Here is a 143,268-nt window from a genome sequence, read left to right as displayed (position 1 = left end):
TATTACAACTCATGGCTTATGTTTTTCATCTAAAAAAATGGAAGCTGTTGTTGAGACAGCTACTAATGGGTATAATGATAGAAAACTCCTTGCTTCTCAGAAGAAAGCTTGGACTACATGAAGTCTGAGGTACAGGAAGAGATTTATATCTGCTGATTGGGGGGAACACTAAGAACTTATACCTGCCCTCCAACTAAATTGCTTTTCACTATATCTTGCTTTAATTATTTTCATGTAATAGGCCTTTGCTCATTCCAAAGAAGTATGACCGTGTTCTGCTGATGGTAATTTGCATACCTCAGTGAGTAGTAAAATGGTATTTGAAATCACAGGGACATGTTTACTTCAAGACATCAGTCCAAATTTGGAGTAATGTTGCTAGCAGTGGTGTTATAATCAGATTTGCACTGATATATCTGAGAGGAGAATTTAACCCTTGCCAGTCATATTCTGTAGCAGATCTGTTGGGTTTTTTTAATCTTCACCAAGATAAATTATATGTTATAAAGAAGCAGTATTTTACTTGCTCAAGGTTGTATTTTGTATAGAAAATCTTCTGATGTATGTTAGAGACATCACTGCATTTTAGCAACAAACACTTTAACTTCCTGGAAATGCTCAATATTTATTTAAAATGTTCCACTAACATTTTCTTTACTGTAACATCCAGGCATAACTGAGAAATTTAGGTCTGAAATTTAGGTTTATAGGTCAAGGTCTGAACCAGGCTTTGAACCAGGAAGCGGGCTCTGTTTGAACCCTCTCTTTTGATTTCTCAAATTAATGTTTTACTAGAAGAGTTTTCACTGGAGGAAGAGAACAATCCTGCTGCTGATCTAAAGCTTCTTACCCTCCCAAATATGTTATTGAAAAAAAATGTAATGCCTATGATGGCTTTTTTTCCTTTCACTGGTCATGAGCATAAATCACATAGAGCCAGTGCTGGAGTCTGGAGCATGCCTCCCAGATATGACACTTTATTAATGGTCTTTGTGGATATCCAGAGGGGGAAAATCCCCATAGCAAGCCAGTGTACAGAGGCAGGCTAATGAGAGATTAGTGAGTGTTCAAGGAAAGTAAGTGAAGGGTGGAGCAGAAATCCCCTCCAAGATCTGCACATGGCCCAGGGGGAATTAGCAATAGCATTGCCCCAGCTCTCGCTGCCAGCTCCCTCTCAGACATCACCTCTGTCACACTGGGACAAACAAAAACCAGTGTTTTTTCTCACACCATCACCTTGTGAAGGTGGGGTGGCACTGCCATCCCAACAGGTGGCACAGGATTGTCTCTGCTGGGATTGTTGGGGTCAGCAAGGCAGAAAGCACAATGGGAAAATTGAAGGTCTGGATGCAAGGTTCAATCATGTTCTGATTCTCTCCACAGGGCAGAAGCTGTGAGCAGAAGCCAGCTTTTTCTCCAGAAGCCTGTGTCAAGTGGCCACCAGTGGAAGATGATAATGATGTTAAGTCAAAAATATATTTCCAATACAAGAAAAGGTTAAGAGGCAGCAGCTCTTCCTTGGCTGTCCCTTAACCTGCCTCAGAATTGGGAAGCTCATCTCCCTGCTGAGAGGGCAGCAAGAGCCTTTCCAGGTCCCTTTTTCCCCATCCCTGCTGTGGGGAACAGCAACCATGAGCTCCCCTCTCCCTGCAGCTTTGGGCAGGAGAGGAAAATATCAGCCTTTGTGATAACAATATTTTACATGCCAGATACTAAAGATACGTAACCCACCTACCCAGTGGGTGCTAACAACCTTTTTTGACAGTGGGCAATGTAATTTACTAGCAAGTTCAATAGCAACAAACTACCCTTGAAAACACTTCCCTCAGGTAGACATTTGGATTTTTAACTCAATTATTCTCGGGTTGTTTTTTTAAACCCAGAATTTGATTAGATTGCGTTTGCCCTGAAAACAGTGGGAAGTGTATTTAGTGAAGTGGGTCTGAAAATACTTAGTCTTTCAATCCTTTGAGGCTTGGGAAAAAATGGCATACTTTAATTGATAGCTGTTTCCTCTTCTAAATTTCCAAGGTAACCTTTGGTTTTGGGGTTAGTTTTTTCTTCTTTGATTTTCTCCTGTTTGCAAGCAAACAGAATGAAAAAAAAGAATGTCTTCATTATTTCTTTTTTTAATGAAAAGTTTCATTTCTCCCAGCTAAATGCTTTTTTTTTTGGCAAATACCTTCTATATGGCCCAGCCAGACCTTGCTTACAGACTGCAAATCCTCAAGGGATTAATTCTACCAGAAGACACAATTCCTTTCATTCCTTTTACATTACCCATTCCTTGGACAATGCTAAACAGAGCTGGGAATGCTGCTCCACACCCTTGGTCCTCCCAGTCTGACATTTTCCCAAGGGGGAAGCAGCCTGTTGGAGGTGGCACTGCCACCTTCAACCTGAGCAAGCACAACTGGCTGGGCTGCTGAAATGGTTTTGGATTTGGGTTGCCTTGCAGCAGCTTCATTATGCCACACCTAGGTCATGTGCAATATGAACTGTCTTGATGAAGGACAAATGGTTTATTTTTGTTTTAACCCTGTAATTGGTTTATGTATTTGCACAATTTCAAGCAGTGGGTGGGAAGGAGGGAATGTATGAAGGGAAAGCTGTGTCTGAACTTTGCTGTTGCTGACTGAGTTGTTTGTTGAATCTATTTACCAGTGTGATAGATGAGTAATGCAATGATTGACTCTCACAATTAATAGACAAATATCATGTATCTAGGTTAAGAAAAGTTTATAAATTTATAGTTATGTTTTACTCCCTCTCATGGTTATCAAGGGACAGCCGGAGTTGGGACATCTGGGAGGGCTGGCTTGTCACTATGGCAACATCTGACCGGTCTCAAATCAGGATTTGAGGAAGAGATTTCCACCACTGGACAGTGAAGAAGAGGTTGATGAACAACTTTGGGAAGGGTTAAAGGGCTAAAAAGGGAAAAAATTGTGAGGGGAGCACATGGCAGGGAAATTTTTTTGCTCCTAGCACTGTAACCTTTTTTCTTTATTCAGTCTTCTGTTGTATTTTGGATAAGGTTTAATAAACCTTCCTAAACTATGAAATGTGAGTAGCTATTTCTCACACCAGAAATTACAGGAGTCAGATGAAATCAAAAGCCAAAATATCTGACATTTGGTGCCATCTGATGCATAAGGTGAAGCTGGGAAGGTGCTTCCCTAGTTTTCTGTCACAGGGGTGTAGGTATTCAAGTTGTTGGGATAATGTTTGATATTTGGATAATATGATACATATATCTCACCTGGGAAGCACAGACCAGCTCTCACAGACACCAACCAGTTCAGAGCCCTCTGCAGTGCAGGGAGCACCTGCAGGTGCAGGGCATGGCCTGGGGGCAGCATCAGTGCCTGGGAACAGCCTCCAGAAGGGAGAAGGTCGAGGGCTGTGTGCTCAGCGTCTGCCCTGCTCTCACCCCTGCAGCACCACAGCAGAGCCCTGAGTGGAGCCCCGCTGGCCCTGCCTGTAGAGCCTGTCCAGATCTGCCCCAGACAGAGCAGATCAGTCAGGCTCGTGATCCTGGGGGCACTGGAGGGTTCCTTTCCTGCCACAGGACCTGTGCATGTGTTCCTTACACTGCAGTGCCAAGGGATGCCCTGAGCTAACATATTTTGCAATAGGCACGTCCTTCACTGGGACAGTGTCTTTGTTTATGGCTCTGAGCTGCTCTGTCTGCCTGTATCCCACTTCTCCCTGCAGTTGCATCAGTGTGGTTTTGTTAACCCTCACCTATGATTAACAGTCTGAGCTGCTGCACAGGGTAGATAGCACAGTGAACTGTGGGGTGAAGTTTGCAATATGTCCTCATTTCAACTTCAAAATACTAACCTCTTAAATAAAACCAGCTGCACAGAGCAATTAGCAGGCATAAAAATTTTAAAAAGCTTAACAATTTGATTTGGGAAGCTTCTGAAGACTCTGTGTTCCTGTCCCTGGGAAATGCAGCTTTACAAGTTCAGTAAATAAATTCTTCTTTTTCCCCCCTTATCCAGGCACAAAATATTTTTTAATATAAGAAGATTTAAAAATAAATATTAGAGGGTCATGTATGCATGCACAGAAGCACACACATGCTTACATGTCCCAATTAAACTGCAACTGCTTTAGCTGTAGGCAGATGCATTTGGAAATTGGAGAGTCTGTTTTGCTTAAGAGATACAGGAAACACTTTGGGAAAGTGTTAAAGAGCATCTAAGTTGCATGCAGAAGCAATACAGTGCAGAACTAGTGCCACTGTATTTATAATGGCAGTGCTTGCAGTTTGCATTAAAGACGCTCTGGGCTTTTTAGGTGACTTGCAGAAGTAATGGGAAGAGAGTTCTCCTTGGAGATTTCACTACATTTCTCTTTCCCATCCAGAGGCAAATCCAATTCCCTCTCCAGCTGGCAATGAAGGAGCATGCTGAGACATCCTTATCACCTTTCATTGATCACAGGGGTTTTCTGTGTCCATCTAGCACTTGACACCACTGGAGCACTGCTGCTTTTGCACCTCCTTTGCTGCCATTATGGAGGTGTCACCCCGTCCCTACCACCACAGCCTGTCCAAGGACATTGGGGCAAGGCTGTCTGCTGGTTTTCCATCACACAACACTGTGTGTTTCACAGTGGAGACCTTTGGGGGTGGATATGGGGGAGACTGGTGCTGCCCCCCTCCTTCCTCCCTTTTCTGTTATCTTAAATGAAAAATTCAAATAGTTGTATTAAGCAGACACCTAGGGATGAGCAAAAACTCATTGGACACAGTGTGTCTCCAAGTACTTTCCCAGCCTCCAGCTACTCCAAAATCAGGGATTGTCTGAGTCTGTTCAGCAAAGCTCTGTTTCAATCCTCCCCATAAAGTCACATGGCACATCAGCACATCGAATTGACTCAGAGTGATGAAATCCTCCTGGAAGAGCTGTTCCTCCATCCAGCCAGGCCAGACTCAGAGTCTGGAGGAGGAGGTGAATACACAACAATTCAGACACCTGGGAGACCAAATGACATCTTCATCTTGGTGGCAACTGGCACCTACCATCATCCATGATCCTGCAAGTTGAAAACAAGCTGCAATTTGCTGGGGAATGTTCAGCCCACTGCCTGGCCCCATGGGAACTCAGCACATCACTCTGGATGTCCAGACTTGCTGAGAACCCTCTTGGGGGGCTCGGAAGTCCTGGAAGGTTGCCAGAAGAGCCTGTTGGCTTGACTTCGATCCATTTAGGGATGTGCCACTTGTGTATGAGGACATGAGAGGCGCTGAGGTTTGAATGGTACAGGAATTATGTATTTACAGGGTGAAAATATAGATTTTAGGGGTTTTGGTACAAAGGGTAATGGAGACAAGATGAGGAATCAGGGTGTGTCTCGTCCTTCTTCTTTCTTCTTGTCATCCATTTTCATCCATTTTCTGTGATGATGTTGGCACTTGGCGATTGGTTTAGAGTACAAGTGCACTGTTTAACATGGGTGATAGGTATTGGGACATGAAAGTAAATATGATATACGTAGTTTGTAGTATATAAAGACGACACCACCTCGGGGGCGGTCAGAGTGCCTTTGGCTGCCTTGCAGTTCAGATCTCGGCTGGGCAGAAAGAAAAGCTTTGTAGATAAGAAATAATAAACAACCTGAAGATGGCAAACTGAAGAGTCCAGTCTCATCCTTCAAAGCTCGGGCTGCTCAAAACCATCCCACACACCTCGGGGCAGACACAGACAACTGGTCCTGAGATGGCCCCAGCAGGGTACCAGGGCCAAAGCTCTGCCGCAGAAGAAACAACCACAGAAAGGTCCCAGCTGCTCCTCCCACAGCTCTGAGTTCTCTGAGCTCTCCAAAGCTGCCATTTACTCTCCTAACCTACCTCCACCACCTCAGTTTACGCTTGGTGAGCCTGCATCACCTTAACCCCTCCATCCTCTGTGCACAGCCACAGGTCAGGCTGCAGTGGCTCTGCCCTGCAGAGGGATGAGCCATGGCTCAGCAGAGGCCTGGCTGCAGCAGAGCCTCCCAGCAGAGCCCTCCCATCCCTGCCTCTTGCCGTGTTTTATTTCTCCCCCACGCTGCCTTGGCCCGTGGCTACAGGCTACAATTCCTGACAGTAACTAATGAAGCAGCAGAGAGCTCCAGATGAGCTGGGAGAGGTCAGCCTGAAAGCAGGGCTTTAGGAGCAGCCCTACCACTCCCCTCCACACAAATAACTCCTCCTGACTTCTCCAGGCCTTTGATTTGCTCTGTTGGAGGAGCTCTGCTGCTGCTATCGCCCTGGCAGGTCTCACCTCTCTCTGTGCAGCTGTTTGGGCTGGGACTGCAGCTCTGCCCACACCAGTTCACCTGGAGCAAAAGGTGCCCCAAAGTCTGGCTAAACAGTGACCCCCAGTCTGGCCAAACAGTGACCCAAGCAGTGCCTGCCCTTTCATGGGCTCCTGGCAGTTCCATGTGATGGCATCAAGTGGGCTCCTCATGCCCCTTCAGTACTCCTTGGGTTATTTTTACTTTTTCCATTGGGCTTGTAAACGTGCAAATCACGTCTTGATGCTTTAAAAGGTCACGTTTGGTATCTACAAAGAGGAGCTTTGCCATTTTTTTCCAAGAATGCTGTAGAAGTGGAAGGGACCACTCAGCAGGTATTTGAACAAGGTGCCTTTAAGCCAAAAAGGCCCCACCATTTCCATGTGACCCTATGAATGTTAAGACTTCACATGATTTCAAACAAGCAGCTGAACAAATTCATACCAGACAAAAGCCCATGTGGGTTTGAAATGCAAAGTCCCTCCCTCTGGTGCAGAAGGCCCTGTGCTTTGGCTGAGAGAGGCTGGGACACCACTGTGGGTAGGCTGGACATGTTTGCCCCATTCCCAAGGCCTGCCTGCACCAGATGGGACAGGGACAGGGACAGGGACAGGACCCTGGGCTGGGTAAATGTCTGATCCCACCTGGTTGTGTGCAGCCATCCCTGTGCTCTCTTGTAGTGAGCAGTAAGCTGCAGGGGCAAAAATTTCAGCTGATTTTACATGATAATAAATATATTTGTAAGGGAAATTTCATAACGTGGTGGCGACAGTGGAGTCTCCTCATCTTTTAGACTCCTTCCAGCTTTTCCTTCTCACTTCAGTCACAGCCATTTCCAAGTGTCTGATTTGAAAGTCTGATCCATGTTATATCAAATAAAAGATCAAATCCCTTTTTTTTCCAGGAGCAGGTCCAAAAGTGAAACTCCAGTGTTTTGTCTGGATTCAAACCCAGTTTCTTGCTGGGTATGATATTAGATATACCTGGATCTGATATTAGAGATACCTGGAATTTGGCCCACATGGTTTAAAAATCTCAGGAGCTCTGAGGAAAGTGAAAAAGCGGCATCAGATTTTAGACAAAAGTCTATGCTGAGGAAAAGCCTTCATGTTTTAGCTGAAGTTCACACAGTTACTCCTGTTCTGGATGAATCATAATAAATCCTTTAGCCTAATTGTACTCAGGATTTCACCACAGAGCTCTCTGCAGAGCTTATGACTTAAGAAGAGGAAAAGAAAATGGTTGCAAAATATGGGAAACGCAAAAGAGGCTTTTGCATACTCTTATGCTCTGTAACAATGAACCACCATTGTCCTGGTCCCCAGTAAACATTCAGAGCATTTTATAAACATAAGAAGGCTTGTGAGTTAATGAGAACACAATACCTGGGTGCTGCAAGCATTTGTACTGATGAGATGAACATCCTTTACCCAACCACAAGGATGAAATGTCACATAAGAGCAGTAGCAATGAAAATTTTGCAGATGAATGCCTGAATCCAGGTTTTTCTTCTATAGAAAGGGAAAGTCTGTTCTTTGCTCTTGAGAAAAGGTGTCAATAAGCAGTGTTGTTTCCCAGCATGTTTGAAATTCAGAACACTGTTTTAATAACTCACTGTGGGATTAGGAGTCTATTTAAGGTCTTGCTATTGATGTTTCACCTGGTAAATATTTAAGGAATTTGCAATAAATATTTTTTCCCCATTTTTTCTCAGTTGCTTATGAATCAAGAAGTCCTGTAAACTTTTAAAGGTAGATTTGTGTTGCTCCCTGCTGCACAGTATACAGGAACTCCAGGTATTTTATAGAAAAATACAGAAACTATCAAGACTTGCACATGAGTTGTTGCTATTTTATGCTAAAACATGTTAGTTAGGTGTTAATGTTCTGATCTCACAAATATTTATGCCAATAAATAACTTGAGTTAAAGGGGAAATATTGCTTACATGTGTGACATTAGTTACAGTCACAAAAATGTGCAGGACTGGCGTTTCATCTTGTAAACCTTCATTTGCTGAAATTAAAATCATGTTATTTTAGGCAGCATAGATTTTGACAATATTTTTCTTAATATTTTATATCGTAGGACGTCATCCATCATTTATTGGTTTATTATTGGAGTGGCTCCTACAACTTCTGCATGCAGGAATTTGGGATCACCCTTCTGACTCAGTGTCCCTCTTGTTCCACTGCAGCTGCCCAGAACTCATCTGGGATCTCAGCAGCAAAAGTCTTTTCACCAGGAAGTGTCAAAATGCAAAATCGAGGTTTTTTTTCAGAAATCTGTTGCATTTGATCAAACCCACTTTGAGAGTTGCTTTTAAGAGTAAAAAAAAAGGAAAATAAAAAATTCTGATTAAATTTAGAAAGGTTCATTGCAGACTAACAGAGCAGAGAAGCATCAAGGAGCTTTCAGGAGCCTTATATCTATTAACTGGTTTGTCTTGGGCATAGCAGAGACTTAAACCTTGCTCCCACACACAGGCAGCCTGGTGTTTAGTTTACCTTACTCTTCACTTTCTGCATTTCCTGGCCAGTCCCAAGGGTAATGTGCACTCCTGACACATTAGTACATGCTGGGAATTACAGCCAATGCTGGGAATTACAGCCAAAGCATCAACTTCTGCAAGCTCTTTAGAAGGCAGCATCACCACTCAGTCCCTGTGCCCTGGGAGTGAATAAACTGAACAGTAAAATAGCTGAAGAACAAAATTATACAAAATGCAAGCCATCAATAAACACATTTTCATGCTGGGAACTCTGTGAAATGGTGACCTTTTGTTTTCTAAAGGGAATCTATGCAACTGCTTACCAGGTTATTACAGCATCAGCATTGCATCACTCCCAAGTACACTGCAGACAGCACCAGGATAAAGGCATCAGAACAATGAAAGATGACTGTGACAATTATTATGTGGGATGTAGCTCTTGCCTTATTAAGCAATCTGTTTCCCACTCCTTTAGGGCAACCTGAATATGCTTTCAGCAATCTTGCTTCATTCCCTGGCAGGACAAAGATTACAAGGCTGTTAGAAAAGAGCCTGAGATGGAAGAACCCTTTAAAAACTATTTAGGGGTTAGCTCAGTCCCTGGAGAAGATTTGTTTTAGGTAAAGACAACGTTAAACCAGATCAACAGGAAATTCTTGTCAAGGACTTAGAAACAAACAACTGCTGCACGAAGCATCCTAACTTCAAACACCTTAATGCAGTAATTTGTTTTTAATCATCCATGAGATGGAAAATATGAGGAAAATGTAATATAAATGTCCAAGAATAACAGTGGTTAGTTGTTTGGATTTAAATCAAAGGCGGTTTCTGTGCTGTTGAAGGTTTCCACACCGATGGGAGCTCAGGGTGCAGCAGGCTTCCATCTGCTGAGGACAGACACTTGTCCTCTCCATATGCTGGGATAACACTGCAAGGAGCTGTGCTGATGGGGCAGTGTGGCTTGGCCACTCCCTGGGGGCGAGTGAGCCTGGCTGGAATTGTTCCTCCTGTGGAGATCCTCACCTGGTGCCAAAGTTCTGCTCCAGTGATGCCTGGCAGCCGCCTCACCTGGACCCTTGGAGTGTCTGGGGGCCCTGCCAGCACTGAGACCTGCCAAGCACTCAGAGAGCTCTAGAAACAAAGCAGTTAGAGGTCCACTTTGGAAAGACCCCTCCTATTTCCATGGTGATAAAAATAAAATGTTTCTACCCTCTTTTCGGGGGCTCTCAAGCCTGGTTTGGAATAGAAAGGAAATAAATTTTTATCGTGGGGAAATGGAACACAGAAAATCTTCTACACACCTGTCTGCTTCTTTTGGTGCCTAAATACCTTTGAAAGTCCTGCCTTGAGTGCCAAAGTGATGATGGATCACACAGTATTTCCTTTTTATTATTGCACTGCATCCTTTGGGCCTCACATTAACATAATTAGGGCCATATGGCACCAGAATCTTTGTTGGTTCAAACCGACGCAGCTCCTTTGAAGTCAGAAAGCCTGTGCCAGTTTATACCTGCTGAAGATTTGGTTTATGGTCTGGGAAATAAGAGAGAGAGGGGGGAAAAGGGACCCAGGCACTTTTTGTAGTTAATTAAGAACTGCCTAGATGTATTTGTGCCCCGCTGCTGCTGTCCACCAGGAGCAGTGCCTGAAGTGCCTCCATGGCTGTAATATCCTTTGTGTTATTGCCTCTCACTGTCAGCTGCCCTGCCTCTCCTGGTGACTCAGAGTGTTTCAGTGGCTGCAGGTAAAGCTGCATGCAGTGAGTCAGAGCCAGCCAGCCACCTCTGGATGGCAACCAAAAGCATCCCATTCTCATTCCCCTGGTCCTAAGGAGGGAAAGAATTGCTTGAGTGACTGTAGTCTCTGTGCAAAGGAATTACTCTCACTTTTCCTCCTTGAATTTATTGTGAAAACAGTTACAAGTAAATAAATTCTAATGAAAATATCTGCTGGGTAAGACCAAAAAGATAATAAAATGTAGAGAAGGTAAGTAATGTAAATCCAAAGCACAGGGCCATGGAATTAGAGCCAGGGGGCAGAGAATTATTGTGACTGGATGGAGCTTCAAAGCCCAGTACCAAAATTCACATTCCTGAACCCCTTTACAAGGCACCCAGAAAAAAGTAAGTTATACTGTCAGAAACGTTGCAACTGGAGTCACTGAAAGCTCTGAGTTGTCAGTACCTGGAAAACTCTGATAATTGGCCACTTGGGAAGTAGAGTCATGTCTTTTGAGAAACTGAAATGTGAGTTTGTGCATCCACATTCTGCCCTGCTCCTGTAAGAATCCTAAAATGATGTTTCAATTCCAAACACTTCCCTGTTTTGAGGCAGCTCATATTGACATCTAACCAAGGCTGGTGTGCAGTGGATCAGACACCCATGTCCTGCAGCCAGCCATGGTCTGGCCCAGAGGGATGGCTGTCCCCTACCCCAGCTCACCCCCAGGGCTCAGAGCCATCCTGGGATGCAGCAGCCCAGGTCACCACTGCACACATGAAATACATTCCTGCAAGTCTCCCAACAGCTCCAGTTAGCACCAAACTGGGCCCAATAAAAACTCCTTTGCTTCACAGTGCTGTAGGTCTCAGGGAGAGAAGGGTAACCCAAGTGCTCAGCTGTGGGCAGCAAATACCCAAGCTAGGTCTGGAGCCCAAACATGCCCTGGCCACTTTGCAAATGCCACACTGTACCTGTCAGCTGAGCCACTCTGCGCTCACTGCCTTTCATATAACCCCCTTTCATCATAGAACCACATAATATGCTGAGTTGGAAGGGTGATAGAGTCCAACTCCTGATGAAGGAAAGCAAATTTTGGTCTCAGAAGGTCCTTGAGATGTGTAGCAACGGGGGTCTGGGACTGCACTGTCTGTCTGCTTTTTCCAACCCTCTCAGTGCCTAAGAACATGCATTACCACTTCCTGCAACGCGAGCTCTCCCTGTGTCCCTGGGTGAGAAGAGCAGCACTGTAACCTCTGGGAACTCAGGCACCAGGATTTGCCTGGGAATGTTTTTATCCCAGGCAGATCCACGACAGTGGAAGCTGTCCCTGCCCATGCAGGATCTCTCAGGTCCCTTCCAACACAAACCATTCTATGGGTATGTGATTCAATCAGACAGAAAGGCAGCTGAGCCCTGCCTGAGCCAGCGGTCTCCCTCTTCCTGAGAAAAGGGGAAAAATCATCTCTTCCCAAGTGCCAGCAGGGAGAGGGCAGCAGCAGGACAAGGTGCAGAGGTGCCAGGCAGAGCCCTTGCCAGCCAGGCACAGTGTGCCAGGGATGCTGGGCAGGGGTTTGTGTTTGCTGTAGGTGTAGCTGATTTTCTAGATCACATCTGTTCTTAATCTTCTGCTACTATGCGCAGTTAAACATTTCACAGGGCTTTTATCAGCCAGCCCTCAGCTGGGACTAGGAGCTGGTTATTCTGAGGAATTTCCTGCTCTTAAATTAGTCTGTCACAGGGCAGAGAGGGCTCATCTCTAACCACAGCTTCAGCACATGAGGACTCCTTCCAGATCTCACTGGATGGCAAAGTGATTTCATGTGGCCATTACCTCTTGGTAGTAATAATGAAGATCAGCAGCCTTTGTGAGAAGATTTCACATAACTAAGTGTTAAGCTTTGAACAGACTAAAAAATGTGGATTTAGACAATGAGACCAAAATTTGGTCTATGTGAAAAAGTTACTTCCCCAAAAGAAATTTTAAACCCCTCATCATCTCATATCTCATCAATGCAAATCAATCTAATCCAAATATGGGAAAATTTTACCATTGAGATGAACAGATTGCAAAAAGACTTGTCTAGATGTGAGGATTTCTAAAAAAGGGAGGAGTGCAGGTCACCAGGGATGGCTGTTTAGAGTCAATACAATATGGGGTCATTCAGTCTCCCATTCATGGGAAGAGGGAGAATTCTGGCTCAGGCAGCTTGGTGGAACAAGCAACAGTATTTTATTCCATCCTCTTCCTCTCTCTGATACAGAAAAAGTGGAGAATTGTGTTCTAAATAACAACACACAGAGTAATTATCAAACTGTAGTGACTGTTTTACCCTAAAAATCAGCAATTGATTTGTTGTCTGCATATGCAGTAATGTAAGTCAAATTTTTAGCACTTTTTGACTCTCGCAGCTTGAAAAATCATAGCTTATCTTCATGTTTTGGTGTTGATGCCACTGTTTTAATGTGGTTACACAACTTACAGCAATTAAAAGCATTTCATTAAACTTGTTTTGCAGGTTACATATCACTTTATACTTCACAAGTGCCCTCCATCAAATCCTCTTTGTGCTTTTGGTAAGCATTCATTATACCCTGTGCCAGTCCACCAAGGTATGGCAGCGGTGTCACAGTCAAATTGATTTGGCAGTGAGAGTCAAACACCTGCAGGTGCTGGAAGAGATCAAGATTGTCTTGGGGGGCTCAAAACTGCATAATTCAGACTTCTTTAGCCCTATCCCAAACCAACATAGAGTAGGGATAGTGGAAGATATTGAGCTTTGGCCTTCAAAACCTTTGTGCATTCAGGTTTCAGAGCAGGGCACTTCCCTGGGCAGGGATGAGGAGCAGAACAGGGATAACGCTGATTAGAATGTAGGTGCTGGTGAAACAGGAGTGAGAGGAGTTTTGCTTGGCTGCAAGAAGCCAAAAGACTGGGGCTCAAACCTCCTCTGTCCTGGTTCAACTTCAAGTTTTGCCTAATGCTGCAATGACACAAAATGCTCCTGGCAAGGGAAGGACATGAGTTTCCACCTGCCATGGTGAGGACAAGGTCAGACCTGGACTGGTTGCCCTTTGCTGGGGATGCTCCCAATGCTGTGGTGTTTCTGCATGCACTCAGGTGTTGAGGAAGCCCCTGTGGCTTCTCTGGACCTCCCTGGCCTTTTTGGAGGGGCAGGACAATGACCACCCCCTTAAGGAGAGTGTGGCTTGATAGGAGGGCAAGAGGAGGGAAACCAGGAGAAGTGTGAGAAGTGGTTGATGATGAGAAAGGACCTGTGCAGGGAACCATATTCATAGTCCAGGTAAAGCTTTTCCTGGCTGCCAGGGGAACAGGCATGTCCTGGAGCACATCACCAAGCTGGTGCCCATGCCAAGCTGGTAGCATTGGACACCACCTGCAGTTCATCACACCCTGGGTCTGAGTCCATCACAGCAGTCCTGACCTTGCTCTGTGCTGCTTGCTCTTCCTCCCATTCCCCTTTTGTGTCTTACATCAGCTAAAAGTACCCAAGTGTTTCTAAAATGTATTGAGTCCCACCTCCAGGTGAGCAGAATCCCAAACATAAACTGTTCCAAACTATTTCTCACTTGAGTTCAAGCACTCCCACTTTGTCACCATTGGCTCTTTTAGCATCATTTGGTCACTTTCCTTCAGGGTCCAGGTCCCTGTCACCTAACTTCAGCACCAGGCAGAGGAGAATAAGGTTGGAGCCAACCTTTGCCTCCTCTGGGAAGCATGAGAGGAGAGGAAAGAGTCAAACCCCTTTGGACCTCACATCCCTGGCATAATACTATTAACTGACTTGGCAGGAGTAGCATAAGGCTTAATTAGTAGCTATTTGTAAAGAGCATAAAGATAATTTGAAGTGCAAGATGATGTATTAACCTGAAGAATTAGTCTAATTAAATGCTTGAAATTGCTATTAGATACCTAACATTATTAGAGCAGAGGTTTTATATCAATAATGTAATGCAAGCACAGTTTTGATTTTCTGTTTTGAAAAATACTGCCATAAATTTAATTACAGGCTGCTTAATTATTTTATCCCCATTAACAATAGTCATATGTTAAAATAATTTTAGCTTCTCTATATCTTTTGTGCAGACGTGACTAACAGTGATTTTTGTTTCTCAGAAATTAATGTCTGAGCTGAAAACACAGGAAAATAGCCATCTTTTTGGGTTTTTTTTCAAAATCATCTTTCAAAGGACTATAATATGCAAATTTGGTTTCACAGAGAAGTGATATGGACAGAGGTGTAAACTCTCCATCCAGGCAGACGCAGAGTTTTCTGGGAGAAAGTGTTCATTAAGCAGAGTCAAACCAACAGTGGCTCATGAGAAGTGTACTCCTGTTTCTCTTTCCCATCCCCTCCCACTGTTCCCAGAGCAGAACTCTGACCTCATTGTGAACCACCTTGTGGTGCTGACCCTGGGGAACCACAACCCCACAACACACAGAACAATGTCTGGGGCACTGAATCCCTGAATCAACTTACTGTAGGGTGAGACGAGTGGCAGAGCAGAGGAGACTGTGCAGCCCAGGATGGAGGAGAAAGCAAAGCAGCAGCACTGCTTTAAACACCAGCTCCTTCCAAAATGGCTTTATTTGTAACATAAAGCCATGCTGTTGGAATGAGGGGCAGCCACCTCAGCACACTACTGCCAAGCAAGGAGAAAACAATTAATAGCAACACAGCAATTACTAGCACACCAGTTGTGATCAGAGATGCAGCTGATCTCAGGCCTGCTGCAATACAGATTTGCCAAGGACAGGAGGCAGGAACAAGACCAGTTCCACCCAAACCTCTCTCCTGCTTCCCCATGCATGCAGTACCACAAGGAATTAGGTCAATAGGCTGTTTCTGATGGTGCAGTGCTCACACAACTGAGCAATGTGCACCTACTCTGAACAAAGACAGGAACCATTTGTGCCAGCTCCAGCCAAAGGCTCAGCAGCCCATCATCGTGCTGCCAGCAGGGATCAAAAATGGGCACCTGGGGAAATACATCAGGAAAATGCAAATGTAGCATGACACTTGCCCCATGTACTCTGTCAGCCTGCACATGCCCATGGCTCGTGGGCTCAGGCACTGTGGAAAGAAGCATTTCATTCTGTGAGTTTTGGATCTGCATCTCTTATCTTTGTATTCCTCTTGCAGTGACAGTGAAAGCAGACAGCTCCTCTCAGCTCTTCATGATATTACACACATGTATCTCTAAGTTGTCAGTTGCCTCTCATGGCAGATGAACTGAGGCACACATGGGTCTTCCTCACGTAGTGACCATCCTCTGCATCATTCTCCCTGCTGGCGTTCTTGGGTATTCTCTTTCCATGTGTGGGAAGCTGGATCCTTGATGGATGGACAAAGGACAATATCCTGAAGGTGTAAGGTGACAAGCTGGATATAAAAAGAGGAGAGCCAATATAATAAAAATACTGATCACTCAACTCCCAGAGGAGATAAAAGTGAGAAGGCCAGGGATCCTACACATGTTCCTTTTCTGTATCAAGGTCTCTCAGTGAGCTACCCTTCAATCTTCTAGGAAAAACAAGTATTAGGATTTTCCTGGTATAAGACTATTTAAGGAAAATTCTACAGTTCCTCTTATCAACCAAATACTTTGAAGACTTTCCATACAGTCATGATTAGTCACTACTGACACTTCCCATCTATGCTGCTCTCAGAGCTGCACACCATGCCCACTGTAGGACCTCTAAGGGAATTTTAAAATGTATTTAAGTGAATACTTTTTGAATGTATTTAAATGAATCCTTTTACAGAGGTACTCCTTGTGCCTAAGGCTGATGTTTTAAAGACCTAAATGTGCAGGTAGGGGTTTACCAGAATTTGAATATAAGGGCCACATGTACATCACACACCTTAGCATTACAGAAAACTGCACTAGAACTGAAACATCCATGAAAGTCACATTACAACCCTAAGATACTGTGGAGAATTTGGAAATCACAGTCTGTGATTTATTTTATTGGTATTTTCACTTTTCTTTCCATTTCCTCAGTGTTTCCATCCCACAAGAAGAATCAAAAATACATTAAATAAGGCATTCAAGAGGGAGGGACACATCAAGTGAAGTATTGCCTGCAAAAAAAGGGAAATATCAGTATTGTTGAGCAAAGCCTCAATAAGACATCATTTAGCCATCCTAAGGTAAGGAAAGAAGGATTCAAACTGGAGCAAGCTCAGAGAAGAGTAGCTTGAATGTCTGGAAGAACTGGCAGTCTATTAGACATGGAGAAACAAAAACACCTTGGCTCCTTAACTGATGCCAAGTTAAAATGTGTTGTATAATATGGCTGTTATACAATATGAGGGCACCTGTGAGACACGGAAAGGCTGCTTAAGGAAAATGTTGGTGCAGCAAATTATTTACAAGCTAGCCATGAATAAGGTTAGGTTGGAAATTGGAAAGAAGTTTCTTCCAGGGGAATGTCACTCTCTGAGCCTTTCCCAGAGAAACAAACAATCCAGTCACTTCTAAGCTTAAACAGTTTGTGAAAGGGATTATATCAAAAGGCCTCAAGATTATGTCACAGCAAGTCTCTGCCAGTCCTATTTGCCAACATCCTCATACCCAGATAGAGCTGAGCCAGACAAAAACAGCCTGCATGAATGGGGGAACTTGGCCCAGGCACCAGGCTGCAAAACTTCCTTGTAAAACTGTAATGAGAAACCTCCTTTTGGGAGATCCACTGAGGAAAGCAGAACCATTCAGTAAGTATTTCTGTAGGGGCAAGGAAGAGAGCAGTGGGTTTCTATGGCTTCCCAGTCCATTGAGAGGACAATGGTGAACGTGCTGGAGATTCAGCAGGCCCAGGTAACCTGAACTCCAGAGCCACAAAGGAGTTAGGGGAGGGAGACTCAGTGCACTGATGATAAACATTGGAAAAGCTGGAAAGTTCAAGAGGGAAGAAATGGTCCCATGTTAAGGCAGCCACACATGAAAATCAGGATTATTTGCATAACCACAGGCCAGGTATCCCACTGCTCTCAGACAAGGGAATAATTCCATTAGCAAGATTCATTTCACAAAGAAGGCACCAATAAGAACATAATTCATGGTTCACTGTCTTATTCAGACTGGTTTGATTTAATTATTGGGGGGACTGAACAGCTGAGTGGTGATGGAAAATAGGGGTTCTCAGAGCTTGGTACTCCTGTATCACTGCAATTGCAAAGAGCAGCATACACTGCCAGTAAAGCACACATTAATTGGACTATGAACATGCTAATTGATAGGTCTCAAACAGTGACTGTCAATGGGGAATCATCTAGTGATGAACTGCAGGGATCAGTGTATAATCAATGCTGCTCAAAATTTTGTACACTGTTCTGGAAGCACATACAAGGAACATGCTGAGATAACTTGCTGTAGGTGACACAAAGTTTGACAGGATGATAAATAATGATTAAGATAAGACTGTCATCCAGAATCAGCTGGAAAGAGAGATAAATTGAGGTGATTCAAACAACCTGTATTTTAAATTAGAGAGCTGGAAAATGACAGATTTCATAGCAAAGAGAGCTGACCATCTGCAGAGTGAGGCTGGCCCTGAAAAGCCATTACACTGGAAGGATTGAGGGATCTTATCAGTCAAGCAACACAATACGAACTCCCACAGTGACAGAATAGGATAAAGCAATTTCTGTCTGTACAAGCAAGGAAGTTGTTTAGTAGCAGCAGAGAACATATTTTGCCTCTCTAATTGTCTAAAGCTGATCCTGAAAACAAAAAAAAAATCTTGCAGTTCTGGTGCCCGTTTTAAAATACTCTTGCAAACTGAAGAAGTCAAGAAGAGTGTCATGGGAATTAGCCGAGCAAAACACCTCTGATGAGAAATACAGGCTCAACCTCCTCAAATTATCAAAAGCAAGAGTGAAGGGAGTTTGACTACAGTATATGCACTTGTCTTGCAAAATTGAAACTTCAAAAAAAAGAAAAGGATAATAAAAGCTATGGCTGCACACTGTAACCAGGTGAATTTTGAGAGAAAAAAGGGCACTTTTCTAACAGCACACGTGCTGCAGTATTAGATATCACAACCTGTGGTGTGTGCACCAGGGAGCACTGCACACCTTGGCAGCCACAGGTGAGCTGCAGGGCTCTGAGGAGGGGCAATGTGTAGCTGCATTAAGTTCTAACTCCCTGCTGCAGTTTGGAGAGTGCTGTTGCTGTGTAAAATGGGACAGGAGCTTTCACTGAACTGCTGATGGACAGCATGGGATACGTGTGACCCATGGTGTGCATGGAGCCACTGAGCACATGCCTATGAAATACACTCATGAAATTGGGCTTATTTCTGTCTGCAATCCATTGTGGGGTGGAAAGAAACAATTTGTGAGTTGGGTCACTTAGCAGGACAATGCATAATGATATTAATTGACCCTGACAGCACAACACTCCAAATGCTGATGAGTTCAAGCTTTTTGAAGTGCAGGCCAACATCCTCCTTACACCCAGAGCTCAGTGCTGATGGAAATGTGACATTTTGTGCTCCTGGAGTGCTTTGGGCTGTGGGCATCCCTCCCAGCCACCACACTGGCAGCAGGAACTGTTTGGTCCCGTCCTGGTCCATCTTTTATGGGGAGCTTGTGTCAGATCTGCCCTTGTATGAGTGGGTGAGTAGCTCCGAATAGGCTGAGAGCAGAGAAGCAGGTATGGGAGAGCCTGCTCTGGCAGCTCTGAGAGGGTTGGCACTGACCACAGGGTGACAGGATGCTGGAGGACACTTGGCTGAAGCCTCTCCAGTGGGTCCCCAGCACAGGGAAGGGGATCTCAGCCTGGATGCAAAACATCAGAACAAAGCTGTGATGGAGGTTGAGCAAAAGCTCCAGACCAACATGTCTACCCCAGCCTTTGTTTAATTTAACAGTGAGAGGTCTCTTAGGAAACCAGGAGTCTCCAAAGCCCAAAGTAAGCACAGAGAAAGGCACTGATAACAGAGGAATTCGATGGATCCCAGTGAGGACATTTTTCCATGGATGGTGCAGTGTTTGGATGTGCAAACAGAGCAATGGGTGAGCCTGTGGCTGAGCAGCAGAGACACCCAGCTCAGAAGCTGCAAGAGAGGGAGGCAGGCAGCCTGTGAAATCAAAGACGTGTTGCTGGGCAGAGTGGGCAGGAGAGAAAACCTGGGAAAAGCTCACATAGTTTGGGAGCTGTGATTCAAAGAAAGCCAGTTCTGTGTGAACAGTAACTTGCTGCTCCTGTCTTCAGGGAAGAAGAACTTTGAATTTTCTTGTGACAAAGCAGCCATATAAAAATGTTTGAACCCATCTTCAGTTTTCTCTCTGTAGCTGGATTTTTTTTACAAAATTCTGAATTTTAGTGAGCTACTTGGGTTAAAAAGTTCAATGTATGTTTGAGAGTTTTAATGCTCTATGTGTGTGTGTGTGTGTGTGAGAATAAGAGTTTAGGCACCCCAAATTATGTTTCAGCTTCCAATTGAGGGCAGCAACTTTCTCTGCAATGTCAGCAGCCTGACTGGAAGAGCATGTTTCTAATGAGGGAAATGCAAAGTATAGCCAGAGAGAATTTAGGAGACAGACTAGAAAAAGACAACTTCAAAATATTGTTAGAAATGAGCTCATTAAATGTGCATGTTTTGATCTCTGCATCCCACACAGTACAAAGGGTCCACTGGCTGCGTATGAAGGGGGGTGGAAGGATCAATTCCTATCAAGGACATCAGCAGAAGTACGCAAGGATTTAGGTGTCTTGTTTCACTTGTGGTTTTTTAAGCTTCTGCTTATGACTGCATTTCATTTTGAGCTTTGAACCTAAGAGCAAAGGTGCAGTGAGCCACAGATGCTGGGAGACTGAAACAGGGCCAGGCAGCAGGGCCTTGGATGTCAGGGCATGGAAACAGGGGCCACGGACCATAAACATGGCAGAGGGGCAGGGTCATGGGCAGTAAACACAGGCTGTGCAAGCAGATCCTGTGTAAACATGGGGTGTCCAGCAGGACATGCCTGAGCACAGAGCTTTGGCAGAAAGACTGGAGTTAGGTCCCTTCTCCTTGGAGAAGGCCTAGGGGAAATCTGATCACAGCGCTCCAGTAGTGCTGGGGTGGCTAGAAAGAGGATGGAGGGTGTCCCCTCACAGGAGAAACACATGAGTGTGGCAGGGCCATGAGCTACCCACACAGAGAGGGAGGGGGAAGGAGGATGCCCATGTGTGTGGAAACAGAGCAGGTCAGGGCATGAGACAACAGCAGAACTCTGGAATGGAGAAATTTGGGAAAGCAGCCCCCCTGCTTAGCAACACAGCATGGTAAATGTGACAGCTCAGGGAGGAGGATTCGCTCCTCAGATGCTGTAAGGGCAAAAAAGGTGTGGAAAGCATCCATTCCTTCTTAAGGATGGTGTGTATTATTTGCCATAAAAATAAGCATGAGACAGGTTGCCTTTCCAAGGGCAAAGGAAAGGCAACCTTATTTTGGAGATAAAGTCAATATAGACATAAAGGAGATCCTCTTCTGCAGGAAAGTGTTCTGTAGAGAAAAATGAAATATTAACTTGGTAACCGATGCTTTACTGGTTAAACTGGAATGAATCTCATGTGCTTCTGCTTCTGATCTCATTGTTTCCACTGGATTCTTTGGGCTGAGCGTGGGAATCTCACTTGTGTTACCACACCCATAAAGATGATCCATGCTGGGAAGATGATGCCTTTGCTCCACTCACCACATTTATGGTGAAGCTGTTCTTGTACCAGCATTTGTAGGGAGCAATGTGGGAGAAACAAGCATGTCACTCTGACAGAGATAAGGAAATTGGATTAAACCAAATGGATAGGGAGGGAGCTGGAGTTTAGCTAGAGCATCTCAGCTGGCATGAGTTCCCTCCATCCTCTCCCGTTTCATCACATGAGACACAAATCCATGAGCTCCTCATATGCAGCTTGTCTGCACTTTATCCATGGAAAACATTGAGTAAGAGGTGATGTGAGCCAGCCTATGCTAAATCAGGTCAGAGCTGCTAAGGGGCACAGAAACCATCGTGGTAATTTCCATGCTGCTCCACACATGAATGACTACAGTATATATTTCTATTTATATAATAGGGGAAATAAGTTATTAAATGGGATTCCAGCTGCAGATGTACTTGTGTGTCATAAGAGAGGTCATTGACATGTAGCTGAATCAAGGAAGATGACCAAGAATTTAAGAAATCTGGGCATGTATTATTTATGGAAAGAGAGGATCAGCGAGGAGCTGTGTGGCAATTGCTGGGGGCGGAAAGACTCATGGTGTCTGGGTGAGGAATACTTTGTGTAATCTGTCTAGGAAGGGAGAAGTCATCTGATTGAAGGAGAAAAGTATACAGATAACTAAAGCAACCACAGGAGGCTGCTGCACGAAGGCTCCCAGGAAGGAACAGAAGGGATGTTAGGATGCATTTTGGGAAACATGAAAGCTCTGCATAGCCCTGAGCACACAGATGGGTCTGAGATTTATTTTAAAGACTGTGTTCACCACAGCTGAGGGCAAAGCTCAGGAAACATATGAGATATCATCAAAAATCCAGCAAAATGGCATAATCCCCCTCCCCTGCCATGATACACAGGGGCAGCAGAAGTAAGTGCAGACATCCAGGGCATCCAAGTTTGCTCCACCCTCAGCAGCAGGGAGAGATCCAGAGGTCAGCCCTGAAAAAGCAGAGATGCTCTAAAACACAAGGACCAGCAAAGGCTTGGAGAGCAAAATATCTCCTGTGTACCTTTGGCAGCAATCTCTGCAAGGGATGGGCTGGCATTAGGGGTAGATTAACAGTTTTTTCTTTCTGCACCTTCCAGGCTTTAGGGTGGGACCCTCATTTTGCAGACCTCTGTTTTCTCTCTTGCTCTTCCAGAGTGATCCCATCTCCCCTGGGTCCCCAGCTCTTCCCTCAGCCTTCAGCCTGCCATTGCCTCACCCCTGGCAAGAGTTCAGTGATAATATAAATTCAAACTGAATTTGGTGGATTTAAGCCCAGCCTGCCTATCACTGTGCTTCCCAACAAGCAGACATATCAATGTTATGGGAAAATTAAAAAGAAACTTAAAATACAAACCCTTTTAAGGAGAGCCAGTCCAGAACTGGTTTGAATCTGATCATATTTTATGGTTTAAATATAAATCCCTTTAAGGGAAAAAAGAAAAGCCAATAAACAAAAGAGATAATGTAATGGAAATAATGTTTCCCTGCCCAGGGCAGAGCTGCCAGGCTGAGCCCTGGCTGGCATTCACACAGAGCTCCCTCACACCTCCTGGGTGAGGATGAGGCCCCACAGCCACATTTCATTGACACGTTGATGTAGTGCAAATAAAGTAGGGCTGGAGCTGTGGCTGCTACAGGCAAGAGGAAAGGAAATGAGCCAACTGTGATGTCTGTGTATACTTGCAGATTATAGGAATGTGTTTTGCTGGCCTAATGGTAATCCAGACTTTGAACTCCCGTTCATTCCCTTTCCTCTCTCCCATGACATAAAATAATTCCTCAAGACTGTCTATAACCCCCAAACTCCTTGGAGCTTGTTCTGTGCAATGTTACACCACTGGGGCTCCTCACACTATTGTGTAATGGGGTGAGATCAGAGGAGCTCAGCCCCTGTGGCTTGCACTATCTTGCCCGCCCGATGGTTAGCTGCACATTTAAAACTAAAGAACCATTCCTGTAGGATTACAGCCATGATTCTTAATAGTGACAGGAAATACTGACACACAAGTGATCCAGACCAGCAAGAAATCCATTGATGTGGGGAACTTTTCTGCTTATGTCTATAAGTTCAGATGCTGTGGTCACAGTTTGGGAAATTCAGCCTTTATTTGCCTTACTGTGCTTTGCAAACACATATGGATGGGTTAATTGTGGAGTCTGGTACAGGGGCAAGGACAAGAGCACTGTCATGTTTTCAGATGTGGTGTTTGGCCTCACAATGTTAAACAGAAACCTGAACAGTATTCATGGATTTAACCTCTTCGCAGATGCACCCTGATGGTCAGATTAAAGCCTCTGAGAAGGAGGAACTACCATGCCAGGGTAGGATTTTCCTCTCAGGTGAGTCATTGGCCTTTGCCAAGCTCTCGTGTTAAAAGGCTGCCAAATGTGAGGCACAGAGACCAAGCACTCCAGCTTCCAGGAGTTTGCCCTCGTTGAACAGTCAGGGGGGTTTTGCAGCCTTTTTATTTACAAAGAACCTCTGGAAAATGCAGTTTGAAAATGAGCCTGGCATGGTTTGCTGAACTGTATTCTGACCAGGAGGTCCAACAGAGATGGGACTCAAAGCTGTGTCCTTGGTGACTTATTTAGCTTTCTAACCATAATTCAAATCTCAGTGCATCATCAGACAAAAAGTGAGTGTACTTGATCGAAAGTAAGGTTATTTGGAAGCTTCAGACAGCTTCTGTGACAATCTGATGGTTGTCACAGAATCATAGAATTCTAGAATGGTTTGGGTTGAAAGGGGCTTTAAAGTTCATCCAGTTCCAACATCCCTGCCATAGGCAGGAACAACTTCCACTAGACCAGGTTGCTCAAAGCCCCATTCAGCCTGGCCTTGAACACTTCCAGGGACGGGACATCCACAGCTTCTCTTGGCAGCCTGTATATATTTTATAGATATTTGTATATATTTTATTCACTAAAATTAAAATAACTAAAATTTGAAAAGCTGATCATATGGATGTGTGAATATGCTGATGCAGGACAGGAAAATAAGAACACACAGTGTAGTCACTAAAAACTATTTAGGTCCTCTGGGGAGTGTAAAATGTATCTGGGCTGAAGGGAGAGGAGCACCAGGCTCCCAGCAGCAGCTCATAGGATGTTTTGGTGTCCTCTAGGATCAGTGTTCAACCACGTTGCTGCTGCTTCCCTGATGTCTCTTACCTGTCCTCCACTGTTGACTACATAGAGTTAATGGATAATGAAAATATGCTTTGGGAGAGATTTATACAACCACATTTTATCGTTGGGTCATTTTCTGTTGGCCTGTGTGGCTATAAACTGGGGGGAATAGATTACTATAAAATAAGCCCTTTGGTCAGAGAGGATGAGCTGTGGCTGTAAAATGCCATTCACAGTCTAGAACAGGCTGGGAAGAGAAGATTGCAAATGCCCAAGAGCTTAAACATTTACACTTGGAGGTAAAACAATGACATTCAGTCACCCTGGGCCTGGTGTTGGTGTTGGCACCTTGCCCTCAGATCATTCTCTGGGCTGGTTTCCTGCAGCAATGCCATCCCAGGCTGATTATAGACCAACCCCAAGCCAGACAGAGGACAGGACTGTGCCTCTGGGTCTAGCCTGAAGGCCACAAGATGAAGATTTGACAAGAAACTAGTTTCCTGTTTACTTGATTAAATACAACTGTAAAATTAAGATAAAACATATCTCCACAGCCCACTAGAGGTGTGTGAGATGCTCCGCTGAATGCTTGTAAAGTGGTTTGGAAGTGAAAAACATTGCAGCAATGCAAAGCCCTGTCCTTGTGAAAGACAGTTGATTGCTTCTTTTACAAGGCAACAAAGTCCAGAAAAGTAGAATGGAAATTAGCAGGTCTCCAGATCCTTGGCAGCAGCTGCAGCTCTGACAGAGCCTGATGCTGCAATCTTCTGGAGAGAAGAAGAAAGCTGTCTAGCACTCAGTGACTTCAGTGACTGAATGCTGTTATTTATTCAGAGGGGTACAGCTGCATCCCCCAAGTCAGGAGTTCAGGCCTGAATTCAGCTGCCATCACAGTGACCAGCGTGGCTTCAGAAAAATCTCACCATCCCTTTATCACCAAATCTGCAGCGTTTCTTACCCAAGGCTTGTGAGTGAAAGCTTCTTCAAAAAAGCTGGCAATTGGTGTCCAGTGCATTTTGAAAACTGGCAAAACTATATGATGGCAGAGCAAGCATTGCTCTCGAACTTTTAGAAGCATTTGTGTTACGAGGATGAATGTTTGTATTTGTGAGTCTATGGGACACAGGGCCATGAAAATCTTGGAGAGGCAGAAACATGCACAGTGTGTGTCAGTAGTTCTCTTGAAGAATTCCTAATTTAATTGAAGGACCTCTGTAGGATATACTGTCATGGACACTGATAACTCCAGAGCACAGCAAGGGCATTTTATAGCTCTGTACTGAGAAATCTTGCTATGCAGTGAGGTACAAAATACCTTCTTATTCTCTCATTGCCAATATCCAGTTGCCCACCACATTATTTGATATATTTCCTGACTGAAATGTTATTGCAGGGATCTACTGAAAAAGCAGCGAGTGCCTCTGCCCTGCTTGTTTGGCTACCAAAGGGCCCTTGGTGGGATCCTACCCTGTTTGCTCTCACCTTCTGCTGCAGCTCACCACCCTCCAGCTGGGCTGGGGCAGAAGGGGATGTTTCTATTTCCAGCGGGGATGCTTTCAGTGAAGCTGTGGGCGAGGGGGTTTCAGGCACTGGTGTGCTCCCTCTCCTCCAGGGTAGGGCTGTGCCCTCTGCCCCAGGTGCCAGGGCTGTTCATGAGGTAAAGCACACACAGCCTGGTGGGAAGTCCTCAGCTTAACCCACAGCATTGCAGCTCTTGTGGACAGGGATGGTTCAGCCACTGGGAACTGGAACAGGAGTCAAGCAGGCTCTGTGCCAGTCCCAGCTTTGTTACCCTGTGGGACCAGCAGACCACAGGAAAAGGTTCAGGGCAAGGAGAGTACAAAAGTCATCACCTTCTCAAAGCCCCTCCCTTTACCTTAAATGCTGATTTAAATGCAATTGCTGATTTAAACTTGCTTCTCAGAATCATCACCAACTTGTGCGAAACATCCTTTAAGCAAGAGACAAAATGACTTTTTAGGAAAGCTGTGGAATTCCTGCCTGAAATTAAAGTGCTGGTTCTTTTTGGTCCCTCCAAGCTATTTTTTTACAGTTCCTTAAGCCACAGGTGAGAAGGAACAAAAGCATAACAAAAATCCAATTAAGGAAGAGCTTTGGGAAAGTGCTTGTTGTTTAAAGGTGAGCTGTAAAGGTAGCCAGGAAAGGTGGGTTAAATGCAGAGCCTAACCATCCAGCAGCCATAAATTGTTATCTGAGCTCTGCACCATTAGTGATGCAGCAATACTGGTTTGGGTTTTCCCCTCCACTCTCCAGGTTCACACGTGAGCAGGTCTCCACAAGCTACTGTTATTGGTCTGATGAAAAATTGGTTTGAAAAATAAAACCCTGTTAGAAAAAGAAAGTGTGTGAACAGGCAAAGTAACAGTCTTGGAGCTCTGGAAAAAAATTTTGGCTCCAAATTATTCTACATTGGGAAAATTCATCGGGTGCCAAGAGAAAACAAAAAACCCAACAGCCTTGTTTTGATTTCCACCCATTCCAGTTGATCCCTAGTCTCCAGGCTGAGCTTATCTTTTTAAAGACAGCTTCTTATTCAGTGAGCCACAAGCAGTGACTGCAGGGAGAAAGCCCAACCTAGTTTTATGTAGGATGTTTCAGCTGCCAATGAAAAGATCTTTCCCTGAATGTCACAAAACCTACACCACCAAACTGTGCCATAAGTGATGTGCGTGCAACAGGATTTCCTTGTACTCCACTAAACAGAGACAACCTGAGACCCACTTACCCATTCACCCACTGAAAAGGAAATGGGATGAAGAATTAGAAAAAGGAACAAGATAATGAACGCAAACACATTTGCCATTCATTCCTCACCCGACTTTTGTACAGGCTCCTTCTCCTCTGTCTTTCTCTCCCTTTGACCTGTATGTCTAAAACCACTCTGCAGGGCTTCTGCTTTTTTCAGTTTGCTGGCCTTGGTGGAGGGAAAAAAACCAGCTTTATTAATTTTAGCTATCTGGCAAAAGGCTTGTTTTCTCAGATGGCTGCACAGATGCAAAAGGCCACAGACTGAGCAGTGCTAATCCACTAGGTAAAATGAAGACAGAGTTGTATGGGAAAGAAGTGGTTTTATGCAGGTAAGTGACTGAATCTGCAGCTACAAAAGATCAGAAGAAAATAAATCAGCTCACTCTATGGATTAAATTCTGCCTGTGGCACAAAGAGGGAGCACAGCTGTACTAAGGGCAGCATTGGGCCCTGGGTATATATTTGGTTAATTAGATACTCTTCCTCCTTCCCAACCAGGATAGCTTTGTTTTATGTCTGCACCTCTCTCTGGTCTAGTCAGCCCCAACATGATGGAAATGCCTGTTCCATGCTGCTAAAAGGCACAGGGATTCCTGTCTTTGGCAGGGAAAGCTGATATTATATACATATATATATATATATATATAAAATATAAATAAATTATTGTATATGTATGTATATATATGTGTATATATATGTATATATATATATACACATATATATATATATACACGTGTGTGTATCACCTCTTCTGGAAGTCACGAGCACTGACAGCTCTTAGTTCAAACTGAAGTAGCTCAGGTATATACAAGGATCTGTTTGTATATATTATTCAAGTAAATATGTGTGTAGACATATAGAAAAAATGCACACGTGGCTGCATATTCCAAGTGATGTATTTCCATATGAACTCATTTATCTTGAGAGGCAGGCAAGGAGCAGTTTCTGGAGCAGCTTTCTGCTGGAAAGACTGACTAAGAGTGATCTCCCTTTGGTCATTTAATGAGTGGTGGGGTCAGATTAAGATCTCTGAGGCTTTCAACATTGAGCTTTCTTTCTCCAACCTATTTGTCTTTCTTTCTTGTATTATGCAAGAGATGAGACGCTCTGATAAAAACTCTTCTTGTGAGAGAACATGACTCAGTTTTCACAAGTGGATACCCTAAGAAACATAGCCATCATTCCTCATAAGTCTTCATATAACCAAAATAATATCAGAAGTGGAGGCAGGAGAGAAGCAGGGTCAGAGGGGTGAAGTGGAGGAGGAAGTCATAAACTTCCTTCTGTATTATTTGCACTTAGATCCTACAGCCTCTGAATCACAGCTATGTGCACAAATAAGTCACAGTCATCTGCAGGAGATCATCACAATTGTAATCATCGCCCTTTCTACTCCAGAATTTTCAAAGTTAAAGTATTAGTGGCATAATATATTTGTACACATCCAAGTTATACCTCTGGCATGGAGGGAGGTCCCATTCTTCTAATCTCATTCAGCTGTCAAACATCTCTTGAATGGTCTGGGAAGAAAATCTAATGGAATAAACCACATCTTTATCCACCAAGGGAGAAAAAAACTTGAAAACTCATTGTTTTCTCAGACCCAAGAGTGGATATACCTAATTCAACCACAAATTGTTGGGGTGAGCAGGGTTCATGGCGCAGCCAGGAAGACTAATTCTTTCCTGTGCAGGAATTACCATGTTAAACTCCCTGACCTGGGTTACACAGGAGGTCAGATTAGATTATCACTGTACAAAATTCTGCTCCCAGAAACCAGTTTCCAGTGCCCATCTGGCTGCAATCCCGGGTAAACATGAAGAAAGGAGAAAAGCAAGCATGTGGTCAGGGTATCTCGTTTCTGTGTGCTGTGGTGGAAGGGCTCTCACTGCTGTCGGTAAGAAGGCAGCAGACATTCCTGAAAACAAGAAAAGCTTTAGCAGATGTCCAGGAGGGATTTTTAGGGTCATGAGTGGCCAACATGGAGCCCTCCCAGCCTTGTGTGCATGCAGGTAGTTCCTGCTGCTGACTCAGGGTTCCCAGATGCCCTGAACTTGGTTAAATACAGAGAAACTCCCCCATGACAAAGTGAGTCCCAGAGGTACAAATCATTGCGATGGGCAATGCTGCCAGTTTGCTCCATCCATTCCAGGACTCTCCTCTGGGCCATTAGGTCCCTACTGGAGAAGGGGATGCTACCTTGCCCTATGCAGCCATTGAATAACCATTTTTCCCATAAAATAATATTTCTGCCCCAGTGAGAGACCAAATAAGCTTTGCTGCCTGTCCTCTCTCTGCTGCAGCAGTCAGCCCACAGACCAGACCTGGAATGGAGTATTTCCATGCCATGGATACCCACAGTCATGCCAGCCCCACACACCTGAAGGCCACAATGTAACTGGAGAGGTATCTGCTCTCTCCAGTCAGCCTAAGCTGCAGAACTTTTATTTCTCAAAGAGTTGAAGGAACATCTGCTCAGTAGCTGCTCACCTGCCAACACAGGTAGCAGAGCCTGTTTCTCTGGTTTGTTGGTGCTCACTTCCAGCTCACACTTATCCCTAAAGCTCCAGGATCACTTTTTAGCACCTCCTGTGTGAAATGCTTAGGCAGATGGTACCAGCAAGGCTTAAGCTTTCTTTCAAGGTGCCAAGAAATCACCTGCCCATCCCTGATTACCAAACACTGGCCTCCATCCACTGTCCTGTCCCCACCCCTGGGAGGCTGGTGAGCCCAGAGCTGCTCTGTGACTAACGCAGGAGTGAGAAGGCCACCATCGGCCACCTAAATCAGCTGAATCAGAAAAGCAGGGGAAAGAAAAAAAAAAAAAGCTGTGTGAGCAAGCACTAATCGCTTACAAGCCGCAGCATGAGCATCAGGCACATTAGTGAGTCACGGGTGAAATGTGTGACAATGACTTGGGTGAGGTGGGAAGGGCTTCACGCCCGGGCGGGAGCGAGGGTGTGCGGCGCAGACACAGCCCCGCCAGCCAAGTGTTTCCCACGCACATTCCTCCCCTCCGTGCACTATGAAATTCGGTCAGGAGATAAGGCATGGAAGCAGAAAGAAATTCCTAGGAGGAAAGCGAAACAGAAAAACAAACCAGCATGGTAATTTCTTGCTTGTGAAGAGCGGTATTTCCATGTGCGGGCTTGCTCCACCTGCAATTTTACATGTGTACAGTGATTTCTGATACATGCCTCTGGTAAGAAGCTTGATCTGTCTCGGGAAAATCGCTTTCTTGTTAATTTATTATTTGATATATATGTAAAACAGCATACAATATAGCCTCAATCCACTGAGACTCATGCCTTCAGGGCTGTGGGTAAAGGAAAGAGTACAGAAGAGATAAACCAGAGAGAGAACTAAGCTAACAGCTGAGCACCCTGGGTTCAGAGCAGCCCCTGGTGTTCTTTTAGTCATGTTTACCAGCACTGCGGTAGAACCCACAGCAGTGCATGGTGCTGTAGTTACACACAGCAGGTGCCTACCAGTGGGCATCCCTCAGCAGTGCAACCCTGACGCTGGACAAACACAAAAAACCCAACCTAGGGATTTCTGGAGTAATGGGAGACAGATCTTTGGTGGTGCTGAACTGGGCAAGTCTTTTAACTGGAAATGTTCAAGGTCAGGTTGAATGGGGCTTTCAGCAAGCTGCTGTAGTGGAAGGTGTCCCTGCCCATGGTAGGGGACCTGGAGCTGAATGATGCTTAAGGTTCCTCCCACCCCAAACGGTTCTGTGATTCTGTGATTCTAGAAGTCCTCCTATGAGTCCCTGCGTCTGAACACTTTACAGCAGAAGAGCATTCCTGAAGGAGTGCTGCCTATCTAAGGGCCCACACACTCCAGACCTCACCTCAGAAGGCATCTGTGCATGATGGGTAAATAGGTGAAAAACCCTGCTCTGCAATGAGGAGAGTATTGTTCCAAGCAGTGACCTCACCGGCTCCGTGTGCTCCCAGGTATTCCAGTCAGCTGCACCGACATGCGGGTACCTGCCGGGACACCGGCCCAGCCCCGGGGCTCCGTGCCCGGTAACAATGGAGCAGAGCCCAGGGCGGGCCAAACCGGGATTACAAAAGAGACCTGAGCTGCAAAGGAGCCCTGAAATACTACAGCAGCATGGCAAACAGGGCTCCAGAGCTCCCCCAGCCAAACCACTCAGTGCGTGTAGATGCAGCCAAAAAGCACTGGAGGAGCAGCCTGGAAGGGAGAGCCCCCCATGCCCAGCCCCTGCAGGGGAGGCGCAGCCCCCAGCCCATCGTTCCAGAGCAGCTCCTTCTGCCAGCACCGGCACACGGTGAGCTTTCCACGCAGCCAGCCCTGATTGCAACACAATGACTTGCAGTGTATTACAATTAAGCAAGCAGTTAAATCATTTTTCAAATCAGGTCCTAACATGAGACAAGATGCAAAGACAGCTCCATGGAGGAAACGAAGGGGGCGGAGGAGAAAGGGAGGAGTGCTCCAGACGTACTGTAATATAAACCAACAGCGCGCCCGCCCTGGTGGCTGCCAGCCTGGGCGCCTTTCCGACACACCTGAGAATGGGAGGTGAATGCCAGAAGCCCAGGCAGCCCGAGAGCCACCACAAGCCCGCAGGGTGACCCATCTCCTGTGTGGCTCACGTAGCTCTGCAGCCTCTGCCCACCCCTGTGCCTGGTGTGCAGCGATGCCTCGTGGCTGCAGGGCTCCATGGGTTTTGTGTTGGGTGGGCACGGCCCGACCTGAAATCCCAAGTGTGCAGGGCTCTGTTGCTGGCAGAGGCTGCCAAGGCAAGCCCATGGTCCCTGCAGCTCCCTGCTCCCCTTCTTGCTACCTGCCTGCAAAAATTTCCAGCAGTTCAGCACATTTTTTGTTGTTTATTCTGCTGACCTTTGTACAAAAACCAGCCTCTGTTGTTTGCAGTGAAGAGGACACTTGCAAAGAGCTTGCAGGTATTCACTGGCTCCTGGAGCAGCTCTGGGTGCTAACAGAGAGCTAAACAGCCTTGAGCATCCCTCGTGCCTGTGAGTGATTGGCTCCAAGGTAATCTTTTTGTGGATGTGTGAGTTTTAGTTCACACCATCTAGTACAGGTGCCTGGGAGGGACTGTAGGACATGTGCAACAGCTCTTCACAACCCTTTTGTTGGGTATTAATGGGTTACCATGACCCTGGCTTCCAGGTCTCCATTCAGTTCACACCAGTTCCTCTCAGGCAGTGTGAGCTGTGCACCTCTATCACTACTAACACTGGAGCAGCTGCCACTTCTCTGTCACAAATATACACTTGTTTTTATAGCAAAGAGATCCATCCTAGTATGAAATCAAAAGTACCCACTGTTCTCCTTTTTCCAGTCTTGCCTCTGGCCTCTCCACCATCATTATAAGGCAATAAGGACCTAGCTTCAGTCCTATGAAATGTCTTTTGCATCCAAAGAATGTGCTTTTCCAATGATGCCCTTCTCCCCTGTTCCCAAAACATTGTATTTTATTTTTTAATTGTGAGTTAGAGTGGGACAGATAGGCAAAAACACCCTGGGAAGGGGAAGGCTCTTCCTTTCCATAATTTTCATGGAGCAGAGCACATCTACAGGCCTAGCCTGGCCCCAGGCTAGGGGCTAAAACAAGATGGGTGGAGAGCCTTGCTAACACCTGCTGCAATCCTACCATGTCTGGCAGGTGTTGGAGAGGCTTGGAAGGGCAGACACCCTCTCCATGATCGAATGGGGTTACAAGATCCCATGTCAAATGAAGCTGTGGCTAATTCAAGCTGTATCTGGGGCTGCTGTATTGAAACTGCATTGAGCACTGAGCTCCTGGTGCCACTGAAGCACTCTTGCCTTCCCCAAACTTCCTGGGAAGTGTTTTGAACTTTATTTTTAAAAGTGCAGTTAATCACGGAGCAGGGCTTGAAATGAGTCCAAGTGCCATAAAAGCAGCAGAGCCTGCTCAGCCCAGTGAGCATTGTTCACCATGGCCTGACTTCAGGCATCAGGAAACTTCCAGATGTAACTTTGCTGCTCCTGGCTCCTGCAGGAATCTTAAATGCTTCCATCTGTACAGGGGAAAGACTCAGAAAAGCAGCTCTCTCTCTCCTTTTACTTACATTCCTCCAAGCAGCAAGAGTTGTTATCCCACAGCCTCTGCCATTTCTGCTGGCTTCACCCTCGCTGATGGAACGCTGCACCCTGCACCCTGCCCTTCCTTGCTGCTCCCACCCCTGGCAGGGAGCATCCTGAGGGAGCCCCTCCATCTGCTCCTGCTCTGCCTGTGGTTTCCAGCACGCTCCAGGAAGGCATTTTCTCACGCTATTAAGTTTTCACTGGATGTGGAGGGGGATCAGGAATGCCTCGGATGGCGTAAAAATTCCCTTCTTGGTTTGGTTATTAGGATTTAGCAGCAGGCAAAATTATAGCCTGCATGAAATCTGAGTCTGCTGCCCTGCCATGGGTGAGGAGTACACCCATCCCTATTCCAGGTACACTCAGCATCTCCTGGGCCAGCCCCAGAGCCTCTTCAGTTCCTCCTCAGGCCTCCAAAGGCAGGAGTAATTTGTACCTGTGCAAGCTCCCTGCTTATGCCCACAGTCTGAGGGTCAGGAGGCTTTCTGGCTAAAAGGCCCCAAAATAGCACTTCCAGATTAGCTGCTGCCCTAGGGAAGTTGTCCTTCACTCAATCTGCTGTTTTATTTCCAAGAAGAGGCTGCTTTTTACTGTGTGTTTATCACCTTTTCCTCTTTCCCAAATACTTCTAAGTAACAACCCCATGCACAAGCTCTGTAGATGTTCCTAAACACCCCAGTTACATTTAGCTCCTTGGTCCGTGCTCTGTGAAGCATTAGAGGTGTCTCACAAATGTAAATTAATTGATTTTTTCACTCAGAGGATGGAGGTGAGCAAGGGCTCCTCTCCTTTTGCAGATGAGGAGGCTGACGGGAGAGGTCCATGGCTGCACACAGGGCCACACAAGGGGTGAGTTAGATCAGAAAGCTCCGGCTCAGAAACTCTGCTCAAACCACCAAAAGTCAGGGCAGAGGAAAATGGGAAGGAGCAGGTCCAAACCAGAAGTGAGCAGTGCCCAGGACTATAAATAGTTTCATCTGACACAGCTTTTGTGAAGCTTGTGTAAAATTCAGAAAAGGCTGGTGTTGCCCTGGGGTTTACGGCTATGTTTCTTTCCAAAACCCTATACAGATCACTCAGCCCCCCAGTACCAGATGAGTCCTGGAAATGAAAGCCCAGTGAAGCAGTTTGTGACCACACAGACCTTGTCTGTGGCCAGGGCTTTGGGTGCTATCACAACAAAGCCAGTAACAAAGTACAGCTGCTCTAAAGCAAACCTGCACACGAGGCCTTGGAAGAGTGGAGCAGTGAGTGAGAAACAAGGAGGAGCAGGGGAGAGAGGAATGGAGATGCTTGACAAGAGGAACTCTGGTAACCCAGGATCTCTGGGGAAAGCTAAAATGCAGCACTGTTTACCTGTCTGCAGCATGAGTGGATGTGTTTGCACCCAAATACAGAGTGGATGTGTTCAGAGATGGGACTGCCTGCCCTGTGCTCCTGGCTGGGAATGAACCAAAGCCCTGCTGGTTGGAGAGGAGGGAATGTGACTCAGCATGGAGGAGCTCCAGCCATCCTGCCAGCACGCCAGAGCTGCTGTCCTCAGGCTGTACGTGCCCCCAGGCCACATCTTCTGGGAGGAGGGATGTTTTCATAGACACTGTGCCAGAGCAGAGGCAGGATGCAGAGACATACAAGTTACTCATCCTGGCTTAAACCCCACAGGATGTCTCAAGTGACTGAGCTGTAGGCTGAAATAAAGACTTAAACGATCACTTTGTGGATTTTGGCAATAAATCATTGTCTGCAGGGAGGGCCAGCATGGGATGACCAAGTAGATAACCCCAAATGACAGCAGAAAAAGCTGCCAGATGGAGTTGTCTGTTCCTGAGGGATTTTGGCATCAGTAGTGGCTGTCGATGCCCGGGCCCTATTATGGCAATATCGGAGCAGAGAAGTTGTGGTCACAGGGGGAACAATGCTTATTTTTTGCTCATCTGTGCTGGGTGATTTTTGTAGCTGTTCATAACATTTTGAAAACAAGAAGTTTCTGTCTTCTCCATTTTTCTGCCAGTGCAGCTTCTGTTTCTGAGAACAGGCCCCAGATGGGGAGCAGTGGAAATGAGATGTGAAATGAGAATTCAGATTTCACATTAGAATCAGAAATTAGGAACGACAGTTAGCTCACCTCTCCACTTTCTATGTGGGACAAATGAATTCCCTCAAATTTTCAATGCTTTCAGTGTTATTTGCTTAATCTGATGGAACAGATCTTTTATTAGGAAATTAAAATGTTATAGCATGATTCATCAGGAAGCAGATAAAATATATTTAAGGAACTATGTTAAATTATGATATGTCTAAACATGTATAATACAGCAAGGATTTCCATATCCAATTTATACAGAAGATTGTACAAGATTTATTGGACCAGTCATTCTAATGCATATTAATTTTGGGTAAAATAACAGAAATGCAAAGCAAACTGGAGGACAACACCTGTGACAGTTGTGACATAGTGGAAATAATTCAATACCACCCATTAAAGCTGTGCAAAGAGAAAGGAAACTGAGAAGTCAGGAAGATGATACCACAGAAGAAGAGAATGAGCTGTTGCTCCTCCAGAATCAGACATGGTTTCTGTCTTTGCCATTTCTTAGCTCATTACCCCTAGAACAGGCTCCAGCTGTAGTGCGTTGACATCCCATTGCACAGCTACCTTCTCATCAAGTCTTTCACTAGAAACGAAATCAAAACCACTTGTGATAGCTCTGTTAACTGCCAGCAATCTGCTCACTGGCTTTGGCAGCCATCACCCTCACCTTCCAGGCTGTAAGGTTTTCCTCACTTGTTTGCCCTTTTCCTTGGACTCTTGCTCTGTTTTCACCCATATATCCAACAGTGTCACAGACAGCAGTTCCTCCACAGTTGCACAGACTGCTGTCCCAAGGGGGCTCACTAATATCTGTGTAGAGTAGGCAGGATTATGATGTTTTGAATGCTTTCTAGTGCTCCTCGTTTCAAGGATCACTTGTGATTTCTTGTGACTGATAGTGTTACAGATGTTGCGCTGGAGCTGTGATGGCAGCTGGAGTGCACAGTGTGAGAACTGAAATTCTGTTTCAAGCTCCTGCAGTAACCCAGGAAAGTAATATTCATTTGCCTCCCATTCCATTCAAATACACATGTGTGGACGCTGTGGCCAGATGGCAGCCTGTACAACATTTATTACTGCAGCTCTCTGAGATACCTTACAGGAGATTTTCTTTAGGATCCACATCGAATGGGGTTGCTATACTAAACTTGTTCAGCTGGCCTGATTCACTCTGCTCAAATATGTATAAGGGTATGTTTCAAACTTTTTTCCATGGGAAGAAAAAAAAATCGTAAATAAGAAAAATACATCCTAGCTTATTTCTGCATTCTGCAAAGGTCTGGTGTCTTCACCAGGGTTTATTTTGGCAGACCAGAGTGCACAGATCTGCCTGTGGGTGTAATTTCCAAGCATGCTTGCTGTTGAAATGATCAGCATCTGATCCGTTCCTATACAGATGCCTGGTTCCCATGATGTTTTAGAAGTGGGAGGGAAATAGAAATGTGATTCAAACATCACAGTGCCTTGTATAAAGGTACCCTATGGCCAAGCTTCAGGACCTGTCTCTGCCTGCATGGGGTCAAAGAGAATGACATGCATAAAAATTTGGATCTCATTTTCTCTAGGTTATAAACCCACAAAACCCGGGTCCAAGCTTGGAAAATCTTTTATCTCTGTTCCAGGGGATGGTTCCTGTGGATTATTGAGCAATTCAGTTGCTTGGGAAGCCTAACAAAGCGCTGGAGCCCCTCAGCCCTGAGGTACCTGTGCAAAGGGTCCCTCATCTGCTCAGCCACTCCCTGCTGTGAGGTGGTAAGTGCTCTGCCATTGCCTGAGCTCGTTTTCATCAAGGACTGTCATTGGCATGTGTTTGTTTGCCCACGCCAGCAGGGTTCTCAGGCTGCACCTAACTCACTCAGGCTGCACCAAGGCCTCATGGCATCCTTCCCCACTAGCAGCTCCTTTTGCTTTGAGACCTTGAGAAATCCAAAGGTTTCTGAGTGTAGGGTGATGAGTGCTGGGGACCCAGACAGGAGGTAAAAAGAGGGCTTACATAGAGCTCTATTGTTCTAGCAAAAATAAGTAATAATAGCAACCACAATAAAAACTAGGACAAAAGTGTTGATTCATGCCAACATCCTCAGGATACATAAATATATATATATACACACACACACATAAGCACACTCTTGAGCCTGCAGGTACCAAAGTTGCATAGATAAATATTCAGATAGTTGTCACATGCATTTTACTTCTGTAGCACTTCCCTCTCAAAGATCTCAGGGACCTTTGAGCACATCCACAAACTGTTGAAGTGAATGAATATTGAACATGCATCTCTGGTGAGGAAATCCTGACCCTGCTCTGAGCAGGGATGTTGAACCAGATGGTCTCCAGAGATCCCTTCTATCTCCAATGATTCTGTGAAACAACCTTAAACAACATGGGAAGTCTGGGTTAGGATCAGATCCTGAGCACATCATTCATCAGACCACTTCTTAGGACTTAGATGGATGGAAGAAGTATTTCCCCTCTAAGAGTGCTACCATCAGGAATTTTATGCTGATCCTACCTACTAACTTCTAAGGAAGTTGGACTTTGATGACCCTTGAAGGTTCCTTTTAATTCAGGATATTGTATGATTCTAAGGCTAGTAAAACTTCATCTTTTTCAAAGTCTTAGAGAAATTGTACTCAACAAGGCAAAGTTCCTTCTTTGGATGGGTGTTTCCAAAGATCTCAGGCCTTGACTTGCTTCTAGTTGAATCCATGGGAAAAAATTAACACATTAATTCAAAAGGACTTCAGTTAGGCTGGCACATGGAAAATTCCACCATGTCACTTTTAGTGAATAATGACTGTAATTAATAATAATCAATTTTCTCTTTTGGTGCAATTATGTACTCGGGTAAAATGATTGCTACTCTTTACAGTGACAGCCATAACAGATATGTTCAGTGCTAGCTCAGGTGGCACTGGACCTATTTTTCCTCTGTTCTCCAAGTGGCAGTGCACAAATCCCTTGCACACAGGGACAGACAGACATTCATATGCACTAGCCCAAAATATCTTGAGCCCATCACACTTCAAGTAGCACTGCTCCATGTGGTTGCATGAGATTATTCTGATTATGTCTGTTGCATCAGATCATTTATGTTCTCATTTTTGTCTCCTGAGTTGTCCTTTTTCAAGGCATCCTCACTGCAGCTTCTTTTCCTTTGCACACTGCATACCTTGTTTAGGTAAGATATTCAGATTTGGGTATCTTAGTCAGCTTCCATGGTACTTAGCTGCACAAAACCTTCTGGTAAGGCAAACCAAGCTGCTTGTCTTAGTGGTCTAGTTTATCCCTGTCATAAAACTTAACCCTGGTGTGATGGGGGTGTGGGGTAATGGGACAAGCCAGTTGGGAAAATGCAGAGTGGGAGAGGTATGTCACTGCTGAAAATATTTCATTCACCATTCATGGGGAAGAAAGGTCACTGAGAGTGAGCCATAAAGTGGATGAATTGCCCAGGCAAGATATACAGACACCAGAGGTCATACATTAGGTATGACACTTTTTATGAAACTCATTTAAAGGGGGGTTCTGTATATCCTAAATTTTATTTTTCTTCTGACACAGGAAAATTCCCTTAGGCTACTAGCATCAGCTGCTCTCTGTTATGCTGCCATCTGTTATGTAAAATAACTAGAATTCCTTTTTTTCTCCTTCCCCCATGGCTTTCCTGTTTTTCAGCTTTGGTCAGTTTTGTCTTTTTGGCTTTCTTTTATGATGCAAAATAGCTTTTTACTTGTTAAATAAATAAAATACTGCCAGAAAGACTTAAATTATTTATCTTTACATATAAAATGCATCAATTTGTTTTTACAGTAGTCATTTGAGAAATACTCATTGCTTTACTTTCTAGTTGCTGACTTAAGTCACAATGTGTTCCAAAGTGTATGGGCCATTTATGCTGGGAGTTGAGGCAAGTCCCCTGTGATGGTGTGGTGGTGTACCTCAGATCCAAGTCCAGATCCACTTTTAGACATTTTTGAAATGGAAATGTTATTGAATTAAGGGTTTGGATTTAGAATTTTCATTCATTTAAGATCCAATACTCAAATGAGGGGGCTAGGAACTAAATATATGTAATATTTATACTGCCAGTCCTTAATAGGGTACTCCATAGATGACAGTGAAGTCTTTGGTGACTTGTTAGGTTGATATGGACTTTAAAAATATGTGAAACATGCTGTAAAACTGTGCTGTAAGACTGCACAGTTGTGTTGTTATCTGAACTCTTTTCTTAAAATTGTAACTGTTCTTTATTTTTTTCCGGTGAGCCTCAGACAATTTTTAGGACAAGCCCTCAGCACATTTTCCTGTGCCGACTATACATTCACTGTTTCTCTAAATCTGAAGAGATAACCACTGTACATGTAGAAAATTCAAATTCTATCTGACCAAAGGGTTTTTACAGAAAAAATTACTCCTGCAGATTTTCAGATGACTGTGGTAAAGCCAGGGTTCAACAGTGTGTACTGCCCTCAGAAGACAGCAGATGCTGTGATGCAATGTCTATCCCTCCAGCTCCCCTTCCCCCTGGGGGTCTGGGCAGCTCCCTCTGTTCCCTCAACTGGTGGAAATGATCTTGGAGTCTGCAAACTCTCTGCATCACCAATCTCTTTATAGAAGTTTTTGCTTTATACAAGTAAGGGACAGTGGAGCTTTTCTGTATGTTAACCTCAATTTTGAGCTAGATTTCCAGGAAGAGGAAAAATGTGATGGCATGGGACCAGCCACAGGAAATTATTGATCCTCTGCTGTTATAAAAGGGACAAGAAGAGAAAAGGTGTTCACTGCCTGGTGCAAAATAGCTCTCCTATTTTGTGAACTTTTGTGGGGGAACTGGGAGGGAAGAGGCTGAGGTTTCTTCCTGGAGCTGATCAAGGAGAAGCAGAGAGGAACGACAGGATCTGCTTTCACTGGGGACTCTTGTATCTGCAGGCCTCCAGCAGATAAGCTGCTGGAAATTGCACAGAATTCATAATCTTTATGCATTCCTATACCACCTAAACTCCTTTTTTAGTCTTTCAGACGAAAAGCCACAAAACTCACACAAAGCCTGTTTCTGTGTGTAGGTGCTAACTTGCCACCAGCTCCACAAACTCATCCCTTCCCTGGGTAGCTCCTGCTATTTGAGTGATCAGGTTGTCCTGCCTAGGAGCAGTGACTGTCCCAAGGGCCAGCAGCAATGGCCTTGTGGGCCCCTGCTTTCAGGAAGGACTAAGAGACTGAGATGATGGGTCTCATACCATTTCCATTCAGGTATTTAAATTTTGTCACTTAGGTCTCAGCGCTTCTGAGACTCCATTAAAGTCATTAGAGGCAAAATAGGAAGTTGGAGCAAAAATTTCTTCTGATCTAACTTTGATAGTTGCCTTTGAATGAGGAGAATACTCCCCTCAGCATTGTCCTTTGATGCCACAGAAGGCAGAGGGAAGCTAAAAACAACTTTTACATGTTGAAATTCAAGTGAAGCTGATTCCACCTGGAGTAGTCTGTGCCTGATGTGTAACAGGAGGAGCCTGTGGAGACACAGCAAAGCTGAAAGCTAGCAAGCAGTGAGCTGACACTGAGCACAGCAGACTGGGAAGTGTCCATGGAGATGTTTACCAGATCAGTGGCAACACCACAGACACAACCAAAGTTGCTTAAATTCACTGTCAGATGCCAGTCAGACAGAGCCAAATGCAGCTGCACAGAGATGTCACTCACTAAGGTCCCCTGGGGTAATTTTAGAGGTGTATTTTAGAGGTTCCTCTGCTGGAGCATCCAGCATGGATGTGTGCTCACTGTGGGGGAATCATCCAGCCTTCAGTCTTGTAGCATCACACTGGTAGACTGAAGACATTTCCCTCTTTTGTAAGAAATCATGCTTTCTTAGATCAGTTGGGGAAATTGGCAATAAATAATGGCTTTGACCATTATGCCTTAAAGGCTACTAAATATGGGGGAAATTACATATGCAGCTTTTACTCTATGCAGGCCCTCTAAGAAGGGGCTGCACATGGAATATTAACTGCATTATTTTACAGGAATTCTCTGGTTAGGAAACTGCAGGACAGCTGTAACTCTTAAGTTATCCAAGTCTCAGGACAGTGGAGTTTGCTCCATGAGGTGTGTCTTCTGGGGGCTTTAAAGGGAGTTTATAGAGATTTGTACATTGGGAAATTTGAGCCAGGACACTGAGATAAACCTTTCTGTTACATGACAGGCACACTGAGCACTGTGGTGAGTTGCTGAACTCCCCAGTCATGACTGCATGGCATGTTCAGTATCACTAACAGAAACAAGGGATTTATCAGTGGGAAAAATCCCAATAACTCATCCTGTCTGCCACTTCAGAATGATATGTACTCAGATTTCTTCTTCTTCCACTGACTTGCAGCCACCTTCAGGGATGGGACAAGAGCAGCTGTTCAAACACTATGTAGCAACCCTAAACCATGCAAGGAAGTGGAAAGATTTATCATTTCTCTTCATCTCTAAGGAATTCCTGGAAGATGGTGGAAATTACTTTTCATCCCCAAGTATACTATGTCTCTTCTGACAAAAGTATGCCAAGGTTTCTTTAGTGTCCCAGCACATTTGACTTCTTTGTTTTGTGCCCACCAAAGGAAGGATCCACCATTGCAAGGCTCATGGAAGAAGAAATATTGAGTTTTCAGCTCAATTTTAATAAATTGAGAAGTGAGTGTTATGACTGAGAAAGCCTCATTTAATGGGAGTACTTAAGTCCATGTACTCTGAATTCTATTTTTTCCTAATCTCTCTGAAAATGTAGAGAATGCAAAAGAGTTTATGCAGAAATCTGGGCAGAACTCTTTTTGCTTATGGCCATTTCTGATTCTTGTGTTGACACATCATTTCATGCCCTTCTCTACAACCAATATTTTTTGTCTCCCAAAAGGAAGTGGAAGAGGTATTCCCATGTGATTATTTTCAGGAAAACAGTCCCAAGTTGATGATACTGTAGGCATATTTATCTAATAATGTTCTTCTATCTGTGTTATCCTGAGAAGTGCACTCAAAGAGATGTACATGATCACACAGGTAACATCTAGCATTGCACTGGGAAGGACTGCAGTTAATTTAGTTAAAACTCAGACACAGGGCTGAGATGGCAGCACTTCTCTGCTTTGTTGAGGGTGCAGGAGTGGCTCCGGAGCCCACAAAGCACAAAGAAAATCAGAAACAAGATAGCTGTGCTGTATCTTCATGATCCAGACACACTGTGCTAGTGATACCTTCGCCCGTGTTACAGAGGTAAAGGGTTTGATCCTTCAGCTGGACTTCGGATCTCTTACACAGGCTCCCCAACACCAGAGCAGAGCAGATAAAAGTGAAAACCTATCTGAGGCTTCACACATCTTTCATTTTGGACAATGAAGCCTCTATCTCTGCTTGACAGATCCAATATTGCTCCTGGCATGGATTTAAACAGCTGTAATGTCAAGGATTTACAAAAATTCAAGCAGCAGAGTGTAGCCCAGGGCTTCAGCAAGCACAGTTTAAATGGTGTAATTAGGCATTTACTGAGATGTTTCTTGGTGTAAATTGCATTACCTGTTCTTCAAACTTGCTTACAGCCTTTGTTAGCAGAGACAGATGGTACCATCATAAGTCCTGTTGAAACATTCAACCTACTTTTAAGGCTGGGTTATCCATAAATTCCAGCATTTATTAGAAACACCATTTTTAGACCTTTACGTGGAAAAGGAGCTGTTTATTACAAATCAGGTCCATTGCACCTCAAGTGTTTTTCAGGTATGGCCAACAGAAATCCAGCCTGGAAGTGCAGAGGAGCAGGGCTGTCCTGGCAGACTGCACAATGCTTTGCTGAAGACTTCTTTCCTCCCTCAGCCTTCATTCCTCTTGTCTATCTGGACTGCAAGCTCTCCCCAAGGGGGGGACTCACCCTTGCTCATATCAGGTGGTCCTAATGCAGCCTGTGAACATTTCTCTAACATACAGGTATAAGACATTTGCAGAGGAATAACAGGACATTTGGGAATGGGAATTGCTTTTCCTTTTTGAGCTCTCTGCAATGGGAGATGCTTACCAATCTACCAGGAGCCAACAGCTTGTGTCGTTTTTCCCCTCTCACCCTGACCTTGGTACAGCTCTATTATATCAAGATACCATATTCCTACTATTGTTGAACCTCACTTCCTGAGAGACAAAAATCTGGGTTCTCTCCCTCTGAAAGTGTGACTCACAGCAGCAAAACAAACCTCCTTCACAGGAGGTCTACTCTTCCAGAATAGTTCCTCTTCTTCTCATTCTTGAGCTCAGGAAATTATATCAGGAAATTGTATAGTACAAACAAAACACGGTTTAAAGGGGAAAGGGCAAGCTTAGATTGAACAAATATCTTTCCTGTTAGGATGCTCATGATGAAAACTGCAAATGTCTGTCACAGGCTGCCCTTCTGCCAAGCGTGCGCTTTGTTTCCTGACCTGAGTACTTTTCTCCTAAAAAACAGCTCACCTGCTGTCTTGCAACAGATGCTAAGAGTGAAGAAGCAAATAGCTGCAGTAGAAATGCAACTTTTAAAACTATTGCTGGTAGATATTTATACAAAGAACTGGAGGGATGATTGAAGTTAATGTAAAGGAAACCACCTCTGGACCAGAAGCATTTAATTTCTGTCAACAGGGTACAAATTGTAAATGGCTTTGGCTTCCAGCTTTGATGTTTACCAATACCTGACACTTACATATATAAAAGTGCATGTTTATTCTAGCACATTGTCTTCATTTTCTTCCAGCAAACCTTTGAGAAGCACTGTCAGCATCATGAACCCAAAGGCTGAGCAGCTGTGGCTGGGCACTGCTGGTGGGTGCCCAGGCCCTGCCCCAGCCCTGGCCAGGATGCCAACATCACTCACTTTGGAGTCCAGCCCCTCTGGAACAGCCACAGGGTGTTTATCACTTGTGACTAACCCACCCCAGTTCCCCCCTCTGTGCAATGAGTGCTGCTCTCTGTATCTGCAGAGTAAATCAAGAATAACTCAATCTCAGTTGTTGTGGCATCTAAAGAAGCTAGAAAGGAAATCAGAGTTGTTTCAATTCTTTCTGTGCAATTTGTTCAGCTTTCCCTCCTTCAGAAAGGAGGGAAACATGCAGTGGCAAGTCTGGCTGTGAATGTGTTTAGGGAGGGTGAACCTGTGGGTGTAACTCTATCATCCAGCGCACCCACGTTCACAAAACAGGCCGGTGAGCCTGAGAGAAAAGAGCATAGAAACAGAGAGACAAAGAGGGGATAGATGACAGAGGGGAGAGAGTGAAGAGGGAGGGAGGGAGGGAGGGAGGGAGGGAGGGAGGAAGGGAGGAAGGAAGGAAGGAAGGAAGGGGCGGAAGGAAGGAAGGAAGTGGCGGAAGGAAGGGCGGAAGGAAGTGGCGGAAGGAAGTGGCGGAAGGAAGGAAGGTGGCGGAAGGAAGTGGCGGAAGGAAGTGGCGGAAGGAAGTGGCGAAGGAAGTGGCGGAAGGAAGTGGCGGAAGGAAGTGGCGGAAGGAAGTGGCGGAAGGAAGGAAGGAAGGAAGGAAGGAAGGAAGGAAGGAAGGAAGGAAGGAAGGAAGGAAGGAAGGAAGGAAGGAAGGAAGGGAAGGAAGGAAGGAAGGAAGGAAGGAAGGGAGGAAGGAAGGAAGAGGAAGGAAGGAAGGAAGGAAGGAAGGAAGGAAGGAAGTGGGAGGAAGGAAGGAAGGAAGTGGCGAAGGAAGGAAGGAAGGAAGTGGCGGAAGGAAGGAAGAAGTGGAGGAAGGAAGAAGGAAGTGGCGGAAGGAAGTGGCGGAAGGAAGTGGCGGAAGGAAGTGGCGGAAGGAAGGGAAGGAAGTGCGGAAGGAAGGAAGTGGGAAGGAAGGAAGGAGGAAGGAAGTGGCGGAAGGAAGGAAGGCGGAAGGAAGGAAGGAAGAAGGAAGCGGAAGGAAGGAAGGAAGGGGAAGGAAGGAAGGAAGTGGCGGAAGGAAGTGGCGGAAGGAAGTGGCGGAAGGAAGTGGCGGAAGGAAGTGGCGGAAGGAAGTGGCGAAGGAATGCGAAGGAAGGGAAGGAAGGGAAGGAAGGAAGGAAGGAAGGAAGGAAGGAGAGGAAGGAAGGAAGGAAGGAAGAGGAAGGAAGGAAGGGGAAGGAAGTGGGAAGGAAGTGGCGGAAGGAAGGGAGGAAGGAAGGAGGAAGGAAGGAAGGAAGTGGGGGAAGGAAGGAAGGAAGTGGCGGAAGGAAGGAAGTGGCAGGAAGGAAGGAAGTGGCGGAAGGAAGTGGCGGAGGAAGTGGCGGAAGGGAAGTGGGGAAGGAAGGAAGGGCGGAAGGAAGTGGCGGGAAGGAAGTGGGGGGAAGTGGGGAAGGAAGTGGGGAAGGAAGTGGCGGAAGGAAGTGGCGGAAGGAAGTGGCGGAAGGAAGGGAAGGAAGGAAGGAAGGAAGGAAGGAAGGAAGGAAGGAAGGAAGGAAGGAAGGAAGGAAGGAAGGAAGGAAGGAAGGAAGGAAGGAAGTGGCGGAAGGAAGGAAGGAAGGAAGGAAGGAAGGAAGGAAGGAAGGAAGGAAGGAAGGAAGGAAGGAAGGAAGGAAGGCTGAAATGAGGAAAAAAGAAATAAAGAATAGAGGAAAGGAAGAACATACATACACCTTGTTTTAAAATTATAACTTTCCTCATATTCTAATTTTCATTTCTGAGTCAATATATGAAATTTACCATGAAAAATGTACTTAAGGAGAGTAACACAGCAAATACCATAAGGATGGAAATATAACCACAGCAATAAACTAAAATGACTCAAGGCATACCAGATCTGCACACTAGCACCAAACACCTCTCCATCCTCAAATATCAAGTGACAATATCAAGCCAAAGAATATCTCAGAGAAGTTTTTTCTCCCTAACTGTTCAAATCCATATCTGACCTCTGCTGGCCAGGTTTCTCCATGATGCATTTGCAGAACACTGCGTGTTGGCTTCCCAGGAATGGCTGAGTCTGGGAGGGGATGTTTTGCATGTGGCTATTTTGATTCTTCTCTCAGCAGAGTTTTTAGGCAGCTGGGTGATCCAACCGCTGTTTCTAACAGTTTCCAAAGGCTGGGCAGCCAGCGGTGCTGTGGCAGATAGCACTGGGCAGGGTGAGGGGTGCGGCTGCTCTCCCGACAGGTACCCGGCAGCGTGACCTGGTTTTGCCTGGGAACTCCCCAGGTCAGGTTTCCCACGGGCCAGCACACCTTCACTGCCACCCAGCCAGGGACAGCTACGGCTCTGCTGACACAGAAATCCCACCCCTTGCTCACAGAATGCTTTGTGGGCAGAGTGTTATTAAGACGGATTTCATGCTCATGATCTTGCTGTGTTTCTATAAAATGTAATTGACTTTCCTTGCTCGTTTTAAACTTTTAGGAAGTGCAGAGAGAATGTAACTGCATGGGAACATGCTGGACTGGCCCAAAGTTGGGTGAGTTCTCCTCTCTGACTACAAACCTGCATCTGAGACGCATGTGACAGGCAGGTGATTGGTTTAATACATCACTGAGAGGCATTCACACACAGGGCGTGCTACAGGGACCTGGGGGAGCACAAGCAGACCACAGTGAGTGCATATTGCAGAGGCACAAGTCTCCACAAACATCCCAGCCTCGTGCTCAGCCCTCAACGAGAGCCATGGCCTTGTGGGGAAGCGTTCCCCCTCCCAAGTGTTGCAGGGAGCATCCCAACTCCTCAGGAATAATAACCATTTAATTCCATGTGTCCATCTGACAATGACGGATCCATGAACATTAATCACAGGTAGCCTCTAAAAGTAGCTTCAGACACAAACTGTAGTATTCCTCAGAACTGCCAATTCCTATTTTAATAGCAGAGTTCGTGAGCTCTTGAGCTTTAATATAAAGTGTATCATGCACAGGAACTAGGAGCTCTGCATGGACTTAAATGTACTTTCTTCTTTTATGCATTAATATGTTGGTTTCACTCTGTAATCCTCAGCTGGCCACAAAATTCTGTAGCCTTCTAGATGCTTGTCCCCTGTTAATGAGCCCACAAGACCGATTTCTTGGTCTTATGACATCAATGTGACCTCATATTTACATGGAAAAATCAGTGGCTGAAAGCATTGGAGCAAGTCAAATCCTGAAATCCTTTCCCAACCAGAAACCTCATCAAAATCAGCAGGGCCAAAGATGTAAGAATTGCTCTTGTAAAAGTTTCAGGGCTGTTCTTTCAATCTACATATCTAAAAAATACCTGCTAAAATGTGTCAGATCAGTTTGCTTTGTGTCTTTTCTCGCTAACTTGAAAAATGCCTTGATGATTGCACAATCACAGTCCTTCAAAGAATAGCTCTGATTTGACTCAAAAAAAGCTTCATAATGCTGGCTTTGCCACACAGACTGCTCTTGCCTTTGGGATGAATGGGGTACTTTCTGCCTATCGAGCCAAAATCCATGCAGCAGATTTTAATGAACAGAAAATCTTTGCTGGAAAGACAGGTTAGACTTGATTTATTTTTTTCTTAAGAAGAGGAAATATTGTCAGTAGCAGTGGGAAGGAGTCAACATGTATTCACTGGTTACAGCTGTTATAAGATCTTGTATGTGAAAAGTATTAGAACAGCACGGCTTTTACATTTTCTGAGGAAAACTTAGTTACAGATTTGTATCGATGAACAAATGCTATGAGCTCTTCCCACTCCTATTGACATTAAGGGGAATTTTGTCATTCATTTTCTAAGGAGCAACTTTTGGTTATTCTCTTTATTCCATGCACAAGAATGCTAACTGAGCAGCACAGGGATTTAACTTCAGAACACGCTTGTGGGACATTATAACACAGACAATGCAGAAAACCTGATTTCAAAGATATGTCTTAACAGAGATAGTGCTGTAGGACCAGGGAATGAGCCTATTGTGTAGACAGCAGGCAGCCATGGAAATCAAGGACCGCAGACTGAATTGAAGTGAGTTCCTACTGTAAAGCAGGAGAGGATAATGTGATTCATGGATGTATGAACAAGGAAGTAGTGAGTAGGAGTGGAGAGCTGATTTTATCTCTCCTCACTGCTCTGGTAAGACTAATACTGGCAAAGAGCATAAAGTTCTGGTGCCTTGTGTTTTAATTGTAAAAGCTGGAGAGAGGTCAGAGAGAGGATGAGAGAAAAATGTCTCTCTCTAGTGAAAGCCTGGAAGGAATCTCTCTGCTTACCTTATCAAAAAGATGGAGACATGACTTGATTAAAGCATACAAGTACCACCACAAGATAATACCATATGCAAAAGATCTTCTTCATCTAGTGGAGAGAGCATAGCAGGAATCAACGGCTGGAAGCTGAAGCCAAACAAATTCATACAAAGAAACCCAGGCATGCATTATTAATAGTAAGAGCAATTAATCCTGGGAACTACTTACCAAAAGTAGGGCTGGATTCTCTGTCTCTTGATGTTTTCAGATCAAGATTGGATGTCTTCCTAGTAGAGGTGCCCCAGGCAAACCCTTATGAAAGGGAAGCAAGGTGAGACATAATAGTCTGTGATACACCACCAGACTGGTTGACTAGATGATCCTGTTCTTACTACCCACTGGCTCTATCTCTGCCAGTAAATTAAAGTGTCAGGACCCAGGCCCAGACTCCAGAACATGATCACCTATGCTATTAAATTGTTAGGACAGTCCTTCATGTGTTGTTGACCAGGCTCAACTGGCCCTCTCCAAGACATACTTAGCACAGTTTGGGAACAAGCATAGTCCAAGGTTACAGGAAATTTGGACATGGGCACTGTATTTTGGAGAGGAAAGGAATATAGTAGTGGTACATGCTGACCAGACCACCCTTTGGCAAAATCTATTTTCACCTGTATTATTTGCAAAGATTTGATTTGGCTACAGCAGCTCGAGGTTTGACACCAACCAAGAGAAATGTCTGTGAATCAAATATTCCAGAGCCGCCTCCACGTAGGTGGAATGATGTTGACACACTCACAGCTTTGAAGAGCTCTAAAAGGGAAAAAGGAAGAATGTTTTGACATATTTTGAATATTCAGAAAGGCTAATTGTTTCCTGAAGTAACTGACATTCCATAGGAGTAGTGTATTCCTGCCCGTCATGTCCATACTAGATGGAGACATTGAAGCAGTGCTTCCCACACAGCCCTGGCAATTAGGCAACATGGAGCCTGATGACTGGGTTCTTTTAAATGTCAGCACAGCTTCCTATTCCAGCGCTCACCCGGCCCTCATTAGCAGCCCTGAGTTAATGTCTTTGTTGCTGCTGGTGATGATGTGCAGGGACACAAGTGCTACCCCTCCATGTCTGCTGTAACAGGAGAACAAGGAGTGCAAGTTCACGATTTAGCATCTCATCTCAGGGATCCCACAAGGATGCTCTTCACTATTTCTGAGTGCTAGAAGCATTTCTTACCTCCTGAATATTAAACAGACACAAACCCTCAGGCTTTTTATAGAAGAAAAAAATCCCACATGCTCTGGCTAAAGCTTTAGCAGGCTCTAAACAATTTCTACAGTGAAATTGCATCTACAATTAATTTTTTTTCCAGCACTGTTGAACCTGGCAGCACAGTAAATATTGTATGGGTCATAGAGACAGTTGGGCAGCAGTTGCTGGGCTGCCACTGTTCACATCAGAGGCCCCTAATGCATTAGTTTGTCTACTGGGAGACGTGGGACAAAGGACTGGAATTCTAGTAAGCCTCTACGTAAAAACTTCCAGATTTTATCCCTGTTTATAAATCAACTAACACAGAACCCCCAAGAGAAAACAAAATAGTACTGACACTTCTTTCTAGTGTAAGAAATGAAGGCAGAAAACCCAGGTGCTTTAAGTCCATGAGATGTACAAAGAGAACTGGAGGGCAGATCTCCATTCCAGGCCTTTGTGCAGAGACACCAGGTGGCTTTATGGTCCTGGATGCCTCCAAAAGAGATGTCTTGCTCCATGCTGAGTACTGAAATGCCATATCTAACTTAGCAGACAGTGCCTGAATGAAGAACTTTAGCATTAGTTCCCATAGCTCCCCAAATCACCCTTTTGCTTGGTGTATCAAAAAACTCTTGCCCAAGAAAACAGAGCAATTCTGAATCTCTCTGAGACTCTCCAAAAGAGCTCCACAGCTGCAGCAAGGGAATGCAGAAAGACCCTTTTCAGTTCTCTTCTGCAAGCCTGAAGATCCTATGCTGACAACAAGGTCATCTAGCTCAGATCAAGGTTTATTATTTTTGTGAAACTCAGATCACTCAACACCTGGAGGCAATTTCCTAAGCATCTGCACTTTTACAATGTGAAGCCAAGGTGGGATGAAAGGGCAAAACCCAGTCGACTCTCAGAAAATCTGGCACTCCTGGGCTTTGCAAGCTTGCCTTAGCTGAGTAAAGTTGCCATTTGCAGGATATCTGTGAAAAGCTTCTGGATTAAGGGAAACAACGCTGTGGTTGTGATTTTCACTTCATTATACAGAACACACTTATTTTCAAAAATTTCATTCACATTTCATGCTGGCCTTAAAATATTGTGTTGTCATAAAAGCTGGATATAACACTGACAAGCAGTGCTCAGAAAAGATGATACAAATCCATGAGTGAGGTGTAGAGAGGCCCATAGTTTGCCACCACTCATCCCAGGCCAGCTTGTGCTCCTGCAGTCACAGCTCAGGCAGGGTTCAGGAGCTGAACCACCGCCAACAGGCATTTACAATGGGGCCACTCAGTTTTGGGGAGAAGGTTGCTTACCTCTGTGGTCATGAGGAATGCCACAACTCTAGGCCATGGGGCAGAAAGGGTCCTAGAACTACTTTCTTGTTCACAGTGGTGCCATCTTAGGATTTATCTTGCCAGGACAAGAGAGGAAAGGAGCAAATGAAGCTCTCTGAAGCAATTCAGACACCAGGACTTAGGAGAAAAAAAGTCATTATTAAATTTATTACATTAAGTTTAGGTGTCTACATCTAAGTGTCAACACATGACGTAAAGGAGAAGTTGTTTTTATCACCTGAGACCTTGGTACTTCCTCTGGCTTCTGGACAACAGTGCAAACATCTTTGGGATTGTGCTGTGTCAATTCCCACAAGACCACATAAAAGTCTTGTGCATTCCAGGACACGTGTCTGGCCAATGGAGCTGAGCCCACAGCCTCTCTTAATACAGAGCTGAAACCCACCCCAAACTTCCTAAGGATTAACTCTGAAACTTGTAATAAATGTCACGAATTTAAAAAGACAAACAGATAAGGTAATATATTGGTCTTTTAATTAAGTTAATAACAAAGTTTGAAATGCTACTCTTAGTTGTTTTATTCAAAGCATAGAGGAGTATCACAATATCAAGAGCTACCAGTGTGGATTTCCATACTTTGTATTAGTCTTCATTCCAATTCTAGGTACTGGAATTTTGCCTGTGTGAGATGGCATTGTGTTTTCAGAGAAGGTCTCATGGATCTGTCTCTGGATGCAGCACTGGTCTCTAGTGTTTTTAATATTTTTATAGACCGCAGAAAGCAAATGTGGGGATAAATTCCTAGGACATATCTATGCTGCTGCTGCCCCCTCTACGACAGTGACAGTGAATTTCTCAGCCTGAGGCTCTGCAGAGTGAAAACTTCCAACAGAGCAAACAAAGGGACAATTGTAAGAACAGAGTGGTATGGCAAATAAATGAGTAAGAGACTTCCTTGGGCACATTCAGAGTTGCCAAACTGAGCCTGAACACATGACCTAGCATCTGTCAGGACATGTCCATGCCCAGTCCTGTGAGGGACATGCTTTCCGGCAGGCTGAGATCTCAGACATCTCCACTGTGCTGTTGATGGTCTGCTGTGTCACAGGATCACAGAGTATCCCAGCTTGGAAGGGATCCATAGCTGGGTTATAGGATATCTTATGAGAGATCCTGGAAGCATCCCTCACCTCATTATTGTCATCCCATTTTTTGGGTTTTGTCTTCTACCTTCTGTAATATTTTCAGCATGTGCTGCTAAGCTGGGTTCAATTTTGAGCCACATGTCCTTGGAAACTGGAGCAACCTAGTCTCAATTATACATTCAGAAACTTGGGACACTAAATTCCTCTGTGCACCTTGGATTAGGCAGTGTTTCACCAGTCACAGCAGTAAGCTTTAAATGAACAGAACTTTATTAGAGGGAAGGAAACAGAAGGAAGCAACAGTTGGGGAAATCTGAATTAACACCCAGCCAGCCCCAGGCTTGCCCCTCAGCAGAGTTATAAAGGAATTAGCCTGGACTCTTCTTTCTGCTTGCAGCTGTGACAGCACAAAGGGACAGCACTGCCCTCCTGCCTGGTCCCATTCACCTTGAAACGTGTCTGTGCTCAGGGTGTTACAGTGGGCTGCCTGCTCAGGCCATTTCCAGGGCTCGGAGTATCCATGGACAATGTTCCCAGCCCTGCTGCTGGTGGCCCCATGGAATCATCAGGCCAGGCAGGTGCTCCAAGTTGGCCCGGACTGGTGCCCAGTCACCTCCAAGCCACAGGTTTGCCACGGGGTGCTGTGGCTCATGCAGTACCAGCTCTTGCTTTCAGCCAGGGACCTGCTCTCCTGTGCAGCCATCACTTGCTTGGGTCACCTCTGGGCCACCCACCCACAGCAGCTCCCTCGAGAAGCTGGGGGTGCCTTTCCTCCAGGCTCTCCAATGGGGCTGGTGAACTCTACACCTTTTACGACACCCAGGATCATGTTCACAAGCCTCCTGGGTGCAGCAGTTGTCTCCTACCATGTGTTTTCACTGTACCAAGGCCAAAAAAATGTGAAGTTTCTAGGTATTACTATTGCAAGTGACAAAGATGGTTTCTGTGATACAATGATACATAGTCTGTAGATTGTAACTCTACCTAATGGCCAGGGGTGATGGGGGTGTAAGGAGGGGTGATGTCCCTCTGCCCCCTGCTCAAGAAAAGGGGGATGAATGACACAAAGAGAGGTAAGGAAAGAAAACACAGAGAACAGCAAAGAGGAAAAAAAGAGTGGGCAGAGCACATGATATGAAATGGATCAAAAGAGCAGGTAGAGAGGCAGCCCATCTGAGACATGGTGCATCCATTCCTTACTCATAATTCATTTTCCCTGAGGATACCCCAGTGCTTCTCTTTCTTTCCCTACAAGTCTTCACTACTGGCACACCCTCACCCAGGGGCTGCAGGCCAGGACACCTCCTGCCTGGACAGCCACAATGGCCCCAGTGCTAGAGACATCCAAAAGAGCCTGGAAATACTCATTTCCACCCTCAGCATGCTTAGCACTGATATTAGCCTTGAAGGTTCTTATATCAAGCAAACAAAATGCATCTGGTTCAGGTTTGCCAAGTGCTACAACAATCTGTACTTGTATTTCTCCAAAACCTTCCTCCCTGGTCCCAGGATGTATTCTCCCTCTTATTACATGTTACAGAAACCCCCTTCGCGTTGCACACACGAAGAACGGGGCTAACTGAGCCCTTCACAGCACTCAGATTTTTGAAGAACAGCCCGTGGGCATTGTTTCTGTCTCCCGTGCGAGGCGCGGGGCCGGAGCGCTCTGTGTGTGACACGGGACAAAGCTCAGGCTGCTGTGACACCCTCGGAGCCGCAGCGGGGCTGTGGCAGAGCTGCTGGCCCGGCCCGGGAGCGGAGTCACGGCGCTCTTGGCTTTGATAAGGGTGTGAGAGATGCTGGCCCCAAGCCGGCAGTGAGCGCCCTCCCCCTCCCAGTGCCCCCGAGCGGGGCTGCCCCGCTCCCGAGGGGCTGACTCATGGAGATACAATAATCAAGGGAAACGAGAAATATTTGACATTCCTCGCACATTCTCACATTAAAAAAAAAAAAAAAATACAGTTATCAAGGGAAATGTGAAATATTTGACATTCCCCGCGCCCTGTCACAGCCAGAAATGCTCTGGGTTTCGTGCCCTGGGGGCACCTCAGGACGAATGCCCGCGTTCCTCGGAGCACAGAAGGGCCCGTGATGTTTCAGAAGGGAAATGCCTGGGCCGGGCTGTGCCAAGGCCGGTGCGGGATGAGGAGGGGAGAGGAGCCCTCAGCAGCCGGGGCTGGGCTGTGCCAAGGCCGGTGCGGGATGAGGAGGAGGAGGAAAGGAGCCCTCAGCAGCCGGGGCTGGGCCAGGCCCGCCTTGCCCGGGGCCTGCCGCCAGCCCCACGGGCATCAGGAGGGAGCGGCAGTGCCAACAGTGAAGAGTTGTGAGATGAAATGAAGACTTTCCCTGTGGAAGAGTCCTGATTCACATAGAAAGAAAGAAAAACAAAAATTCAGTCTGCTGCCACATGCCTGGCTTGGCCCTGTTACAATTTACACGCGATTTTTGAGCAGCCCTCCTCGTGGCTGGGGCAGGCATCGGCCATGTTGTGCTTAAGTACAAATTAAAGGATGTCTTATCTTTGTTTTCCCATCGTCTGTCCTCTCTACAGCTGATCTTTGTACATCCTTGCATTACAGGAAGGGGAAAAAACTCCTAAGAATTCACTTGTATTGTATTGAAGAGAAAGTCTTAAAAAAACCACAACCCCCCACCCTATCTCTGTTCCCCCCTCAGGTGATGATTTTGGGACCTTGCAATATCAAGTTTGGGCTCCTGTTTCAATGGGGTATCTTCATGAAATAAATCTTACTGAAATCTGCTTCTCCATCACCAGAAGAGCCCTCCTGGATAAATCCCACCTTTCTCCCTCCTGTAAATGGCTGTCATGATATCACTCACCTGAGCTGGATCTGCATGGCTTAAAGTTAGCAACAATGTACAGAAATAAAATTAGCTTTTTCACCATTTCTTTCTCAGATTCTCATCTCCTGGTTTCTCTTTCTTACCTACATAGGAGGAAAGAAAGTGAAAGCCTTCCTGCTTGTGAGACAATTAATTTCTCTTTTTAATTATGAAGGTGTTTTGCCATAAATGTGGTTTAACTTCTACCTAGGTTGTCTTCTGCTTCTCCCACTACTTCTCAAAACCTTTAAAATATGTAATATGTTATTGCTTCATGGGCTCATTGACTCCCACATTGTGTTGGAATATGCTCCCATGGGAATACTTATTAAGTCAAGCTTTTTAAAAATTAAAGGGGCTTTAAGCAATCCTTCTCCCTGCCAGTCCTGATGGCATTGCTGAGGACAGACAGGGCTGAAGCTGCTCCTCTGCCCCCTTACCACGGCGTCTAGGTGGTTTGAATCCCTGCCTCCCTCAGCAAGGCTGCCTTTTGGACCAATTTCTTCATTTATCACCTCTGCAACAGCTGTTTCTATTGTTGAAATTTGAAAGGAAATCACCCCACAAATGCACCAGCAACTAGAGAGGGTTAAACATTTCCTACAGAAACCTTCTCTATCTGAAAATTTTGGTTAATATGAACCAAACTTATTTTTTAGACTATGTGTATCTGTTCTGGAAGGGAAAGGAAAGGAAGTGACTTTTTTGGTTAACACAGAGAAAAATATTACACAAAGGTAACTAAGAGATCTTTGCCTAGACCAGGATTCCAAGTCCTCTCTACAAATAGCTGGACATGAAAATAGGGACTCGACTTTTCCTCTACAATCTATATCTGAGTATGAAAACAACATTTCCTGTTTAGGCAGAGATTGAATAAACAGTTAGAAGAGAAATTTTCCCTTAGGCTGAACCAAGAAACAGAAGTTTAGGGTTTCTGGAGATGAGAAATACTTCTGTTAACATCTAAGATATTTGTGATCTATACCAACATGTCTCTTGGGGGAGATAGAACTTAAACCTTCAAAGGCTTTTTTTGGTAAATTTAAGATAATTTTAAAATTCAAGATGGCTTTCTACAGTGAAAAGTAAAGGGGTTTGTTTAGCAAAAGCCAAGAAGGGATACCAAAGTAAGATTTCCAAAAAATATGTCTCCATGTTGGGGGTCAATATTTTTAGCCAAACTGAACCCAGATTTTTAAGTAGATTTATTCTTTCTATTTTGGTGGGGGTTTTTGTTTGTTTTGGAGTTTGGTGGGTTTTCTTTTTTTTTTTTTTTTTTTCAGGAAAAAACATGCTGTTTGTAAAACTAAATTTAGAAAGCTTCCATGTCCTCTCACTACATCTGGAATAAGGATTGTGACCATTTGGTTATGCTGAAGTAGGTGAGAGGCTTCTCCCTAGCTCCTATTATTTTTTCATCTCGAAAAATAGTGGTTTTCCCCCGTGGTGAAACAAGGAATCAGTTTTCTAGTTGGATTTCTTGCCAGGCTGTGACCTGTCTCCCAGCAGGATGAACTGCACTGCAAACCTTCTTTCTCATTTAATGCCTGGCCAAGGCATAGGAGCAATTCTGAACAGGAAGACTGTCAGCAAACACCTGTGCACTTTCCAGTCCTCTGGCATCTCACTAGATGAAAGAAAGAGATGGCAGAGGAATTATCTCAGGCAGTGGTGCAGTCTCTTGGCAACTAATTCCTGAGGGAAGCAAGAAAAAATTGTCCTCCAGGTTTGAGGCTCTTACTGTCCAAGGAAAAGAACAAAACACTAAATGCATTACTTTTGGTGAGCTACCTGTAGGTAAAAACACGTTTAATTTCTTGAGCTGGATATCAGTTACACTATTGTGAGTAATATCAGCAGGATTACGGCGATTTTGCCACTCCTGCAGAGTCAGAGGACGGCAAACTGAAATCGCTGCCTTGATCTGCTCTGCCTGTTTGCTCTTGTTAAAAGGCTGGGGACTGGTTTTCAAGTGGGACAGGTTTTTGAGGGCTCATTGTCAACAGCTGTAAGTGCTTTCAGCACAGCTCACACCCAAAGGCAGCTCAGCGAGCGCTATTGTTTCTTCCCTTGGAAATGTACTGAGCGACGCCAGAGATGCATTTTATGTAACTCAGTGGTGTGGTGTGCTACAGCATTCTGCAGGCAATTTAGGGGCCTTGTGATCTAGACCAGCATGAAGAGGCAAGGTTGCTTTAATAAAAGCTCACTCCTGCCTCTATGGTATCATCAAAACAAAAAGTTTTACATGACCTCCCCTTTGGGCGTGCTGGTTTTCAGTGGCAGTGGTGCACTGATGCACTGATCCAGCTTCACAGCCAAAGCACGTGCCACAAATTATTGCAAATTAATAAAATAATAAAAAAGTTTCAGCTTCTTCTATATTTGTAGGACCAAGATGCTGCCGTGCATTTTATTGTATCCTTAGATTTTATGACATTTACTCCTGTGGGCAGAAACCTTAGATTCCCCAGATATAATATAATTAAACGCAAGTAAATGCTAAGGGAATAAGGGCTGCAATATAAACTGCCTAAATTCTGACTCCTCAGTGGATACCTTGCTTTTATAAGAGCCAGCGAGTCAGAGTATGACCCTGGGTGCCCAGCCATTGCCTCCAGGCTGTCATGGGGAAAGCAAAGGCTCATCCTGCCACCTGCTAATTCTCGAAAGTGCACAGTGAAATACAACATCTGAAAGGGCAGGACTGAGCTTTACATCACTTTTTAATTCAATGGCTGGTTCATTCAAACGAGATTTACAAAGACATTATGCAATTTTGCAGCACACAGTCACCAGGGTTGTGTAATGAATATCTAACCTGCAGCCTGAGAGCCTTAACTGGGTGTAGATCATCTCACGACCACGGTTGGGAAGCAAACAGGGGCCATGCACCAACTGAGCTTGTAAAAATGTGCTGAAGTTTCTGACTCAGTTGTTGTCTTATATAAAAGAGAAATGCTAGAGCATTGTGAAACCTTGGAGTTATGCAAGGAGGGAGTTTAATTACTGTTATTGAATTTGTACATTTTTTGCACTGCTAGTAGCTTTTAATTACTCATTACATTTTAAGCACTTGACAATTAGAAATAAGAACTGCAGGCAAATTTGTCCTTGATACTGCTTTTAGAGTAATGGAAAGTTAAACCTCTCAGTACAGCTTATTTTATAGAGATATTTTAATTCATACATGACATAATGAAAAAGAGAAGCTAATAAAAATCTTGTTCACTCGTTTCTCCCTGAGAACTTGTTGAAGAGATTAAACGTTTCTCATTAACAGTATTTTAACTTCTATTAAAAAGGTTTTCTCACCTTGAAACACTTCAAAAGCATTTATTTATGTTACCAAAAAGCATTTCTGGAAGTTATAACACACACACACACATCTATTTTCCAGCCTCCAGTTTACTGAGAATATTGACATAGTTTCTTGCAAACAAAAGGTGTAAAAAAGGTAAAAACACAGTATTTATTGCTGCAGGTATGAAAACCTAATAATAAAAACTTGACACAATTAATTGGAGAAAAAACTATTTATTTTTCATTTAAAAATAGAGGAAGAAAAAGCAGAAACCTAGGTATGCCTCATTATCAAGTAAAGTTTTTGAGCGCTAATGGAGTGAAAGACAGGATGCTTGATTTTTTTTTTTTTAACATGGACATCTGCAGCAATTCTTCTAGAAAATATCAGGAGAAAAACAAGCAAAAATGCATTTGATAATGATTCATATTTGCACTTGTAAACATGGTGAAAGCACTTGACACAAGGAAATGGGTGTCAGTTCTGCAGAGTTATGGAAGAAACATAATGTACACTAGGCAATGCTGAAATGTGGTCTCCCTTGTCCCTTAACATAGTCCCTGTGCCCATGGCAGTGACAGACACCGGATTTAACTGAATTCTCAGCTACATTCCTGTTGCCCCTGCCGGGTTTAGTTTACTTATTTGGTTTACTAGGTAGGTAATGACTTGTGTGAATTCACGTGTCTGTGATTATCAATACCAGTATTTCTCAATACTTGGGATTGAGTCTCCATTGATTCTATTAACCAGCAAGAAGTACAGAGCCTAAATTGTGGTAATGGGGGGAAAAAGTATCACATTGGTGATCCTGTATTTTTATAGTTATCACTTTCCACTGAGTCTATGCTCTGCACATCCTCAGGGTTGCAGCAATTCATTCTGGTGGCTGATCTCAGTTTAGTAATTTAATTTTTTTGTTTCTTATGTAGCAGAGTGATGGCACATATAAACAAAGCATGTCAATTTGATTTGAGTATTTTGACTTGTCCTCAGACATCTTTACAGCATAAGCACAACAATAAATCTCTGCCACTATTTATTTTTTGTGCCCAAAATCCCTGACCAAGCTCAGGAGATGAACATAACTTATTCCTGCACAAAAGTGATGATTAGATTTTTGCCCTAAAGGTTCAAAGTGGCTACAAAAATAACTGAGTCACTACCATGGAGGTATTTAAAAGAAAGACATGTAGATGTGGCGCTCAGGGACATGGCTTAAGTGGGTGACTTAGCAGTGCTGCTTAATGGGTGGACTCTATGATCTTAGAGGTCTTTTCCACCCTAAAGGATTCTGTGATTCTGTGCATTAGCATAATGTCAAGGTTTATTCCCACAGCCAGGTGTCCCTGGTAGCCAGAAGGAGGGGGCAGGACGTGGAGAGTGTTTTGGGGCTGGATGTGCCCAAGTGCTACAGCTTGGTAACCCAGAACAACATCCCAACAGGTGCCTGTGCCTGTGCCTGGACCTGTGCCCTGCAAGCCTGGAGCTTGCTGGTGCCAACACACCCAACAAGCTGGTCAGACTTTTAGCTCCAGCCACCTACCTGGGGTAGTTACAAAACAAGCCCCAAATTACACAAAGCTCACTCAGCCCACCACCGGATATTTATTTAGCCTTGCCACTCTCAGACAAAGTTTTCAGCCGGGTGGTGAAGAATTTGATGCTAAAGACTGAAGCCAAAACCCCAAAGGCTAAGAAGCAGTGAGAAGCAGTGGCGCAGAGCCGCAAATCCCGGCAGCCTGGGGTGCCCCTGGCTCGCCTGCCCCTGTTTTGGGTTACACAGTGTGGGTGACTCAGCCAGGGAGAGGGAGCCCCGGGAGGGGGAAATAAATGTGTTTGGAGGAGGAAATTGAAGGAAGAAGAGTATTTTCTGTAGGAGAGTAGAGTGGTATGTAGGACTGCTCGGTGGAAACCCAACATAAACCTTGCACAAGCCTGACTGCTATGATCCCCACGACTGTCTTCTCATTCCTTCAGTAATTGAGGCTTCAGCTCAGCAAAGCATTAAAGCTCAGGCTTCATTTTATGCTGTCAGTAAGTGCTTTGCTGAACAGGGGCTTAAAGTATCAAGCTCCTTGCATGAGATTTATCCCACCTAATTTTAGACATTTGCAGTGCAGATATTTACGCCAGTGCTAGTGACCCCAGGCTCTTCCCACTGTGAATGAGGACAAATAAGCATCTCTGGGGTGCTGTTCATTAGGCCTACTCTACCCTAGAACAACAAATAGCACTCACAGAAGTATTTTCAATCAGAGCTCAAAATAGCTAAATCAGATGTAAACATCTACCATCCGTGTACCTACACTCACGCACCTGAACCACAACAGCCTCTGACAACAGATGAGTAGGAAAAAACCATACCAATTGGGAGAAATCAGGAAAATGCAAACTGAATTCTAACAGAGAACGGAAACTGAAAATTATTTTCTCCCTGAGAAAGTTACAGTTGGAATTGTTTTCAAGACAAACAGAGGAAGAACAGAATAGGCCATTGTTATTCCCTTGTTTAAGGCATTATTTCTTTCATACTTGCATTGTTTGAGATTGCTTCCCTGCCTTCATTGGTTCCTGGGGATTCCTGCTCACCCGCCTAACTTTTAGAAAGCTGTAGTTAGGTGAGGTTAATCTCCTCTTGTGTCAGACAGATGTTTTTGAAGGAGTAATCTTCAAATATTTGAGATATTTCTGAAAAGTTATTTGATTTGGAGCTCATGTTTCTCTGAATATTGAAAGCCACTGCTTTCCCTGCGTAGGCAACTGCGATGTAAACTTCTGGGAATCACTGCAAACATGGGAATGCCTGGAATCCCTCTGGGAAATAACTGCAAAACCTTTAATCCCTGTTATCTCTGAGAGCACATATTTTTGTTTGCTTGATTAGCAGTGGGAGAGGATGAGCGATTGGTGTGTTGGGCAGTAAAGGCTTGTGCTGTTTCTCTGCTGCTGCCTCAGGCTACCTTGAGGAAGATGCTGGTTCCTGGGCAAACACCCCTGAGAGCAGAAGAGCCACAGCAGTGCTTGGTGTGAAGTGGTGGGAGGCAGGGAATATGTGGCAAATACAAAATCAGCAGCAGCAACTGCAGCTGTTGAAAGTACAACACAGTGACCAGTACTGTTAGACTTAGCTGGTGCTCAATCACAGAATCACAGAACCACAGAAACACAGAGTCACAGAGTCACAGAATCATAGAGTCACAGAACCACAGAATTACAGAATCACAGAGTCATGGAATCACAGAATCTCAGAACCACAGAATCCCAGAATGGCTTGAATTGGAGTTCCAACCCTTTGCCATGGTCAGGGCCACCTTCCACTAGAGCAGGTTGTCCAACACCCCATCCAACCTGGCCTTGAACACTTCCAGGGATGGGGCACCCACAGCTTCTCTGGGCAACCTGTTCCACTGTTTCATCCCCCCCACAGTAAATAATTTCTTTCTAATATCTAATTAGGAAGAATATCTAATTAATGTGGTCTGACTCCCATCGCAGGAGTTTGGGATGCCCATTTAAGCACTGAGTTGAGGCAGTAAGTTAGGAGTAAAATTGGTCAACATTTTGTTCTGCAAACAGTGGAGACAGGCAGCTCCAGAAAATAATTCATGCTATCCCAAGGAAAAAAATTAAAATTTGTGGATTGAATCTCTCTCTGAACACAACAGTCTCTCTAACTGCAAGAAAGTAATGGAATACTTAACAGTGGTGGAGAGTTAACTCCTTAAACATTGCTAATACAAACACTGCTAATACAGAATCTTAACACTGGAAAATTCTTTTTTTGTGCACTTTGACATCTGCTAAAGTGAGGACTGTGCTGAGATTGCTGTTTCCATGTGCTCTCACAGGGCAGCTGATAGCAGAGCTCTGGGCTCTGTGAAGCCTGCAGAGGGAAAATTCATGTGCTGGACTACAAGACATCTTTCTATTTTGACATCTTTCTGACTCTAAGGTGAAAGCTTTTAGCACAAGCCTGGGAGCTATGTGGGGACCAGACCTAGTAAAGGGTGTATTTTACTTGGGGACAGATTCTGTCTGGGTGTTTTGTGGGGCCAAAGAAGAGGAAATGATTCACTGACAAAGAGGGGAACAGATGCCTTGACTCACAGTTTCCTCTACAACCACTAGACAATTCCTCTAGCAATTCCTTAGTGCATCAAAAGGATGGATTAGTTTCTTAATTCCTTCAACATCATGAAATGGTTTTCCAGTATTATACATCCAGGCTTACCATGTTGCCTACTGGAGGAAGATGTCTAGGTTTTATTCTGTAAGTTTGTAGAAAAAGTGCCAAGCTAAGTGCATTTGCCTGCCCAAATGCTAATTGCTGATAGAACCAAAGTGCCAGGTCTGCTGCACTGCTTTCCTCACATGTCGAGGGCTGGGAATATGGAATTGATTTACCCATATCTCACTTAGTTCATGAAATTCCAAACATAACAGAAGGTTTTTTTGTGCCTAATTTGGTAAGTCTCTGGATGATGGTTAAGAATCCCAAAAGGATTATGTCCACATAAAAGCAAATTTCAGACATTACTGTTCAATTAAATAATTCTGGGGTTTAACTTTCTTTCCAGTAAATAGAATTTCTTTGTATCCATGACCACTGTAAATGGTTTCTAGATCATATAAGGAAGATCAAAAGAGTGATTTATCAGGCATGGATGCAAAATCTTTTACTTACACTTAAGCTGTCAGCTGTACTTGAGAATCTCAAACGAAACTCCACTGCTATCAGATTGTCTCATATATGCAGTATCTTTTATGATTATTTCTCCTAAAGAGAAAACACGCCGTTTTCAAAACCAGTATGCTTAGGCTGACAAATCCACAGGATCCCCTAGAAGGAGCGCTCAGATTCACAGCCCAGGCAGCATTTCCTCTTGCAGGCTGGTTTTAGTTTTAAGACTGTGCCATCTGCTGTTGGAACTGCAGATTTCCCTGAGTCCGCAGAGTCTGCAGTAATCAGCTCCGACGGCCTGGCCACACACGTCTGTGATTTGCCCCAGGTGACGGACACGCTGCAGAGTGACTGCCACCCCTGTCAGAGGCTTCAACCATCCCAGGATCATTTATTTCACTGCTTTGAAGGGCTCTGCTTTGGCACGGACATGTAAGGGCCTCCATTTTTCCCTCCTGCTCAGAAGTATCAAAGGTGGTATGACACACATGGGATGCATAGTCCTGTTCTACAATATTAAATTTTAGCAAAAAAATAGAACCGCCTTCTGCTCTTCAGTTCCATGAACAGAAAAGGTGCACAGGCAACTAAGGAATGGGCAATTTCACCTTCCCAATCTTATACTTTAGTTCCCATTGTTTATATGCTTGTGGGATCACAGAACTATTAAAAACTAGACTGAACAATAGAGATATTATTCTGCTACTGAAACTGGATTACACTCCTAACCACAAGCTTCTCCTATCTGCCAACATGAAAGCGACACCGCTTTGGGAAAACTGAAAATGACTCTGCACTGGGTACTCAGATTCCTCACAAGGGTAGCCCACATCCTCTGCAGAAGCATTTCTGAGCTCAAAGATCTACCAGGAAAGACTGGCAGGGAAATATTCCCAAATGCATTTTGAAGTTTAACATTTCAACACGGGGCACTTTCCTGGCAGTCGCTGCAGAAGAGGCATGGTGTGCTCCAAAAATGAGGCAGTTGGTATAGGGATGAGCTCTCCAAGGGAACAATACCACATTTTGAGAGACACAACTGACCTGGAACGTCTTAATCCCACTCCTGCTTCCTGTTATAACTATGTCTGACTGCCTCACATCACCAACATGCCTATCTACTGACACTATTAGAAAAGGAAATGTCTTACATTTTACACACAGAATTATGTGAGGAGTTAGTTAATAGGATTTTGTTACTGGGAGCTGTAGGACCTGGCACCTTTGGCACCAGCCTAATGAGGGGGATGTATATGCCTAGGGATCAAACTGAGAATGGCCAGCACACCACACAATAAGCTTGTTAGAAATCCTGAGGCATACACCTTAAACCCTGTTCTGCTGCAGGATTTAGGCAGTTTTTAAGGCTTGTTTTTCTCACAGCAGCATGAAAAACTCCCAGATCAACAAGCATCATTAATACTCACAGCTAGCACGACACCAGTGCTCCTCCAAGTGCTTGTCCCCAAGGCTTTAGGTGTCCATCCTACCATCAACAGTTCCTGCACCAAAATGTCACCCTCTGGCCATGCCAGCCCACGTCCCTGGCCACACCGGCTGACCCTGCTGGCCACACCAGTCCATGGCTTGTGGAACCTGCTCCAATGCTACTCACAGGCACAGCACATTCCAAAGTTAAAACTGAGGCTCACAGGGAGAGCAAGGGGTGGTGTGCCTTGGGTAGACCATGGGCTGGTGGAGTTTGGTGGAGTTATCTGAGAAGACAAGCAAATAAAGGATGTGAAAGCAAAGCCATTAGCTCCTGAGCTGAAATGACTTTGCCAGTGTTACCCAGCAGAGCTGGGAAGTGAACATGGCCCCCAAAGGTCGTGTAAACCATGGTTTGTTTTCTAGTTCAGAAATAAAATGGAAAATACCAGGAACACAAGTAGAAAATCCCTTTTGCAGACTGAGAATGTGGCTAATGTTGGTGTTTCTCCTCTGCTTCATTTAATCATCTTACAATTTGTTTATAACAGCAAATGATTCAATTTCAGATAGAAAGATGATGAAGTGTCAGCAGAGACCTTTGACTTAATGATGGCCAGCATTTCCTTCCAGGATCTGAGTTTTTCCCATAGGACCTACCATCCACACTAAGCCCTTTTTCAATGGGAGCTGCCTTCTCCCAGTACTGCCTGCAGCCTGAGGCTAATTAGAGGAGAGCTGTACAGAGGTCAAGGTGCTGAAGACCTTTCCTAGTTTTCCTGGCTTCAGGAGGTTTCAGAGCGAGCCTTGAGCCAGAAGCAGGACTACAAATGAAAACAGGAGGGCTGAAAGCAGGAGGCAAATGTAGCTGTGAGTTTTTGACCAAGAGGGCTTGGGTGAGAGCAAGACATGAAGGGAAGTGAGCTCCTCCTGGAGGGAGGCCTTGGGATCCAGCCATCACTGGACAGACCTGGTGCATGGAGCTGGGCATGGAGCCACCTGCTCCTGCCTCAGCTGCCCTCTCCTGCCTGTCCCGAGGCCAGCACAGCTCTGCCCAGCAGCAGCACCACTCAGACAAAGAACTGAGCCTTGGCATGACTGTCTACATTTTCCAGCCTGGATTGCCTCCTGAGACACTTTGCTTCCCACATTCCTGAGATGGATTTAAAAATAGGACTGCCTCTGATCCATGTCAGGTAAACAGATCTTATTTTCCTGGTTTGCGTGTTTGAATAGCATATGTTGCATGGTATCTAATGACCACAGTAAGCTGCAGGCAGTACAGTTTTTGGAGGCTGAGAAAAGACACATCTCATCTCTGGAGATGTCTCATACAGTGAATTTAAGCTCAATACCCTAAATTTAGAACAACATTACATTTAAGGAACATGAAGTGTAAGGAACTGCTAAAGGACTTGAACTTAGCTTAAGCACACACTCCTACAAGCACTCAGAAAATTGCAAGGTACTCCCTCCTGAAAAACAGCTACTAAATATGCAGCCTTCCTTTCTAAAATGCTGCATTATCTGGGAAGACATCTGGAAGAACAAGTAACAATGTGCATGGGAGTCTCCAGTGGCACTGCTGCAACTACATGTTGCTGTATGGTGTGGCTGGCAGGCTGGTGGGATGGCACTGAGTGCTAAATTATGCCATGTTGTGAGAGAGATGCAGCCCCAGAAATGAAATGTTATCAGAAAAGTTACAATATAGTTGCCATGGCAATTATAAAAAGGGAAACCATTGGTGCCATTTATTTCATTCTCACATGCCTTATGGTGAAATCTTGGCACCCTGGGTTGTGGAAGGAGATGATAAATGTGGGGTTTATCCCAAGTGGCTGAGGGGTTTTTTGTGTAGACTGAGCAGAAGAGCAACAAGCCCAACAAATCTTGATTGTCTGGATCCTTGGGGCACAAATCAGGGACAGTCTTGGGATCCAGACAAAATGGTAGTTGGAAAAACCTTAGGACTTAGTTGCTAATAGAGATTTCTACTAAAAACCCAGATCCAGAATTTTCTTTGTGATTAGTGTAGCCTGTGGCCTGGCTGCTCACAGGACAGAGCCCTTGTTGGAGCAAACCTATGTGCCCTGGAACCACAGGCAACTGCCAGCCATGGAGAAGACTCAGCCCTCCACTGTGACTCCTCCTTTGAAGGATCTGGGGTCACATTTTATTTAAAGGAAATTAGTAAACTGGCTAGGAAGCAGAAAAACCATGAGCAGCCAGCTCCACTGGTGCCCCTCATATGTTGATGAGGAAAAGAGAGCTAAAATGATCCCACACCATGTGTCTAGGATCAAGTTAATAGGTTACAAAGGCTGAATGTTACCTCTCCATAAGACAATGCAGAAAAAGGATGTCAAGGGAATGTGCAAAATAAGAGACTCCAAAACCAACACGAGACCTGTTGGAAATGCCTTTTGGTGAGAAATACAGTTTTAATATTTTTTGTTTATCAGAAGTAATTCTAAGGGGTAACATAGATGTGACACTGAAGCACTTTCTCAGGAGGAACAGGAGAATGATATCGCTGTCAGAGCAAGTCACAGAAATCAGTGGTGGGAAACCAGAGCTCGATAACATTAAATTAGCAACAAGATGTAGGTTTTTTTCACGTGGAGGATGACTAAACATGAGAAGAAACCATGGAGGATGTGGTGGATGTGGTACATTTTTCAGACCTCCACATCTCCAGATCAAAGTGGAAGATCCTCTTCAGATGCAAAGCTTATCTGAGCACATCCAGGGACAGCCATGCCTTTGATACCCAGATCTCATGAGAATGGGAAACTGCCTCAACACTGCAGGGTAGCCACACTTTTACCAGTGGATGTGTATTCAGACATTTTTGACACTAAAACTTCCCTGAGGGAAGTGATGCCCTCCCTCCAGTGTGTCAGCTGCATCTCTCAGAATGCTGGTTTTGAGAGCAATAAACTGTGTGTCCTCACTCGTTTACTGCATGCTCACTGTGTCACGTGCCAGTTTGGATTAAAGCAAGGAGAGACATCTTAATTTGGAGACTTCTCTGTAGACATCATGTTCCTGCAAAATTGCACACGTGCTGCTGCTTGCTGATGAAGAGACCTAGGAAGTCTTTAAAGCATGAGCTTGAAGTGTTTGTCAAAAGAAACAGCAAATTACCAGCTGGTTTCCCAGACAGCTGGATGTGGGACACAGGCTGAAAAGCACAGAGAATAAATATGCATGGAAAGAACATAATAAAGCCCTGTCTTTTGCTTCTAAACAAATACAGTTATTACTTGTATAAAATATTTATAATAGTACGCTGTAAGTTGCATTCAGCTTTTTATTTTTCCCCTGCCAGACTCCCAGATCACCACTGAGATGAGCAAAAAGCCTACCAATCCTGCTGTATATTCAGGCAGCTCTGCACAGGCTTCCACCCAGGGGAAGAATGGGTGCTCAGGGTGCGAGTGACCCGGGGCACTTAACAGCTCCTTTCTGAATTGTTTGACAGGGATGCAAACCTCTTCACCTCCAGGAAAGCCAGTTATGCATACTTTTATGTCTACTTTTGCTTTGCTCTCAAGGCCTTTGATTTTATCTTTAAACCAGCAGTGTTTACGGTTCTCAAGATGATGTGTTCTGCTAAACAAGTTCCTTTGTCCCACAGTGTGGCTGACAAATCTGCTAGTGAAACAATTTTACTATTCAGCAACTTCAGTTCTGCCTCCAACATTTTCTGTGTCGCCTTTGAACTGCCACTGCAGCATTGATGCCTGCTCTGGCTCTGCCTGCCATGCATGTCATTGCTATAGCCCATTAAAGCAGTTGCAGCCGTGCTTACCACTGGCTTCCTCCTTCCTTTGAAGCCGCTTTCTTTGACTGGTCTTAATTAATGCATAAGCTGGGAAAGTGCCTTCTTTCCTCCTTTCAGATGTTTTTTGTTTCTTTGTTTTAGTTTCATGTCTTTGGCTGAATAGATGCTTCCAGTATGTTCTTTATGAAAATGAAAGGGAAATTGAAGCTTACACAACTTTTTTATTGGTGAAAGAAACCCAGGCCATGGTCTTTCTTTGACTGCGTTACCATTGCGTGCTTTTTTGACTCCATTGCTTCTCTCTATTCAGGAAAGCCAAGTAACATGATTAAAGTCTTCTTCCAGCTCAAAGACTTTGACAGCAAACAAAGATGGATCACTTACCAACTGAATGAATCATGTACAGGAAACCGAGGCAAGTGTTAAACATATTTACTAGGGGAATCAGTTAAGAATGGTATGCTGAAGATCTGCAATTAATTAACAGCAGTTCCCTGTACTGAAACAAGAGATTGAAAAGCTATTAGATAATTAGTAAAATTCTATAAAGCTGCATTCCTCAAAGCAGCCACAGATGCCGAAAGGAAATGCCGGACTGCTAGGCCAGATACCAACTTGTCAAGGAATTAATCATCTTATTTAATGGCAAATACCTGGCCACGTGGGCAGCTGTGCAAAAGAGCTGAATTGTCTGAGCAGATGGAGCACTCCTCTCTCATTACTGGGCATTGTCACGCTGCTGCCAGGCGTGCAGCCACCATCTTCCTCAGTTTCCTCACCCACAGGCTGAGCAAGCTCAGTGCTTCATCAGCTTTAGACATGTCCAGGGAAAGTCACTGCTGCACCAGGGCTTCAGACAGGAGAAAAAATGGGAGAAGTTTGCAAATTACACAAATATGTGATGAATACATGCCCTGCACATCAGCAGATGAGCCTCAGGACTTGGTGCAAATGTCCCTTCAAGCCTGTAAACAAGCAGGGTGTGAGACCATCTCAGCCTGTAAATATCTTCATTACAGCAGAGGGGAAGGGTCCAAGCCCACAGCAGGGCCTGCAGCAGGAGCTTGCTGGGGGACACATCCTCACTCAGCATCTCATTGCCTGAAACAGAGACCTGTGCTTTGATCTCAGCCATGTCCAAACATCCTCCTGCCCACGTTTGCACAGTGCTCCCCCAAAACCTCTCCCAGCTGTGGGCTCAGAAACACAGAGAATGCTCCATGGCTCTCAAATGGGTGCAAACCCCTACTGTTTTTCACCCAGTTACCCCAGATCCCCGAGGCTCAGAGAGGGGAAGGCAAAGCCCTGTGATCCTACAAGAAGTGTCTGTTCTGAACAGCCTGGTCAGCACCAAGGGCTCCTCCAAGGGCAGGCACAGCTCCTGCTCTGCTCTGCCCTGACCCAGGGATTTCTGAGCAGCTGCTCGGAAACAAACTCCCTGCCTTCTTCCAGATGCAGTTTGCTGAACTCCTCAAGGTTAGGGACTCTGATGAAACAGGTCTCCTCACTGCCCCTCAAAAGGGGGTTTTGATGGGACCTCAAAAGATGGTTTTGCTGGGGCAGTTTAAAAGCTTCCTCTCTATATCTCTGACTTCTTTGAAATCCCTAATTTTTCTATCATGTCTGTTGCTCTTGATTAAACATGAGCAGTGTGAGGGTAGGGCATTTCTCTTGGCTTTTGTAGGAGAATCCTTAAGTCTACTGTTAATGCATCAGATCAGAACCTCATAATTTCTGTGAAATGGTATTAAAAATAATGTAATTCCTTCATTTTTTAGTAAATTTCATTTTAAAATGTTTCAATAGAAAATTGAAATAAAAATAATGCTGTAATTCCAGCTAGAAAACTTTTCTTTGCCTTTACCATGAAAACTGCCCAAACCAAGATTTTTGCCTTTTTTTTCAGTTGCCATATGGTTTTGTCAAAATCAAACAGCTTTCATGAAATATTTAAATATTAATAAGACTGAATTTTTCTCCAGAAAACTTCCCAAAGCCTACCTTCATAATTTCAGCACCCTGAATGACAAACTCAGCACAGAAGCAGACAGGTTTGACCAGGACCCATCAGGCAATAGTCTGCACTATTTTGTCAGTGGAAATCTACCACATTTTGATCTACAACAGATAGGTGGTTCCAGCCCCTAATTATTGGACTTTCTGTCCAGGTATGAAGGGAGAACAATCCCCTATCTGACATTTGCAATTAGCTCATGTCACACATAAATGGAAAAATCTCTGCTCGTGTTTGCAATAAAATTTCAGTCTTTCCATAAAACATGACATGATAATAATTTGTGCTATTTTCATAGAGCAATAATGTAAGAGATATGCTGCCAAATGAGCCTGTAATAATACTAGAAAAAAAAGGTCTAATATGATGATGTTTATCTTTTTAAATAAATGCCATTAGAGGCCAGCCACAGTAATTGCCTCTATTGAAGAAAAAAAAAAAGAAATAGAAAGGAATGGTGCAAAGCAGTAATCTCATACTCAATTAAGCAATGCTGACTCCTGAAATGTCTTACAGTTTATGTTTCCCAGGAAAAGAAAAACAAACTAATTTAGATGAGCTGAAGGTGGTGAATTTATGTATGAGCTGAGATATAGATTGTATGCATTTTAACAGCTCAGACCTGAAGAAATGTGTCTTCATTTTACAGAGAAATAAAGAAGGGCAAAAAATAAAAATCAAGATAAGGAAAAAAACAAAATACAAGTATCTATACTAACCACCTAACTGCGATTTTTAACTATGGAGGAAGTCCCCCTCTCTGACATTAGCATGTGATAACTCAGTTATCAGCTCAGGGCTCCAGATGGGTGCAAGATAGACATATTCTCACAAAACATCAGTATCAGGCCTAGGAACAGAAACACTCATATTCCTGAGGTTTTAAACCACAAGATTATTCAGTGGTGAATTTTAGAAGATAGGCAGTGTGCGATACAGACAGCAAATGATAACTTGTGTGATCCGTGTTTAAGCAGAAGCTTCCTATCCAAACAACAGTTTTTGAAGCACTACCATACCCCCACAGTTCCCTCCTGTATATTAAGCATTTCTCCCTCCCTCCCTCCCTCCCTCCCAAAACCTTCCTCTCCCCATAAGGCCATTCAGCATATCATTTTATTCACAAGTCTCCTGTATTTCATCCGGAAATTTCTAGAGTGCTATAAACACCTTATTTTGCTTTCAAAACCTAGACTTCTTTAGGATTAACTGTAATTCAGCCCGGGACGTGGGAATAATAAATCTTTAATCCCTGAAGAGTTGGTGATCCAATGGAAGGATGGATAATGATCCTTCCCCATTGCTATCTTTTCAGTGGGTTTCAGTTTGAGCTCCAGCACTTGGATCCACGCTCAAGTGAGAGCAGTCCCTGCTGGGTGTGAAATAAACAATGACAGATCAAAGCCATTCCCTTACCAGCCTTTTCTCTGTGCTGGGTTTACTACAAACATGACTTTTTATGCTGCTTTAGTTAAATAAGTTTGTGGGGATTTTTTGTGGGGGGAGGGTTGGGGTTTTTTTTGGTAGTTATGGCCCCTGGTAAATCCCACTGTGTTTGTGCTAGGTGCAAGACACAATGCGGAGCTCACTCCTTCCCTTCACTGCTCTTCAACGTTTATTAATTGCTCAGGGGTTGTCCCCCTAGACTGACCACGGCAAAACTCAGCTTTCCTCTTCAAAAGAAACTCGGTGACTTTGAAAAAAGACTTTCAGAGAGCATCATCCGCACTTATTCATCAGGTGGCTGTAGAAATTTTCCATCGAGCACGGCAGAGGGGTCTGTGGTTGGAGGCGCTCCGCTCCGCTCGGCTGGCGGCGGTGAGATGCTGCTTCTGGGAGATGAGCCCGAGATGAGAGCGCATCTCGCGCTGCGTTACATGGCAGCGCCTGTCATCATCACAGCGATGGTGCTCGATAACGACATGTTTGTAGCGCTGCCTGACAACACAAGTACATCCCCAAACACTGTTCCGTCTAGACCGGGGAATTTTGCAGAAAAGCATCACTTGTGAGCATCTCTGCATACCCCAATCCCCGGCCAAACATCTGCTCTCAAACCAGCGCCGCTGCTTCCAATCGCATCGCCTTCACCTTTCATCGCGTACCACTCTCATCCTTGCACAGGGGAGACCCAATCCGTGCGTTAACCCCTTCCTGCCCCGCAGCAGGGATCGGCCGCGCCCGGGGTCCCACTCCCGCCCCCCGCACGGCGCCCCCGCCCTTCGCCGCGAGGCTCCCGTAAGCACCGACGTGTCCGCGCCCCCCGGGCCCCCCCGCACCGCCCGGCCGGTCCCCCGCCCGCTCCGCAGCCGCGCTGGTGCCGCTCGGGGCGGCGGCGGCGAGCGCGGCTCCGGCACCAACTTTGGGAGCGGAGCGAGCGGAGCATCCCCGGCGGGGGCGGCGCGGCCATGCTGGGGCCGGCGGCGCGGATGGCGCTGGGCGCGGGGGAGCTGCCGGGGCGGCTGCTGGCGCTGCTCTGGCCCGCGCTGGTGCTGGCGGCCGCCGCGGCCGCGCTGCTCGTCCTGCGGGGGCTGCGGGACCGAGGGGCCGCGCCGGGACCCCCCCGCCGCCGCGCCGCCGGGGAGGCGCAGGAGGAGGAGGAAGAGGAGGAGGAGGAGGAGGAGGGGGATGGCCCCGCGGGGGCCGGCGGCCGGGCGGCCGGGGCGCTGCCGGCGCGGCAGCCGGAGGAACAAAGGCGCACGGCGCAGGTAAGGTTAGTGCGGGGTCGCGCCTGGCCCGCTCCCCGGGACGGGACGAGCATCCTTCCCTCTTCCCTCCCCGGCACCTTTTCAGGGCAGAGAACAGTCCTGCACCCTCTGCGTCCGGCCCCGCCGGGCTGCTGCCTTCCCATCTCACCCTGTCTCGTCTCATCCCATCCCGTCCCGCCCAGGACGCACCGTCCGGAACCTCTCGGTGGGATTCAGGGGTGAGGGGCTCAGCATTCCCCGCTGAACCCTGTGGTGCCATCAGCATGACAGTGCAAGGCAGCAGGTTGCCCGAGCGCCTGGCTGGGGGTGCTGGCACCGGCCTTTCATCCGCCGTTCTGTCTGACAGCACAACTCCACATGAGATTGATTTTCTTTGCAGGGAATTGAGAAAACTCCAGTTAATGTCCATCATGTTAAGAAGGAATATACAAGAATAGTATCCATACTACGGTGTTAATACAGTGTGCTAATTATGTGTATTTACTCCAAATCAAAGCTCTCTTGTTACAGCATGAATACCTGGCTGTGAGCTGATGACCATGGCCACCCTGTTGAATACGTGCTGTGAGTTTGATTTGATGCAGTGTTGAAGTTTCTGTATGACATTGTCATGACTATTGCTTTGACACACTGTAAGCTGTATGTAGCAGAAAATCTCTGTAAATTACAGAAAACAATTTCACCAAGGCACTGCAATATGGAAAGTAAAGGTCTCAGAATAACTTACCAAACATAAGTATGTACTTAAAATTAATGCATCGAGCTTTTTTAACATTTTAATCTGTTACTGTTGTCTCCTAGGGCTCATTTCTGAGCAAGACAAAATGTATTTGCAGGATTTTTTCTAAGTGTGCTATAAAATAAGTGGGGTTGTTCCTCAGGAACAGAAATGTGTCAGGCTTTCCATTGTAATGATAGTTTTCAAGGGTTTATTATTTTGTCATGGAAGCTTTAGCTTTTAGTTGTATTATAGTTATATTTTAAATAACTAGTCAATTTTAGGGCATTTTTTCTTTCATCAGTCAGAGCAGAATCTTGACCTGGCAGCACAAGTACCCCTGAATTAGTAAAGAACAATTAAATCCAAAAGCACTCTGAACAGACCTGCCAGTGTCAAGGGGTGAAGAAGGATTTCAGTAACAATTTTATCATACCTTTACAATCATCAATACTAGATAACTTGAGTTGCCTGCAGAACGAATGAAAATTTTCCAGAGCCACCAATACTGGAGGCAGTGTGGGACAGGAAGGGGAGACACCCACTTTATTGTTTAATCTGTTACTAATATCTCCTAAGTCTCCGTTCGGAAAAAGACAAGCAAAATGAATTTGCAGGGATTTTTTAAACGTGTGCTATAAAATAAGTGGTTTTGTTCTTCATGAACAGAAATGTGTCAGAGACAGTCCAGGTGCTGTGATGGTGGCAGGATTATTAGTTCAAGCTGAAGGCATTGATTTGAATAGATACCTTCTAGTCAGAGATGCTGCATCTCGCAGGCCTAAGTAACAGAAAGCAAAGAGGAGGAGGGATAAACTGAAGGGATAAATTTGTTTACAGTCATGTGCAGTTTCTGCCATTAATCTCATCTTTTCCAGTGCTGAGCAATCCCTGCTCTTTAGGGGCTGGGTTCTAGCAGTTGCATTTACACAGTAGCATCATCTTCTGTATCAGACCCACTGATTATTGTGGAGAGTATGGAAAACATGGTCCTGAGGAGGTGGAGGATGAGAAGAGAATGATCAAGAAAAATAACTTAAAAGATCCTAAAGATAGATAACCCAGAGAAGGTATCTTGCATACTGAAAAGAAAAACGAAGGCTTGTCCTCCCATGACAGTACCGTGCCCTTTCCTTTCTTTGTTTGTCTCTTTTGTTTTCTTTTCCCCATCGTGCCTTCTCCACTGCTCCTTGTCATTTCCCATCAGGTTCTCTCTGCCTTTGGAACATCATATCCTTGAGGCAAAAACTGTATCTCCTTACTTGAGTGTAAAACGCTGCGCTGCTTTGGCACTTAGCTGATGGGAGGATGCCAGAACAGCCAAACACCTTTGATATGCTGAAATTTGCATATGAAAATCTCCACCAAAGCAGCAGCAGAGGTGTCATTAATAACAAAGTCTCCCATTCATACACATGGCCAATGTGATAAGATGGGGTGTGCAGGATGGGACCCCCTCTCTGCTGCCTGCTGAGATATGAAAAAGCAAGAAACAAATTGCCTCCAGTGCTCCGGTGTGTTGATACATCCCAGCGGCCAAACATCTGCATTTCCTGGAGTGGTGGATAAGTCAAGATCTTAATTAAAAGAACCTAGGTGGTTAATTATTTTTTCAGTTTGGGAATGCATGTTTGCCAGTGATTCCCAGTTGCTGCCCCAGGGGTGGGCTGCCAGGTTGCCTTCCCATGAAATCTGCTCTTACTTGGCTGCAGGATGGCGTAGGACTGATCTTCCCTTTGTGTGTCCCTGCTTCCCATGGCAAGTGTCCAGGAGCCACGGTGCCCTGTTAGACCCAGACTAGGTGGCTTCAACAGCTCTTGTGAGATCAGTCTGTTGAACAAACTTTCACAGAATCATGGAATGGTTTGGATTGGAAGGGGATCTTGAACATCATCTGGTTCCAACTCCCTTGCCATGGGTAGGAACACCTTTCACTAGACCAGGTTGCTCAGAGCTCCATCCAGTCTGTCCTTGAATACCTGCAGAGATGGGGCAGCCACCACTTCCCTGGGCAACCTGTTCCAGTGCCTCACCACACTCGTGGAAAAGAACTTCTTCCAAATATCTAATCTAAAGCTCCTCTCTTCCAATTTGAACTCATTCCCCCTTGTCCTCTTGTGCTCTTGTAAATAGTTTTGCCCTATGTTCCCTTGAAGCTCCCTTCAGGTAGAGGAAGGCCTCAGTTGGATCACTGTCTTGGTTTAGGAATGGTAGTGCCCAATTTAGTGTGCCCACCAAGATTCCCTAAAACCACATGCTCCTCCCTCCTGCTCTGCAGCTTTTCCCCTCCCACCTGCCGTGGGATGGACTTGAGACTTGGAGGCACAAAAGGTAAAGATCATAAACTGAGATAACATCAATCTACTGGAAACAGCGACGAGATAAGAAAACAAACAGGAACAGGAGTAATACTAATGACAGAGGCTACAAGAAAAGAAATTATTTACACAGAAACCCCTTGGCAATAGACAATACCAGGCTGGAAGAAGCCCCTTCTCCCCAAAAGAGAGTCCTTTCCTCTGGCACCCCGGTAATGACTGTAAGGTGGGATAGAAAGGGCTCTGGGTCCTGGCCACACGCCCTGACAGCTTCTGCAAAAAATTAACCCTGTCCTGTCCAGAACCAGGACAGTCACCCTGAAGTTGTCTCTTTTGCAGGCTGAACAACCCCAGTTCTCTCAGACTTTCCTCATAGCAGAGGCTCTCTATTCCTCTGATTGATTTGCTGGACTCGCTCCAACAGGTCCATGTCCTCCCTGTGCTGGGGCCCCAGGGCTGGATGCAGCACTGCAGGTGTGGTCTCAGCAGAGCAGAGGGGCAGAACCCCCTCCCCTGGTGCTTTGGCTTTCTGAGCTGTGAGAGCACATGGCTGTTCCTGTCCAGCCTCTCACCCACCACTTTGTTCCAATGGATACATGGCCTCCACACAATCACACAAGCACATTTTGAATGTGATCTCATCATGCACAGAAGAAAAAGTTACATTCTGGCTGTTGTCACACAGCCATACACACAAAAAAACCCCATCTAGAAATTATGCTGAGTGTGTTTAGTCTTTTTCAGAATTGCCTTTTCCTTAATTTTGGGAAATTGCTAATGAGACTTGCTGGAAGCCAGCTGATCTGAATGGCAGTTGTTGAGTTGGGTGGTTTGTGTTTATTCAAATTTTTTGGGCTGTTCTGCAAATTGGTCAGTTGTAAAGAAGAGCATTTTTTACAAATGCAGTGACATCATCTTCCTTAAAAAGCTTCTAAAAATATGTGCCATCTGATACATTCCAAAAGAAAGCTTTCTGCTTTTCTGAAGTGTCTTTATAAACTGGAAATACTTTTTGCATCTTGCAGGATTGCTTAATAGTACCAGAACTTCATATCCATCCCTTCAGCTCCAGAGTTTCACAAATAGCAAATGGATGTTTTCTTTTACCCTTTCAGGTTACACAGTATTTTTCATGCCAATGCAACACACTTGCACAATTAATTTTATACAGCTGTCTTGGATGAGCATTGATTTTTGAAGTATCCTGGAAGGTGTTGGAGTTTGGTAATTGCCTCCTTAAAATGGAACCTTTATCCCTTGTTGAGATGGTGCTCTAATTAATCAGAATAGAAGATGCTAGGAAACTGATTTCTTCATCCCTCCTCACAACAGTAGTTTTAATCTACTCATGCTGCAGAAACTCCTTTTTTCCCCCGATGATGAGGGCAGCTGAACTGAGGCAGGTATGTGTCATGTGTGATTGTGTTTTTGGCTGCTGTGTGGCTTCTCATGTGTCCAGGGAAGGCTGGCCAGCTGGAGGACATGTAATGCAGGCAGCATCACCTTAAGGATGATCCCCTAAATTTTCTTGTGCAGCTGCTTTTGGGTGTGAATGGCTACATACATATGCAGTCCTGGCTCCCACTCCTTGTTATCAACCTGTGTTTGTGCTCAAGGGGTTCCTATGGGCAACTTCATCCCGGGGAATATGTGCAGATGAATGGATTTTCTGTGCTGATGGCCCAGATCCTTTTCCACAAGGTTCTTGGAATATCCATTTGATGGGAGAACTGCCCCTTTCTTTTCTACGTTAGGTGCCTTAAGGGAAAGGGAAAATTTAACATATTCCTAGTGCTTAGTTCTATTTAATTCTATCTGTTCATTGCATGTGTTTTCCATGTAATTTTCCTTTCTAACAAACTCCTCTTTCCTACTGGGAACACATTTATCTGAAGTGATTTTGCCAGGGAAAACTTTGTGTTACCATATATCAATAACAGCTATTAACAATAAAATTATTAATACTTACAGTATTGATCAAAACCCAGGATTCTGCTCTCTTTTCCCTCCCCTTTGCAGACATGTCTTTGTAGTGTTGTGAGCAGCCATGTCCCAAAGAAGATCCTTTATGTCCTTCTGCCATGCATGGAGAGCCACTCAGTTTCCTTTGCTAACAAACCCAACATTTTTTTTGGCTTTCCATTTTTTACCTGAGCAGAAATTGCCATTTTGTTATCCTTTCTTTAGCTGTTAGAACGGAATGAGTGATTTTCTTTGAAGCTGCTACTTTCCTGTTTCTCTGGTGGCCTCTGCCTGAACCCCATCCTTTCTCCTCTGACAAATGCAGGCTTGTCTTTTCCCATTCACCTGGTTCCCATTGGTTTAGGGAATTGGTCTCCCAGAGCAAAGTCCATCATCAGGACGAGACCATGTGGCAAAGCCTGGCTAGCCAGGATGTCTGCTTCCATTTATGAATCAGAGTTAATGAAAGCCAGCCCTGCTTTGTTTCCCAACACGTTTGTCTCACCGATGGCTCGCTGTCCGTGGATGGAGAAATGCAAGCTGTGTCTGGCTGCAGCAGCAGCAGCAGCACTTCGGTTTGCTCTCTCTGGCCCAGCCACTGCTTCTGTGCACAGGAGAAAAGAACCCACCTGCAGAGAGCCAGCAGTGAACGGCAAGTGGTGCTGTGAGCAATCTGACTCAGAGCATGGAGTGTAGGGAGCAAGGATCAGATCTTCCAGAGGATGCTGAGAGGGATGAAGCCTTCCTGCTCACTTTTCAGCTTGTGGAAGATCTACTGAGAAAGCTGAAAAGTGCAGTCATACTTTGTTCAGTAGTAACAGAGCATGTTTCAGGGAGATTATTTATTTCCCTGCTTAGAAAGTCCTTTTTGTTCTTTTCTCCCACTCCCTCCCTTAACATTTTAATTTAATGCGTGTTGGTGTTACTTTTGTCATACCAATATTGCCTTTTGGCCTACATCCATGACATTTTTCATGTGTTGTAACAAAGTGAAAAAAAACTCCAGTTTTTTTCACTGGAATTGAGCACTATGAAACAATTTAATTGAAGTACTTCTTAAATCTGGAAATGGTTTTGTGTTCACAGACCCCCTGCCAGAACGGGGTAGTTTTGCTTCCTTTCATTTCCAGTGTCCAACCCACTTAATTTGAGTTTTCTGAAAGTGGTAGCTGAGAACAATTTTCTGAATCTTTATTCATGTTCTTAAATGAATTTCCTGATTTCCAATGTGTGAAGCATATAATAGCTCCCTTTGGGTTTCATAGGCTGAGTTTATTTTGTCCTAGTATCCCTCTACTGGGCAAACCTTTCCATGCCTTCCTCAGGAAGGCAATTTTAAGCACCTTTCCCAAGAGGGACAAAGGGCAGTTAGTGAACCTGAAGCTGATATTCACACAATTTTTAATTACTCCTCTAACCAGTTGGTGGCACTGAGATGTGCAAGCAGGCAGCCTGATCTGATAGACACAAAGGTGTTGGGTTTTATAAAAATGACTAGTCTAGCAAAACTATTAAAATGCATAAAGGTTAAGTTTCTAGGTGTACAGCTTTATGGCTTTGAATACAAGGCTTATATACTAAACCCAGCATTTTTTGGCACTTGGAGATGTATCACTTTGCCTCCTTCCTTTGTGACTTTATGTAGAACTATATTAAAAGCATGAAATAAATTAAACACTAGCTCAAGAGAATCAGAAATTGCTAGGTTCAGAACAATCATCAGAAATATAACCTTAAGTTACATAAAAAAGGAAAAAAAATGCAGGGGGTGGGGGGGAAATCCTGTTCCACTGGGTCACGAACCAAATGGCCATGAACTAAAAATAATCTTTCTATTGTTCCATAGAATGTGAGTAGAAATTAATATGCTAAGTCTGATTCCACTAGAAGTCCTGATTCTGTTTCTCTGCATATATTTGATGTATTTGGAATTGCACTTAAGACTTAATATAGTCATTTAATGTGGTGGATTTAGATGCGTTTCCCCCACACAAAACTACATTTTTCATTAAGAAAAAAATTCTCCTGACAATATTAATTTCTCTTTAATGATTGCATTAGGTTAAATGAAATAAAATAATGAAAATTCCTTTTTCCTTTTCATAGTGGCCAAATGGCACGATAAAGAGGCATGACTAATCCCCTACCCTAAGGGCTTCAAAAGGAAAGAATAGGGTAGGGTGGGGTTCCTCAGCCACACAGCCAGCTTACTGCCTGAAAAAGGGTTGGATAAGGGCAGGATTTAATACAAAAGGTCAGGCTAACATAATACATTTCCACTGAAAGGAAATAGAACTCAGTAAAAATTCTTGGTGATGAAAGAAAGGGAGTTGCTGGCATTACTGAAGGATGGCAGAGAAGCAAGAGATATTTCAGGTTAGAAAAAAGCATCACCACAGTGGTGAGACATTTGCTGAGCATCAGTCAGTGGTCAGCTTTGGCATTTTTTTGCACTCAGCTGCTTGTTGGGAAGGATGCAACAAGGTTGAGGAGTCCCAGGTGGGCACTTAGGGCTGAATAGCCACTCAGTCATCATGAAGACCCCTGGGACATAGTAAATGACTGTCAACAGCATATATTTAACCTCCTAGTCAGTGATGGAGAGACAGGGGAATGTTTGTCTAGCAGGTGAAATATCATTTCAGTAGCAAAAGTTGTGCTTGTCTGGTAAAAGTGCGCAGCAGTCAGGTTGGCAAAGCACTAAATCAAAGTGCTGCACTTTTCCAGCTCCTTGCTTGCTGTCATTTATACAGAGAGAAGGTCCAGGAATGTGATCCTGCCCCAGCTGAGACAAGTCTGTCCGAGCCAATATCGTTTGCATCTTCCCTGATCTGTTATTGCACTCAGCATTTTCCTTCTGGATTCTGCCTGCCTGTGTGAGGGCCTGTACAGCCTCGGGCTGTGCTCGCTCACCCAGCCTGGGGGAGGAAGGCACTTTCATGTCCTTAATCCTGACATTTCCGTGTCTCTGCCTGCAGTCCCTTGCGCTTGCAGAAGCATCTTGATATAAAGAGAGGCTAACAGGAGGTGGGGTGTCTCTTATCCTCTCATCTCTGTGTTTCTGAAAGACGGCAGTAAAGCATCCTCCTCCTTGCCTCCTAAGCTGGTGTTGCTATTTCTGTGCCCATGGTGGCAGTCTTGCTCAAAGTGCCTTCACTTGGGAGGTCCATTTGCAAAGCGTTTAGAAAACAGTGAAGATTTCATTATGAGAAAACAGGAAAATCACCAGGGTTTGATGACACCAGGAAGGAATATTTCACTTACATGTTGTTTGACTTCCCCCAGTCATCTCTTCTTGCATTCATCCAATAAAATTCAGTTTTCCTGAAGTGCTGTCGTATAATTGAAAGTCATTCTCCCAGGATTCTATATTGCATAGGAATTGTTGTCTTCTGAGACAAGATCCATCTGTATTTTCACATATTTAATTGGACAGAAACATATGCTGAGAAAGAAAGAATAATATAAACTCAAGATTTTCCATATCTACGTGGTTCAAATTTTCACCAAAATGCCCCAAAATGGTTTTGTATTTTATATCCCACATTTTTATGTGAGAAGCTGCTTCCCTCCCTGCTGCAGGCAGAGTGGGATTTTTCCCGTGAGCAGAGCAGGAGATGGAAAATCATTTGCTTTGTGGTGGGATTTATGGAGTGCCTCTAGTAAATGAACCTGAGAGGCTTAGAAGAGAGTGCCCATAGGAAAAAACAAGACAGCCTTGCTAGCTACTGACAAATGTGGCTGGGCTTTAACAGAGAAGTAATTATTTTACTAATATTCAGAATAACATAATTGTAAACAATTGTATTGTTTGCATTTGACAGCCAAGGGAGAGGAGGAGATTTTGGCTTAAGCTTGTAATGTGAAGCTGGTGGAATTACTGATATAACAGGCAGGGTTTTGCCTCCTGCTGCTGTGATGTTTTACTGGAAGACCCCAAATCAGTACTGTCTGTGTGCAAAGTCCACAGTTTTGGGACTTCCTCTCCTAATCATTGTGGAACTTGGAATGAACATCAGCCTGCTGGGTCTGTGTCCACCATGGGCTTGTAGCTGGTCTGGAATTCCAAGCAAACACCTCCAGGGATGAAGCATTTGCCAGCATACAGGTGCCTGTCATGCACTTAAACCAGACCTTTCTGAGACTTGTGAAAAATAGCTCTAAAATCCTCAAAATATCAAAGAGATGACTATTAAGAGTCTGAAGGATTGCAGCCCTGTGACAGTGTTCACAGGGGTTCTTGGATGAGGGACGAGATGAGAATGTTGACTCTATGTCAGAAGGCTTGATTTATTATTTTATTTTATATATATATATATATATATATAACATTATAACTATACTAAAAAGAAAAGAAAGAAAGGTTTCCTCAGAAGGCTAGCTAAGCTAAGAATAGAAAAGAATGAATAACAAAGGTCTGTGGCCCAGACAGAGAGTCCAAGCTATCTGGTCTGTGGCTGGCCATTGATTGTAAACATTCAAGATGGCCCAATCAAAAATCCACTTGATGCATTCCACAGCAGCAGATAACCATTGTTTACATTTTGTTTCTGAGGCCTCAGCTTCCCAGAAGGGAAAAAATCCTAAAGAAAAGGATTTTCACAAAAGATGTCTGCGACACAGCCCCACTAGGTCTGCTGGGGAGAGACATGAGCAGTCACCCAGGATTTTATCTGCTGCTAACTAATCATGGCCCCATCTCAGGGACAGAGGTGACCTGTGAGAGTGGGGAGAGGGAGGAGGCAGGAGGAAGCATCAGCTGCCTTCCCTTCCCCAAGGGGACTGGGCACCTGAATTCAACAGGATTTGGATCCAGGCAGGGCTGCCCTCACCTGCCAGGGACCCCCTTGCCCCAGGTAGAGGAGGCAGAGGATGGATCAGGGATTTGGGTGACTGCCTGAGTCAGGCTCCCTTCTGGGAGATGTGGGTTTGGCTGGGCAGCCCAACAGGTCTGATGGCTGAAGGAAGCCTGGGCAGGGCTGAACAGCAGCTGCATTGCACAGGGAGAGCAACCTGCGTAAGTCAGAGAAGTGCCTTACATCCAGCAAGGAGCTGCTCTGTGTGCCAGAGGCACCTGTGGAAGGAGCTTCAGCCTTGTCTTGGATGCTGCTGGCTCTGCATAGTGTGCAGTGGCCCTTGCTGTCTCAGCTGCAGATTTACACCCTCCCATCCCTGTAGCTGGTGGCTGGCAATTCCCAGGGAGTTCTGAGACAGCTGAGACATTAGTTAGACTATGATTTGAAAAGTCCTTAAACATTTCTTGTTTACTTTACTGGATCTAGGTAGGATAAAATCTATTCTTTTAGTTGGTAAGATAGACTTGAGAGGGAACATAAGGCCCACCCCAACTGGTAAACAAGAATTAAAAATAAGAATATTAAAATAAGCCCTCTCATGTCTATGCTGTTTCTTTAAGACAGGCTTACCCTATTTGAAAAACAACTTTGATCCTAGACAAATCTTATGATAAACCACAAATATGTCTGCTTTGGAATAAATCTTTGTGGAGTTTCTGGATTTACATTCATAAAGGCTTAGCATACACTAATTAATTTGGAATAAATTACTCCAGTTGGAACAAGGCCACAAATTCTAGCCCAGATTTGTACAGGGGGTTACTTAGCTGTATCTTTCAGACTATTAAATGTATTATAGAAAGGTATTGAAATAAATATATTTTTATGTATATTTACACATACACACTCATGCATGTATATGTACTATAATGCATTTTGTTATTATCCACTTCCTAGGTTCCAGTGAATGGCCATCTTATCACATCAGTCAACATCAGAGAGAAAAAGCTCCTCAAGGTACCAGCAAGAGTTTTAGAGTTTACATATTATCTTTTAAGAGACAGTTGTTTTAAAAATGTTCCTTTTTTAAGATAGTTTGTTCTTCCTTGTTTTGTTGCACTTAAGAGATGATGCAGGAATACAAGACCATGTAATTTTCTGGCACAGCCACACTATAGTGTTTGTCACTGCCACCACAAGGGGGATGGCCTCATCATCCAAGCCCAGAAGTGGATGCTGGAATCTCTGGTATTTCCATTCCAGCTCTGACAGGGACATTTCCTTGGGTCTGTTTAAGGGTTTTACCTTGGGCATTGAGCACTTGTACTGGTAGGGAAGAAGAGGCTAATGCTTTAAAGAGCCTCCAAGTCTTTACATCAAGTTCCAAGTTGCCCAGAGAAGCTGCCTGCCCTGTCCCTGAAATGTTCTAGGCCAGGCTGGATGGGGCTCTGAGCAGCCTGGGCTATTGCAAGGTGGCAGAGGGGTTGGAACTGGATGGACTTTAAGGTCCCTTCCAAACCATTCTGTGATTTTGTGACTCTAAGTGAGGAGCAGCCCCTGAGCCTGGGAATGGAACTACATATTCTGGCAGGGGTTTCTCACCTTGGAAAAGTCAAGAGCCACTGTTTAAACTAGAACATTTAAAATTTATGGTTTAGGGTTAGTGCTACAATTTCATCAAGCTGTATGCAAATGGCCTCAGCTACTCCTGTGCCCTCTCAGATTAGTGCAAACTGCAGATACCTTCATTAAAAATAGGCTGTTCCATGGTTTGAAGTGTGGGGGGGAAGGTAGGGCTGGGGTTTTTTGTTAAGCATTGGCAGGGTCCTAACTCTTGATTATTGCATTCGTGATTTTAAAGGGGGTAAATATTTCAGACTTTCCTCCTTAAGAGGAAGAACATTAGAACTTAGGAGCAATGAATGCAAATCTTACTACAGAGCAGGTACCTGAATTAAAATGTGAACTTTCTAATCTAGCAGATAAATTAAGATTTGTAGGTCCGAAGCAATAGCATTCATTGGTTTGGAATTTGCAATAAAATCTGCTCAGGAAGACTTTTGCACACACTTAGAAGGCTCTAGCAACCCTCTACTCTCTCTGAGTATCATGGGTTGTCTCCATTTCACAACTATTGCCCTGACTCTTTTTTTCTTCTGGATGAAACATAACAAATACTTGTTTTATCTTGCTGCTCTATATCTCCTTCATACTGCAGCCTAAGAAGAAGAGGAAAACCCAGTGCTCAGACAAGAAAGTGCTAAAAGATCTGCTTTCTGTGGAAAAAGACAAACTGCAAGAGGAAGAAGGTAACAAAAGATCTGATTCTTCTGTTATCTGATGCATATTACCAAATAATAAAATGGGATGAAATATGTCAAAAGGGAGGCCTTTTCCACTGTTCTGGAGTTCTGTGTTAGTGGGGAAAGCTGCCAGTTTGAGAGTTATTTTATCACCTGCTCCTTCCTATGTGTAACTACGTGGACAGGTTCTCTTGTGATCTGGTTTAATTACAGAGGCATAAAGGGAACTTTTTAAACTCTCCTTGAATAAAATGGATCGAACCCTGGAAGATTTGAATATACCCAAAAAATGTGATTCAAACCAAACAAGCTTAGATGTTGATATAAAAAAACTTGATATATTTTATTTAATAGTAAAAGAGGCAAAGAGAAAGAAAGAGAAAAGAAAGAAAGAAAAATAGAAAATGAGGTGTGTGGGGGAACAGGGAGAGTGACAAAGATTAGAAACGTATCACCCCTCCATGGGTTCCAAGGATGCCTCGTTGTTTCCCTCCATCTGTTCTTCTTGGTGGTCCCCTGCCTTAAAGCATGAAATCCCATGGATTAATATACATTTGGGCAGGTGGGAATGGCCATGTGTCTCCCCTGAGGGGGCAGGTTTGACACTGTCCCTTGCAGCACTGTGGATCTCTTGCATTACATGCAGTGCTCTGGTGCAAGGTCTGAGGGCTCTTTGGGAGGGGTCTTTGATGGGCCATGGCACCCCCTCTGCTGTCCCTCACATGGATGTCCCTTGGATGTGGCTGTCCTGGGTGAAGGGGGCCCACAGCTGAGCTGGTGTGCACAGCAGAGGATGGATACCCACTGGCCAGAGGCTGTGCCACACACCCAAACCCTTTCCTCCTCCCCGCTTTGCTGCAGGGTCTGTGTGAGCTTGGCAGCTGATAAACCTGGGGCTGGGGCCTCCACCTCAAAGCAGGTGCTGGGCTGGGCCATGGGTGCTCTTCCAGATGCTCTGAACAACACTGTCACTTTCCTTATCTCAACTTGTCCTATGGGTTTAACTCACAGTTTGGGGTTTCAGTCAGGAGGCCCATCCAGGGAGGGCTTTGGGGGTGCAGTTTCATTATGCACTTTTCTTATAAGGGGCAAAAGTCCTTCATAAAGATGTTTAAGCCATAAACCACAACATTTTGGTCTCGGACATGGGCCAGAGAATGAAATGTTTCCTGCCCCACTCCCCAAGTCCTGACTGTGTACACAGGGAGGGCAAATCTGCAGGTGAGGAGGGATCTCTGAAGTGGTCAGAGGCCCAGTGGTCAGGGGCCCTTCCCCTAATCCTGTGGCCTCTGCCATGCTGATGCACAGATGGAGCAAGCACACTGTTGTGCCCACGACTGAGGCTGGTAAAGGTGCTGGGGCAATTCACAGCCAGCTTGTAGCACGCCTGTGAGCAGAGCCAAGACCTTTGTTTCAAGCAGATCTACAGAGAAATCTGGGAGAGGCCAGCAAGGCTCAGGCAGCTAGAATTTCACTGGAAAATACATTGCATCCCATGAGCTCCTCTCTGCCTCCCCCCACCAAGGGCTGCACTGAAAACAACAAATTTTAAGCTTTTCTGGGCTTAAAAGATTACACTGTGATTAGTGTGGTGGTGAGAGCAAGAGAAGCCCTCACTGCTGTTGGACCAGAGTCTTTCGTGGGGCCTGTGAGGCTGCTGGGGGAGAAGGGGACACAGCAGAGGCTTCCTGCAAATGGAACTGTAATTTTTTGAATGGATGAGCCAGCTGAACTGTTTCATGTGTTTTTCAAGAATGTTTCATGTGCTCTTCAGGGATGCTTCAGAGAAAGGAAGTGTCTTGGTCAGCTCCAGGGCTGTGTTTTTTCCTTCATTAACCATTTTTACCAGCACCTCCTCTGATTTCTTGGGTCATGGGGGGCATGGATGGAGACAGGATGTGGCCCCATGAGTGTGAATGAATGTGTGTGTAAACAGCTGAGTGGGAGAGGGTGTCCACATTGTAGGAAAAGTCTTAGGGCTATAGAACACAGTAAACAGAAGCCTTATTTAATGGTTAAGATTTACATTAACTTCTCCCCACTGTCAGACATATAAGGTGGCTGATGCTCTGCTGTGACACCTCCCCCAAGGGAATGGGTGTCACATCAGGCTGACACACAGGACAGAAGAAGAATATGTGCAGTTACATGGGTCAGGACACAACAGACAGGTCTGTGATGGGGATTTCTTATGTAACACATCTCTGCAGAGGGAGCAAGGGCTGCACACAGGAGACATGCTGCACAAGATCTGATACCTCTTTTACAGCCAGCATCAGAAACTTTCAGATGGCTATTTACCTTGGTGCTGAGCAGTAAAGGCAATGAAGAAAGTTGTTTGATAGCTTAAAAATGAACTTTGCTCTCTGTTGCAGGAGTCTGGCAGACCAAGATCAGCAGCCGTGAAAAGAGACACTTAAGGAAGGAAAGGCTGAAACAAAAAGGTAAATGTACAGGCTCAATTTACACACCTGATCTGGCTGGGCTGCTTACCCCTCCCCACAGCCCAGTGTCTGTTTGCTCTGTTCATCATTTGGCAGCAAAATTCAGGCACTTACTGAGGCTATTTACTTAAGAAAAAACAGCTTTGGGAGCTTTTATTTGGAGCTTGCCTTTTACTCCATGCTCTCATTAAAACACACAGCAGAGCACACAGCATTACCCACAGGACTTGGAAAGCAGATGTCTCTTAGATGGTAGATCTGCTGAAGGCTTGGTGTCATGTGGGCTTGTTGTTTTTGCATGGCTTGACAGAAGTTTTCTGATATGGAAAACTGGATGGAATTCGGATATTGGATGTTTAAAAACACAAATAATTTTCTCAGTTCCAAACAGGTCCTTTAGTCCAGGATTGCCCAGACTAAAGAACTGTAAAAGGAATATATTCTTATCCTAATGAGATAAAATGACACAACACTTGGTGCTTATTCCACCTTTTTTTTTCTGGGGATTTCAGGGTGTCTGCTGTACACTTATGCCTATACACATGTCTGCAAATCATGTTATATGTAATAACCACTATATGAAAGCAGATCATGGAATTAAGACATTTGGAAATATTTTCATTATCTGTGATAAAATGATCAAAATAACTTTAGGTTTATAATATTAGAGTAATTTAGAAGCTAAGATAGGAGTTTGGATATTGGAGGGATGTAACTGGATTAGGAGATGTAGCTGGATATATGTGTGAGTTAGTGCACTGTCTGCAATAAGGCTCTTAAAGTGCTCTCAGGTGCTCTATTGAAATTGAAGGGTAAGGGAACAGGAAATTTCAATAGAAAAATATGCAGACACCTTGGGACCACTTTATCTATCATTTGGGTTATATACAGTTAAATATAAAGAGTTTAGATTTTTAACTCGAGGTTTATCAAGGGTCTTTAGAGGCTGGAGGTGCTGAGGTCTCCACTTTCTCTCCAGCAAAGTGAATGGGTCCACATTTCTTTCTTCATGTAAGTTGATCTCTTGTCATCAGTGGTGCCAGCTCCATCTGCAGAACCCCACAGGGATTAACCCTAAGGTCGTTCAGGTGTTAAGGGCTTTGCTGACCCAGGAAAGGGAGCTCAGTTCACCAAGTCTCATTTGAAGCACAAAATAGCAAAATTCTGAAGGCTGGAGTCATGAAACTCTTGAGGAGTCCTTTGGAACAAAAATGTTGGAGATAACTGTCATTTTTTAAAATATTCATATTCCTGCACTGATTTCTCTAGCAGCCTTGAACTACCAACATCCAAGAAGTTTGCTTTCTTGTTTCTTGGAGGTCCAGCTGTTCTCTTTTTCTCCCTTCACTGCTCTGGGCCCCCAGCAGGACTCTGAAGGCTTTGAGCCTCCCCTCCAGGGAGGGATGCCCAAGGCCACCGAGGCGCCGTCATTCTCACATTGGCCTTCCTGTTCTCCACTTCAGTGTCCCATCCCAGGAGCTGTGTTTCACTGCCACCATGTCTGTAAATAATTTCAACTGGAGAGAGTCTGATGGGTTTAGATCAGGCTTTGTTCTGTTTTCTCTCTTGAACAAACTCTTCCTTGTAAGTAAAAATAACGATGATCCTGTGGTAATGTTTGCTCCCGAGAAGACCCCAGCAGAGCATCTCTGGGTAGCTCAGCGGCTGAGCCAGCCTTTGACTGGGATGAGAAGAGAGCAGTGTGGCCGCTCACAGAGGACACTGGTGGTGGTGGAAAAGGTGCTTTCTTTGCCAAGGCAGAGTGTGGGACCGTGCTGAAGGGCTCAGGAGCTCTACGGGAAGAATTGGCAACCTCCAGGTCAGAAGATGATGTTTTCTCCAATGTAGGTGAGTGTTGACCTTCCAGTATTGCTGAGGTGAAGCTTCGCAAATTGCTGTGTCCTTGCTGCAGCCTCACTGACATTCATCCTGCACACACAGTGTTGTCCACCCTCCTAGGACCCTTTATTTCCCAGCAATGTGAAAAGAGGGGTCCTTGTGGCAGGAATCCCTTGTGTTGTAGACTACCTGCTGGGTGCAAGTTGTTTTCTACACACAGGTACTATTTGTGTCTTTTACAACCAAAGCCTTGCCTTCTGAGGATGCTCACACATGGTCAGAGTTAAGCTGCAGGGTATATCCATGTATTTCAAAAAAGGAAAAGGCAGGATATTCCTAAACTGAAAGCATTTGATTTTGACTACATTCTCAGTGATTAGTGAGCATGGTGGGTGAACTGAAAGGTATATAAGGCCACATGATGACTCACCTTCAGCAGCAGTAATCCAGTACTCTGATGATTCAGAAAATGCTCTTAGGTTGCCCTCATGTGAGTTGCCTTCTCTGCTAGAGTCCTTTTCTTGCCAAGTTCAGGGTTGTTGGGGGAGGACATTAGCACCATTTTTACTCTAATGCTTTCAAAAGGCCAAATTCCAATACATGATGAGAACTTTGCCAGCAGTGCAGAAAGGGGGCAGCAGTTCAGATGAGTGAGGAGTCCAGAGAAGTGCCATGCTGGTGTGACATGCATGTTGAAAGTCTGAGAAGATGAACGTGGTGATGGGGCTGGACTCTCCCTGTCCATAAAGGTGATTTCTCCTTGCTGGATGCTTGTCCAGCAACAGCAGTGGATGTAGGCTTGGAATGAAGAGAACATGGAAGGGCTGTAATGAGCTTGGGAGCATGAAGTGGAAACAGTGAACATGACATCAGATTTTGGGTTACTGTTTGTTTGCATTTTAAATTCAGGAACATGGGATATTGCCGATGTAAAATCCTGCCCTGTGACCTTTGGGACATTGTCAGATCTCTCCAGGGATTTAGGTGAGTGGCCTCTTGTTGTACTTCTGTCTGAATTCTTCTATCACTTTCCTGGCTGCTTGACTGAAAAGAGCTCTCATTGATCACACATGGGTCTTCTCCCCTGGAGCCACGTCTCATTAGTCACTCTCCCTTGCAGAGCTTGCTTGCATCTGCAATCCAGCACACCAGTGTTTTAGGGAGCAACATTAGAACCTTTTATTGAGTGCTTTCCAAACTCATGTACTCATCTTGGAACAAATATTAAAAAATACTGCCTCCCCTGCAGATTCTTTCTGTTAGGTTGACTCACACAGAAGGTTTCTGTTGTGCTCTGATAACCAGCAAATTCAGAGAATTCCAGAGCGAGGGAGGGAGTGAATGTGCAGCTTGGAAAGGCTGTGTTAGAGGCAGCCTAGCCAGCAGCTTCTCATCCAGCACAGTGAGGGATTTCTTGCTTGAGCCTCTCCATGCATGGCCTTGAGAAAGATGGAGCATCTCCTCATTTTGCATTGAGTTAAGCCTCATTTTTGGCTTTCACTTTGCATCTCTGCACCTGTCAGTCTTCACTGATTGACTGCACACACCCCTGATTCATACATTCCCTGCCTCCCAGAAACTCACTTTGATTGAAAGTTTAGCTGGATGATGAATGCAAAGTCTGGTCCTGAATCTATTAGAGATGCTAAAGACAAGCATAGATATATATAGATATCTGTGCACAAAACAGTGTGTGTGATGTTAGCCAGATTGATGATATCAGCTTCTAAAGCCAGATAAGGCAATTAATATAACTAACACATGCCATATTTAACCATCTGTTTTCCAATACTTTGTCAGTGGATTCTAGCAGTTCCTAATGTATAAGTACTCAACAAGGAGAAATATTTTTAAACATCTGCATTTATGCACCAAAAAACCAAACTGATACACAACTGCATAAACCTCAGAGTTTATTAGGTGAAAGGAAGAAAGGAAAAAAGCCCCAGTTTATAAAAGATGTGAAGAATACTCTGGTCTTTTATGTACAGGCCTTAGAAAGGGGCTAAGGGGAGTCATTCAGGGACGCGTGTGAATCTTACTGGTTGCTTTAGTTACTGAAATCATCAAAGCATCTTCTTCCTCCAGCAGCTCTCTCACCTGTGCTCTTTCATGGAGCAATTAATTTGGCAATTATGGATTTCTGTTAGCTTGAGCAGAAGCCTTCTCACTGAAGATGGTGGGAGTTGGAGCTGGATACTCTGGATGTGGCTTTTGTTCTGCAGGAACTACAGCTCCCTCCTTGGGTCCCCAGCAGAGATATGCCAGAAGTTTACTTTTCTGAATGCTGTTAGTGTAGCCACTCCTGAGTGAGTTGTTTTTAATAACTTATGCATATAGTGTCCTCGTCCAGCCTTTGTTAATAAATCCACAGTGATGAGATTAATGTGTGGCTTAAATTACATAACATGCAGGCATCATGACATAGCAAGCAGACAGAGGCATGATTAATTGGTTTTAATAATGTGAATATACCTATGTGATTATCTTTTAGGTTTGGGATTTGGGATTTTTTTGGTTTAATTTTTTAATGAAGATGCTTTCCTGTGTGCAGATAATGTGAAGAGTAAATCATCTGAGGACAGTCCTTCCAGATGCTGTTGGCATGGCAGCTCGACTTTCCTCCCAGTAGATGATGCATGGCAGGGGCAGGGTACGTCTCTCTGCCCTTCTTCTGTAGACAGACAAGTGCACCAATGCAGGAACTCTCTTCAGTCCATTCCCTAAACCTCAGACATCAGGGTCCACTTCCCATGTGGCTCATTTGCTGCTCAGGGAGAAATCCCATGTGGGTCTGGTTTTGAGCAGGTGCCCAGAGCTGCTGTGAGTCAGTCAGGGCAGCGGTTGTCCAGGTGAAACCTTTAAGAAAGGCAAGAAAGCGCATTATAGTTACGTTTTCCCTCTGAAGAAAAACAAATAATGTGGTGGGTAGTGTCTGTTTTGGTATGTACACACTGGTGCAAAGTGTAACTAGAGCTGCTGGGCAGCAGCAGCATCAGCTGTAGGGGGCTGTCTGCAGGCTCTGCAGCAGTGCCCTGCTATCAGCTGTGGGCAGATAAGCACAGGAACAGGGCAAGCACAGGGTGATCCCTCCCCACACCCTGCAGAGAGCGGGTCAGGGACTTCCTGAGCCAGAGGCAGCAGGATGGGCTCTGTGTTTCGAAAAGCCCCATGTGTTAGCAGTCAACTCGGATTACTGAATTTGTGAAACGAGTTCAAAGCTGTGTTTGGGTTTCATAACTGAAGCATTGTGTTTCCCTCCCTCCCTCCTATGGTTGCGTGGGAAGGTGGAGCTGAGTGGCCTTTTCCAGGCAGCTGCAGCCTGGGCTCAGTGGGGTGGCTGGGGGAGAGCCATGGGAGGACAGGGTGCTTTTCAAGCTCAGTGTACCTTTGCCAAAACTTTAAATTTCCTTGGAAATGCCCTGAACCCAGATGCAGAATATAACTCCAGTGCATTGTGGCAGTCAGGATTTCAGTCTTTTTATGAGTGGTAATGGATGTTTTTTTAGTTTTAAAAGAAAGACAAGCATGGGTCGTGAGTGGCTGGAATAATTTGGCATGAACAGTGTGGGTATTAGATGACCTTTTCACTTGACCTTTTGGTCAGGATCGAGTGAAGTATTTATATATATATATATATATATATATATATATACCCCTGTTGTTGGGAAGCCTTTCCCTGCTCTTGCAGGAATGATGGCTGATGAGCTGAGCAAACCTCTTTGTGCTCTAGCTGCTCTGATTGCTTAACTGCAGGAGAACCCAGAGGGGTGGAATGCATTAAGGAGAAAAGATTGTGGTTGTCTTCCTTCTCTGCCCAGCGGTAACTGAAGCTCTGCAGCAGAGGCACCATTTTGGATGTGATTTTATAAATAACACAGTTTGCTTTAAAAAGAATAAAAACAAAACCCCCAGCCCTGAGCCTTCCCTTCCCTTGGTGCTGTGTTTCTTCACCCCTGCGTTGCTGCAAAGGGTGCCTGGCCCTTTCCAACTTTGGAGCCCCGTCGCGCCCACGCGGGATGGAGGGAGGCAGTGTGGGCAGCTCTTCAGCAGCGTTCCCGTGCACTACATTTAGCACATGTCAGACTTGGCACACTCTGGGCTTGATCTACACTTGCACAGCCAAGCAGAGCTCTGCTTTTGGAGTTCCATATCTGTCTGAGAGGGGAAGGATAGGAGCAAATTCTGGAGCTTGCTTCTGCAAATATCAGAACAGAAGTGTTTGTAGGATTCAGTCCGTCTTACAGCTTGCTTTTCTGTTCTGGTATTCTTTTTCCTTTGACTCATCAGCCTTGCTCTCGATGCAGGGGAGGGGTGCGTCAGGAACATGTATTCCCTGAATTTAGATGAGGTAATGGTTGGCATGAAGTTTGGCGCTGCAAGCAAAATGAGCTCTTAGACAGTTAAACACGGCCTGTTAGCTCTTGCAGGCTTGGGAACTAAAAAAAAAAGCCATTCATAGCCTAAATATGACCTGGGGTCATTTCATCAAATCCAGGGCAGTACATGTAATGAGTCTCTTTGTTCTGTGCTGGGCTGGTACAGCCAAAGGAGATGCATGCTGGACTCCTGCCTCTGGCCTGGCTGGTGGAGCTGCCTTGGCCTGCTCCCTGCTCCACATCGGGTTATCTTTTTGTGAAGTACCAGCAATAATAACACCCTCACTCACAAAAGGCTTGAGATTTAAGTGTTGGCACAACTGAAAGCATATATACACAGAGGGAGACAGGGAGTTAGTGGCAAAGGGAACTAGGCAGTCACTTTTGGAATATTTAAAAGACTCTCAATCAGGCTGGTTTCCAAACAACACACTCCTGTGTTGACATTCATTAATGAGACACGCTTGCGGGTGGTTAATTCTCAATTATTGTCATATCTGGAGTCCTGTGTCCATTTCTGGGCTCCCCAGTACAAGACAGTCAGGGATATACTGGAGAAGGTCCAGCCATGCCTGTGTATGAGCACCTCATGGGGTCATGGCCTGGAGAGTGGGGAACAGGCAGATGGGTAAGAGGTGAATTTCCACTTATCCATAAGTGAAAACTTTTTTTTTATGGGGAAAGTGGTCAGGCAACAGAACAGTTTGCCCAGAGAGGTTGCAGACTTTCCACCTTTCAAACTATTCAAAACTTTGCTGCATTCCTGAGAAACCTGCTATAGTTGAGCCCTGTGAGAGACATGAGGTGGGACTAGACAATTTCCAGAGGCCACTTCCGACCTCATTGGTTCTGAAATTCTCATTCTGTCATCAGTCATTGTCTCTGCATATTCAAACAATTAGTCCTTAGCAATCTAAGCCTTTGTTAGCTGGGGGCATTCAGTGTCTTGGAGTTGAAGCCACATGGTCAGCACTGATGGCTGCTGTCCCAGCAGTCCCACCAGCAGGGTGAGGTGGCCAGGACTCTTCCATGAGGGCCCCAAAGTGGAAAGCTTTGCCCGTCATATTTTTCCCCTACTCATCATTAGTGTTTGCATACTTTTCATTCCTGTCACAAAGAGAAAGAAAGGGGCCTGAACCTCTTCTGGTCCTGACATAATTAACTTCATTTTTGAGCCCAGTAAGTGCTCTGCTTTCACCAGGTGCCTTTTTTGTTCCTGTTCTGCAGAGTTGTTCTCTGTCTGGGAAGCTTTACTTGCATGTGCTTCCTAATACTCCCTTTGTGTACCTATGGCACACATCTGCCACTGCCCCTGTGGTGACATTTATGTGCTTGAGCTTTGCTGTCCCACAGAATGCATTGCAAGCTGTGGCTGGTTCTGCTGTTATAAAACATGTAACCCACACAGTGTGGCCAGCTGGGCTGTTTTAGAGCACTTGTGTCTGGTTCCAAGGCAAGGGAATACTAATTTTATCCCACGCATCTGCTTCCAAGTGCAGCAGACCTGTGCTTTGGCAACAGCGCAGTGCAACCTCAGAAAATCCACATTCTGCTTTGCAAATGCAACAGCTCATGACCACAAGAGTCACTTTTTATCTGTGTCTTGGCATCCTCCTAATGAATCCCTCTCGATTGCCAAAGCAAAATTTCCCCATAACCTTAAGAAAAGTTCGATGTCTCCTGATCCTCTATGTCTCCTGACTGCCAACCTTCCTTCTGTTCCAGAGTTACAATCAATTGTAATTCCTTTGTTTTATGGGAATCAGTAGCTTTTTTCCACTAAAAGAAGTCTTCAGTCTGACAGAAAAGAAGTCTTCAATTTGATATTTTGGCTCTACTGTATTATGCTGAAGGAAGGTGCCAAATAAGGGATTCTTCCACTCAGCTATTGATCTGTAACACAGAAATTCAAGCTTTAGACTGGAAATTATCTACCCATTTTAACTGAATGTATTACTGAGGCTACAAGTGATGTCTTGGCAAGGATTTGCTTAGGACTGTGTTTCTAACACAGTAAACTGCCCTTTGCAAAGGGATGGGTTTTTTACCGCAGCCACAGAAAAGCTCAGTGCCATGGACAATATGCAGCCTACTGAAGGGTTTGCCCTGCCAGATGAGCCTCCCTTAAGTTTCTGCTGCCCATATTTTGTGACAGCATGCAAGAGAGGTGCTGGTAGATTAGAATCCGAATGTACAACTCCAGATTAGAAAATTTTGAATCCCCGCCTTGGTGACACAGACTGTTTTGCCGCAGTACTTTCCAGTTTCATTTTCCAGGCCAGATAATTAGGTTCAGCCTGTACAGTACTGCACTCCACCCTCTCTATCAGCAGGCACCGAGAAGTTGCTGACTGTCCCCTTTGAGCAGATCCTGCTGCTTGGGGCCCTGTTTTCCTGCTCCCCAACACCCCCCAGGGCGCAGCCATCCGCTCCCTGTCCTCTCCTTGTTACACAGGGAGAGACTGGAGACCAAGGGCATTCAGGCAGTTGGTGCTGGGATGGACTTTCTGCCTGCAGAGGTGCTGGCAGCCTCCCTGGTTTCTGAAGACGCCTTCAGTGTTGTGCCTTTCAGGATCTAAATGTGTTTTCATTGCATGGGGTGTGTGGAAATCACCTTGGCCTTGAAATGCACTCTGCAAATTTGCTGCCAACAGAAAAGTACAGCTTTGTCTGGGCGGAGTTTGCTGGAGGACTGGGGTGGGTTGCAAGCAAGAACTGAAATGGAAAATGACATTTAACATCATTGCTTTTGTAAAAATGAACAGCAGGAATTGCCAAGACGTTGGCCTGTGTTGGTGCTGAGAGAGATATCACCTCTGTCAGGGCTAAACCCACATGGGGAGCAGGAGGACATGCAGGGCACATTTCTTTTAGTGTTTATGCTCACAGGCATTAATGATCAGTTTTAGCCTGTTGGAGAATTGATGACCCAAGGAGAATCAGATTTAAAAATACTAGAGAGTATTCAAAGTTTAAGGACACTGTGGGAGATGTCACTGAAGGGAAATATGCTACACAACAGAAGAGATTTTAAGTCAGAGCTTTGGGATAAGTACATTTAATCAGAGCTTTGGGATAAGTACATTTAATCCGATTTCCCCATCAAATCCAGCAAATTGTAGAGAATCTTATATTGCCCTTAATTTTAGCCTGAGTTGATTTTAAACACCCCTGGGACACATACTTTGGGACAAGTAATTCTGAGATGAGGCAGTCACTGCTGTCTGGCAAAGTTTCATGCCCACATGTGACAAGGGTGAAGCATTAATGTAAGCCCATTGCAGGCAATTTGCCATCAAAACTATTTTCATGTTTAGAAGCATATACATAAATGCACTTTTTGAGATATCAGAAATTAAAAAGGTGAAAACAACAGTTGTGGCTTTCCATGTGTTAAGTTATGGTCTGTTTTGCTTGCATGTTGCACAAGAACATCTATGAGCAGAGCTGCTGCCTTGCAGCTCAGGAGGGCTGAATTCTATTTTGGACTGGAATTTTATGAGGGAATGCATTCAAAATTAGTTGTTCCTTTCCCCTTTGAAGAAGGAAAGAGATATTGTCTATATAGAGGGCATGGATTTTAAACTGAGAAGCTTGAATAATGTTTATAATCATGTTTATAACATTTGGCAGCAAACTGGTCAGAGCAACTTTTTGGAAACAGTTTTCTTTTATCATTCCCAGCATGCTTTTGGTTTTGGCCCTGCTTCAAGTAGAAGTCTTTCCATCCCGCTTGGGAATTTTTTTTTAAGAGAAGTAATCAGCTAGGAGTTATTATTATATGTTTTCAAACTTATATTGTGTTTTTAAAGTCATTCTTCCTGTTGGGATAAGACTTAAGATTGTTACATTCAAATTGATAAAAAAAAATAATCAAGTAGTCCTTTCAACATCTTATGCTGATTTATCTGCTTTTTGGCACCTCATTCAGTTTGGGTGAAGGAATTAAACTGGTCTGTTTTGCCTCCTTGACTGAGGATAGTTTGCCAGTGCTTTGTGGAGAGGCAGCTGAGGGCTTGCAGCCAGATTTTCAAAGGTACCAGATGCTGAAAGATAGAGAAACCTAAACGATTTTGAAAAGTTTTTTGCCCAGTTCCCATGAAATTATCAGAATTGACGCAGGGGAAGTGTTCTCTATTTCATGCCTGTTTAGAGTTGTATATTAAAGAGGTTTGGAAATCAGTGCTGGGATGGTGCTTTTCTGGCTTACATTCAAGAAAAGAAAATAGAAAAGGAAGACGAAGTTGAGAATGTAGTTGGTTCTGTTTTTTGTAAGAAAGAAAACACCAAAGAGAGCAATAATGAATGCACAAATCCTTTGTTAATATTACTCTTCCATATGAATAATTGCCCAGAGGATGGTGTGTTGCAGTGAATGGAAGAGCCTGCTGTGTCTGCCAGTGTTTCTGGATATGCCTCAATCCTTCTCCATAAAATTAAAAGGAAATATTTGACAAGCCACTCTATTAGTTTTGTAAAGCTTGTTTTCTTGAAAAACAAGCTTTACAAAACTAGAAGGGCTTTTGGTTTTGTATGTGCTTTTCTGCCTTTCTTTAATTTTTCTCCTGTCCTGCAGAGTGCTGTCACGAATTGTGAATTGGCAGTCAATGTATATGTCTTAATTAATTTTTAAAATAAATTTGGAAATGTTTTAACACATTTAAGACATGAATACATGCACATCCAAATATCACATGAGCAAGCAAGAAGATATTTTTTGCAGCATTTGTGCTGCTCATGTGAGGCTGGGAAGTAGTATGGATTTGAACATAATTCATTCATATGCTTGCCCTAATAGGTGACCCTTCCATGATTGACCTGGACTCCGACTGGAAGGCTCCCACGGAGGAGTGGGGAAACTGGACTGGAGATGAGGAGCATCAGACAAGCGATGAGAAGAAGGTGAGGCAGTGCTCTGGATGGCCAAGGGAGACTTGGTCCAATGGGATCAGTCTCATCCACACTGAGGTCTCCTGGAGCCAGGCTCCTTTGGTTGTGGGGGCTTTCTCATGCTGGGAGGAAATGCTTGGCATGGTCCCTGCCTCACTTGTCTGAGATAGCTGGAGCTGGGGAACACGCTTGCAGGAGGCATGAGATGGGCTGGGGGGAGCTGGTTGGTTCTGGGAGTTCATCATCCCCCTGTGGTGACTGCCCTAAGCAGCAAGCCTTGGGTGTTTGCACCCTACTGCTGCTGACCTTCTCAAATGCCCAGGCCTTAAAAGAGGTGTGGAGCCCAGAACTGGCACAACCTTCACAGCATCTCAGGCAGCCAGGACATATTTATTTAAGTTTGCTGATAAGAAGGTTTGGTGACAGTGATACAGTGGTATCTTGGGTGGAGATGTAGAAGCAGAGGTCCTGCTGTTTAAATGCTTTCTAGAAGCCCAGAGAAATGTTCCTTTCAGACAGCATGGGAAGAGCAGGCTGAGCTTTTTGCAAAGATACGTGTTAAGCTGAGGTGTGCACCCTATCCAGAGAGACAGCCCCTTGTACACTGTCAACACATACTCCTGGAGGTAATCAGTTTTCCTGAAAAAAAAACAACCCAGAATTAGCTGTCCCACAACTCCTCTTACAAAATCTCTGATGATTGCAGGATTTGCCAAAAGGCAAAGCAGGCATTCGTTTCTGTCTTTCTGGACCTGAAAGCAAAACACAACGGAAGAAGAAGAAGATGGAAGTGAAGGAAGCAAAGGGTGGAGCTGGACTAAGGCATGTGAGTATTTTGTATTCCAAGAGTAGTGTTTGGTTTTCCATTAGCAGAGCAGGATTCTTCTCTGTTAGGATGACCTAAGGGAGACTTTTCTTCCTCTCTGTCTTCTGGCTTTCTCTTCTCTTTTCTCCCTGTCTTCCCATAAAAAGCAGTTATGAGCAGAGGGAACAGTGGAGTTTTGCAACATGGTATTCCCTAACATATTTTCAAAACACTTTGAATTTGCAGTACAGAATGTTGTGCACTAAACTTGGAATGCATCTGCCTAAACATTTTTTCATCCATGATTAAAACCACATGCACTCCAAATTTAGTGTACAATTGGCCTGTGTTTCATCTGTAGCTGAAGGTCACCCAGAGATATCAACAGTAATGAAAAGGTGGTTCCCAAAAGTCAGTGAAGATAAAACAAGGCCATTGTTATACCACAAAAAAGCTTATTGAGAGAAAAATGTCTCAGAGTGTAACAGAGAAAGGCTGTGGAGAATGTCAGTTCATTTGGGATGGGAAGTGCCAGGAACGGAGTGTTGACTGGCTTTTGGTCCAGTGCTTGCCTGTGACTGGTGTTCAGTGAAATGAGAAATTGTGGGGGAAATGCCCGAAATGTCCAAATTGTATTTCATTCACTTGTCACAGAATGTGTTTTGGACATGTACGGCTGCTTTTTTTTTTTTAATCGTCTTCCCCTCACACCCCCTGTGGTCTCTCATGATCCTTGAGATGATTTTGCTGCCAGATCTCCTGCTGCTCCCATTTTAAGGGAAAGGTTTTAACTGCCTGACTGACCACAGTCCACATAATCATCAGGACATCCCAGAGTTCCCAGAGTGCTGCCATACCTTTTTATATCCTTTTTGGACATAAAAAATGAAATTACTTATGAAGCCAGATCCACATAGTTGCTCATCCCACTCTGTGTGCTACCTGCAGTGTTTCTGTGGACTATAGTCACTTAGCAGTCACTGGGCACATGTTATTCTTCAGTGTCACTACACAATGACAGTACTTTCATCTCAGTATTTCTTGCTGCTCTTCTGATCACTGGAAGAAGCAAGGGGAAAAATAACACTGAAAGACAATTTCAACACTTTAATCCCCTCTAAAACAAATAAATAAGAGGTAGGTAGATAACATGGCAAACTATTCTAATCATATAAAAATCAATTTGTCCTGAAGTTTCTTTAAATGCCCCACAATAATGACATTTTCTCTCATATTTTGTACTTGCATATGCTTCGTTTAACTCATATGCTTAGTGAAGCATATTGTTTCAATTAAGCCCCAGCAAGGTTTGCAAACAAGAATGGAAGACGGCCCCAGGGACTTGATATCTACAAGAGATAGCAGTGATGCAGTCAGTGCTTCCTTCGAAAAATCCTTGGACATTGTTAATAATTCACCCAATAATGGTAAGTGATTGTTTTTGCACATCTGATGAATTTTCAGAATAATGTGTAATCTAAGAAGTATTCACAAATGTATTTTTAAGTGAATATGTGAAATGCTTCTCCTTTAGCTGCATATTTTAATTCTTTGAGAGGCTCTGTATTACTCAGAGGCTATTCTGACAAATACTTGTTGCTGTTTTTCTCAGAGTTACTGAGCAAAAAAAAAGCTACTATTGCATTTAGTGACTGTAATTTTTGCACAGCTCTTTTCAACATGAAACAGAAGCAAATATGAATGAGTCAGAGCCCACTTAAAAACACTGAGTCCTCCCCATGATTTTGAATTACCCTAGAAAGTAGGTGGCCCTTGTAAAACACACCTAAAAACCTTTAAATCCTCTTCATCAGGCAAAAAGCCAACAGTTCTCAGAGATGCAATTGCATGTGGAAGGTTTGTGCATTGTCCCTGTTGTTTGTATGGCAGGTGTACCTGGAAAAAAGGAGAGGAGGAAGAGGAAGAAAATGAAGAAAGAGACTTGAGGGAGCTGTGTAGCTGCCAGAGTGCCAACCTGATGGGGCAGACATGCCAATGAGCTGCAAGGATTCTGCTTTCTGCGATGCCGCTGAGCCCCAGGCAAAGAGAGGCTCTGGGAGACCTCCCAGCGAGAGAAAGAGAAGAGGAGCAGTGAGCCAGAGAGCGTGAGTGTGTGAGAGAGGAGAGAGGGAGCAGGCTGTGCACAGGAGGTGGTTTTGAAACAGAGTTCATTGCAAGCTGCTGCCCTTGATCAAAAGCTGTTGAATGGGGTTTGACTGGTTGCATTAAGTCCTTTCAGTTTTTTGCTGTCACGTTGTTTGTCAACTTGTAGTGTTCTATGCCATTGTAGAAATAGTGGGGCTGTACCTGACTGTGATTGTACTTTGGTCCCATGGAGGATCCCCCAGCTAGTCTGGTCTCCCCTGGCATTTCTGCAGAAGTGCTCATCGACAGGCTAGTAATGTACAGAAGGAAGCACTGTTCAGAAACAAAGGGAGAATAACATGGATCATTCTCCAACTTCCTAACTCTTTTAAATCCTTGGTGGCTGCTATTTGTCAGACTTTTGCCTCTTACCTTGCCATATTTATACTTTTTACCCCACATCAGACTAGTTTGCTCCTCACAGAACATTTCTAAAGGAGGTTTTTAACTTGTTTGGAAAGATGGTCTAAACCCATTTTTTCCCCTGGATTTCATGGTGGGCTAAAGTTTAAAGTCTGTATGTCCAAAGCATGTTGCATTTGTACTTATAGTAGGCTGAGGTAACTTTTAAAAATAATTTTTCTTAATCTGATGTTTGGAAGTTTTTTATCATTTTGTCACTTGAATATTCTAATATAAACTAAATTTGTGAATGAAGTTTTTAAGTCAGTTTAGTATTTATTGAAGGGTGTGTATTTCTCCTTGTCAGAGGGCTCATAGTATGGAGGAGAATGTGTTACAATAGAATACTATGGTTTATAAGCAATGCTGAACTGACACCACTAAAAGCAGAAGCCCTTTATCCCCAGAGGAGCTGCAGCTTTGGTGGTAGCTGGGGGGTCTTCTGTAGCTGGTAGACAGTCCAGAGACTGTGCCTGACCCATCCCAGAAGTGCTGCCTCAAAGGATGAGATCGTTTTTCTCAAATCTCCATCTGCATTTGACTCTGTGCCTTTGGAGATGGTGGGGGACAGTTACTAATGCATGTTAAATGTGTGCACATTTGTAGGCTTTGGGCTGATGCTGTGAAACTCTTCACTAGGACAGTGAATAACCAGGGATGTCCGTGGCTTTACACTGCCACAGCTGCACTCCTGTTTGCATCATGGAGCCAGAGGAGAGCTGTGCTTCTGCCATTGCATCCCTGATCCCCAATCCCAGCTTGTCTAAGCTTTACTTGCAGCTCAACACTTTTCCCTGATGGCCTTCATCTGTTGCATAGCTGTCAGATTGGCTGTACCCTTCAAAGAAGCAATTAACTGCAGCAATGTATTTGTGTTTAGAGTTTAGCTACTATATGTTGAAGCTACTATATGTTGAATCACTCTTGTGCTGTGATTTTTGGGGTAGTTAGCTGTACTGTGTGCCCTAAAATTTAGCACAGTAGGGTTGTTTCAGAAGGCAAGGGAGGGGTAATCTTAACTTATGCCAGTTAACAGCCCACTGTCTAGGATCTGCACATCTTGGTGTTTGTGTCTCAGTGTAGGCGAAATATTGGCAGTTCATGAATGGACTGAACAGACCAAAGAGCTTTTATGGGGAAAGTAACTGGTTTGGAATAGATGCATAACAAGAAAATACACGGCCTTGCTGGAGGAACAGGTACAGCAAGTTCAAGGATTTAGAAGATGTAGTAATGAGTATGTGGGTAATGAACAAAGTTCTGCTATCTCTGAAGCCAATGGAAAACATTCATTGGCCTCATTGGGGCCAGGATGTTGCCCATGGCCTTTGCTTAGCATTGAAGCACTGTCATCTAAAAAAGAAAGAAAGAAAAAAAAGAGATAAAGAGAAGCTCTTGATGGACTACAGATTTCTTCTGCTTTTTTTTCCTCTATATCTGCTTGTAAACGTTTTGATGTCTTTGTAATTATGCTTTATTTCAACATTTTTCAGTATTTAAAATGCCACTGTTTTTGTAATAAAACATTAAAACTTTTGTCCAAAGCCCAACACTCATGAGGTATTTTATTTTTGTATGTGTTTGAGTAAGAGCACGTGTTTTTTGCTAGAACCATTCAATTTTCAAGCTTTTTTGAGGTACTATAATTTTTTTAAGAGATTTCCTTCCTCTTCAATGTTTAGGAAATCCTAGTGACACTCTGTTGTTGTTGGGATGAAATAACAATCCAGACTTATAATGCTGACAAGCTGACTGAGGTGCTGATGACAAGCAGCACAAATGATATTACTGTTTTTGTGTGAAATTCTTCAGTACCCCTCTTCCTGACTTCAGTGGTGTCTGAAGGTTGCATTTTCCTTCTGACTTCACTGTTTCACCCCTGGGAACTCATCACAGTAATAGAGAGATGGGCTCAATAGTTTACAGCAGCACATTATTTAATATCACTCTCTAATGTAGGCAAAAAAGAATACACTTCTACAGCTAAATGTTCTTGATCATAGGCTTTCCTAAATAATTGAAAAGCACCTTTCAGGGTAAATTAGGTAGCAATGTACAGCATGGCTGTGTGATTAATCTCTTTTGTCAGCAGTTAGGAAAGGGTATGTTGGTTGTTGCTTGTTTGATATGGCTGTGGCAGTGCCTGGAGTCTTCCTGTACCACGTCCTCCAGCAGTGCTGCTGCACAGGCTCCCAGGGATGCAGAGTGAGAGAACTGAATTTACAAAAACAACCAAATCAGATCACAAAGCTCTAAGCAACTCTGTCAACTTCCATTCTTTCACTTCCCATTTGTCAGAGGCTGAAAAACCATCATACAGCTTAATAAATGGTCTCTGCAGTTGCTTTGAAAATCAGACAAGCTTTGAGTTCCTGAAGAAACTCCCCTTCATCACCACATGTTCAGGTGAATCCCTGGTTTCTGTGCTTTTAGGACAGAGGTTGTGCAGATCATCAGCCTGCTCTGCTGCTCCTGGCTTCAGGAGGCTTAACTGGGTGTGCTGGATGTGTGCATTCTCCCAGTCTCTGATCTTTGCTAGCTGGAGACTATTGAAAATCTTCAGACAGAAGATTCAACATCCCCCCAACATGCTGAAGCACTGCTTGAGCTATTACTGAATGTTATTCCTTAGAAGAGTAAATAGAGAGTAGCTCTCTCTGGTCATTCAATAACTCAGTGTAGTCTAATTGCCAGTTCATGGGTCAGGTCCAGCTGGCACTCCCTGCATTTTCCCTCAGCAATTCATTAGCTGCTTGAGGGGCACTTGCCTTAGGAACAGCCAAAAGCTCTCCACATGCCTGCAAATGGCCTAGCAGCTGGAAATCGAGCCTCTGGTGCAGCCACAGTGTGGGATGTGGGATGAAGTGTGGCTGGCAAACATCTATGATCTCGTTAAGGGCAAGCAATTAATTGTTGCAGCAGCAGCTGTAAATGATGAAATGCATGGCTTTAAGTTTACACTTTCTCTTAAACTCAGTCTGCTCTATTTTTCTAATGATGCTCTTTCTTGTGGGCAGCTCTTGAAGGGGGAAGATTGGCTATATCCCTAATAAAAGAGCCATGTCCAGATGCGATAAATCCATAGGCATTAAGATGTGGCTGATTATGTAACTGACAAGCTCCTGACCTACAAAGTTGTGTTTACTTGCAGGCAGACAGCAGGATGCAGATGTAGAGGCCGAAGTTTCACACTCAAACCATGGTGTAACACTGCCAGGGTAAAGACAGGCAACCATAGAGAGGAATTTGGCCTGCTGTTCCATAATTATCCATAACTGTAATTGCCTATAATTATCAAGGTCCCACCCAATGTGGAGATCGGTGGCACAGCCAACATGTGCACAAGCTGACTAGCAGGTAGACATGCTAATTGCCTGGCAGGAAATAATTTCTTTACTATGCGTACAATATGGGCTACTCTGTAGTGCTGAGTATTTTCTAAGGGTAGCTGGATGTTGTGAGAGAGGGTTTTTAAGTCATGGGCCATAAAAATCAGATATAGGAAACCTTGTCCTTCTTTGATTGTACTGAATGAGACCAAGGCCCAGAGATCTTTTCAAGGTAAAATGAACTTTCTAGCATGTGCCATCCCTGACATTCAGCCCTGCAGGTGCTCTTGCAAAGGAAAGATCCTCCCATACTGACAGAACAGACACTGTAATGCATTGATCTCAGAAACGACTCTGTGTCTTCTGGGGAAAAGGCCACTGTAAAATTGACCCCTGTGTCATCCCACCAAGGGAATATCGGAAATTTGGCAAACACTATTTTCTATCAAACTTTGATTCTCTTTGTACGCACGATTTTCCTTTGGTGGTGGTTCTGTGCAGCACACCTCGCAGGGACTCGCGCTAAACGGCTTCATCGAGCTCGTCTGGCAGCACCAGTCTCCTGCCACAGTGTTCGTCCTGGACACCTGCTGGCCTGTGTCATCCCGCCAAGAGAATAGCAGAAATTTGGCAAACACTGTTTTCTCTCAGATTTTGATTCTTTTTGTACATACAATTTTCCTTTCGTGGTGGTTCTGTGTAAACAGCTTCATCGAGTTCTTCTGGCAGCACCAGTCTCCTGCCTCAGTGTTCCTCCTGGACACCTGCTGGTGTCCCCAGCTGCAAAGCCAGGCAAGGAGCACACGTGTGAAGAAGTCACAGCCATGAGGGGGTGACTCCCTGCTTCCCTGAGGAGGCAGTGTTCAGGTGCTCAGGCTCCTCCTGCTCACCCTGCCAGGATTCATGGAGGGGCAAGTCCAGGCTGAGGCTGGAAGGGGGAGGCTGCCAGTGAGTACAGGAGATTTTCCATTTCCAGTGCTCACTGTTGTTCACATGAAAGCACTGAGATATTGCAAGTACCATTTTAGATCATGTTATTTTTAGATATTTTCATAGCTCCTCAACTGTGTGGAGGTTGCTATAAATGAAACACAGCTCTTTTAGTTTTGAATATTTTGATTCTCTAAATGAAGAATTTTTATTCAGTGTTTAAGATTTTTTAAGAAAATCTGAGCATACAGTGAGTAACCCATAAACAGCCCTGGGTTTGGAGAAACTTTATATCATGCTGTCATATTTTAGCTTATTTTCTAACCCTGACTTTCTGACCCATCTGTTATGAGTTTAAAAGGTTTGGAACTGAGTTAAACTGACTCATACTGGTAAAAGATAATTCATATTGTTAACGCAACCAACTAGAACAAATAGTACAGAAGCTTGGAACATTACATTAGGAATCCCAAAATGAAGTTGATTAATTCGGTAAACAAGAGTAAAATTCAATAATCACAAAACTCACTGTGATACATTCTTATTACTTTCTAGTCCTTTTTACAAGAAACCACTGATCTTCCAAATTAGGCTGTTTTCCTACAAAATTCATCTTGGAGAAAAAGTTGGTAAAATTTGTTAATGCTGACTTCAGGATATCTGTGATTTCACTGTATGAGTCACCAACAGGAAAGCTTCTCCCTGACTAATTTATATGAAGGTTTTTTTCCTCTCATTGATATGTTAATGCATTGCTTTTACTCTAGTACATTCTTCTCCTTTTTTAAGGAAGCAAAAAGTCAATCCATACTTTCAGCCTGGGTATTTTTCACACCTTCTGCACCAGTTCTATAGATTTTTCTAAATTCTGCTAAAGGGATACAGTATACTTTATATTGCAGTTTCTATGTAAAGATACTGTTTTCTCTGTGATGTGGAAAAACTTTCTTTTTTTTTTTTTGTCTAAAAATGTTTGTTCCGCATGGAAAATAACCGAATCTGAGAGCTAACTAAAAATTTCTCTCTTTTTTTCTTGGGTTTTTTTTTGTGTTTGGTTTTTTTTTTTGTTTTTGTTTGTTTGTTTTTGTTTTGTTTTTAGTTTTAGAATGCAGAGTAGCAGGCACATGCATAAGGTTATAAGAAAAAAAAATTTAAAATAGCAGTAGCTTGTTCCTGCCCTCATACTCAAGTGCCCTCCACTTGGGATGGAGGAGCTCCAACATGTCCTGCACTGCACCTTTTATCTCCTGGCAAAGAAGCCAATGGACAAGATGTTCCTCTAACTTTGACTGACCTGTAGTGGTGTTGGTCAGCTCAGTCCATCTCACTGTGCCTCTGTTTCTCAGCCCCCATCAGGACAATATTTTCACTCTATAGTGATATGAACTCTGCCTGACATTGCATATGATTATCAGTTCAGAGTCTGTAGATTTCCATTCACACAACACAGCAAATGCTGAAGCAGAACAGCACCTTGTTTTTCAAAATATTGCCATCCTGGCTATAGTTCAGTGTGTGGTTACAGCATTCAACCACCATCTTCTAGCCAAGGACAGGCATAAGAACAGCACAAGAGAGAAAATACGGTATTACAAAAATTAGCAGAAAACAGTCTTAGTGCTGCATTGTTTTGACATCTTGCAAGTGCAGGACTTGAAATTTTGGAAGAAGTTGAAGCCTGGTCTCTCATTTACCTGATCCTAGCTGTTTTGCTGTCACCTTATTAAAATCTGATTATCCAAAACTAATTTGTGTTTGGTAAAACATTGTCAGGCTCTCTCAAGACAGAAGTGCAAATCTCCTGTCTAGACATGGGCTTTGAAATCCCGACTAGTTTGGCTAATGAGGAACACCTCGATATCAAACCCTCCCTACCTGCTGAGAGGGAAGGAGTTAAAACGTCGTGCTGGTAAAGGAATCCCAAGCATTCTTTTGCAGCTGCTTCTGACTTGCAGATCCGTGTATGGCTTCCTGCTCTTACTGCTGTGGATGCTTTGGTCCTGCATGGCATGGGGTGCATGTGAGGAAGTTTTACCACTAGTACTCGCTGATTCTCTGAGAGTTTGCTCGGTCTGTCATGACTGTAAGCTGAGCCCAGAGTTTTTAATACATTTAGCCTCAGAAATCCTCTTTGAACTAGCAAAAAGGAGAGAATTAAGGCTCAGCGAGAAGGAAGTCTCTTGCCTGAGGTCATCTGGGCCGCTTGTGGCAAGGAAGAACTGGAATCTTTCACAGAGGGTAGGACTAAAATCATTACCCTATCACCTCTTCCCTTAAGTGCAAGAAACAATGCCATCATTCTCTTTAAATCGTTCTTTTCCTTTTTTTTTTTTTTTAGGGAGGAGAAAGTGGAGAGGGTTTTTTTATGCAAATTCAATAGTTGCACATCAGCTTTTCCTGCTGTGGAAAGCTTCTTTGTGATGTTAAATGAGATTCACATTATTCTTCCCAGTATCTTTGTTGCTGAGTATAACAAGCAGCGTTTGCAGAGTATAACAAGCAGTGAAGCTCAAGGGAATCACATCAATTTTTATTCTGAGTCTGGCTGACAAAGATATGAACACTTAATTAAGATTTCTTTCATCTCATGAAAATAGCCCTGACAATCTGAGCCTGAGGAGAGCTTGATCTTAGCGAAGGCAGTGTCCAACTGCAAGCTCTTAGCTGGAACACTTGCCCTCACAAATCGCTTGAAGTGGGAGTGGGATCTAAAGGTTTCCAAGTGGATGTCCAAACTTGAGGGAGGGGCTCCTCCTTTAATTTCTGGCTCATTCTAATCCTGTGAAGTCCTGCTTCACACAGGGACAGACCAACAGGAAGGAGAATCTCTCAGCTCCGCAGAACAATGCAATCAATTCAGGCATGCATGCAGCAGGAATGGTTGGCTTAGGCTTCCCAAAGTGCCATCTGTGAGAAAAACGATTTTTTAAATGACTGATTACAACAAAATGCACATTCTTTTTTCCATTTTTTTTTACATGGACACGTGTATATTGATTAAAATTAGTCCCTTCTTGCTACATTAAATCAGAGTGTTGATAATTATGCATTTGTGCACAGGGCTGAGAACATCATAGCACTAAAGAAACAAACAGTAGTTTGTAAGAGGATCATTACAGCCATCTTAGCAGCACTTACAACATGTTTATTCAAAAATGAAATATGCCCTAAGGAAGAAAAACACCAACTATGGAACTCTGGGGATTTAAAATAAAAAGGTCACTTTTAAAGCCCTTAAGTAAATAATTTCAAACAACTCAGCAACAGCTTACATTAAAAACAGACTAGGCAGCTAAAGCAATAAAATGTGTTAATTGTACAATCTGGAATGTATCAAAAGGACAACCACTGTCACCCCCATTACCTTCTCATTGTTCAAAGTGAAAAAACTCAATACTGACACACATCTTGGTGTATATAGGCACAGGAAATATTTATGGTTCTGTGTCTCAGACTGTGCACTGCCAAGAAAGAAATACTTGCAGCTGCAAGCAGAAGGTTAAATAAACTTTGTGCACTTCTGCATCATCAGGTCTCCAGAAACTATCAGGTCAGGGGAAGTTTATAGGTCGTGCTCCATGTGGGAACAGGAGACTGTGTGTCTAAGTGATGGTGAAACTTATCACATACACAGATGAACACAGCACTTGGATTTACACACATTATTTCTACGTAACACACTCAAAAGTGCAGCACCCACTCGTTTCAGTGGAACTAATGAAGCGTTTCCATTACCCACTCACCAACACAGATGAACACAGCACTTGGATTTACACACATTATTTCTACGTAACACACTCAAAAGTGCAGCACCCACTCGTTTCAGTGGAACTAATGAAGCGTTTCCATTACCCACTCACCAACAGGGGCTTGAGTAGGACTTGGGGTCACCAACAAAGTAAAGCTCGTCTGCGGACTAAATTTCACCTCTTCTGTTTTCCCTCTAATGACATATCCTCTTAGCATGTAACACAGTCTTAATATAATTTTTTAAAATTCCTTTAATCCAAGGAATTAAAAGAACAGCAAAACGGTTCATGTGAGCTAAACCTTCAGCAGCAAAATTCAGCGAAAGCCGGGGGATGTTGGCAGTACCTCAAAGCAGACCTCTGCATGCTCTCCCCAGATGTCATGGCTTAATAATGGTACTTCCCAGTTCAGGACCCCCACTGAGACCTTCCCGAGCCACGCACTGCTCTCTCACTCCCCCTTCCCCTCATCTTTGCCGCTGCGTTGGGATGGAGTTGAGAATTAGAGGCACAACAACATAGTGGGAAAATCAAAGAGATAAGAAACCTGTCCCTGCTCGCAATACACAATACCAGTCGGCTCCCTCCTCCACGTTTTCTCCATAGGAAAAAACCCCTTTTCGCCTGCTCCTGGCAATGATCAATGACGTGAGCTGGGACAGAATAACCTCCACATATGAGCCATGCTCCCTCTTGGCACCTGCAAAAGTTAACATTGCCCCAGCTAGAATCAGGACATCAGGAGACATTACTTACTCATTACTATATTAGAATTAAGGGCTGTGCATAATCACAAAGTCAATTAGGTTGGAAAAGACCTGTGAGATCATCGAATCCAAACCATGACCTAACACCATGTCAAACAGGCCATGGCACTAAGTGCCACGTCCAGCCTTTCTTTAAACTCCTCCAGGAACACTGACTTCTGTTCCAACATCTAATCACCCTTTCAGTGAAGAAATTCCTCCTGATGTCCAGTCTAAACCTCCCTGCCGCAGCTTGAGGCCGTGTCCTCTAACGCTGTTCCCAGCTGCCTGGTAAGGGGCAGAACAGGCCGATCCCCCCTGGCTACAGCCTCCTTTCAGGAGTTGTACAGAGCGGTAAGATTCTCTCTGAGCTTTCTTTTCTCCAGGCAAAACACCCTAAGCCGCTCCTCCTTCTGCTCCAGCCGCTTCACCAGCTCTGTTGCCCTTCTCTAGACATTCTCTACAACTTCCATGTCCCTCCTGAACTCGGGGGCTCAGAACTGAGAATTCGAGCCGCCTCTCACCCGCGCTAAGCACACGGGAACGTCTCTAGACAACGCAGCTTTCCCCACAGGTTTTTCGCTGCCTCCCCGGCTGCCAAGCTCCGGCTCTCCGAACGCCCGGCGAGCTGCTCCCCGTGCGCCAGGCGAGCAGAGCGGGGCAGCGCATGACTTTTCCCCGCCAGACCCCCCTGAGGGCCGGCGGCAGAGGCGGGCAAAGCCCAACATGGCGGAAAGAGCACCACCCCCACCTCAGGTGCGGCCCCCGCCGCCGCAGGTGAATGCGGAGCGTACCAGAGCTACTGTGATTGGTCAGCGGTGCTGTCAATCACCTGTCACCGTGGCAACAAAGGCCCGTCCCACGACACTCTCTCGGCGGTTGATTGGTCAGGGCGGCGGTGACGTGCGCCGGGGGTTTTACGGTGTTCGGTGTCGGGAACTGCTTGGAGAAGGCGGGTGGCGGGTCCGGCGGTTGGAGCTGCGCGCTGCCGCCATGACGTTCAAGCGGAGTCGTGACCGCTTCTACAGCACCCGGTGCTGTGGCTGCTGCCATGTGCGCACCGGCACCATCATCCTGGGCACCTGGTACATGGTGAGAGGCGAGGGCGGCCGGCCGGCGGCTGGAGGGGCGGTGGTGGGGGCCGTGCTCTGCGCGCGTGCGCGGGGTGCTCGGTGGGGCGGGGGAGCGGCGCCCGCGCGGCCGCTCTGAGGGACAGCGCGCGTCCCGCTCCCGTCCCGGGCAGCCCTTCCCTGTGCCAGGGCGGTCGGTGGAAGCTGCACCCGGGGATTTCCTGGGGTCACTCGGCGGGACTCGGGTCCCTCTTCTTTCCCGAGGCCTCCTTCGGGCTAACGAAGTCCTGCTGTTCCTCGGCAGCCTCCCTTGTTGTGTTTGGAAAAAGAAAGTGAAGAGAAAGTTCAGAGTGTTTTAATCTGCGTTTCAGAGAGATTGTGTTACTCTTCTCTTTCTTGGTGTGGAGGGGTTGAGACTTTAATACAGTACTGAGCGTGTAAGGGAGGAGATCGGGGTGTGTAATAGGGGAATAAGGTGAGGTACCCGTGAATGATGTGCAACCTCTGAGAGGAAGATGAGTGTCGTCCCCCGCTTTGTGGCAAGGGAAGTTCCTGGTTGTTCCAGATTCTCTTCCTGAAACAGTGATTGAAAAGCAGTGGAAACAAATTTGTCTCCCTAAACACTTCCTTTTTTCTGACTGGTGAGTGCTTTCTCTCCGAGGAAGAGCTGTGGTAGTGCGGATGAAATGCTAGAAATAAAGTTCTGAACTAGGGCAAAGTAGAAAAGTGATAACAGTAGCAGCAAGTTAAAGGCCTGGAGCCCTAACTTCCCTTGGTTCCCTTAAAGGGGGCCTGAACTCCCCTTTATTGGAGTAATTTCCTCATCCTTCCTTCCCCTTAACCCTCGTGGGCAGTAAAAATGAGAGGATAGTTTACAAAAGTTGCATCATAGCTTTTCTCTTCTCCTGAAGCTGTAATCAAAAGCTGTGTTCTCCTTTGGCCTTCTCCGAATTGTAAGAAACAAAGAATGCTGAATTTTTGTGTTGATATTTGAAATAGCCATGCACATAAACTGCCCTTAGAGGCATGGGGGTTTGATTTTGGGGAGTTAATGGTTTATTTTCAACAAGTATGGGGAGATCCTTTATTTTTATGCAGATTGGTCCCTCAGTTGGCAAAAAAAATGTACAGGCAAAACAAAGTGGCTGGAGAGACAGGACTTGAGGAAAAGGGGGGGTAGGGCGTTGGAAATGTAACGAAAGTTTAGGGAAAAGGTATCTCTTTTAAAATGAAACTGGACAAAAGTCTTGGTGCTGATTAAGTTCCATTATTAGTTCATTTCAAAGGAAAAGGTCCATTGTAGTATTGAGAATCAAACTTTTTGGAAACCTGCAAACCAGCCTGTGCTGATGGATGGAGTTCAAGAATGTGCTTCTGGTCCCTGAAGGAAAAGCACAAACCGTGAACAGCGAGGGGGACGGTGATCCTTGCTCCAGAACAAAAGCACCTCGTTGCCTTCCGCGCTGCGATTCCTGTTCGCCGGAGTGTCCCTAAGCCCAGGAGCTTGCTGGGGCGGGGGACAGGGGATGTTTCCGTGGCCACAGACCTGGTAGCGCATCCAGTTTCCGCCTCTCGTGCTGTGCTTGTGTCCCCGCGTTGCCTGGATGCGGCGTCTCCTCCTTGTCTCTCACGGGGTGCTGGGCCGGTGGCGGCTGCCCCGGGCACCCGTGGGGCTGCGGCTCCGGGCGCGGACGGAGCCGGCTTTGATCTCGTGTTACCGCAGCCTCGGTCGCTGCAGGGAAAAGTAGAGCTGAGGTCAAGGTAGCAGGGGGCATGCAAAGTGCTTTAGAGATGCGAGTTTTTATTAAGAAAAACCCTTGTCTATCGAACACTTTGTTAAGCCGTGCGTTGAATATTTTTATCCAGTTCTCAGCTGTCACCTGGGTAAGGGTGAGAACTTTAAAGTCTGGCAACAGCTGTCTGTTTGAGCTGGAAAAGGTTATAACATGGTGGTCTTCCCTAATGCTTCAAAATCAGCATTCAAATATAAATTACTTTTTTTTGCAGGTAAAATACACTTTTGACAGTGAAAGTTAAATTTAATTGCTTTCTGCCAAGCTTTAAAAAATTGTCCAGAACATGTCAGATTTTTTAGACATGTTAATTAATGCCCCATTTAAGAATAGCTCTAACTTAGTCTTTCAGGTTCTTATGAGAAGTATTTCTAAATCAATTAAGCAATCTCTGCTTTTAAGTTGCAGTGGGACCAATAGTAGTAACTTTATGTGTAGCGTGGTGTTTTTTGGTTTGTGGGTTTGGTGGGGCTTTTTGTTGTATTTTGTGTGTTTTGGTTTTGTTGGGGTTTTTTGAAAGATGTAGCTTTTTGGAGGGGGAGAATGTTTCATTCAAGAATAGTTTTATGTTACTGAAAATCTTGCTATTTACTATATAAACTGTGTTCTCGTGCAGTGCAGTCCTGAAGGAATTTGCTATCAAACTTAAAATGGAGTCTCACAGCAATCTACTCCAGATGTTTTAGTAAGATAAGACTTCTCTCTACTTAATACATGTGTTTTTTTTACATAACCATTTCTTTAGGCATTCTCCTATTCTTTGTTTATTTGTGTACTTTTAAATCATGCCTGTAATTAACTTTGCTCCTCACTGGAACAGTTTTATCACTGTCCTTGCTGTGTGCTTCTGCAAGTCCAGAGAGAACCAGGACTACTTTCTAAAATGTCTGCTGCTGATGCTGTGTGAGCAGAGTGTGTCTCAAGCACAGTTCTGTCTGTGTGCTGCTGCTGTTTGTGCACCTATCAGTACATAACAGTGTATTTATCAGTACATAAAAGTGCATTTACCAAAAGACAAGTTAAGAACATTTCTGGCAGAATTGTACTTGGGTTCCAGGTCTGATAAAGCTTGGTTAGCTCTGCAACACCCACTGCTGTTCTGTGTAGGAAGGAAAAAGAAACCTCCTGTTCCTCTCTCCATAATTGCAGTCGTGTTGCTTTGAAGTTTGTTTCTTCCTGTAAAGTTTCATATTGGGCACTGCACTTTCCAGAGACCGGAAGCAGGAACACTGCCCTGGCAGAAATGGGATCAGAGTTCAGTAAACAGCGTGGAAGCCGATAGTATTGTTCTGGAGGGAGGGGCTGCTGCCTTCAGGGCTGCAGGCAGCGATGCAATTGCTGCTGCTGAGCAGGAGCGTGAGGGGGATCTCTGCAATTGCGTGAGCCTCGTTACACTGGCTCACTTCTGTCAGTCTGCTACTGGTGCTGCTAGAGGCTCTGAAGTACCCTAGTTAAAATTACTCTTCTTCAGTTTTTACTATTTCAGTATGTTAATAAATCAAATCAGAATCTCCATCTTGTTTGTTTTTTTTTTTTCTTTTCCCCATTTGGAAACATGTCTAGGGAAAAAATACTGGAAAAGTGAAAGGAAAATGAGTGTAGTGTAGCAAGGGAATTTCCCTCTTTCCCCTCATGAAAGGATATAAGCAAATTCTAAGTAGAAATTCTTGGTTTTGCCCAAGTCCCTCTGAGTGCTTGGGGAAAACTTGACTTCATGTTCGGGCCTCCAGAGAGTTGAAGCACTTACCTGATGAGGCATAAATTGCACACTGTAGAGATAAAACTCACTAATTAAAAAGCTAATACTTCTTAAAGAGTTCCACAGTCTTTAGAGTTCTAATCATAGGGGATGCTAATATTTCTGTTACCAGTGTGTAATAAATTATGACTTTCTACTTGAGAATTGGAAATTTCAGCTATTTGAATCTTGATACAAGCTACATCAAACTATTAAACTTAGTTATCCCAGATATGAAAATGTAAAATACACTCCTTAAACTATTACAAAACTAAATTAAGGTTATTTTCATCTTAATGGGATTATTTTTTAAATAAGAACTTGACTATGCATTTTGTAGACTTTTTTTACTACTATTTTTGATTTCTTAGCAAAAAAAAAAAAAAAACAAACAAAATGAGGCTGCTGAAATTTCTGAGGTGCTGCTTTAGGGTGCTGCAGTATCCACTGAGTGCTTGCTTGGGGTTTTTTGAGTTTGTTTTGTTGTTTTTTTTGAGGGGGAGATGGTGATGGGTTTAATCCTCATATTATACTGAGGCATACATGAGTTACATTTTTTCTGACTTCTGTACGTAGACATTTGTGGACATACATTTGATTTGCAGTGAGTATATACTTAAAATCTCTAACAATGTTCTGTGGTCCAAACCATATTCTTGCTGCTTGTTACACTGATTATTTTGAAACTAGCCTTGTGGTCTTGCTGTTATCAAGCTTCTGGGAAAGAATGGAAGTAGTTAAAATAGAGGCTCTATCTCCGTAAGTCTTGATCACGTTTAACACACGAGTTTCAATTAATTGCTCAGTGTTGTGATGGATTTGTAAACAGTAGTAATGGAGCACTGGAAACTCTGAGGTGTTAATTTGCCACGGTTTTGGTTTGTTGTTTGTTTTTGTTTAGATTTGTTTTGGTTTGTAACTATTTTTATTTGGTCTCATTGATTCTAATAGACTGGATTTTGAATTACTCTTATTTTCTGTTTTACTTGGATACCATTTCAGCTTGAGAAAATAAACCTTTAATACTTAGAACTACACTCAGTAACTAGTGAAATTACCAAAGACTTCGGTACACTGAATTAGGACCACAGATAAGGTGAAAATAAAAAAGAAAGTGACAGATGGAGAATTACTGTCTCAAAATTCTGAGGCATTCAAGTTCTTCAGTACTTCTATAGTAATTCAGGTGCTGCTTGCTCCTTATCCTGAGGCAGACAGCCTATGATGGCAGTCAAACTCATGGCTATGTATAAACAAGAAATGAGTTAGTTGTTAATTGTACGTGTACTTTTGTGCTTTATAAAGTAGAGGTCAATATTTCAGCTGCCAGAGACTTGAACCTTGACTTAGACTTTTTGAAACAAGTACAGTGCAGAAAGGTATTTTCCAACATTCCCAGTTCACTCACTGAGAGGAGGAAAAAGAGGGTTGAAAATGCAGAGAGCATTGAGAGCAGAAGGCCAGAGTACAGAGGGATGAAGCAGATGGGAGATGAAAGTGTTTCATATTTTTGATGAATAGTGAAGCAAAATAAGATTTGAAAACAAGGCAGGTGAGCAACTTGACAGTTTGCCCCTTAAGAATTATCCTGTGAGGGTGAAAATAAGTGCAGTTCTAGGCTAAAGATATTGATGGTTTAAACAGTGTTCTTCACTGCCAGCTGTTTTGGCTACAATGTTTTATATAAAATGCCTTATAGAAATACAAGTGGCTCAAAATAGCTGGAAATTCTAGTAAATTTGTGTAATACATGATGAGATGATTGCATTTCTACAAAGTGAAATGCACTGCCAGCTTTAATTCCACTGAAGGGTTCTTTTAGCAGAAAGTGCAAGCAAGCTTATCACCATTTATCTGTAAACCTCAGGGGAAAAAGAAGAAAAAAATAATAAAAACAATGAGAGGAGAAAAAAAGTTATAGGAACTGTGAGTCTCAACATTTTTACAAGATTGAGATTTTTTTTTTTGCTTTCTGAAATCCTCAGTAATTGTACATAGACTTGCCACCATCATCGACTTCTGGAACCATGCCCATAAAAGAAGAAATACCTGGCAAATATTCTTAAGTTGTTAGAAACTACAAACCAGTTTTCTTTTTATTTTGAGGCTAATTGGAAGGGATCCTGCTGCTGGTGGTGATAGTACTGAATACTGATTGGAAAATGTCTGCAGCTAGAAAAGACCATAATGAGGGTTTTTTTTGTGTTATGCAACCTTTGGCTTGTGTCTCCAGATACTAGTAACAGAAACTATGTCCCTGTAAACCTTGGGTACTTATAAATGCTGTCAAGGCAATTTTACAGAGACTTCAGCTACTTCTGATTCTTTGAGCTCTTACTGAAGACATTTCTGGTGTGTACCAAAATGGGGCAACAGGAGGAGTCTTAAGTGTCAGCGTGAGGGAGGAGAAAGACTGGCGAGCACACACTGTGGGGGATTGATCTTTGTGTGAAATTTTTAACTTCCCCTGTGCTTGTGTAGACCTTTTTGATTAGGTGAGGTTTCAATAAGTGACCTGGGAAGCAGAGGAAGAGCATCTCTCTAGCTTATTAAGGCTGAAATGTGGTAGAAACCCAGTAACTTATTGCTATGTTAAATTAACTCCATTTGTTGTAGAAAGCAGAAATTCTTTAAAAATATTCCTCATTCTGTACCTTTATCTTCCTGACCTTTTTTACCTGCTTCCAGTTTTTCAGTTCACAAACCTGTACATTCATCAGGCAGCGTCAGCTTAATTATGTTATTTGAATCCCTAGGAATCTTACCATCCCCTCAATTTGCAGAGTTATTCAGTGGTGATTCATTGAACCTAGCAAGTGCTCCATGCTCTTTGGGTTGTTTAGTAGTCATTTAATTAAATGAGTTTGAAATTTAACTGTAAGTTGGGCTCTTTTTTTTTCTTCTTCTTCCACATACAGGCAAAGAGAAGAGTTTATTTTTAACTGAAATAAAGGATTATTAGTGGTCATTAAAAAACATCTCAGCTGTTGCAAAGTAATTAACCTTGAGGTAACTGTGATCTCTCTCAGGTGGTGAACTTGCTGATGGGCATCTTGTTGACAGTAGAAGTGACTCATCCAAACATGGTGCCAACTGTTGATATCCAGTATGAAGTCATTGGAAATTACTATGCTTCCGAGAGAATGGCTGGTAGGTCTAGAGCTCTGCTGGCTCATGGGAATATAAAGCATGCACTGCCATGGATTTGTCTTACACCAGGTTGTAATATATGCATATGACTTTTCATAAATATGGTTATCTTGTTTTCTGAATTTTTCTTCATTTATTCTGGGATTGAATTCTTCTACAAGAATAAAAAGAAAGATTTATGGGTTATTATTATAACTTCATTTTATACCCAAGCATCTTAAGTGATGAGATTTCTTGGCCTTCTGATGCTTTGAGTGTTGAAGTATGCGTGGGACATCTGACTCGCTTTCTCCATAAACATTAATTATCTTTGCTGACTCAGTAAAACAAGCTGCAGAAAACAAGTTTAAAGACTTTTCTTCAAAGTTCTTGGTCATCTTCATAGATTAGGAAATACCTTAGAGCTCCTGCATGTAATTTACTGAGAAGAAAACCATGACACCTTTTGAAGAAGAGAGGAACAATTGGGATACCAAGTATTTGAGTGAAACCAAAGTGTTTCTCTAAGTTTCACCTGCAGAATAAATGAGAGAAAGCACCATGAGCAGAATTATGCCCACTTTTCACTCTTCTACTAAGTGTATATGTTTACAGCTGTAATTGGTGTCAAGCTTTTTAATTATTGCATCTGTGAACTTGAGCATATGCTTTGCTTCTCTTGGTTTTAAATGTGCAGAAATGTGTAGTATGGCACTTCTAATCTACCTCAGTCTGTTGTATCACATGAAAATTTAGGGAGGGTCAGGTTCAGCAAAGTAAATAGAACAGCACAAAACTAGTTTTGAGCATTTTGGATTAATTGTTGAGGATCTGTCAGTTCTGACCTGTGACTGTAACCCACATTTGCTACTAATGAAATGGGAGTGGGAGCAAGGACCAAATTCTTCATGAGGCTAAGATATTAAGTAAAATCACAGCAGATGTCTGTAAAATGTCATATGATCTGTAAAGGCCCTTGGGGTACTTGGTAGCCTTAAGCTTATATGAGTGAAAGATGTTTCTGAAGCTGAAGGTGCTGTCTTCACTCTTTAGTGTAAAATCTCTCACATGCTTTTTACTTAAAAATTCTTATTCCTTATTTTGGGATCTGGGCTGGAAGGCTTTGTGTGTGTGAAAGAACCTTACAGGTATTATTGTACTAGTGTATATTGTGAGTAATAACTCCTCAGAAGACAGCCACACTCGCTGGTGATTGCTGAGACTTGTGTCTGATCAACACATTTCAGACATGGGGGAGCTCTTCCTTGATGCCATCTGTGTATGTAGATAGGAATTGCAGAGTAGAAAGGGTTCTCAGATAATCTTCAAGCAGGAGAACAAAAAAATTTTGGCTTCAATACTGCTAAAACCCATTTATTTACCATGTCCATAGACTCTCAGGCTGGTTTCTTTGTGTTTAAAAAAGAACAAGTTTAATCTAACTAGTGGAAAGCAGCTCTGCTTCTGTAATCAGTAAGTGTGATGTGCAAGGAGAATCTTTATCATGCAGCTTCCATGAGTGTCCTGGATTTTGCTACAAATTGGTTTCTGTTCAACTGCTTTTTCTTGTAAATAGTGGGATACCTTCCACACAGTGATTTCCTGTTTTCCTTAGTGTTACTGAAGGAGCAGTGCTGCTCCCACTGCCAATGACCAAATTATGTAACCAAACCATTTTCAAGTGTAAAGGTTGATAGTGTGTTAGCTTCCCTTAAGATTCTGTCCAGTTGTAAAGTTAATCACTGACATACTTTCAGCACTGACACAGTATTGCAAATCAGCATCATTATGGTGCATTACTGTCAAACTGTGTCAGGCTTCTAATTGGTGTTCCTGGGCTTTAGTCAGGCTTTTGATTAAGGCAGAGGGATTTTTCCAAGCAGTTGTAGGTTTTCTTGAACCAGATCTTTTTTTGTTAGGAAGGATCTGAATTACTCTATTCTGCTGCTGGTAGTTGGCATGGATGAGTCAATTGAGAACAGATCGTAGTAATGGACAGAGCTTGGGTACCTGTCAGCTGCAGTGTGACAACTCCAGGAAATGACTGATTCTTACTGATTTTTGTTTTTTGTTTTTTTAATGCAGAAAATGCCTGTGTTCTGTTTGCTATCTCCCTCCTCATGTTCACAATCAGCGCAATGATGGTGTATGGTGCCATTGCTGTAAGTATTTTTATAATTCATGGTTTTAGAGTTGCTACTTGATTTTTTTTTTTAACTAAATAATTTATGTGCTGCTCCTTTTTCCTATTTTTTAGCATCGTGTAGGCTGGCTGATACCATTTTTCTGTTACCAACTCTTTGACTTTGTGCTCAGTTGTCTGGTTGCCATCAGCTCTCTAACCTACTTGCCCAGAATCAAAGATTACCTGGATCAGTTGGTAAGTATTCAGCTCAAATGGATATTTTACATTTGAAATTAAAGTTTGTTTTTATTGGATCAGTGACTGAGTTACACTTCCCTTTGCATAAGAAAAAGGAATTCAGCCTGCAGCAGCCATAGGTGGTTATTATGGGCATGGTAGCTTATCAGAGGTGGAAGAGTTAAAGTTGTCATTCCTCCCTAAAAGGAAAGCCAGGGAGAGTAAGGAAAGTATTGTGATGGGAGCTACTGGTTTAAACTGTGTTGGCTACATTTGCCTTGGAAGTGTGTTCTTTAACACACTTAACTGTGCCTTTTAAGCAGTGGAGCTCAGTGGCAAATTTGCTACTGCAGATTAAAAATGTGTTGACTCTTATCTGATAGGGGACAGGAAGAGAAGTATAGGTAAGGGTTCCCATAGCATTACACATGGAATCTGAGCTTTCCTTTTTACATTCTGTGTGTCTCTTCTCAAGTTGCAGCAGCACTTTCTAAGGAAATTGCAGTGGAGTTCTCACTAACACTGCCTGTGTTTTAACTGCAAGAAGAGTCAATGCATAGAATGTAGTGTCTGCATTGACAGACCGTGAGCTCTGGCTGGCTGGTGCTGTGATTTGCTCAAGTAGATGTTTAAAAGCAAGTCTTTTTTAAAACAGATAAAATCTTAGATTGATGTTTGAGAGAGGCTTTGTTACTGTGGTCAGGGAAGGAAGAGAGACAGGTTTGGAGAAGTTCTGTTTTTGCTCCCCCAGGTTTGGGGTGACATCTTACACTGCACACCAGTGTGTTACAGGTTGGATTGACAGGATATAATTAACAGTAAGTCATTAAGTTGTAGAGGACCATGAGTACAAACACTGTTCTGCAGCTGTGAAGGAGAATCTGTGTTGGCATGAGACTGATGAAGTGACTAGGGACACAGACTGTACTGTAGTGATCTGTTCTTGTGGGACAGAGGCAGGATAAATACTCTGCTTTGTGGGAGGATAAAGAGGAAACTTATTAGAAATAGAACTTTTTGTTTCAGAGGAGTAGTTTACACAAGGGCTTGTTTCATTTGGTGTGAAGTTTGGATTTTTTTAATCATATTTGATTGTGCAGTGTTCATTCTTATCTCTTCCGTTTCTCTCCCTTCCCCCATGTTTTTTTTTCACTAGCCGGATTTTCCTTACAAAGAGGATCTCCTTTCTTTGGACTCCAGCTGTCTCTTGTTTATTGTTCTGGTGTTCTTTGTATTATTTATCATTTTAAAGGTAAGTTAAAACTTAATCATGTGTCTGTTGCAAGAGTTAATAAATATTAAGATGGTGTCAATCTGAGTTAATTCTCAATGCTGAATTCAGAACTCAGCTGCTTTCTTAATGCTGAGGTAAGAACTTCTTTGAGCACAATTGTTGGGATGTTCAGTTCCAGTATGACTTAGGTCTAATCTGTTGTGTACTGGTGTCTTCAGCTAACTTTGTGAGCAGTGGGGTGTGCTCTGCCCTTCGTAAGTAGGAAGGAGGAATGCAAAAAGACTTTTTGTCTATGTGGAGATAATTTTAATATTTGTAATTAAGCTTGTAGTGAAATAATATTGAGTTAATGTATACAAGTTTCTAAACAAAATGTTTAAAATCTCTCACTAAACAAAATGTTTGAAATCTCTCACTGTGCCTAACAAACCAGAATGCAAGTTTTGGAAGGAAGATGATGGAATGAGGAAATATATAAGTTAATTTTAGATCATCCTCCCTTCTGAAGGGTGATAGTAGCAGTTTCTTTCTGAAGGTCTAAATAATGAGGCATTCATTTGGGTTACAAAAACTCTTGTGTGGACAAAGCATATTAGAGAAATGTATTTATAATATACATTGACCATGATACTGTTCCTTTATTGCATTCGGGTTGCATTTAAGAAAAAAATAAATAATGAAAAATAATTTTACTGATTTTTCTATACTTTTTCCAAGAGGAATGTTTAACTGGGGAGAGTGAAAGCCTAATACAGTAGGTAGCACTTGTGTATTGATTGGGAAATTTGGTACCTTAGGTACACCAGTGCTAACTTGTCAGTGAGAGATTTGGAAAAGTTAATGTTACACAAATTAGTAATAAAAACCCCTAATCCTCATCATATCATGATAATGTTTCTTTCTGCAGCCGTCAGTGTTGACTCGAAGTTCAGGGTTCACTGCTCCACCCTCTCCCTGCTGCCTCAGTTGTGTGTCTGAGCCCTCTCCTTAGCGCTGGCAGTTAGTTGGAGCTGTAGTGCTAACTGGGGGATGAGTGGGATTCTACTGTTGGCCTCTCCTCCTCCTCCTCCTGGCAGGCTTGGACTGAGATCCACAGAAGCATCAGCCAGTTGGGGATTAATTTGATTAGCACTGCTAAGGCAAACAGATTAGTTGAATGGATCTGTGAATTCTTTTGCTAAAAACTGTGTGGTGCATCCTCTATGAGTCACTGTGAATGCAGAATGGAGAGCAACATAGGTATGTGGCCAGGTCTGTGAAATAGCAACCATTCCTCAGATATGTGTTGTCTAAGTTGATGTATGCTCCTCTTTATCATAGGAATGTCATACAACATCTAATTTCTGAATCAGCCAATGCTTATGAGGTGTTTAAAAGAAAAATCTCTCTTTCAGGCATATCTCATTAACTGTGTATGGAACTGCTATAAATACATCATCAGCAGAAATTTGCCAGAGATTGCTGTGTACCCTGCTTTTGAAGCTCCTCCACAGGTAAAATCTTGTTTTAAGATAAAAGGAAGCAGTATCATTAATTTTGAAGTAGAAAATCACCGCATCCATGTATGTTTCCAAGCCTTGTCCAGCTTTCTAAAGAAAGACTGGAAAGATAAAAAATTATAAAGCAGCTAATTTTGTGGTGGGTTATTTCTTAGCTAAATTCTGAGCATCTAAAAGGAGGGTCTTTAGAGAGAAGTCTTTGAATGTTTTTCTTGTGGTAGAGGGAAGCTTTGATTGCACCCGTGCGAACCTTCCTTGCTGCTTTGCAAAGTCAAGATGCAGTGGGGTGTGGAATAAAGGACTAAGGGTTAGGCTCAGCAGAGCAGTAAACTGCTCCTGCACCTTCTTTCACTTCCTCATTTGCTTACTAGGAACAGCAGTAAATTCTTAAAATAACTTTGCCTGCAACAGAGGATTAAGTTGCTGATGAGCCATGTATGCTTTTGTTCTCTTTTTTCTTTTTTTTTTCCTCCCATTTGAAATCGCCTGCATTAATCACTTCAAAATGTCTTCTCCTTAGTACGTTCTGCCAACCTATGAAATGGCAGTGAAGATGCCTGAGAAGGAACCTCCACCTCCCTACATACCTGCCTGAAGCAATTTGTATGTTCATTAACATCTGTACCAGCTTCCTGGGGGTTTTGTCTTTTAATCTTGCAAAACTGCTTAAGTAATAGAAATATTCAGGGCTTTAGGAGCAAACTGTTCTGTTTAAAATATGTTTGATATAAACTTACTAAGCAACACACATCTGAGAGTGATTTCATTTGCTTTAATTTTTGTTCTCCCTAATGCTCTTAAACATTTTATTGCCTTAGGGCCTTACACCTGCAAGAACTTATGCATGTGACTAACTTGTGGCTTTTAATAATACCAATTGAGCCACTCTCATTGAAGTTAGCTGTGATTATAAGTGTCTGCAGGATTATGCCCTTAATTTATATTAATTTTTTGTAAAGTAGTTCATAAAGACAATCTGATCGTGCAGCAAAATGACAGTTTGCCTTTATCCATTTTTTGGAAGGGGAAGGGTTTGAATGTGGTATATATGTGACTTTTTTACTTTGCACTTTTCTCATATGTTATCTTACCTTTTATTGTGGTTTTTTTGGTTATCCTTTGTCTTGAAACAGTATTTTTGAGGAACAAGTGAGGGTGGCACAGGAGTTCTATTACAACGAGCTGGGAATGCAAGAAAAATAAACAGAAATGTGGAAGATGGTTGCATGCTTCTAATCTTCTATGTATTTTCCTCTTTGTGATAAATGATACTTAAATAAATCTTTTACAAAATGTTTACCTGTAGTGTTGGCTGATCTTTTTAGTGACTTTTTCATTTAAGTGCTTCAGTGTGCTGCAGACAGTCCAACATACTTAGTTGCAGGTTTAGTGGTTGATCCATGCTTCAGTAGAAGTCCTTATGTGGCTGGAAAACTTGGATTCTCTCCAACACACAGTCCTGTGTTAAAGCCTTTGCATTTCAAGTACTTGGATGACTTCCCCTTGTCTGATTAGTACTTACCCATGAACTGGGAAAAGGGAATTGTACTGGAGGCTTAGCCCTTGGGGAAATCTGATGTCTGGTCAGCTCAGGCATTAAAAGCAGGACAGACACCCAGTAGGACTGCAACATTTACACTGGAAAATGTCCAGAGTTGTTGGAGATATGGCATAACTTAGTGATGTTCTTCTACAATCAACAAAAAAACCAAACCAAAAAACCAAGGTACAAAAAACTTTGCACTCTTCCTCTTTTGTAGCAAGAGCTATAAAAAGGTAAAAGATTATTTAACGATTTAGTATGGCTGAAGAAATAAAACACTTTACTGCTTTGGAATAGAAGAGCTACCTGGTGTCAAATTCTGGGAAAATGGATTCAGATTGTTGCAGCATATAATTTCTGGGGTTATTCCTGTATTTTCAATATGTATCACTGTACACATTTAAAAATGCTCTGTTAGGGCTGTGCTACCAGCAGTAGTTTCCCCTTTTTAATTAACTCAGGTGCCACCTGTGAGAGCACTTTGAAGTGCAGTGGTCTCAGAGCCTCTCTGCCCCGTTCTGGCAGTGCTGTCCTGGTGCTTACCCTGAGGGCTACCCAGGGTGGGCCCAGTGCTGCCAGCAGCTGCACTCCTGTTTCCAGATTCTGAGGAGCTGCCCCGGATCTGAGCTCCCACAGAGGCTCCAAACCCAGGGCATCTTTAGATGCTGCCATGGCCTGCTTCAGTGTGACAGGAGTGGGGGGTGTGTAAGACCACTGTGGTTTCATGCCATATAAGAAACAGTGAAACTGGGTGTTGCTCAAACATGGATTCCAGCACACTCTGCTCTGGGTCCCTCTGCAGTGAGGGAGTGTCTGTGTGTCTGATCATGAGTGGGCAAAGAGCTCCTGCCAAGGGCTGTTTACTGAGACTGTCCTAGTGGGTGGCTGACCATGTGTGTGAGCAGTATTTGACAGCAGCAGGCACTGCCTGAAATTTGTTTGCGGTGTGTGTGCATGTGCTCTTGCTCATGCACACACTGCATGTGTCTTCTGAGAGAGAAAAACCATTATACTCTCCTGGAGCCCTGCCCTGTGGCTTTCTCCTGCTTCCAGGGTGGTGGTCCCTCTTCCCTGCCGCTGTTTGCAGCCTTTGGGAATGTGAGGGTGGCCTCTTCTACTGTGCTTTCGTGGTAGAACTAGCTGAAGAGAGTCAGTGCCTGCCTGATACTGTACAGCTGGGGGCTTGGTGCTTTCTCTTCTAAATCAAGGCTTCCTGTTCCCCTGAGGGAGGTGATGGGAGAGATGATGATCCTGCATGTGAAAAACGCCAGTTACTTGTTTTTAGAACTTTAAAAGTTTAATAGTAATAAAATGGTTATAAAAATAGTAATATAATTAGAGTAATAAAAATTTGAACAATTGGGATTAGGACAATGCGAGACAATAAAAGAGTTATGGACAGTCTGGGTACCTCTTTCTGGGCAAAATAAGCCCGAAAAAGGACACACGTTAACAGAGGATTAACCCTTAAAAGCAATAGCCTGTTGCATATTCATACGTCTCATACATGATGCATAAATTCCATGCAAACAAAGGATCCTGTCTGGTCAGTGACAACTTCTTCCTCTTAATCCTGACAGCGTCTTCATGGCTAAGCGAGGTGGGAAGAGTTAGTTTCTTCTGATAAGTGAGCAATAAATTCTTTTTCTCTGAAAGATTTAGGTGTCCTGTGGCTGCTATCTCGGTGCGAGTCCTTTCTTTAAAAAGTATCTTACATAGCATAGTTTCTAGTTTAACATTATGTTATAACTTAAAACTGTATTTAACACACCATTTAAGAAAATTAACACAACATAACTTTCTAACAATGTACATATAATATTAATATTTGCGAAAAGCCAGTAATAAAATACGTATTTTTCACACTGCAGAACAACGAGATACAGATTTGGCAAAAGCGTCTTTTAAAGCTCTGTGCTGGAGATGAGGGTGCCTTTGTGCCTTAAGCCGTGCTTTCCCAAAAGCTCACTGCAGCTTCCTGCAGGCTCTGGCCGAAATGTCCTCGGCCACATTGGGCAACAGAGCGAGCAGCTCCTTGTGCCTCGGTGATCACATTAGGAGCCTTTCCCCACTTCTTTGCAACTACTGGCCTGGAGACAGAAATGCTAAATTAGCCTGGAAGGAGGAACGGTGTGTCAGCTCCCCCTGCGCCCAGCTTTGAGCCCTGCCCCGGCCCTGCCGCCCGTTCCCAACGTTTCTCTCTCCGGTGCTGAGCGCCCGTCGGGGCGGGGAAGCAAGGGCCCCCGGCCCGCCATGCGGAGGAGGCGGCGGGCGCGGCCGATGCCCCCTCGCTGTCCGCTCCCCCTTCCCGCTCCCGGCAGGTTAAAAGGCGGCGCGGCGGGCGCGGGGCCGGCGGCAGCAGCAGCAGCACCATGGGGCGGGCGCTCGGCATCCTGCGCTGCTGCCTGGCGCTGGCGCTGGCGCTGCCGCCGCTGCCCGCGGCCCCGCGGGGCCCCGCGCTCCGCCCGCGCCGGCAGCCGCGCCCCGGCGGCCGCTCCGCAGGTACCGCACCGGGACCGGCCCGGCCCGCGCTCCGGCCGCCGCCCCGCGTAGCTGTTCCCTACCTGCGCTCATTGCTCTTCCCTACCTGAACCCGCGTAGCTGTTCCCTACCTGCGCTCATTGCTCTTCCCTACCTGCGCTCATTGCTCTTCCCTACCTGAACCCGCGTAGCTGTTCCCTACCTGCGCTCATTGCTCGAAACATCTTTATTTCAGACTCGTGGAAGGACCAGGTTACTGAAAAGGTTTTTTTCCTTTTCAATCTAAAAAAGGGAAGTTTTCTGCCTACAAATACTGCACTGGTGCCACTGGCTCACTGACTCTTTTTTATTTCTTTTCTTTCTTTTTCTTTTTCTTTTTTTTTTTTTTTGACAAACCTGGCTTGTATTTTTTTTTCTTCATGCCTTAAGCTATGCATGCATGCACTAACATTTCTTCATGTTCTTTTCAGCTTCTCAAAGGCGAAACTGAGTGAAACTGAGTTACAGGATGAATATGGAATTATATAGAATATAGCTGGGTGGGATCCTAGATTTGTCTGATCTATTACTCCATCCAAAGGCAAAATTAACTGTGCTGCTGTGCTTCCTGAGGGAATTCGTGCAATTTAATTTTTTCCCTCTCTTTTCACTTGAATTAGAGAAAAAAGTTTCCAGCGCCTTGGGGGGAAGTGCTGTTTTCACCTCTACTTTTAAGATACTTGTGAAGATGTTTTTAAATTTCAGCTGGAATGGATAAATAAAAGTCAACTTGATAGTAGCTAGCAGAGGTGTGTCAGGTTCCCAAAACAGCCTTCAAGGTGTGAATTCAAACTGAACACCTCATATTTTGCTATTTAATGCACTGGTGAGCCAGGATGTCTCTTTTATAGAAATACTCTTGTTTTGGTTTGTCCATTTTTCAGCTGCAAGTCCAGCCTTGATGGTATAAATTAAGTACAAGATACTGTCTGTGTCAAGATGTGGTATATCAGGACAGAGAGGGGGCATTTCAGTTGCCTGCTGTCACTGTCTTGATTGGTTTTTTTCCTTCCTAGAAGTGATGTTTGTCTCTGATCTAAGCTATGGCTTTTCTGCTTCTGTCTAGATTTATATGGCAGTGAGGAATTTTGGAAATGTGTGTATAAATGTTTATTTTTGCATATAAAATTACTTCATGAGTAATTTCATTTTTCTCTCTCTGCTCTACAAGCCATAAACAATAACAATTTCCAAAGAAGCCTTTTTACAGCATCATTTGTGTCTTTTTCCTTGTTGGCCTTTGTTTGTTCCTGTTGTGTATTCTGGATTGTGATTTACAAACAAGAAATAATTCCTGATTAGCAGTTTCTATTGTTACTATCCAAAAATATATTACGATCCATTCCCTATATGATCTAGTCAGATGTTTTGCCATTTTATTTCTTTATCTTCTAAAAACTGGAATTCAAGCATTATGAAAATAAACAGTAAATACATTTATATATAATTGTTTCATCTCTTTGTCGGCTGTTACATGAAAACCACCACCCTTTGTTTCAAGGATAGTTAGACATTTTGAGCGCTCAAATGTGCACCTATCTATTAATGCTTAGAAAAACCCAGTTATTTATTACTTGTCAAAATTAATATTTATGATTTTCTGATATGTTGCTCACTATGATTTGAAGCCTCTTCATAAAGAATCAACCAGCATTATGTGGCAGGAGTAGTTTGCCATGACAGCACTCGCTGCCCTTGGGTGAAGCTCCTGTCCCGTGTGGGAGGTGACTGAAGCATTTTCCTTCCCTCTTGGCAGACCCTGCCTGTAAGAACCGGCCTCTCGACCTCCTCTTCATCGTAGACAGCTCCCGCAGCGTGCGCCCCGAGGAGTTTGAGAAAGTGAAACTCTTCCTGTCAGAAATGATCGATACCCTGGATGTCGGTGAAAGAACGACACGCGTGGCCGTCGTGAACTACGCCAGCACCGTCAGGGTGGAGTTTCCCCTCCGGACCCATTTCGACAGAGTCTCTCTGAAGGAGGCTGTGTCCCACATCGCGCCCTTGTCTGCTGGCACCATGACCGGCCTTGCCATCCAAACTGCCATGGAAGAAGTCTTCACCGAGGAAATGGGCGCCCGGCCAGCAACCTTCAGCATCCCCAGGGTGGTCATTGTGGTGACGGATGGGCGGCCGCAGGACCAGGTCCAAGGTGTGGCGGCAAGCGCGCGGACGGCCGGCATTGAGATCTACGCGGTCGGCGTGGGCCGGGTGGACGTGCAGTCCCTGAGGATGATGGCCAGCGAGCCCCTGGATGAACACGTCTTCTATGTGGAGACCTACGGCGTGATCGAAAAGCTGACATCCAGATTCAGGGAGACTTTCTGTGGTAAGGGGAGCAGTCCAAGAGAGCAGTGTAACTTGGCTCCTTTGGACTGCTGCTGCGGTTGCACTCCTTAAGAAAGATGTTTTTCAGAAGTGTTATGTATCACATCTAAATATTTCCTTTACCATCCATTGGGCAAACAAGCCAACCCTCTTTTTCAGTGGAGGCCAAGTAATGGCCTTTTCATTTTGAATAGTGACCTCAGTGTAGGTGACAGACCTGACTCGAGTGAACCTCCTTGTGCAGTTGGCCAGATTTAGAGAGAAAGAGAAATCACAGTAATCTGGACAAGGTTTGACTGTATATATTTACTGAATTACTGAAGATATACACCAGAGCTGTGCAGTCTTCTCGTTTATTTTTTCATCTCATTGGGAAGCAAAGAGGGTGGGAGTGTGGAGCTGAAGGGATTCCCTGTAGGTTCAGAGTGGGACAATTGGTGTGGCAGGTAAGCCACCACACTGGCTTGAGCAATCTGGTGCAGGATTGAGCCCAAATGCAGCAGCAGAACATCTCAGGACAGGCTTTCACTCCTTAGGTACTTCTGGGCTTTTCCAGCGTGCCAGGCTCACATCTCCCTCTGTTTCTCTGCAACTTGATTTAGACAAGGAACTGTGGGATGGGAATAATTAGCTTTGCTTTTTCAGCGCTGATCTTCAAAAAATGCTGTATGTATTTGGTTTAGGCTAGAACTCCACTGACAATGCTAGGCCAGTGTGGGCTGTTACTGTCATTTACAAGGCAAAAAGGTCATCTGGAGTATTTAGAGCTGCCTATAGACAGCTGTGACACAGCCCTACTCACAAAAATCAAATGACAACTTTCTGACAATTAAAAAACTTGTGCAAAATAGATTTTTCTAGTTCATTTCTAAGAAATTTACTTTAAAATAAGTCTCCAGCAAATCATAGGCAAAATAGGTATAAATGACATTGTAAAAGAATGAAAATAACAGCCACTTCCTTGGGAACATGGTTGGCAGTGTGTTACTTTTGTTATTTCAGAGCCTTACTAAAAATTACCACCACATCTTTTGAGTATGTTTAAAGTGAATAAACCTCTTTCTCTAGGTATGAAGTAAACGTGTAAGACCACCTGCAGACAGGACACTTTGCCAATAATTAGCACAGGAAATGCCTTGAGGTTTGGCTTGACAGCACGTTGTGCTGCTGGTGTGACCAGGCCCTCACAAGCGCCCACCTGGCTGGACAGGTACGTGTGCTGTGAACACAGCACTCGTGCCCACTCATGTTCTCACCAAAGCAAGCCCTTTCATAGCAGCAAAGAAAAATCTCTTGTTCTTAGGAATAAACTGTTTCTTGTGCTGAAGCATAGAAATTAGGCCCCTGCAAGGCTGGAGGGTAAATCAGAGAGCTCACACGTACACTTCCAGTGGAACTCTGAGTCACCTGCATGCAGTTTGCCAAAATCTGGGATTCATGAAAATAACAGGGTGAAGGAAAACAGTCTTTATAAAGACTCCTATAAACCAAATGAATCTAAGAGGGTCTTGTAAGTCGGTATGGTAAACTGGGTCTCTTTACAGCTCCAGACTACTTTTGGTCTGAAATGTGGACTCACCAGTGGTAATTAGGATTCTTTTGCTTTGACCAAGGCAATTAATTTATTTACAGGGTGAACTATAAACAGGGAAAGTAATGTTCAGGGGAAAAATAGTTGGCTAAGACCAAGTTCTTGATGCACTGAGAGTATTATTCAGCATTAAGCCATCCCAGAGATGGAAAAGTCTTAGCCGTGAATAGCTGTCCAAGTCAGTGGACATTTGACTTTCCTACCACAAAAATCTGACTATTTGAGTCTGAGCTTCTCACTTATGCTTGAAAAGATCACCCAGAGATTTTGTTCATGTAAAATGTAAAGACAACTCTATCACCCTTTTTTAGAAGAATTCTAAATCATCCTTGTTTTAGAAAATGGGAATGTTGCCATTTTGTTGCCACAAAATTACCTTGTTTTCAGAAACACTGGAGAAGGTTTAAGCACTCTTACTTCTGATTTTATATCTCACCGGTATTGCTTTGGAGATTGATTTTACCAGTAGTCCATACCCACAATAATACTAATTAATGACTACAAATCTAAGTAAAAATCTCAGGTAAAACCTTCCCCTTCCCCTTCCCCTTCCCCTTCCCCTTCCCCTTCCCCTTCCCCTTCCCCTTCCCATAACAGAAAGGAACTGCATACAAAGAGCTAGAAGAGCTTTTCATGGCTGAGTTCGCCTTTCCCATGTAATATTACTGAATGTTTAATATCTCTTCTTGTTGAACCATCTCATTTTCAGTTCATCTTTTCTCCTGCCACCTCAGGTAATGAGTTATTTCCGTGCCATTCATGGCCTCTCTCTCCTGGCTATGGAGTGCTGCTCAGGAGGTCTGTAACTTGTTGTGACAGGAACACTGCACTGACATTCAGTACCAGCAATCCAGCAAACAGTGCAAGATGTCCTTGTGTAAGCATGAATGAGTAATGCCTGTTCCTCTCCTCTGGGGTGGCTGAAGCAGCTCTCTGTCACTGCCCTTTGCAGCTGAGAGCGTGTGTGCCCTGGGGAGCCACGGCTGCCAGCAGCTCTGTGTGAGTGATGGGGCATCCCACCTCTGTGACTGCTATGAGGGATACACCCTGAATCCAGATAAGAGAACCTGCTCAGGCATTATTCCTTTGGATAATGAGTTCCACCAGGAAAAAAAAAATTAATACTGTTCTTTGATTTGAGATGCTACTTGTTTTCTTCTGTTAAACAACAAACATCTGAATATTTTTCAATAAGAATTCTAGACATGAATAATAAATAAAACTCAGCTGCAAGTAATGGTGAGATGTAGTTTGATTCTATTACTGTCCTTTTTATTGTGCCTACAGATCCATTCATTAGGGCCAGATGCTGAAACAAAGTCCTCAGATGTAGACACTATAGATATTTTCTCCTACTACTTGTTCTAATTCCTTCAATTACTATTGCCATTTCTGAGATGATTCCAAATCAAAATATATTTAAAAATAGGACTGTGCACTCCATCCCAAAGTGGTTGTTATTAACAACAGGTTGTTTCTCTAACATTCCTACCAAGCTGTGGACCCATGTGCACCTGGGAGGCACGAGTGTGACCAGATCTGTGTGAGTAACAACAGATCCTATGTCTGTGACTGCTATGAAGGCTACACCTTGAATCCAGACAAGACGACTTGCTCAGGTAAGAATTAAAGGCTACTTGAATATGTGAAACTCTTGGAGACATGGGCATGTTTTCTGTGAGTTACCCTAAAATGAGAACTCAGCTGTCATCTTTTCCTTGTTTATAATTGTCACCCTGGTGTTTTAAGATTTTCTAAGCCTTCTGATGTTGACATTCTTGTAGTGGACTTTCTCACACACATTCTGTAAATAACTCATTGTTTTGCATTCCTTTATAGAAGAAGAGAGAGTTAATAGACTGTCAGTTTAACCAGTGTCATTGGAGAGGTGTCACTGTCACCCTCCAATCCGCTGTCACTTTTGTAAAACTATAAATATTAAAGTCAGAAAATAAACTTCCCTTTTTTCCTTCACCTTGAGAGCGGTAGTGTGCTTATGTTCTTCCGTATCCTACAGCAACACCAATAACAGTAACATTGTATTTTTCTTTAAATTTGTTGATTAGAAAATGCAGTTTGGCACTTATCTACCATTTTATTTGTTTATTCTTCACAGAATTCCATAACCACTGTTTAGCTGCTTAGTCTGACACAGGGCAGGTTATTGCTCATCTCATGGGGGTTTTTCATCCTTACTGGGGATGTACAGGACTCTTGGGATTGCTGATGAAAGACAGAACTGCATGAGATGTGGTGTAGTCATGTCTTGCAGTATCTGCCTCCTCCATTAAATAATTAATAACTGAATTCACTTGTCTGCAGCATACTATAATGCCCTACTAATGTAGTAGGGCACTGGTTAAATCGTAAGGAAATTAAAATTTAAAATGCTGAGCATTTAAAACAGTATCTGGGAGGGATTAACAGGTTTCTTTCCTAAACCATGGCTCACCACAGCCATGGACATGTGTGCACCTGGGAGGCATGACTGTGCCCAAGTCTGTCTGAGTAATGATGGATCCTACAGCTGTGGCTGCTATGAGGGATACACTCTGAATCCAGACAAGAAGACCTGCTCAGGTAAGATTTGATTAAGGAAAAACTATGTTCCACTAAAAGCAAGCATTTTTTAAAAATCTGGCTAATTGATGTTATTTTTTCTGATAAAATAACAGAGTTTTTGTACAACTCCCCAAAACTCAGGGCAACTTTGTTTTTCCATATGTACAGTAGTAATATGAGATCCTTGGCTCTTCTGCAGTAGTGTGAAGCTTGTATTTGGTTAAATTAAAATGCCATTTGGCATTTCCTTGAGGACTTCACAGTATTTTCACACCCATGGAGAATGAATTGCCATATCCAGTATGTGATGTGGACCACTTCTGTCAGAAAATCTTCAGTAAAGCAGCACAAGGGAATGAGATGAGGGAGAACATGGACTGTGCTGGAAGAATGATTGCAGTCTGTATCATCATGAGTATGATTGCTCTTTCTGGTGGATGTGTTTGGACCTTAAAAAATATTCCAGCTTTAAAGCTCTAGAAGATGGAGGGAAGTGTTCCTTCTCAGTGCTGGTCTCTTGTGGAGAGCAAGAGCACAGATGTAGCTGGTACTCAGGGATGTACACATAAGTATATATTATGTACAAATTGTTATCTATTCCATAATATCTTCACGTGATTAGGGTTTGATCTTCACTCTCAATTTCTTTGGATGTCCCATGATTTATTTAGGCAAAATCCTTTTTTCCCCCCACTTCCACTGTAATCCCTTTCCTTCCTATATTTTGTGTGACAAACTGTTGAATTTAGGCTTCCCATTCCAGGAAGCTCCTGGGCAAATCTCTCAAGGTAAGTCACAGGTCTCACATCTCAAAGAGGTGAAGCCAGAGCGTCTCAGTATTTCTTCCTGCCTAGCTTAGGAGCTGATTTGGTAAATATGGTGCTCAGGATTAGCTCTTAGCTGGCATTACAGAGAGGCAATAAACATGTGATGGAATGTAAATTCAGTAAGGCATCCCCTTTGGGAGTCTAATCCCAAACCTCATTTCATAGCACTGATTCTCCTTCTGCTTACTCAAACTTTAAATTATGTTCTTCACATGCTTGCTTTTTTTCCCTTTTGAATCTCATTTTGCAGTATCCTGCTAATGATTTCCCAACCATCCAGGTCTTTGTCTCAATTATATCACAAAGATGTGCAAAAAATGATGCAAAAATAGTCTAGGTCTGGGAGAGGGTCTTTTTTTCCTTTTCTTTTACCTTTTCCTTTTTTTCTTGTTTTCCTTTGCTTCCTTTCCCTTCTCCTTTCTTTCTCTTTTTCTCACTCTCTTTTCTCTCTCTCTTCCTCTCTTCCTTTCTTTCTCCACTCTATTTTTTCTTGTGCCTTGCTGGGCTCTCTTACTGCAAAGATATCCAAATATAGGAACGCCTTCTCAGCTTGCCCTTTCAGAATTGACGTGTTAAATTTGGCAGAAAACAGCAGCCTCACACAGAAAGTGCCCACTTTGTAACTGGCAGTGGGTGTCACATCTTTTTTAGCAGCCACATAGACTTTTCTGTTTATGGTCTTTTCACTCCATAAAACAGTGTCTTCTCCAACTCAATTAGAGCTGAAATAATGCCAAACAGTCTCTTAAAATCAAGATATTTGTTCTCTGAAATTCTGTTGGATAATTGTTTTGTAGCTTCTTCACTTTCATTCCTTTTGCCATCTGTTACAGCTGCAAAAAAGTGTTGCCAGTATTCCAACATTTCCTACCAATTTTGTGACATTGATAGTCAAATAAAAACACGCTCTGTGCACCCTGCTCTGGTTGACAGCATGCTGACATGCAGTAAAAACATCCTCATGTGAATGCAAATGAAGATACATTTGCTAATGGGAATTACTATAACCAGCTCTAAAATCTGGAAATGGATTGATATTCTCTAAAGTTTGGATATGGGTTGATATTCTCAAAAGTTTGGATATGGATTGATATTCTCTAAAGTTTGGACCTTTCACCTGCACTCAGTTGCTAAAAAACAGTTCTGTGTCCCTCTGCCTCGCCCACCTGAGGAAATGTCAGAGATACAAAGAACTTTATATGCAACAATGTTAATAATACTCCCCATGCAGTCTTTGTCAACTTTATTTATAAGGCCTTCCCTAATTTATGTAATATTCAGCAAACCCAGAACTGACAAATTGTTGAGAAGAGCTGGGATTAGTCACACACTTTGCAGTACTGTGGAATGTGTGTATCACCATGCAATACACTTTGAGGTGATGTCCTCCCCTCCAGCCTGAATTTCATCTTGCTGTTCCTTTCTTTAGCTTCTCAGTGACTTTTGTTACAGTAAAAATATAACAATTTCAGAAGTGTTTCTTTCCTTCCCAGTCTGCTTACTGTAAAGTTATTGTGTACTGGAAACCTTTCCTAGTGTGCCTTTGGAGCTGATGTGGTACCTCACATCTGGTGGGGTTACACAGCTGGGTCAGAGGGAGCAAGCTCTGAGGTATCCCTTGTATTAATTAATGTATTAATCCCCAGTAAGACAATTGCTGCTCCAAGGTGAGATCAGTTACACATCTCAGCAGTCCCTGATAAGATTCATAGAGGAGAGGCTCCCATCATGGAAAAGCATTGCCATTGGGGAGCATTAAAAATGTTATCTTGGTTTTGGTGTGTGTGCACCAGGAACCTATGGCTGGGACCAGGTCTGTGTGAGTGATCACAGACCTGTGACTGCTATGGAGGCTTTATCTTAAATTCAGATGACAAAACATGCTCAAGTAATAACTTAATGTTTGGATTTTTTTTCCTGAATATGTTTATTTATTGAAGCACCTCTTTTAAATGGAGGATCTGTATCTGTCATTGGCGAATTTAAATGCAGACATTAAAAGTTAACTGGCAGCTGGTTGGAAACCAATCATGTTGGTGTGATGTTCTGAACTGGCCTTCCTCCAGCTGACTCTTGAACAGCTCTTCTTTGTACATTGACCATAAAGCCAGTGGAATGTTCCAAAGAGGGGAGCTGAACAAATACAGCCTCAGTGGAATCAAGGAGACACCAATTTCAACACTGGCTTTAAGACAAATGAGTTGCTGCACTGCCAGATCTGCAACCTCATAGATTTTGCAGTTTCCTTTTAGAAGGGGAGTATTAATGGTATGACTGACAAAAAAAAAAAAAAAAAAAAAAAAAAAACAAACCAAAAACCCCAAACCAAACCAAGCAAACAAACAAAAAAAAAAAAAAGCCAAAAAAGTCCAGGAAAAAAGAGAAATGTACTTTTGTATAATTTACTGTTTGTATAATTTACTTTACTGTTACAATGCTCACACACATTGTTTGACATTGATCAGCTATGCATTTATATATCTAGAGAAAACAAAATTTATTAATATGCTATTGTTGCCTTTGCAAGTCATGTAAAAAAAAAACATTTATACTTCATACACATAATACTTCTTGGGAACTTATTGAAAATGTATTTGTAGGCTCTCTTTTAAGAAGGCTTTGCTTTTGGAAGCTTATTACTCCAGCCTCAGATGTGGATGGTGAACTCACTACAGTACCTGTGCTGCAGTGGCTGTTGATACATTTGTTCTCAGCCTTCAGCAAAGTGGTGCAGCCTTAACTTTATGGAGTAGGTGAGGCTAAATTGCCTTTCATGCAGCCAAGAACTCACAGCCATCTACTGATGCTTGACATTATTATACTACAGTGAAATTGTTATCATTGCTGTTTTTTTCTGTGAATTATGGAGAAAAAGGAATTGTTGAGGACAGCTGAAGCTGGTCCCCTGTAAGTCTAGAAGACTGAGTTCAAGACTTAGGAACAGATTCAAGGAAGCACTGTGGAATATAGCAATGATCACTTTCCCTTTCTGAAGAGATTGGTAACTCCTGTGTCTTACTAACTGGTTCCACCACTTAGATTGCTGGGTCTTTCTGCCAGATTATAAATTCACTTGGGTCTATTTGAATGATGTCATTCCCTCATCTATATTCATATGACATTTGCATGGATTTGTGTCCATCCTCCCTAGGCATGCATGTCGCAAACGTCAGAAACCAAGAGTACTTGTGGGGTAACACAATTAAAGTTGAAGGGGAGGCTGGTTGCTCTCTGCAGCCAGGCCCTTTTTTATTTTTATTTTTTCTCAGTAATGGTCTAATTTAAAGAGTATAGAGGATCCAGGTAGGCAGGTGAGGAACATCATACTCTGCTTCCTTCTTGGTTCAAGTTGAGCTCTCTCTTCCCTGTCCTGGACTCACTCAGGTCTCTGGCTACACACCAGCCCCTGTTCACTGCTGCCCCTCCTTCCCACCTGCCCTGGCTTGCAGTGCTTGCTGTAGTCTCACAGCATGGGTTTGATCCTTCCACAGGATCAAGCATTTTCTTGGGATTAAAATGTTCCCAATAATTGCAGTAAATATAGTAAATGCTGTTTTCTCTCTTAGGAGCCATAACGAGCAGTCTTGTAACTGATGAAGAGTCCTGTAAGTGTGAAGCCATAGCTGCCCTCCAGGACTCAGTGACCTCACGCCTCGAAGCTCTGTCCACAAAATATATCCTTTTTCTTACATGATCACCTGCATTCAGCACTTTCCTGGTATTTTCGAGGTAGCTGTTTTGTTATTAACCAGGGAAGAAATATCCAGGGAAGAAAGTATTTTCAGGATGATTTCAGAAATATTATGGAACAAAAGATAGGTTGTTGCAAACACTATGTTTTCACATTTTATTGAAGAGCAACACGATACAGATAAAATAAGTGCATATGCCCACACCCTCTAGATTATATCTGCCATGTTGAACATCAAGCACTGTTCATCAAACTCATAATTCTTCTGGCTGGCTTTTACTGTTACATCAGACACTCAGTTTTGAGCCCTCCTATTACGTCCCAAAACTTTAGGGACAACTTCACGGGCAGTGTGACAACAGTCCCACTAGCTGTGGTATTCCTCAGCATCCCACCTCCATAGGTAGGCACTGTCCCAAGTGATTTTCCAGCACCTTCTTTTCCCTGAAAAGGTGTGAGCCTGTTAGTATGCCGGCATGCAGGAGCATGAGGGGGCTGCAAGGCAGGGTGCTGGAGGCTCTGGGCAGGCTGGGCACCCGAGGTGCCGCCTGGGGTGGGATTTGCCGGCCGCGTTTGCTGCAGTGCCGCGGCTGCAGCTGGGAAGGGAAACGCCATCAGCTCCCGGATCAGACATTCCACAAACATGTGGGAGAGAAAAAACCCCAACCAATAAACAAAGAGAAAGTGGTGATCTCTGTGGTACCACAGCAAGCCTGAATGCTGAAATAAATGCCCTCAGATGACATGGCAGGAACTAATAACTGGAAGCTGAAGTTGGACAAGCTGTGGTACATCATAAGGCATAACATTCAGAAGTGAGAGTGGTTGATCACTGCTACAATTTACCAAGGAAGGTCACAGATTTTCTTCACTGAAAATTTTTGAGACTGAATGCTTTTTTCTGTCAAAGGTCCTCTTATTCAAATAGGAATTGATTTAAAAGAGCATTATGTCTGTGGTTATCAGCCCAATCTCTGAGGCTTCAAGGAAGAGTGGACTATTTAAGATTAAAAAAAAGGCGAGTAAAATAGTGAGTTTTATACATCATTTAGATAGATACAAGAATTTTTCGGTTTGCCAAAGTTTCTGAAAGTCAAATAAACACTTCTGCCAAGGACACAAAACTTTCCCAGTTTTTGAATAAATTCAAAGTTATTTTTATGAGATCTAATTGCACATCCCTCTTCATGCAGTGTGCTTGGAGTTCAGTTTATCTGCCTGGGAAAAGCAAAGCGAAGAACTCAGATTTTCCTGGATTATAATGTATAATTCTAGGGAATCTAATTAGTTAAATCTAAACACCTGTACTTAAACCTGTAATGTCATCTCAGTAGTAGCACGTCCTTCAGAGATCAATCTTTCTGCCCCAAGAGCTCATGTTGAACAAGAAAATGTTCTGGGTTTAAGTTAGGAATAGACTTTATACAAAGAACTGAGGCTTTCTTTCAAAGATTTTCTTTGATGGGCCATTTCTATCCCCAGCATCCTTTCAAGACAATCTGGAAAACATAGCAGAGACCATCACATTGTGCTCCTCGTCCCTGGGTATCACCTGATCCAACACATTATAAGAAATTAGGGTTGTTGAGATTATTTGGGAAGATGACAGATCTTGACAGAGCTCTAATATGTTTGGAAATTTCTGTTTCAAGCATGTACTGACCTCACCCAGAATCCGGACTGTTTTATGAAAATGCAGCAATATGAAAGACTGTAAATAAAACAAACCTTATAGCCATCTACGTTATTGCCCTTAACACCTGACCACTAGACGAAGTGTCTGAGAAGCTGCAGGCATATCAAGACAGACAGCAGATTGTCTGAGCAATCATTTTGCTTTATTTTAAAATAATCTTTCAGAATCAAGCCTTTTTATTGTTTTCAGGAAGCTTTATTTCATTGCACAGCTTACAAAACAGCAGTGGTTAATTATTATCACTGACAAACATGGAGAAGACTTCAGGAAGACAAGAGTCTTGAAAATACAGTGACACTAAGGATCTTCATGTACAGTCACTTTATAGCCATGAAGCTACTGATTCATAGCTGCTGTGCTTCAGTTTCTACTGCAGATACTGCTTTTCTGTAGTAACTGCATTTTTTATTCTCTTACTTCAAAGTAAATACAGGAAAAAAAAGAATGGATACAGTATATCACATTATATAAAACTTTGAAATGGCAAGGGAGAATGAAAAAATGTGCCTGTATCTTCTGTCAATAAATGGGAGAGCTGGGATCTTGTAACTTATTTTAATAAAATACAATACGATATGCACATTGATGTTGGAAGTTATTTTGTATTCAACCTAAAGGAGATGTGTATGAAATAAAGAGTTTAAAAAACCCAAGGAAACAAAACTTCAAGGATAAAGGAGGCACACATGGAAGAAATAAACAAAATACTGCCCCAAGTCACATGTTTTGAAGAAGAAGTATTTGATTTTAAAACCTAAATGTTACTGTAAATATAGACAAAATATTGAACAGTAATTTCAAGTATTAATAATGTTTAAAATGTAGAAGAACAAAAAACATTCTAGAATTTAGCATTTTTATCCTGCAAGATTTACTTTAGTTCTTAGTCAGTTGTTCCTGTTGTCATTACAGACTTCAGTGACACTTGTGTCAATCAGGCTTTTGGGATAAAACACACAAGCTAACAATTAAAAAAAATTAGTTGTTAAAGGAATCCAAATATATACACTTGGCATTTATAATCATCCAAATACTTTAGAAATTATATTTAAATTAGGAGTCAAAATGATGTATTTTTTTAATGGAAAAATCCCATATATTTTGTAGACCCTTGCAATATAATTACACAAAATATCATATGTGGTAACTGGTTTGCCAAGGATGTATGAAACAACATCTGTACTTGTTTCACACCCTGCACATGCCACATTCAAGCACGTTCAGTTGTGTTCACTGCACATGGGAGTGTGACTGCAGGTATGCCTGCACAGTAATGTGAAGCTGGAATATAACACGAAACAGCACAAGTGAACATGGGACACAGCTTCAGCTGTAAGGGCTAAAAATGAGACTATAAACCCTCCAAGAATGCTGGATTTGGCTTTGCTTGGTATTTTGTGGTGTGTCCCTGTACTGATATTAATTTGCTGTAGTACAATTAAAGTTAGCATGGGACGTCCTGGCTATACTACACTTATTTCTTCAAAGTGCTGTGCATGCATATTTTTTTTTATTTCTCCAAGTCATGGAGTTTTATATCCAGCACTTCACTTTGCTTACTTTCATGTCCTCTGCTTAGGCATGAGTATTATACAGGCATTTATAGGGCCAGAAGTATGCCTTGGCCTCTGTAATTGGTAAGAATAAACAAATTGTAAATCTAATGCAAGACTTTACAAGTTCTTGGCAATTGGGAGGGGATGACATCAGTCCTATTTACACTAAGGCCAGTTGTCAGATGAGATGTAAAATTCTATAGGATAGTGGAATATTGTCCTTACCACATCATCTGGTCAGTTTTCCCTGTCAGATTCACATTATGTGGTGTACCATACAGAATTTAAAATTTTTCTCAAATTTGTTTTTACAACCTGGCAGACTCCTTCCAATGTATCAAATCAGTGGTTGAAAAGGGAACTTTTACATATACAGGGTTTTAGTGTGCCCAAATTCTGCCTGCAATTGGACTAAATGCATCCCTTAATTCAGTCTTACCATCAGTACTTTCCTAGTCCAAATTATCACTATCCTGATTTTTTCTCATAGAAACCAATAATTGTGCCCCTTTTTCTTCACTATCCACTTTCAGACACCTTTTCTCTATACTAGAAGCAGACCAGCAACAAGATAATTTCTATTTCTCTTCCATCATCATTAACACATTTGAATCAGACACCAATTATCTGCATTTCTTTCTTATTCTATGACCATTTCTTAATGAGAAAAAGAAATCCACACATAGGATTTCACCCCACATATCTAATCTTCTGCAAAATAACAGTTGTAGCATGTTATTATAATTTAATGTTCCCATTTCTGGCCACTTTTTATCACCACCAATTTATATTTTGGCCACCTTTGAGTACAGTATTCCTCTAACTACCACTTTGTAAGAAGTTCTGCACCAAACTTGTCCCAGTGATTCAAAATACATCCTAATGGAGAACAAGGAGAAGGTTTAACTGATTGCCCCATTCCACATTATTACCCAAAAAGAGAAAGATTTTTAACCATGACTTCATGCACTCCACTTGTCACTCTCAAGCATGTAAGTATGAGTTTTCCAAAATTCTACTACACAATACCAATTCCACAATATTATATCAATCCCTCTATTTACTTTATACAGTATCTTTTCATATATTGCATCTTTGTGTCTCTTACCCACTCCTGGGTGGAGATACTAGCACAGTCTCTGACCAAAAGGCCAATGGATGCTGGAGTTACATAGTGCTACAAGTTACATAGTTCTTCTGTTAATTAGTCTTCTACCTTCTGTTGGTCAATGATTCTCTTTCTTCTCATGTTAATTACTCCATGTGCTCAGTCTTTCTTTTCTTTTGGGTTGGTGGATTTCTTGGGTCTGATGGTTGCAATCTGCCCCTGCCAGAATTACCTTTTACCCAGTCTGAGCTGATTGCCGCACGATGCTGAGTTGACTTTATTTGTTTCTTTCTTATCTTGGGAGTTCTGCCAAATGTGGGCCTTGTGGCCCATAAATTCTGCATTCTTTGT

General features: G+C 43.7%; 3 protein-coding genes and 1 long non-coding RNA gene across 6 annotated transcripts; all 4 read left to right on the top strand.

The window, feature by feature from the left end:
- The first annotated feature begins 36,112 nt into the window (after positions 1–36,112).
- Positions 36,113–41,919, top strand: LOC135444818 (uncharacterized). Its single transcript, XR_010439289.1, has 3 exons — positions 36,113–36,508; positions 36,940–37,069; positions 41,694–41,919. It is a non-coding gene; the product is annotated as an uncharacterized LOC135444818 (long non-coding RNA).
- Positions 41,920–54,345: 12,426 nt separating this feature from the next.
- On the top strand, positions 54,346–103,464 carry LOC135445136 (protein LYRIC-like). The gene is made up of 14 exons (XM_064707172.1): positions 54,346–54,466; positions 63,233–63,410; positions 71,856–72,138; positions 72,376–72,918; positions 83,670–83,729; positions 84,931–85,021; positions 87,391–87,459; positions 89,092–89,307; positions 90,208–90,282; positions 91,853–91,951; positions 98,476–98,579; positions 99,274–99,393; positions 100,670–100,799; positions 101,263–103,464. Exons 1-14 carry the CDS (start codon positions 54,346–54,348, stop codon positions 101,316–101,318), a joined length of 2,145 nt encoding a protein of 714 aa, XP_064563242.1. The 3' UTR covers positions 101,319–103,464.
- Positions 103,465–111,556: 8,092 nt separating this feature from the next.
- Positions 111,557–124,797, top strand: LAPTM4A (lysosomal protein transmembrane 4 alpha). 2 transcript variants are annotated; one of them, XM_064707765.1, is made up of 7 exons: positions 111,557–111,765; positions 118,304–118,424; positions 120,489–120,565; positions 120,661–120,783; positions 121,922–122,017; positions 123,394–123,492; positions 124,019–124,797. In XM_064707765.1, exons 1-7 carry the CDS (start codon positions 111,667–111,669, stop codon positions 124,091–124,093), a joined length of 690 nt encoding a protein of 229 aa, XP_064563835.1. In that variant the 5' UTR covers positions 111,557–111,666; the 3' UTR covers positions 124,094–124,797. The 2 variants fall into 2 exon arrangements, with proteins under 2 accessions (XP_064563835.1, XP_064563836.1); XM_064707766.1 differs by having other exon boundaries at positions 111,608–111,758.
- A 2,616-nt stretch (positions 124,798–127,413) lies between these two features.
- Positions 127,414–140,833, top strand: MATN3 (matrilin 3). Of its 2 annotated transcripts, XM_064706865.1 has the most exons (6): positions 127,414–127,543; positions 129,318–129,887; positions 132,974–133,096; positions 133,935–134,057; positions 138,433–138,540; positions 140,326–140,833. In XM_064706865.1, the coding sequence occupies exons 1-6, from the start codon at positions 127,414–127,416 to the stop codon at positions 140,379–140,381; spliced, it is 1,110 nt and encodes a 369-aa protein (XP_064562935.1). In that variant the 3' UTR covers positions 140,382–140,833. The 2 variants fall into 2 exon arrangements, with proteins under 2 accessions (XP_064562935.1, XP_064562936.1); XM_064706866.1 differs by lacking the exon at positions 133,935–134,057.
- Positions 140,834–143,268: the final 2,435 nt, after the last annotated feature.

This window comes from Zonotrichia leucophrys, chromosome 3 (genome assembly GCF_028769735.1).
Source record: "Zonotrichia leucophrys gambelii isolate GWCS_2022_RI chromosome 3, RI_Zleu_2.0, whole genome shotgun sequence".
In the NCBI taxonomy this organism is placed as follows: domain Eukaryota; kingdom Metazoa; phylum Chordata; class Aves; order Passeriformes; family Passerellidae; genus Zonotrichia; species Zonotrichia leucophrys.
Note: the sequence above shows the minus strand (reverse complement) of the source record. Positions and strands in the feature narration are given on the sequence as shown.

Bases quoted from the DNA above. Each gene is read 5' to 3' on its own strand.
- LOC135445136 (XM_064707172.1), top strand. From the start codon at position 54,346: ATGAGGAGGAGGAGGAAAGGAGCCCTCAGCAGCCGGGGCTGGGCCAGG. The intron at 83,730-84,930 runs GTACCAGCAAGA...TTCATACTGCAG, and splicing joins GAGAGAAAAAGCTCCTCAAG to CCTAAGAAGAAGAGGAAAAC. The intron at 91,952-98,475 runs GTACGTCTCTCT...TTGCCCTAATAG, and splicing joins TGATGCATGGCAGGGGCAGG to GTGACCCTTCCATGATTGAC.
- LAPTM4A (XM_064707765.1), top strand. From the start codon at position 111,667: ATGACGTTCAAGCGGAGTCGTGACCGCTTCTACAGCACCCGGTGCTGT. The intron at 122,018-123,393 runs GTAAGTTAAAAC...TCTCTCTTTCAG, and splicing joins TATTATTTATCATTTTAAAG to GCATATCTCATTAACTGTGT. The intron at 123,493-124,018 runs GTAAAATCTTGT...TCTTCTCCTTAG, and splicing joins CTTTTGAAGCTCCTCCACAG to TACGTTCTGCCAACCTATGA.
- MATN3 (XM_064706865.1), top strand. From the start codon at position 127,414: ATGGGGCGGGCGCTCGGCATCCTGCGCTGCTGCCTGGCGCTGGCGCTG. The intron at 133,097-133,934 runs GTAAGAATTAAA...GGCTCACCACAG, and splicing joins AGACAAGACGACTTGCTCAG to CCATGGACATGTGTGCACCT. The intron at 134,058-138,432 runs GTAAGATTTGAT...TTTCTCTCTTAG, and splicing joins AGACAAGAAGACCTGCTCAG to GAGCCATAACGAGCAGTCTT.